This window comes from Populus alba, chromosome 11 (genome assembly GCF_005239225.2).
Source record: "Populus alba chromosome 11, ASM523922v2, whole genome shotgun sequence".
Classification (NCBI taxonomy): domain Eukaryota; kingdom Viridiplantae; phylum Streptophyta; class Magnoliopsida; order Malpighiales; family Salicaceae; genus Populus; species Populus alba.
The window spans coordinates 15532739-15642136 of NC_133294.1; the positions used below are offsets into that span (position 1 = coordinate 15532739).

Genomic DNA, 109398 nt, shown 5'->3' on the forward strand with positions numbered 1-109398 from the left:
GGGAACAAAATGGGCAGTCAACATGTGCTGTAGTCTTGGTGTACTTAATGTTTTCTTTTTCTTTGTTTTTTTAAATAAGCTGTCTGACCAAATGTTTGTGCTTGAAAAGGTAAGAATCAGACAAGCCCAGGTAAGAAAAAATACTGAAAAAAGCACTGGTAGATACATCATGTGAATGATTACTGTTAAAATCTTTAATTATTATATAATTAGAAGACGCCATTGTTGAAGCTCATAGAACCCCTTCGATTGGATGAAATTTAGAATGAACTATCCACGTCAACAGCAATGGAAAGTTGTCTTGGCTTTAGATTGACTACTGCCATAAGTGAACTAAAAATAGTAAGAATGAGATTATCAAGAGAGCAAATCTTATGGGATCCCTATATAATAAAAAAAAAAAAAAAAAAATTGTCAGCTTCTTCAATATCATAATTTAAAGTCCAAATGGGATCACTATATAATAAAAAAAAATAAAAAAAATTGTCAGCTTCTTCAATGGCGAAACCTTCCATGTCGTGGGTTTTCGTTGTTTTGCCGCTCCATATAAAATATATGACCTCCTTTCTTTGTGAGAACATTTTCACCCACACTTCTTTTCCAAAGTACATATAAATGTTGACTATAAAGTGAACTAAGGATAAAAGATTGGGGGCCTATCGTCATCTAACACAGCATCTTTGTCAACAGACACTCAAATCTTAATTAAATTATTAACTTATATAAATTTATATTATTTTATGTTATTAATTTTAAAAAATAATGATGATAAGATTCAAAATCTTAGTTATTTAGTTATTAAAATTATGATATCATGTTAAAAAGTTCTCTCAAATCAATAACTTAAGTTGATAAGTGATATTTAAAAATATAATTTATATTATTCTCTAACAATTATTATGATTTTTTTAAAAAAATTCTTAAATAATCAAAACATAATAAATAAAAAAAATATATTAAATAACATATCAATAATACACAATACAACACAAATAATGGCAGACAACTTCACAAACACATCTCTAGCATTTTCAGTAAATATTTGGCAAGGAAAACCTAGGCAAGCTGCATATTCATGTGCATGAGAACTTACGAGTATAAACAGGAAGCATTTCTTTATTTCCACAACCACACTGATTAGAAATATCCTTAGACATACAATGCAGGTTTCTTTTTCTTATAAAATAACATAAATTATAATTTGAAATTTTATTTAACAGTTTAAATTATTAAGTTGTGATGATTTTTCGAGATGGTATCAGAGTCTTGATTATCAAGCAGTGAAGAGTTTAAATCTCATAATTTTTATTTATTTGATAAAAATTAAACATAAAATAATGTAAATTCTATGCAAGTTTCAAGCTTAAAAAACTTTTACTTAAAATAATATATTATATAATAATATAAATTATATCTTTAAACCTTGTCTAATAACTTAAATTTTTTAAAAAACTCTCAAGATACACCTAAGGGGAAAAGCTTCAAAGTTTTAAGCATGCAAAACCACGATTAAAGGAGAAGTTAAATTCCAAAACAGTCATAGGACCTCTACGGTAGCGGAGCACGACTGAGAAGCAGAAGTTGTTTCGATAACTGATTACCAAAGCGCTTAAATAGTTTGAATGAAAGAAAATGACAGACAAGGAGAAGAGTATTGTACCCACAACGCCACCATTGAATTTCGAAAAAGCTCTCATATTATTAAAAAATTAATGGCATAAAGGAAAATTATTTAAATGTTATTATAATAAATTTATTTAAAATGAATCTTATTATATAATGTAAAAAAGCAAGTGTCATTAAAAAAAAGAAGCTGTGCCCAAACCTATAAAGCCCATGCATACTTGTAAAGTGCCATTCTCTAAACTTTTTTTTTTTATATAAATAAATGTATTTATTTAGTCAAAACTTTGTCTTTTTATTTCTATACATTTTTTTAATTGACTTAGGCATTAACCTTTTTTTTTTTAATCAACAACATGGTTGATTTAATATAAAGTTAAATTAATTAAAAACGAAATTCATAGGAATTCAAATGGTTTTAATTTAAGAAAAAAAATTTCTTTAGATAATAAAATTTTCCATTTTCCATTCTTTTTATTATTATTATTATTATTATTTCGTCAAACAATGCTTCTTTTTATCTTACAAAAGCTTGGTTCCTCGTATAAAATCTTATCATGATTTATAAAGAAAATTTTCAATCAAGAAATAAAAAAAATATCTTGATTATTTTTCTATGACTTTATGTAAAAATAAAATAATAAATAACTTAAATTTCATATATTCATAAAATAATTGTTAACATAAGTAGAAAATCTCTAATATTATTTTAAAATTGTGACATTACATTGAAAATCATTAAAAAAAAAAATAAAGGTCAGATCCAAGGAATACTTTTTAAAAATCATTTAATCATTTCATTTAAAGATAATGTATTATAACATTGAAAAAAAAATAAATGAAAAAATTTAGATTAAAAGGTGAGGGGCCATATTTTTTTTTTTTTTAAAAAAACGTTAGATATTCCTTGGCATGGAAGGATCGAAATGTGATGAAAATGAAGTTTAAGGACTGAAACAAACATAACTGAAACTACAAGGATTGAATATGGAAAAACAAGAAATTTCAGAGATCAAAATGTAAAGTACAGCTACTTTATTTTATCGTGTTCTTTTAATATTCTTCATAATTTTAAATATAATATTCCCTGCCATTGTTGAAAAAGATGTAATATTTTTCACTAACCGTCTACCTAACATCATCTGTCGTCACTCTTTCAAGTTTTTCTTTAGCTGCAGAGCATCCTCATAATATTCAATTTCAAACCTTATCTTAGCCATCACCCGATATTTCTTCAAGTGGATGATTATATTGAAGATAACAGCTCTGACTTTTCAACTCTGAAACTCTAAAACTCTAAAATTGAGAGCTAGAAAAAAGAAAATGAAGGAAAGTATTATGCGTACAAGCCCGCAGGATACACCCAATTTAAAAGTCACTGTTGAGAGCTCTGTTTTGCCTTTGTCGTGCTCTTTCTCTTACCTTCTTTTTTGAACATTTCCAGTTGTTTTTGTAGAAGGAGATGGAATTGTTTTGCTAAATGTAAAACCAAATAGTTTTGCTGCCACCTCCAATCTAGAGTTTATCGCTGAAATCTTTCATATCCATTCGGGTAGATTTTACTGGTTATGTGGTAACACTTGATGTTTGAAAACTTTCATTTCAACAATGGAGAGCCTTCCTTTCTTTATCTTCTTCAGCGCTTTGTTCATACAATCTCTCCACTTGTCATTTTCTGCTGATATCATAACTCCAGATCTACCTGTCAAAGATGGCCAGACTTTAATTTCTGTATCTCAGAGTTTCGAGCTAGGTTTCTTCTCTCCTGGAACCTCAAAATATCGGTATGTAGGAATTTGGTACAAGAAGAGCCCTGAGACAGTTGTATGGGTTGCAAACAGAAACAACCCACTCACTGATCATTTTGGGGAGTTAACAATTGACAACAGGGGAAATCTTGTTCTTCTCGACCAAATAAAGAATATTATATGGTCTTCAAATTTATCAAGCATTATAGCAGGTCCTGTCGCACAGCTATTGGATTCTGGAAATCTTGTTGTTAGGGACAATGGTAGTAGCAGAAACACAGAAAGCTATCGATGGCAGAGTTTTGACCAGCCATCAGATACACTATTACCAGGCATGAAGCTGGGATGGAACTTAAAGACTGGTCAAGAAAGGTACTTAATCACATGGAGAAGTATCAGCGATCCATCCCCTGGAGACTTTACTTATAGACTTGACATTCATGGTTTACCTCAATTGTTTATTGTTGTAGGATCTGTGAAGAAGGTCCGCAGCGGACCATGGAATGGAATTTTCTTTGGTGGCACTCCTAAAGTCCACAATTCAGTATTTGAACCGATTCTGATTCGTAATGAGGATGAAATATATTACACGTACAGGCTTGTGAACAATTCAGTTAGTTCGAGATTAACCCTGAATCAATCAGGTGCAGTAGAACGTCTTGTGATGTATGATCAGAACTCTGGATGGACAACGATATACTCAGTACCTGTGGATACGTGTGAGAATTATGGGCAATGTGGTGCTAATGGTATTTGCAGAACTAGGACGTCACCTATCTGTCAGTGTTTGGAAGGGTTTAGATCCATACCAGAAGAAGAATTGGATATACAGAATTTTTACGGGTCTAGAAAATGTGAGGCGAGATTGACATTAGATTGCCAACCAGGTGAGGGGTTCCTCAAGCTTCCAGGGGTAAAATTGCCTGATTTGTTAGAGTTTCGGTTGAATGAGAGTATGAATCTGAAGGAATGCGAGGCAGAGTGCTTCAAGAACTGTTCTTGCTCAGCTTTTGCTGCTTCAAATTTAAGTGGAGGTGGAGATGGCAGTGGCTGCTTGATGTGGTTCGGGAACCTAATAGACATTAGAGAGCAATCAGGAAGCACGACAGGACAGGATATCCATATACGAGTACCAGCTTCAGAATTAGGTATGTGTTGTTCTTCTCATTTATGAACCTTCCTTGCATTGTCAAAGTTATATTGAGATGTCTATCCAGAAAACATAAGCAAGACACGTTGAATTTCAAGATTTGACTTCTTGCCTTCATCTATGGGACAAAACAAGGAAGCGAGACCTTATCCTGGTTGCATTTGTATCTTTTTTTTGTTATTATTAAGAGAAAATCGTGGCATTGAAAAATATTCTCACCAACTGCATTTTCTTTGTGGCTATTTTCTAGAAATGGTGCGTAGCTCGAAAAGGAAGAAAATGTTAAAGACTGCCCTGGTGGCTTCAATGTCTGCTTTGTTAGGCATTTTTGTCTCAGGTTTGGTGCTCTGCATTGGTTGGAGGAAAATAAAGAGGAAAGGTACGAACTCTTATCCAACCTCGCCGCTAAGAAAAAAATAGCTAGCACGCTGTTTTATTGGAAAGCAGGTTTTAAGTCATTTTATTCTTTCAGTAGGAAAGGACCGCCGGAAGGAAGGCATGGAAACACCTCTGTTTGATTTGGATACAATTGCTACTGCAACAAACAATTTCGCTACGGACAGTATAATTGGAGCTGGGGGATTTGGTTCTGTTTACAAGGTAATGCGGATAGCTACAATAAAACATTGTGTTCTGTTGACTCAAAATGGTAAAGAAATGAGTTTTCTACATGAAAACTTGCAGGGTAAACTTTTGACAGGACAAGAAATTGCAGTGAAGAAGCTGTCAATGAATTCAGGACAAGGTGTTGAAGAGTTTAGGAACGAAGTAGTTTTAATTGCCAAACTTCAACATAGGAATCTTGTTGGGCTCTTGGGAAGCTGTATACACAGAGAAGAAAGGATGTTAATCTATGAGTATATGCCTAACAAAAGCTTGGATTATTTCATCTTTGGTTTGATCCCCTTGACTCATTGTCTCTTTTGTCACATTTCTTCCCTAAGCCTATGCAATGTTCTTCATGTATTAAACTAATTCCCTTGAAGTTTGATCCTATGGGCCCCAATCCTACAGCAGATATTGTAGTTTGACTTACAAGAGATGAATTGATGTGCAGATCGTGAAAGAAGTGCGTTATTGGGATGGAAAGAGCGTTTTGTTATTATTTTGGGTATCGCAAGAGGACTTCTCTACCTCCACCAAGATTCCAAACTTCAAATTGTTCACAGGGATCTCAAACCAAGCAATGTTTTGCTAGACAGTAACCTGATCCCTAAAATTTCAGATTTTGGTTTGGCAAGAATATCTGGCGATGACGGAAAAGAAACAAAAACAAGAAGAGTTATTGGGACATAGTAAGCTCTCTTTAGTTAAATTCATATGCTTCTATGAGTTGAAAAAATCTATATTTGTTTGTTTGTTTTTTTATGCAGTGGCTATATGGCTCCTGAATATGCCATTGATGGAAAATTTTCAGTCAAGTCTGATGTTTTCAGCTTGGGTGTGCTTCTGTTAGAGATAATAAGTGGTAAGAAGAACAGAGGTTTTGTTCACCCAGATCACCATCACAATCTTTTAGGACATGTAAGTATGAACAATCACATGGAAAGGAAGTATGTAATATCTCTCTGATTTTCCTGTCGAATAACCAGGAATATATTGGGTTATCACAGGCATGGTTGATGTGGACTGGAGGCAGGGCCTCGGAATTAATCGACACAGGTTTGGAGGATACATCCGGGAAGTCCCAGCTTCTCAGGTGTATTCAGGTGGGGCTATTATGCGTCCAGAAGCTCCCGGAAGACAGACCAGTAATGTCAACTGTAGTTTTCATGCTAGCAAATGAAGGAGCTGTGTTGCCTCAGCCTAATCAGCCTGGTTTCTTCATAGAAAGGGGTTCCGTCATCGATGCTAAATCAAGAAATGAAGACTCTTGTTCAACAAATGAAGCAAGTATAACTATCCTGGAAGCTAGATAGATAATTCCTGCGATGTGTACGTCAGAGTATATACCCGAGGAACTGTTTTTCCAAGCATAATAGCCACCGAGAACTTGGTGCATGTTTGAGTTTGTCGATGTTTCTTAGACAATGTTCGGTTTGCATTGTAGTTGTGACAAACATCCTCGATTTCATGGGTTCGAAAACATTGACAAGGAGTTTCTTGAGTCTGGTAATTACAAATGGAAAATAGAGAACTCGACAACAACAGTTTTCCTACAATCTGAATGGTCAAAGAGACAGACATCTTATATTTCGATCGATCAATAAGAAGGAGAGAAGGGAAGGGAACAACTTTGCATTTTATAGCAACATATGCATAGGAAGTCATGGGGCAAATTGAGAACTCGACAGCAGTAGTTTCCTGTGATTTGAAGGCGAAAAAGGAAGACGAGAAATTCTTAATACCTCAATCTTGAGAACATAGGAAGCTGCTTGCAGTTCACGGGAAAGGCTCGTAAAGACCATTTCTCAAACCTGTTTACAAGCTAGTCAGGCACTTTTGTTTCTCAATTACAACCCAATACATGTCATTGCTTTTAATATTTTTAATTTGTCAAGTAAAGTTCTTATTTTCTATTTTGAAAAATTTGTATCTAATAAACATATCAAATAAAATTCCAATACATGTCCGAGCTTGATGCTAGATTTTGTAAAATAAAATAAAATTTGAATAAAGTAAAACAAATAAATGTTAAAAAATAAAAAATAAAACTAAAACAAATATGAAAAATAGAGTGAATGGATGGGCAAATAGACTGGCATCTATAACCCATATGCCAATAAATAAAAAATATTTTTTGCATTAAAGCGGTGAATAAGGGGTCTTTTGGTGGCCAAACAAAGCAACGCACCAAGCTTGATGACAATGAAGAGCAGTGGTAAGGTGTTGACAACTCTTTATTTTTCTCCTCCCTTTTTTCTTTTTTCTATCCACAAGATTCGATCTAGGCCTTCTAAAATTTAAAGGTGTCCTGGTTTTTTTTTTATTAAATTTTATTATCAATTTTTTGATTCCTATTTGTTTTATTTTGAATCCGTTTTTGAATTTTGTTTTTCAATTTTTTTCTCATATTTAGTTTTATTTTATTTTTATATCAAATTTGATCCTTATTGTTTTAATTGATAATTGTTTTCTTGATTATTTTTTTTTCAATTTTACCCATTAATTTTTTATTTTGTTTCATTATTTATGTTAAATTTAGTTCTTATTCTTTTGATTTCTATTTTTTTATTCCATCTTTATTGAATTATTTTTCAATTTTATCCCTTAGTAATTTGTTGATTAAGAATTTAGCTTTGTGATTTTTTAGGGTTTATCTTTTATGGAGTAATCAAGACCTCATGCCCAGAGTCATGGGTTTGAAAAATTAGCTCGAATTGAATTCGGTTTTTTTAAGTCCTTTTTTACAATTGATTTTTTTTTCATTTTCATCCTTCATATATTGGATTTGTTAGGGATCGACCTTTATGATCTTTTTTCACTTGCCTTTCAATATGGTTATCCCAATTTCATATCACATGTTGCAGGCTTAACGGGTTAAGCCGAGTTGACTCAAGTTTTTTTATTTTTATTTATTATTTTTAAATTGATTTTTTTTTAAGTTTAACATTAAATTCGTTTGAGAATTGAACTTTTTATTTTATTTAATTTTTTTTAATAAGGTTATCCTGATCTTATGATTAAGTCATGAATTTAAAACGCTAACTTGGGTAGACTTGGGTCGGTTTTTTTGTTCTTTTTTAAATTGATTTTTTTTTTTCACTTTTTTACTTGAACATTTGATTCGCTAGTAATGGAGCTTTGAATTTTATTATTTTTTTCATTTTGCTTTGGATGAGGCTATCCTATTCTTATTTAATTTTTATTTTGTTATCAAATAAGATCATAGAGACCTTTTTAAGAATATTAGAATGATATATTTCTATAATATTGACATGCGTTCTGTTTTTGTAGTTAATTATTGTAAAAATAAAATTTTAGTTTAGTTTATGAATTGTTGTTACTTTTTTTTAACTATATTATTAAATTAACTGAAGTTTATTAAATATTGTCGAGTTATTAACCTTAGTTTTGATTTTTTTTTTTGTACTTTTATAAAATTACTAGCATCGCATTAGTATCTTGCTTTTTTAAAATAGAAAAAAATTTAATTTGATTCTTGGCATGTTACAAGCTACTAATCTAGTATATCGTATTGAAAATTTAAAGAGAAAGAAAGGTCGAAAAAGTTCATTGAAAAGTTTTTTAATGAGCTTCTTAACAAATGTTAGCATTCAAAACAATTTTCTTTAACACATTAATTCAAAAATTCGAGACTCATTGAGTTTCTAGTTGAATTGAAGATCTTCATATTAAACTAAATTTTTAATGAGCTAATTAACCAACTCCACTTTAGTTCAAATCTAGCTTGTTCCTGCCTAACTGGAGACATTTGAACCAATCTCTAAGGCTATAGTTTTGTTAATATTGGACTTAAATTTAGAAAGGCCCGCCTATGATAATCAAGCCCAGTCCAAAGCCAAGATTCTTTTAACCAATCAGGACATGAATTCCTCGTAAGTGCACAAGGCAATTAATCATGCATACGTTTATATAAGTTAGTTTTTCGAGGACAAAAAATAGACAAAACATGAGAAGGGGAATATTTATATACAGAAAACCTGTATAGAAAACTCTTAAAACAGCTCTGCAAAAATTTTCCATGCTGTTTATGGCACTTGAGTAGCACTACTAAAAATACTATGCAAGTATGAGAAAACATTTAAAATATTCAAATTTTATTAACTCTTGTTTGACTTGCCAAAGTATAATTACAATTATAGAAAAAAATATATTAGAAAACCCTAGTAATATTGAATATACAAATAAAATAGTAAAATTATTCCCTTCAAATAAAAAATTAGAAATTATAATTATACAAATTAAAAAACTAAAAATAGGAAAAAAAAATTGACCTTATTTATAATGAGCTAATTAACCAACTCCACTTTAGTTCAAATCCAACTAGTTCCTGCCAAAAACAAAACAAAATAAAACCTTAATTTTTTAATTAAAATAATTGATTTGGTTACCTTGTGATCAAAGTACTCTTTTATGCTCATTCTATGTGACTTCTAATCAAAATTATGAATAGTTGAATATGATAAAAGATCATATCAAGTGATGTAAATGAAAACAAATGAAAATATAGTTTATTCCAAGTAAAAATTCTCAAAGATAAAAGATATAACTATGAGGACACACCCAAATTATAAAATTTATTAATTTTTGTGTCACTTGCTAAAGATTATTACAACCCTTCATATATATATATATATAAATGTAATTGGGGAATAAAATTTAATTAATAATAAAATAAATAAACAAAAGAAATGAGTTTGAAGTAAAATTTTATATACAAGTAAAAACAATGATAATGAAAATACCTAGAAAATAGAAAAACACAGAAACACAAATAAAAATTTAATGGAAGTGATTTATACATAATTAAAAGTACTAACATGTAACTAAATGAAATTCAAAATAAACCGTGTAAGAATTTGTTATAAACAAGTGCCGGGATCTTGAAATTTTATTCAGAAAACATAATAAGGGTGTTATTAAGGGACATAGTGAGATTTTAACAAATTATTTACATTCACACAAACATATATATGTGAAATTTGTTATAAACAGGTTATTATCGATAACTCGGGATATTTTTTGATATTGGAGAAACTCTGCCAATTTTTTTTGTAAAACTTTCGGTAAGGATTTAAATGAAAAAGAAATTTTCTACTTTTCCTATAATCATTTAGTGATTATTTGAATTTTGTATTACTAAATGTCAAGAATATTACATATAAATAAATCTTAAAAAAACCTTAGTAATACAGAATATAGAAAATAAACTAAAAAAATCTCATTTAAATAGAAAAAATAAAAAATATATAATAATACATAATAAAAATTAAAAATTAAAAATTAAATTAAATTAACTATAAAAAATAAATATTTTTTTAAATAATACTTCAAAATTAATTTTCCTCCTAGATCATTTGAGCATGAGAAATACTTATATATTGGGATTTCAAAAAACTCTTCTAACTATATCAGAGGTACCTCTATAATTGTTTTCGTGGAGAAATTAGATTGACTATTTTCTCTTACATTGATAATAAAACATAGATGGTTGAGTACTCGAGTATTTTTGAATTTATTAGATATCTTATATATTGGGTGTTTTTTAGCTTTTTATTACCACATTTCATTTTTTTCTCTCGAAGTACACGAATTTATTAGATATCTCAGTTTTTTTTATTTTTTCAAAAAATATTATAATGTCAAAAATATATTATGTATATATAAAAGTCGAAGATAAAAACAATAAGTTATAGAAAAATGACATATTATGAGCTCCAAACAATGCTATATCATTCAATTCCAATCAATAATTTTTTTTTAATTAAAATGTTATAGTTGTATTTGCAATTAATAATTAAAATAAATATAAAGATAAAGTATAATAGATGCGTCTTCTCTTCTAATTCATTATATCCTTTTTCCAATTAAATTAAAGAAAATATGGTATCTTAATTTTCAATTAGAGTTTTCCATATGTTTTGAATATTTTGAAAATCTAAGAACTATTATATGAACATTAACTGAATTCAATTTTACATCAATGGGAATTAATTTATATAATCAATATCTTACATGAACTTTCACATACAATTTATTGAGTGTTTAATGCAATTAATTTTAGCTACCCAAGAATTAAGGATATTGTATATAAGTTATTGATCATACTAACACATTTTATGGGCTACTATGCTAAGCACATACTAGGGGTTAGATGAGACTAGGGTTAGACGAGCTTTTCATCATTGCCATTAAACCCAGTCTTAATAGATTGATTGGGAATTTAGTGACTTGAAACTTAAGTCTAACGTTAGAGCAAGTACGAATGTGACTGAATTTGACCGATTCACATTTGTATGCTTTTTTTTTTTTTTTTTTTTAATAATATTATTATTAAAACAACAAAATAAAAAGAAAAAGCTTTGCAACATACTTCACTGACAATTATAATTCAATTTGGTTTGAATGTTATATATTCAATTTAAATTAAGAAAACAATTAATGTTGAGAAAACAAATATCATTATCAATTTGTTCTAGACTAGTTTTTTAGCCCACACTATGTTATGGGTTAAATATTTTTTTTCTAGTAAAAAACATAAAGATGTTAGCAAGCCTAAAGTTTGATGCATACTAGATGGCATATTTCTATGTATTATAATAATAGTTTCATTTTATCAACAAGCCTAAATATTGTGGGGAAATCATTGTAAATCAAGAGATCTTTTACTATGAATTATAATAGTAGTTTCACTTTCAATTTCTCATTTTTTTTATGAAATGTTTCTTTTGCTTTCCTTTTCTTTTCATTCATTACTTCTCTCCATTTAAGTGTCTTGGGTTTGGCTTGGTTGCTACAGCCACGCTAAACCCAAGATACTTGGGTTTGACAAAAACACCATGGGTTTGCTAATCATTTCAGACTCAAGCGAATTAGGTTTGATAAAAATACCAGGCCCAAACATCTTAGGTGTGGAAACCACACTTCTTAGGTCTGGCAATCATAGTTGGCTTTGGCATGGTTGTCACCCAGGCTTGGGTTTGACATTGTTGCCAAACCCAAATACTTGGGTCAAAAAATATAAAATTTTCTAAGAGTATGATTGGACTGCAAAAACAAATACTATCTCATTCAAGCATGATTTTTTATTCATATGCAGTAAAACTTAACTGTAAATTCTTTTTTTTTTGTGCAACTTATTTTATAAATTTATTATATTCAAAGAGGAAAGAATGAAAAAAGAAAATTATGTTCTAAGTGATTTATTTCATGTCTTAAAAAATAGACTTTTATTTTTTATGTGCATTGTAAATGAAAATATTTATAATGAAAATAAACACATATAGTCTAGTATTGTTAAAAACAAATATAAAATAATGTTGTCATAAGTGAAAAATCACAAATGACCACCCATTAAATAAACATTTTTTTTGCATTGAGTTTAATTAAAAAAATATATAAAAAAAAATTCATAAGAAAGAGAAAAAAAGAGAGAGAGAGAGAAAGAGAGAAGATAAAGTTTCTATTGAGAGAATAACAAATTCATAAATATAAAAACTAAACTATTTTAATAGGAAGATATAATTTAAATTTTTAGATCTAAAATGTTAAATAGATTTTTATGATGATTTGTTATTTATAAATAATTTTTGAATTTGAATTTCTATTTAAAATACTTCAAGAATAATTTAAATGTTTTTTTATATAAAAAATAAAAAAATATATAAATTTCAACATTTGAATTATTACCTGCTCATATCCAAGTCGTTTGGGTCTAGCATGGTTCCAGGTCCAATGCTTGGGTCATGCTAGACCCAAGCATTGAGTTAAAAAACATATATAGTTAAAAAAAGAGAGAGAAAAGGGAGAAGATAGAATTTCTATTGAAAAAAATAACAAATTCATAAACATAAAAAATGAACTATTTCAATAGGAAGATATGATTTGACTTTTTAGATCTAAAACGTTAAATTAAATTTTTATAATGATTTTTTATTTATAAATAATTTATGAACTTATATTTCTATTTAGGATACTTCAATAATAGTTTAACTATTTTTTCTTATAAAAAATAAAAAAAATTACAAGTCTCAATATTTTAATCATCATCTGCTCAGACTTGGTTCTGACATACCTGCCAGACTCAAGGTACTTGAGTCTGGTGTAAGGCTCATGGGTCTGGCATGACTGCTAGACCCAATTCGCTTGGATCTAGCATGATCGTAAGACTTAAAACGCTTAAAATATTTTTTATATTTTTAATATTTTTTTCATATTTAATTATTTTTATTCACCTAGCACGAGCCAATATATTAATAATATGTTAAAATAACTACCTCCCAAGAAATAACAACATTTTAAAAAAAATGACATAAAAAAAAAAACCGCTGCATGAACAGTGACTCGGAGCATTTTCATACTAAAATGTATTTGAAAGGATATCTCTATACCTATATAGAGATTGAAACTAATAGTGCTTCTACGAGTCGGACAAATCTATTGTAAATATATCACTTTCCCAAAGACTTGGACCTGGGATCTTTACCTGAAACATTTTCATCACATGAATTACTTTTTAAAAAAAATGAAATCAAACCACATATTGCTGCGATTCCTTTTTAATCTTCTAACTGGCATGAGCATGCTCTCCGTGTATTCACATGGCATCACTGGTCTAACGACAGATAAAACATCGGTTGTTTGAGGGAACCCTTTATTGAAAATCTTGCTTTCTTGTTAGCCGTGAATCAGATACTCGTGACAACAATAAAAGCTGAGATTCAAGCTGAAATATGTAGCCGAAAATTCAAAAGCAAACCTTAAACAGTGCAATTGAATCAGAGCCAGTTTTGAGGTCAAGACCACCCTCGTTCTTACATGAGATATAGCATAAAGCCAGTTGACTTGCATCCATGGTACCAGGTCTTACGTGCGGGTCATCCTTTATTTTGACAAGTTTATCTAAGCTCATGATTCTTCTCCTATCCTTATGTGTAAATGCCTTTAATGCTGAGCTATGTCATATTTGGTCCAATTTGGCAGTCTTATTTTCTGTGTATTACACCATCAAGTTTCAATGAAGAGAGGCATGAAGAAGACAGCAGGTGGCCTTCGAGGACTCTTCGTCTACTCCTTTCTACTCTCCACCATTAGAGTCTCCAATGCTCCAGACATCATTAGTCCAGGTCAATTTATCGGAGATGGTGACACAATAGTTTCAGCTGGCCAGAACTTTGAACTTGGATTTTTCAGTCCAGGTAGTTCGACAAGGAGATACTTGGGCATTTGGTACAAGAAGTTCTCTACTGGAACTGTTGTTTGGGTGGCCAACAGAGAAAATCCAATCTTCGATCATTTAGGAGTTCTAAATTTCACTAATCAAGGAACTCTTCTTCTTCTAAATGGCACAAAAGACGTTGTTTGGTCATCTAATAGGACCACACCGAAAAACAATCCAGTTGCTCAACTCTTGGAATCAGGAAATCTTGTTGTCAAAGATGGAAATGATAGCAACCCAGAGAGTTTTTTATGGCAAAGCTTTGATTATCCAGGCGACACCAATCTTCCAGACATGAAACTCGGAAGAAACTTGGTTACTGGTCTAGACTGGTCCATTTCATCCTGGAAAAGCTTAGATGATCCTGCTAGAGGAGAGTATAGTTTAGGAATAGATCCTCGTGGTTATCAACAACTAGTTTATAAGAAGGGGAGGGAAATACAATTCAGAGCTGGATCATGGAATGGCATTCGTTTTACAGGGGCTACTAGATTGAAGCCAAATCCAGTATATAGATACGAGTTTGTGTTGAATGATAAAGAGGTCTATTTCAATTTTGAGCTTCTAAACAGTTCGGTGGCATCGCGGTTTGTGGTGAATGCTTCAGGAGTTGTAGAGAGATTGACCTGGATATCACAAATGCATAGATGGACTCGCTACTTTGCTGTTGGTGAAGATCAGTGTGACGCTTATTCCTTTTGTGGTTCAAATGCTAAATGTAACATTGATAAGTCCCCCGTGTGCGCATGCTTGGATGGATTTGAGCCAAAATCTGCCAGAGATTGGAGTTTCCAAGACTGGTCTGGTGGGTGTGTTAGAAGGACTAACTTGACTTGTAATAGAGGAGAAGGATTTGTCAAGCACACGGGAATGAAACTGCCAGATACATCGAGTTCATGGTATAACACGAGCATCAGCCTCAAAGAATGCCAGGAGTTATGTTTGAAAAAATGCTCTTGCATGGCATATGCAAATACGGATATCAGAGGAGGAGGAAGTGGATGCTTGCTTTGGTTTGGTGATCTAATTGACATGAGAGAATTTGTCAATACAGGGCAGGACCTCTATATACGGATGGCTGCTTCATATCTAGGTACTCTAATGGTTCTTACCCTTACTTCTTTTTTAGTTTTTTTCTATAGCACAATCAAACAGTACCTTGAATCTGTAAGATTCTCATGTTTGTTCTAAACTTCTTGGCAACCCAGTAAATTTGCAAGATTGAGTCATTTAGTAGGTAGCTGTGTTCAGGTTCAGACAGGTTGCAATTGTACTAGCTGCACTCTAACATCTTCTAACCCTTCTCTCAATTATCAAGATAACATCAAGAGGAATGAAAGAACGAAACGCGAGATGCTAGTGGGATTCATAGTCTGCTCGATTTTATTGGTCACTGGAGTTTCTGTACTAGGATGGATGTTTCACAGGAGGAAAAGGAATTTTAGAAACCAAGGTAAAATCAGTTTGCATTTGGTTTTGGTTTCTTATATTTCTCCAATTCTGGACAGAAATTGATCAGTATACTTACAGAAAGACATGTCTGTGTCTAGCAGCACAGTGCTCATCTTTCAACTAAAAACTTGAATCGTTCTACTACTATTTCCAGGGAAGATGAAAAACATTCTTGAAATGGATTATGATAGCCACAGCAGGAAGAAAGAGCCGGAGTTGCCGATAATTGATTTGAGCACAATAGCAAAAGCGACCGGTAACTTCTCAAGCAACAAGAAGTTGGGGGAAGGTGGATTTGGATTTGTATACAAGGTAAAAAAGCAACAGTTTTTTGAACAACTATATCGAAAGTGTATAATGATTTTCAATGGCCATTTCTAGGGTACATTATATGGGCAAGACATAGCAGTGAAGAGGCTTTCAATATATTCTGGACAAGGGATTGAAGAGTTCAAAAATGAAATTTTGTTGATAGCCAAACTTCAACACCGCAATCTTGTAAAGCTTCTGGGTTGTTGCATTGAAGGAGACGAAAGAATGTTGATTTATGAATACATGCCCAACAAAAGCTTGGATTATTTCATTTTTGGTTAGTCCCTTTCCATATCTTCAGACTTATTATAGGTTCCATAAAGGGTAAGGTGCCATTGTTTTTTGTTTTGTTTTGAGCTTTTAGTTCTTGATAGCACTGATTCCAAAGAGAAAATCTTCAGATCAATCAAGAAGCAAATTACTGGATTGGCCTACGCGCCTTAGCATTATCGATGGAATTGCTAGAGGGCTTCTATATCTTCATCAAGACTCAAGGCTCAGGATTATCCATCGAGATCTCAAAGCCAGCAATGTTCTGCTAGATACTGATATGTACCCAAAAATTTCAGACTTCGGAATGGCAAGAATATTCGGCGGAAATCAAACTGAGGCAAATACAAATAGAGTAGTTGGAACATAGTAAGTATACTCAGATCCATCCTATAATTCAATCTATGATGCTTCATATGAACTCATTTTTCCTTTACAATATTATTTTCAGTGGTTACATGGCTCCCGAGTACGCTGTTGAGGGACTCTTTTCTGTGAAATCGGACATCTTTAGCTTCGGGGTATTAGTATTAGAAATAGTTAGTGGAAGGAAAAACAGAGGATTTTTCAGTCATGATCATCACCTCAACCTTGTCGGACATGTAAGTATACAAGAATCTTTCTGTGTTGAACAATTAATCACACTCGCATGCATTGATATCCATTTCTGATAGCATGGTCACGGATAACAGAGGTAAACATGAGGTGAAACTGAGTGACTTGAGTTTTTGATTTCAGGCATGGAAACTATGGATGGAAGACAGGTCTTTGGAACTGACTGACAATACATTAGGTGACTCTCACGCCCTGTCGGAAATAATACGATACATCCAAGTAGGTCTGCTATGCGTTCAGCAGCAACCTGATGACAGGCCAAACATGTCAACTGCTGTTCTAATGTTGGGTGGTGAGAGTTCATTGCCTCAGCCAAAGCAGCCCGGTTTTTTCCTAGAAAGGAATGTTCCTCATACAGAGTCTTCCTCAAGCAATTATAAATCTACTTCAACATATGAAATCACCATGACAGCGCAATATCCACGTTAGAAGACCACCACCCCACAACACTTCACCTTAGAAGGGTAGGAGTTACTGGAAAAACGCAAGAACCAATTTAATATTGTTATTTGTTCATCAATTGCGAAGCTGATGTTTTACGGGGTTAATCTGAACATGAAATTGTATTTTAGAACCTGAACAGGGTTAAATACCTCAAAGGCGTCTTTGACTAGTCTTCAAGGTTTGTTTATGAAATTCTAGGCTTGATCCCGTGCGTGTATAGTTTTGTTTCTTAAAGAATTCAAACGTAGATGATGATGAAGGGTTGAAAGAGTCTTAATAGCTTTTTTGCTTAAAAAACCCATTTTTACGAGAGCGAAGACTTTTATAGAAGTTTCTTGATCTGTTAATTAACGAATAACGGAGACACAAATTAATTTTTAACAGATTTTGTGTTTATTTAAGATTATAGAATATAGTAAATTAATTTATTTATTATCTTTAAAATCAATATATTAAAATCATCATAAAAAAATATATTTTTTTTTAAATAAAAACTACTTCTAAAAAAAACACCCAAAAATATCCTACGAATTGAATACCCATTTAGTTGGAAAAGGCGGGCACTGTATTAAGAATTATATCAAGACCTGTACATCATTTCTTCCAGAAGGTCAACAGTCAAAACAAGACTTTACAAACACCTCCCCCAGACTAATTAGCCAATTTCGGCTGCAGCAGTCTCTGACTTTGTTAAATAGTAAAGACGACTTTACTTAAGGTAACTTCATCGTGTGGTTCCTCAGGGGCTTAGAAAATTGGTTGGTTCTTGTTGTAATTTTTATTTTTTAAAGAGTTTTTAAATTATTTTTTCATTTAAAAAATATTAAATTAATATATTAATTTTTTTTAATAATTTTGATATGTTAATATTAAAAATAAAAAAATTTAAATATATATATATTTTTAATTAAAAAATACTTCTCACTACATTACTAAACAAATGGATCATCATATTAAATTCATGTGTACTTGAAAAGCCATAATTAGTTCACTTTTAAGATTAATATTCTCGGACTTGTAAAATATATAGGTTATGAGTTCTTACTATTAATAAAAACTAAAACTAGTTGGGAAATTATATTCACTAAAAAAATATAATGAATTTTTTTCCCTTCGCATAAAAAAAAAACATATAACTAGTTATTGAAGATATTAAAATCCTTTCATGAGGCCATTAATCATTTTTAAATTTATCGCCGTCATCTCAAAAGCACAATGATAAGATCAAAAAGCTTTTAAAATAAAATATTTAAATACTTTAAAGATTTTTTTTTTGTTATTGTTATTATCACGTAAGATGATAAGCAATTTTTTATTTAGATAAATATGAAAAAAAAATCAAAAGTATAATAAAACGACCAAAATTAAAACTAGTATTAAAAGGATTTTTCATCTTTTCCCAAAGATTTTTTTTTTATATGTTAGCATGTTTGATAAGGGGTAATTTGGTATTTTGCTAAAGAAAAGACAAAAACATGTGACACGGCCAGAGATGTGTGAGAGGCACCTGCTCACTTTAGATGGTGCATGCGACATCTTGTTTTGTTGGAAGTGCAGTCACATTTTTTTTCTCTCAATGTGTCGCGTGTCTCTGGTGATGGTTCAATTTGTCGCCGATGAACTTTTTCCCCCTTGTTTTCTATCTTCTCCCTTAAAAATTATAACTTGACCCTCTTGGTTATTGGTATTTCAATTTTATTCCTTATTCTTTGGATTTTTAATTTTTTTTTCTTTGCCATTTTGCAGAAGTTTTATTTCTTTTCAATTTCATCTTTCAATCCCATTTTATCAAATATTATATTCTCTAACTTGGTCTTTATTCTTTGAATTTCTATTTTTTTTTCCTTGGCCCTTATATAAAAGTTTTATTGGTTTTCAATTTCATCATTCAATCTAAATTGATGGTATTATGTTTTCCAATTTGGTTCTCATTGTTTTCATTTCTATTTTTTTTCTTGGTTCTTTTGTAAAAGTTATTATTCTTTTCAATTTCACCCTTCAATCAAAACATTATTTTTTATTTTTATATCAATTTTGATCCCCATTCTTTTGAATATTTTTTGGTCCTTTTACTAAATTGATTTTTATTTTTGAATTTCACCATTCAATCAAATATAAGATTTACTTTATTTTTCAATTTTTATCCTCATTCTTTTAATTGCTATCATTTAAAATCCTTTTGTATAAATATTTTTTTTTCAATGTCATCGTTTAATAATTAATTAATTGATAATTGAATTTCATGGTTTTTCTAGATTGAGTGTTTGGGGTTTAATGATCCAGGTCATGGATTTAAAAAGTTAGCATAATTTTCATTTTTTTTTTAAAAATAACCTTTATAATCCTCTTTATTTTTTTAGCGAGTTATTTCAATCTCATAATTTAGACCATGAGTTTAACAAGATATCTCATGTTGGATCGACCCTAATTACCATGATTAAAAGTTTGTCATATTAACTTGAGATGACCAAGACTATTTTTTTTTTACTCAATTTCAACCTTTAACATCATTTTTGCGCACACATATAAAAAATATAATCCGGCCATATAGCGGTGAAGTGCGAATACCTAGACTAGTTATATCTAACAACCTACCATCATAAAATATGATATGTAATTGAAGGGGATAATTACACTATTAATTCAACATCTTTTCTTGTGCTAGAACTTTGAATTTTTGTTTGTTTGGCCACAACATTTATTTTTTTGAAATCTTTCAATCAAGTACTTTCGTCTATTTTTCTTTGACTTTAACTTGCTGTTAGTACATAAACTTTAGTTTTATCTCAATAGAGTAAATAAAATTTAATCATTCTCATGATACACATTTGCTTACATGAATGAAGTAATTCCATCCATTTTTCGTTTTTTAAACAAACTGATATTATATTCAATCAATGAGAGTATTAAATTCAAATAAATATTTTAAGAAGAAATGACTTTTAATCAATAGTAATCTAGTTAAGTTTTACATTAAGGCTAAAAACTACTTTATGATTAATAAAAACTAATAATTTAATTATTAATACAAAATAAAAATTTATTATTTTAATCAAAGAAACTAAAATTCATATAATTGAAAATTAGAAAAATAACAGGTTTTTATATAAGTATTCAATTTTGAAACAATTAAAAAGTCAAGTGTACACAAATGAAAAGGAATATAGCTCATATATACTTGATTAAATATTTTTTTTTTATTAATATGGTTGTCCGAGCCAGCTTGCCTGTACTTCAACTAATTCCACGAGCCTTGAAGTTAACAACCATGTAAGCATCTAGTGGCCCTGAGATTTGTGGGACTTGAACTTGTGACCTTTAAGGAGCAAACCTAGGGTTTGACTAATTAAACTATATCTTTTAGGTTATTAAATAAATATTAATTAAGCCATAAATGGTAGGCAGATCCGGTTCATACTGCCATATTATATAATGAGAATTAATAATATACATCGGGTTCATTCCTGATAGCAAAAGCCAAACTAATCGACTTACATTGAACAACAAAATTGTCTCATAGGTTAAAGAGGACGACTTGTTTTTTTATGTGAATTAAAAATTTCTTGTCGGCTTCTTTGTTTCCGCTATAAGTCTAGAATCTCAGCCTAAGGTATCGGGTCAAAAAGGAAACCTGATAATATGATCTTTGATTTTCAACATGGTATTATATCATATTGTCAATGGAAGATTCTATGATTCATTGACATTACAAAGGAAGAGTAATACATTTCTAACAGTGCATCTGTCATTTGATCACAGCATTGTTCAACACTACGATTTTAGTTTCCATAATTAGGACAAATTTAGCTGTTCCTGGAAGGGAACGAGTATTATGTTGCAAGTTTGTGTAAAATACACAAGGATTTTGCAAAGTTAAAGAGTATTATTGGTCTAGACTAGTGGTTATCATGTGCAACATAGAAAGCGAAAGCACAGAATGAAACCTGCTGAGAAAATCAATGGAAAGATTTAGAGTTATCGTTTTGTGCACCTTCCTCTTGATTTCCGATGTGAAAATCTCTGCCATATCGGACACTCTTGCTCCTGGCCAGTCCATAAAAGATGGAGAATCTGTAGTTTCAGCCGATGGAAGTTTTGGGCTGGGATTTTTTAGCCCAGGAAGTTCAAGTAATAGATACTTGGGGATATCGTACAATAAAATAACCCCTGGAACTGTTGTTTGGGTGGCCAACAGAGAACAACCACTCGTGGATCGGCTAGGAGTACTAAATGTAACTGGTCAAGGAGTTCTCGTCCTGTTCAATAGCACTAATTATGCTGTTTGGTCATCTAATGTCTCAAGAACTGCCCAGAACCCTGTTGTACAGCTCTTGGATTCGGGAAATCTTGCCGTGAAAGATGGAAACGACAACAGCCCGGATAACTTTTTGTGGCAAAGCTTTGATTATCCGAGTGAAACCTTACTTCCAGGCATGAAGTGGGGAAAAAATTTGGTGACTGGTCTTGATAGGTATATATCATCTTGGAAGAGTGAAGATGATCCTGCTCGAGGTGATTTTACATTTCGGTTGGATCCTCGCGGATATAACCAAATGCTGCTTATAAAGGGTCTTACAATTTTATATAGAACTGGCATATGGAACGGTTTCCGTTGGGGAGGAGTCCCTGAAACGATATCGAATACTGTTTATGGAGAACAATTTGTTTCAACTGCCACTGAGTCCTATTACACGTTTGATCTTCTAAGCAGTTCAGTTCCATCAAGGTTGGTGATCAATCCTGCCGGCATACCACAGCGTCTCACATGGATAACTCAAACTAATCTTTGGGGATCTTACTCTGTAGTGCAGATTGATCAGTGTGACACTTATTCCTTGTGTGGTGCCAACGGTATTTGCAGCAACAGTAATGGAGCTGTCTGTTCCTGCTTGGAAAGTTTCATACCAAGAACTCCTGAGAGCTGGAATAAACAAGATTGGACTGGAGGTTGTGTTAGACGAACTCAGCTTGGTTGTAAAAATGGAGATGGATTTCTGCAGCTCACTGGTGTCAAATTGCCAGACATGTCTGATTCCTGGGTGAATACTAGCATGAGCCTAGTTGAATGCAGCAATATGTGCCTTTCAAACTGCTCGTGTGTGGCCTATGGAAATTCAGATATTAGAAGAGGAGCAAGTGGCTGCTACCTTTGGTTTGGTGACCTCAGGGACACTAAACATCTTCCGCTTGGTGGGCAGGATCTCTACATACGAATGGCTGCTTCAGAACTAAGTATGTTTCCTTACTTCATCATATTTTTAGTCTTTCTTCTGCTTTATTTTCTGTTTAAGAATTACTTATGATGCGAGCATCTAAAACTAATTTTGAAAGATGTAAGAACAGGATAAATCTTGCAAGTATGGAGTCATCCACTGACAGCTTATATTCGAACTTGTCAGGCTGTCTACTTAATAGTCTTCTACTCTTCCAATGTTTCAGGTAGTTACGAAAAGAAGAAAAGTTCGAGTAAGAGGAAGCGACGGAGGATCATTATTGGCACATTGATTTCTGCTGTGGTCTTGCTTGTACTTGGATTCATGTTGTACATGAGGAGAAGAAGGAAGACAAGACAAGGTAAACAAAGGTTGTTGATTTTGTATCACAAATTAAACAGGATTAGCATGCAAATAAAGGATTAAATGAGATCAAATGCCAATTTCGTAACAAAGTCAGTTGTTGCTTGACTGTGGATACCGACCCTAATTAAAGATTTAACTCATTTTGTTTCTAAAAAGTAATTGTTAACGGCTAATTAATCTTGAACTATTTAGCCCTCACGTCAAGCATCCGCTTGGATACTTTGAAGGATGAGAGCGGCAGGAAGGATGGTATGGAGTTACCGGCATTCGATTTTATTACTATAAAGAATGCCACAGATTACTTTTCATACAATAACAAACTGGGAGAAGGTGGTTTTGGATCTGTATACAAGGTAAAATTGCATCATACTGCCAATATAAGTTAATTCAAGGGTGGGTTTGTTGACTTTTGTTGAACATTCAGGGAACATTGACCGATGGACAAGAAATAGCAGTGAAAAGGCTTTCAAAGAATTCTGGACAAGGACTGAGAGAGTTCAAAAATGAAGTTATATTGATTGCCAAGCTTCAGCACCGCAATCTTGTAAAGCTTCTTGGTTGTTGCATTGAAGGAGATGAAAGAATGTTAATCTACGAGTACATGCCAAATAAAAGCTTGGACAACTTTATATTCGGTTCGTTCTGCTGTAAACATGGATATTTCGTCTTTTCTCCTTGCATTATAGTTTCAATAAGCCATGATTGGACTAATTTTGTTGAGGAATTTTTCAGATAAAAAAAGCCGAAACCTACTTGATTGGCAAACACACATGAACATAATAGGCGGCATTGCAAGAGGGCTTCTTTATCTTCACCAAGACTCCAGATTGAGGATTATCCATAGGGATCTCAAAGCCAGCAATGTGCTTCTGGACAATTCTATGAACCCAAAAATATCAGATTTTGGCATGGCCAGAATATTTGGGGGAGATCAAATAGAGGCCAATACTAATAGGATCGTGGGAACCTAGTATGTATACCAGCACTTTGTTACACCATTCATTCTGTTTTCCCTCTTCTTTTCTTTCAGCGGCCAAGAAAGAAAATGAAATGAAGTTTAATTTTACTTTTCAATGTTGTTTCCAGTGGCTATATCTCTCCCGAGTATGCAGTCGATGGGCTCTTCTCAATCAAATCTGACGTCTTTAGCTTTGGTGTTTTAGTACTCGAGATAGTGAGTGGGGAGAAAAACAGAGGATTTTACCACCCTGATCACAACCACAACCTTCTTGGGCATGTAAGTATAAACAGTGATATGAAAGATGTCAAGTTGCATTTTCAATTCTGCTAAGACCTCTCCAAATGATATGACATGTTTTTGGCAATGTTTCTTTACTCTTTTTTTTTTTTGGGGGGAATTAGCTCAATTCATGTAGTAGGAGAACGAATTTGAAGAACTTATTCTCTAATATGTTGCAGGCATGGAAACTGTGGAATGAAGGGAGGCCATTGGAGCTGATGAATATAACGATTGATGACTCTTCTTCTATATCTGAAATCCTAAGACACATTCAGGTTGGTCTTTTATGCGTGCAACAACGACCCGATGATAGGCCAAGCATGTCAACTGTGGTAGTAATGTTGAGCAGTGAGATCTCACTGCCTCAGCCAAAACAGCCTGGTTTTTACACAGAAAGAAATTTTCCTGAACCGGAGACTTCATCAAGCAGTATTCGATCAGCTTCTAGGAATAACATCAGCTTCACAGTGTTTGAACCGCGGTAGACATTACTTGACCAAAAAAGATTGTCCTCTAGAACACATCCTTCCCTGTTGTAATCTTCAACAAAATACTAAATGCATGTAACTTCTCTTTTGCAGCAGCAAAAACAAAGGATCGTTATATCGTCTTCCTGAAAGAAATTCTCATTTTAATTGCTATGATCGAAGAACTAGTTCTATTTGATGCTATGGACCTGGGGTTGGGGCATAGCAACTGTATTTTGCTTCTTCTTTTTTCTTGAGCTTTTCATTTGTATAAAGTATATTTTTCTTGCAGCATATGTAAATAATATATTCTTGGCTTAAGTTTGAATTTTGGAAATAATTTGAGTATAAATCCCCATTTTAAGCATATAATGTCAAAAGAAATCAGATATTTCTTGACGTAACTAGAAGATTTCTTGCTTTCTGTCCAAGCACCCCTGCTAAGCTACTACCTAACCCAAATTCCGTGTTGACTAAGGAATCAAATTTAACAGACAACGTTCTAGGTTTCTAATTAGTCAAGAATAACAAATATACTAAAGGAGTAATTTCCCAGTAGCCATAGAACGTCTATGGCATTAGCTAAAAAAAGTGGTTGCATTTGAATCAAGGTTGTTTTGGTATTTTCAATGCATTAATCATTATTAATTTGTTTATGGTATTTTCATTTATTCAACATTTTAATGAGCAGTAAAATAACCAAAATAGTTCCAAGAGTAAAAAAAAAAAAAAAAAATTATTTCAGATAGAGATATTTATGTATTTTTTTTTTTTGATACACAAAGCAATTATACATGTTTCCTCAGATTCAAGAAAATTAATTCATTGGGATTATGGGTGTTAAGGTTCTTTAATCCTGGTTTTTTTTGTTAATTGTTGGTTTGATTAAGGGTGATGATGTAATTTAACATTAAAATAAATTATTTTAATTGAAAAAAACTAATAGTGAGTGCACAACACGCGTTAGCATGTGGGAGTCTCCGTATACTTTGGGTGGTGTATGTAGAGACTCTTGGTGATAAAAAAAAAAAAAGAAGAAAAAAGACTTCGACCATGTCATTTTATTCATCGTCATCTCCTCTTCCATAATAGGTGGTACATGCAGTCAAAATATGGTTGATTTAACGTCAATGACCCCTTTTTTTTTTTTAATCTCTTCATTTCTCTCCTACCCCCAAAAAAGCACTATGATCCTTATTGTTATTGTTATTTCAAATTAAGTCATTTTACTTTTAATTTTAGTATTTTTATTTTTGTTAAAGTTTTATTTGTTTTTAATTTAACCTTAGTTTCTAATTTGTATATATAATATGTTTTGATTCAGTTCCTCTACTTTTAATTTTAATTTTTTTTCTTTGTTTTTTGTGAAAGTTTTTATTACTTTCAATTTTATCCTTAAAATCAAGTTTATGATTTTTTATTTTTTCAATGAGAATAATAATGATTTCAATTTGATCCCTTATCTTTTGATTTTTTATTGTTTTCCTTGGTCTTTTTGTCAAAGTTTTTGTAGTTTTCAATTCTATCTTTCAAATCAAGTCCAAATTTTTTTATTTTTTGATGGTGTGATGATCATAACAATAACAACAACAATAATGGTGGTGGTGGTGGTGCTGGTAATAATAATAATAATTATAGTTGTGATGATATATTTAGAACAACAATAATAATAATAAAAAAAAAACAGATTTTAATACCTGATCTAACTTTTTTTTTTTTGTCTGATGATTAAGATAATATTTGATATTATAGTAGCTGTTGTTTTTCAAAGTGTTTTTTTATTTGAAAATACATCAAAATAATGTTAATTTATTTTTGATATCATCATATAAAACTAATTAAAAAACATAAAAAAACTAATATAAAGCAAAAAAACATTATTTTTTTTAAAAGCACGGCCACACTACTTAAACAAACACTTCCTAAAAGGCTATTTGAAACCATGTTTCAAATGGTGTTTTGCTAAATTTTAATTTTTTTTTAATATTTTTAAATCATTTTAATATGTTAATATTAATAATAATTTTTTTTTTTAAAAATTATTTTAATATATTTTAAAATAAAAAATACTGGCAAATATATGCAAATACTTTCTTGAATAAATTTATTTGCTGCTTTGATTTGACAGTAAACCCGATAATGGAGCTGGGCTTCATGCTTAATGGGTGATGGATACTCTATTGTTGTTGGAATTGTTTTTCTAATTTTGATTTGGGCTTAGGATGTTTTGTTTCACGAATTTGGATGATGGTAAGGTTTGACACTAAAACTTTTTTCTTCTTCTTCTTCTTTTTTTAACTTCTAGTTAAATTATCAACATCTACCTTCAATAATTGAAGCCTAAGCTTTCTTTAAGTATTATTTTTGAATTCGCCAACATTAATTTTTTTACTTGTTTAAAAAACTGTTGTATCTTTTTAAACAAGTGGGATTAGGTGAACTCGTGTTAGCTATTCATTAGTTACCATACAGGAACTTTCTTTTCTTACATTTTAATAATTGCTATCTATAAATCAGATCAATTAATTTTAATATAAAAAAATGTCAAGGTTTTATTAACAAGTTTTTTTTAGTAAAAAACAACTTGGACTGTCCTTAAAATATAGATTGACTAAAATGATTTTTAAGATAATATTTTTTAAGAAAAATATTGAAACTAAAACATATTGGTTTAACCCAATCAACCCAAATTAACCTACAAAATCCACAATCTAGATTATAGGATTGGGATAACTTAATAGAAAAAAAAATCAAAATAAATTATGAAACTCAATTCTCAATCAATCCAATATTGAAAGATGAAATTGAAAAAAAATTAAATTAAAAATAAAAATAAAAAGCAAATAACTTGAGTCAATCCAAGTTAATCTGTTAAACTCACAATTTGGTGATTGAGATAACTTCATAGAAAGTAAATCAAAACAAATTATAAAGCTCAATTCCCAATAAATCTAATATTGAAGGATGAAATTGAAAAATAAAATAATTAAATGAAAGACACAAAAGAATACACGAATCAACCTAGATAACCCGCTAAACCCGTAACCCAAGTAATGAGACCAAGATAACTTTATAGAAAACAAATAAAAAGAAATTATGAAACTTAATTCTAAATAAATCAAATATGGAAGTATGCGATTTGGGAAGGAAATCAACTAAAAAGGACAATTTTTTTTTGAAACTTAACCCGCCAAACCCGCGACCTAGGTACCCGAGTTAATCCGAGTTAACCCACCAAACTCGTAATCCAAGCAATGAGATCAAGATAACTTTATAGAAAGCAAATAAAAAAAATTATGAAACCTAATTCTAAATCAAACAAATATGGAAGGATGAGATTTGGGAAGAAAATCCACTAAAAAGGATAAAAAAACAAAATTTAACCCGCTAAACCCGCGACCCGGGTATCCGAGTCGACCCGTCAAACCCGTGATCTAGGTAATGAGATCAATATAGCCTCATAAAAAATAAATAAAAAGAAATTATAAAGCCTAATTCCAAATAAACCAAATGTAAAATGATGAAATTTAGAAAGAAAATCAACTAAAAAAAGGATAAACAAACCAAAGTTAAACTAGATTAACTAAACTCACAATCTGAATCATGAGACTATAAATAAACTGATTGAAAGGATAAATTGAAAAAATAAAAACAACCTTAAAATAGCAAAAAAAAAAATTAAGAAAATAAATAGAAATAACAGTGTTATATAAGGAGGGAACAATGAATTCCTCTCCTCAATTAGTAGCATATTGTTAATATTTTAAAAAAATTATTTAATTAATTATAACTTAATTTATAGAAATACACAAAATGTACAGCAAAAATTATATATATTCACCTCTGTGTTTTTCTGTTTTTCTGTAATATTTTATTTTCAAGTTTGCTTCCTTCTTTTTCATACCGGACCCATCACTATCATCCTGATCTTTTCATGCAATAAATAATTGAAGTGGAAAGAAATATTTAAATTCCGAACTGTCAATACGGGGCTTGATCAGATTTGAAAGTCTCTCATGCAACCTGAATCCATGGTTATCAACTTGTACAACACAAAAGATGGAAAAGAAGGAAATTTATTTGAGCTGCCAGGTGGGATTAAAAAATTGATCACCCGACAGGCTGTTCAATTGACAAGGAGCAGTTAACTGTCTTCTCCACATGTCCAAAGGTCTACCACGTGAATCTGCAAAGACTTTCTTCAGGTGTCTGCCTCCTGCACAAGTTCTTGCTATACCAGTTAGGTGATATCAGTTTCTGATATACCCATGTCCACAAGGTTTCAACAAAGCAAGAAGTTTGCCGTCAGTTTGATTCAAGAATTCAAAAGAAAAGACAGAGTTCAAGGATTTCAAAAACCATATCATACATATTTTCGAATAACAAGTAACAAAATATATACGTATGTATTTATAATCCTAAGTAAGCTCTAAATCCCTGCACAGATAACCAGAAAATCTTAACAGTGTTGACACAGAGAGATTATCACTGCATGAATGATTTTCTTTTGTCAAAAGTAACAGATATTTTAACCCCATTTCTACCGTGGCTCTAATAATGAAATGGTGATTTCGTTTTTTGTTGACGAATCGTTCTTGCTTGCGGAAGATTCTGCTTCAACCACGTTCCTTTCTGTAAAAAAACCAGGTTGCTTTGGTTGTGGCAACATCGTGTCACTGCCAAACATGAGAACCACTGTTGACATGGATGGCCTGTCGTCGGGTCGTTGCTGCACACACAAAAGAGCCACATGAATGCATCGCAGCACTTCAGAAAGAGCACAGGATTCACCTAGAATATCATCAATTAGTTCCAGTGGCCTCTCTTCCATCCACAATCTCCAAGCCTGAAACACATGAACAACATATATACGTCAGTTTGTTCGATCCCATTCACATATTTCCAGGCCATGAATATTATTAGCAGACTTCGGAGAGCTCATCTACAGCCCCCTGTGCGTACATGTCCAAGAAGATTGTGTTGATGATCTGGATGGTTAAATCCTCTGTTTTTCCTTCCACTCACTATCTCTAGCACTAAAACACCGAAGCTAAAGACATCTGATTTCACTGAGAAGAGCCCATCAATTGCATATTCAGGGGACATGTAACCACTGCAAAAAAGAGGAAGATTTTAGTAATAAAAAATAAAATATTAGACACAAGCCATGGAGAGGTTATGGTAACCTAGGCATACTTAACTATGTTCCTACAACTTTTTTTGTGTTTGCCTCGGTTTCATCCCCGCCAAACATTCTAGCCAGGCCAAAATCTGAAATCTTTGGGTTCATCTTACTATCTAGCAAAACGTTGCTGGCTTTAAGATCTCTATGGATAATCCTCAGCCTAGAGTCTTGATGAAGATAAAGAAGTCCTCTAGCAATTCCATTGATAATGTTGATGCGGTTATGCCAATCCAGTTCTTTCCTTCCTGATTCATCTGGAGAATTTCTGATGGAAGTTATATTTTATACCTAAATTCTCTTGCCAAAAAAACATAAAAATATGAATGATAAAGATTATGATAGAGCTGCTGTCACGCTGAGGAGATTCTAACCAAAAATGAAGTAGTCCAAGCTTTTATTGGGCATGTATTCGTAGATTAACATTCTTTCATCTCTTTCGACGCAACAGCCGAGAAGCTTTACAAGATTGCGGTGCTGAAGTTTAGCAATTAAGATTACTTCATTTTTGAACTCTTTCAGTCCTTGTCCAGAATCCTGTGAAAGTCTCTTCACAGCAATTTCCTGCCCCTCGTTCAAATTTCCCTGAAAGAATCACAAAAACACAAATTCGCTGACGCTACGTAAAATTTAATCTTAGAGAACATAAACTTAGCATGATATTACCTTATAAACAGTTCCGAAACCACCCTCTCCAAGCTTCTTGTCAATCGAAAAGTTCTCTGTGGCTTTAATAATAGTTTTCATATCAAATATTGGCAGCTCCATGACTTCGTTTTCATCTTCATCATTGCAATCTTTTTCCAGGCTATTTTTCGTCTTCGCTGTAAGAGAAGCAGATTTGATTGCACCAATATTTCAAGCATAACGACTTAAACATTTGACCTGATTTATCCTTCACATATTGCAATGTAGATAACACGCACCCACAACTAAGACTTACCTTTCTTTTTCCTGATGTAGAAGATTAATCCAATTGCAAGCATTGCTATGAAAATAACGGAGCCAAATATGATTCCCAGTAGCTTCTTGTCATTGGAGCTTCTTTCTGCCCCAATATTCCCTGAAGCAAAGAAAGAAAAAACATAATTAGTTAGCCAATTTTCTCCTTGTTTCTGCAAGTTTGACCCCTGGCGCTGCTTCTGCAAGGGTTTCTCAGCTAATCATTATCTCAATAGAATGTATAAAATATGGTCAATTGGAATGCTATAATCAAATCTATAAAGTAGGAAGAACATCAAGGAAGGATGGATACCTAGTTCTGAGGCAGCCACTCGGATATAGAGGTCCTGCCCACCATCAGAGAATTCTCTTATGTCAATCAAGGCACTAAACCAAAGGATGCAACCACTTCCTCCTCCTCTGACATCTGAGTTCGCATATGCCGTGCAAGAGCAATTGTTAGAACACAATTCGCCACATTTCTCAAGTCCAATGCTCTTATTAACCGACGCATAAGTCGTATCTGGCAATTTCACTCCTGCGTGCTTCAAAAACCCATCTCCTTTATCACAATCCAACAGAGTCCTTCGAGCACATCCATCAGTCCAATCTAGGAAACTCCAATCTCGAGGAGACTTGGGTTCAAATCCTTGCAAGCATGAACATACAGGAGATTTGTTAATGTTACAACTAGCATACGCACCGCAAAAGGCATAATTGTCACATTGATCAACTATCACAACATAATAAAGCACCCAACTATGCGACCTATCAATCCAGGTGAAGCGCTGTGAAACACCAGACGCATTCAGTACCATCCTTGAAAAAACGGAACTGTTCAGTAGCTCATATTTGTAATAAACGTATGTCTCATTTGATACGAATTCGTATGTGTATACTGGATTTCTCACCATTGCTTGAGCCCCAGTCCAACGAATGCCATTCCATGACCCTGCTCTAAACTGTGTTGCAGACCCTTTCTTAAGGACTAACTGTGGAACCCCATGAAGATCTATCTGAAATGTAAAGTCACCACGAGCAGGATCATCCGTGCTCTTCCAAGATGATAAAAACCAGTCAAAACCAGAGGCCAAGTTTCTTCCAAGCTTCATGCCTGGCAGCAAGGTATCACATGGATAATCAAAGCTCTGCCATAAATACTTGTCTGGGCCATCATCATTTCCATCTTCCACCACAAGGTTACCAGACTCCAAAAGCCTTGCATCTGGAATATTCTCTGCTGCTCTTGATGTATTTGATGCCCAAACAATTCCTTTGGTGCTATTGAGAAGAACAAGATTTCCTTGTGCAGTAACTTTTAGCACCCCCAAATGATCAAAAAGCGGTGCTTCTCTATTAGCTACCCACACAACAGTCCCCGTGGATATCTTCTTGTACCAAATTCCTAAATATCGATTTCTTGAACTACCTGGGCTGAAAAATCCAAGTTCAAAGCTTTCACCTGGTGAAACTATCGTCTGGCCATCACTGATGGGTTGACTAGGAGTTACAGTGTCCAGAGTAGTAGAGGTTCTTATGCTGGAGAGAACAAAAGAGCACAAGAAAAGCAGTCTTTCCAAAGGTTTTTTTGTGGTTCCTTTCATGGTAGATTGCTTCTGTTGCGAGACAGAATCACGTGTATTCAATCTGGACTAGGGAAAAATGATCAACTGAATTGTAACCTGGGCATTAATGGCGTGAAGGTGTTAGGTCCAATTTTGAAAGACATTCGAAAATATAATGAAGTTAGCTATGATTTATGTGTTGGAAAGTCTTAGATGTCTTTTTCTTGTATTTTCACATTTACACGACACATTTCAGCATGGACGACAACAGTGAATTTATCTTCTTGTCCTTCAAAAAACAAAAAACTGTAGGCTAAAGGTTGCGGATAGACTGTCTTTATAATGTAGCATTTTGATATATTTAAATTAATCAGGAAAAGTGTTTGCCTTTTAAATTGTATAGTAAATTATCATAAATATTATTAAGATTAATACATTATTAGGTGTCATTGAAGAGTAGATTATATTTGTTATCATTGAAGAGTAGATTATATTTTTATTAATAAAATATACAATAAAATAACTAATTTAACCTTGTATAGGTAAATGCCTAGGGATTTGTTTTTTATGTCTTGTATTTGAGGGAACTTTTATTATTGTATTGTTTTTTTTATTATTAACGTGGGTGTTTGGGCCAATTTGAGCGCACCTCGACTAATTTTCCAGGTTCTGAAGTTAACGACCATGTAAGTCTCTAGTGGCACTAAGATTTGTGGGACTCAAACTGATGATTTATAAGGAGCAAACCTATGATCTGACTAGTTGAGCTACATCCCTCCGGGTTTGTATTGTTGGTTTTTTTGTTGTATTGAATAAAGTGAGGGTTAGTTTTGTCTTTTAATAAATTAAAGGGATTTAAAAAAAATTCGCTGATGCATGCAAGACACATGTCAGTCGCTTCACCATCTTTGTACGATATATGCGGTTGATTCCAGCAATCAAATATATCATTTTAGAACGTCTTCAGATTCATCTCTGTGTCTTCCCCATGTAACGGTGATGCGTGTCGGTCTTTTTTATTTTTCCTCTCTCTCCCTCAATTTTTGTGCCCCACTTTTTATTTTCAAATCACCCCCTTAGCTTCTCTTTGTTCAAGATTTTGTCCCTAATCTTTTGTTGATATTTTTTTAAATCAGTTCCAATAACACAAGTTACCGGTCTAGTTTTCAATGAGGGATAATTAGTCAAATAGTCAATTCCTACTACCTCAGCTATTCTCTTTGTTTATGTGGAGGATTCAAAGTCCGGGCTCTTGCCTCCAAGTGGAAAATAGTCAGAGGCAGAAGACCATATCATTAATTGATGATCCCAGACAACGACATATTTAATTTGGTGGTTCTACGGCAGGTCGGCCACTCTCTGACTGCCCAGGACTTGATAATCTACGGTGTAATTAATTAAATGCATCGCCACCGTAAGCTAAACAATAAAATTTGCATGCGATGGGCTAAATGAAAAGTTCAGCCGGAATTTAAATGATACAGATCGACATGGATCCTGTCTAGCTAGCTTTTTAGCTGTTATGTTAAACATATAGGAATTTACGTAGCCTGAACTAATTCAGATTAGGAATAAAAAACAAAACATAAGTCATGAAAAGGGTCCAAGGAATCCTAATCATACTGTTTATTCTTAATAAAAATAGTCTGCCATCATTTGTTTTCAAACAAAAAGGCTTACAATGGTTTAAATAGGTCCCTCACTAACCTAAACTAAAAAGAAAAAAAAAAAAATACCCTGAGCAGATAAAAAAATAAAGGCAAAATCCATGCATATTTAACTAGTAAAATTAATAAAATCGAAAAAACAATATCTTCTAAGTTTAATTGAAAACATTGTAGAACAGAGTGATAAACCAGTCAAATCTCCATATAAAATTTAAGCACGATCCAGAACTTAGATAAAATATTATACCTAATTTCATTAAATTGATCATTCGGGGCATAAAAACCTTTTTCTTTGACTTGAAATTGTTTATATGGTTCATCAAAAGGTGTATTGGCCATTCCCGTAATCAAATTATAATAAATATTAGTTTGTTGGCTGAAAAATAGTTTTTTTTATATAGTTTTTATAGAAAATGAATTCCTAAAAATTAGATTATTTTTTGATATTTGGTAATGTTATGAAAAATAAATTAAAAAATATTGTCCAGTGTTTGATTATGCCATAAAACTGAACTGAAAAATAACTTATTAATTTTCTTTTTAAGTTTATTAAAAGAATAGAAATCAAAACTGACAAATGAAAAAGTTAAAAACTAAAAAAAAATAATCTAATTTCATAAATTATTTTAAATAAAATAAATAGAAATTAAAATAACGATGATTAAATTTGATGGATTAAAAAATTTCATTTAAGGAAAAAAAAATTACAATAAAAAACTAAGAACCGAAATTGATATAAAAATGTAAAAATTTTCAAATAAGCTGCTATTAAAATTCAGCAATTATTTGAACATTTTCAAAATGTTAAATTACCAACAGATAAAAATTTCATTGATTATTTTAAAAGGAAATAAAATCTGAAAGTCGGTGTCCCCTCTTTCTTCTTCTTTCTCATTTTAAACCCTGACCTCATTCCTTTAAATTTTTTGACAGTCCTTCTTTAAAATCCAGCCACCCAACTTTTTAGCGCTATTGCAACTTTCCTCTCTTGGTTTCGTTTCTTCTCTTTTGTTCATTAAATATTCTTTGAATCTGTAATTTTTGTTTAGCTTTCGATTAATTGTATTATTTATTTGAAGAAAGCAAAGTTTGCTTTTGGCACTGACGCGGAGACTAATAAAAACCCTAATAAATCCATTGAGGTAATTTCTTTTGACTAATAATTTATCTGTAATTGTTTTTAGTGATTAACTCACTGTTTCTAATATGCTTTTTCCGACTAATTATCTTGATTGTTTAGGATGATAAATGCATATTTTAAATGTGTTTCTTTGATTTTTTTTTTATTTTGATTGTGGATTTATTTATTTTTCATGATTTTTTGTTTATGTAATTATTGGCTTGAGAATCATAAAAACAAAAAAAGAAAAGAAAAGAAAACGCAGAAAGAAATGTCAATGGAATATTCTTTGCAATGTCAACGAAATAAAAAACCCCAAACAAGCAAGTTTTTGATGAAAGTATTCCATCATCAATTTTATTAGCATTGAAAAATATCAACGGAACCTTTACTATACGCTGACAAAATACTTCATAGGAATTTTTTAATTTTATGATAGTGTGGTTATTACTATCAAGTCTAGTTGAGTAATGGTTTTAATTTAAAGTATTTTTTAATTAGAAATATATTAAAATACTATTTTTTTTATATTTTAAAAATTATTTTCAAAATCAACACATTAAAACAATCTAAAAATATATAAAATATTTTTTTAAATTTAAAAAAATACTGTTTCAATCATGTTTTAAAATATACTCTACAAATAAGCGATCATAAAACTACGTGGATCCTTAATGATTTGCAAAACAAAAAAAAGCAGGAAAAGAATCGTTGAATCAGTTCAATGAAAAAAGAAAAAAAAACACAACGAATGCCCTAGTAACAATGAGACGAAATTGGTTTATAGGGAAAGGAATTCCTTACCTGAAACCCTAAAAGTGGTACAATTCTTGGAACAATGGCCATCCAGAATCTGCTGGGATGAAACAAACAAAATTAATAATAATTGAGAAGAGGCAGCAGAATCAGTAGGAGACAAAGCTAGCTTGCCTCCAATTTTTTATAACAGTTCCCACAGAAATATACGAAATTGGACACAAAGCCATTGAATCTTCTCTGCAAGGCATTAATGGTGAAGAAATTCCAAGACTCACCTTTTCATTATAGTCAAACATCTGTTGAGGAAAAAAAATGACAAATAGTGCAGCTTGTGCAAAAATGTAAAAATCTTCCAACTTTTTTTTTTTTCTTTTCCAGATCGCACTACAACCATGTATATAGCTGCCGGACTGGAAATGGGGTCGCGTTCACGTCTTGTCCGTTGTTTCTTGATAAGATGAGAATTCTATGGGTGATAATAAATGAGGAAATTGGATTCCCTAATTCTAAGGTAATTAGAAAATTTGATATAGGTTTTTCTCACATTAAATCAAAACCTCAATGATTTTATTATTAAACTAATAAAATTAAATACAAAATAGTGACGAGTTTGTGCAGATCTTAATACAAAAAGCTTTATTTTTAAAAGAAAATTCACTGTGTGTTAGAGAGATATAAAACCATTTGTTAAACTTCACCTCACAATTTAGATTTTTTAGTTGATATTTTTTTAAAATGGTGACAAGTCGGTGAACAAATTTGACAGCATGACGTGGAAGTTTGATAAATCGAGTGCATTGTTCTCGTCTACTGGAGAATAAATGTGTCAATAAACCCATTGATGGACAGTTTATCGTCAATTAATTATTATTAATTGGACTAAATTACAATATTTCCCATGACTTGGAGTAAATTCAATGCTTTAAGCAACATCGGTCGCCATGGAATGCGATCATTCTACATGCTTGAAAATGAAAGATGCTAATGGCAAGTTTGTAACGACGTCAATTCATTACAAGTCCGGCAATTATTTTCCTAAATTGGATTTAATTGGAATAATAATTGTCTAATATAATTAGTTTAGTTTTCATATTAAAAAATTAATTCAACCCAATAACTTAAATTGTTAGGTGATGTTTCAAAATATGATTTATATTATTCTCTAACACCCATTTAAGTGAAAGCCTTTTGATTTAGAAACTTGCATAAACTTATATTACCTTGATTTGATTTTTATCAAATAAATAGGAGTGGTACGTGAGATTTGAACTCGTGACCACTTGGTTATTAAGATTCTGATACTATATCAAAGAAGTATCTTCTACTCAATAACTTAAATTATTAGATGAGATTTTTAAATATAATTTATATTATTCTCTGATATTTGATTCATTAAGTTTAATATTTTTTTATTAATTCAGTAGCATTTTCATTATAATTTCATAACCAATTCCAAAAATTAAATTTCAATACAGGTTTTTTTCTCTCAAACTTTATATATACTTTGCAATTTATCTTTGTCTATATATCTATGCATGCTTTATGTTTCATACAATTTACTTTTATAAGTTCATTATTTTAATTACAATTTTATTTACAGTACTTTATCTCTATATTTTTGTTTACTGCTTTTCTGACCGCTTTGCTTAGCATAGTTCTTAGTTTTCTTAATTGTTTTCTTACCAACAATTTTTTATAGTTTATTATGTTTTTATATCTTACAACCTTAACTATTGTACCTGCTTTAAATCTCCATGTTTACTTGGTTTTCTTAAGACTTAATCTCTTATTTGATCTATTTTGATCCATTTTATTATATTTTCTTTAACTTGACAATATTTTTATAAAATCTTCATCCATTTTATCGTGAGCTAGTTGGCATCGCCTCACAAGTTAAGTCCTGGCTATTACTTCTAGATGTTTTTAAAAAGAAAATCTTAAAAGGTAACATATAAATTGAAGTGTGTAGTAGGACATAGTCATGTCAAGGTAAGAAACTACATATGTTTGTGGATTTATCTATGAATTTCTGCACATCTAGACCATTTTGGTGGCATCTGCATACTCTTCAAACCCTAGGGGCATGTTGACAATTCTACCCAAGATTATTATTGGCCAACTAGAGCGATTAATAATCAGCTTTATGGTCAATTGTATGGTCAAATAATTAGCTTTTAGGGATAAAATAATATATGTCAGCACAAGATTTCAACCTACTTATCAATAAACAATTGCCTTCCATCGATCTCAAGGTATGCTCGACCATCAATCTTTTCAATATATATATATATATATATATATATATATATATATATATTGTCAATACAGATTGGGAGATATTCAGGTTGGTAAGGCCTTACAAGGCAAACATAACTTGTAATATTTAGTTACCGATAAAAAAAAAAAAAATAGAGATAATTGAAACAAGAGCTAGTAGAAGTAGATACGTAACATATAAATATTTTGTCTGACTCTAAGACAAGCATAGTTGGACATGGCAATCCATGCCTAATGACCAAACATGCAGAGGATAGCTCCCATCTTATAGAAAATAATCGAGGTGGAAATATTTAAGCCTATCAGAACATTTGGATCGAACCTGAAGACTTTTAAATTACACTAGGTATGGATCCATGACAAAAAAAATAGACCTGTATTAAAATTTTAAATTAATTACTTGGATCATTAGATCTAAAATATTATATCTGAAAAAACCATGAAATCTAATTATCAATTAATCAAAATTAAATAATAAAATTGAAGAAACATTTTTAATTTTATAAAAGAATTAAAAACAAATAATAAGAATTAAAAGAATGATAATTAAAATTAATATATAAAATAAAACTAAATTGTGAACATGGATATTTTGTGTGTGTGTGTATTACAATTCTAAAATGACATGTTAAAATGTTTCCAAATAGAAATATATTGTTCAATTAAAAAAAACAAGACACTATCCATAACGAAATTAACAACTTTATTTGTATCATGGATATTGTATTATTTACTTTTTTAGGATACTCATTAGTCGAACTGTTGTGCTTTGAAGATTTGTGTACAGAAATGACATGTTTTTTTTTTTGTTTCTTTCTTTTCTTTTTATTTTTTTTTTACAGGGGAGAAGAAAATAAAATAACATAAGAATTAGTTTATACACTAGTTTATTTATCATGCTTTGTTGTGTCTTGGATCAATTTTTTTACATACATGACAACAATAATTAACCTTTAATAATTCACATTATGGTATTCACAACAAGTCGTAAACCTTCCCCGACATCATTGAAACATCGTCAATCAACCCAATTTAAATCAAATTCCTAAGTTCCCCAATAATGGTTGGCTTTAAAGTCTTAATTTCCTATAATACAGTTCTTAATTTCTTTAATTAGTTTCTTAATCATGTAATTCAACCCACAATTAACTAATAATTAACATCATTTCATAAGTTCATTTACAAAATACATAAACCTTAAATTTTATAATTTGAGGATTTTCAATCCCCCATCAATAATCAAGAATAAAAATGGATTTAAATGAAAGAGAACCTCTTCCCACAACTAGTTCATCCAATCAAGGAAGCCTTTTAAATTCAATTCTAAAGATTTCTCCCTTTTCTTCTAATTTGGTCAACTTCTCTCTATATCCCCCAACTCCCAAATCTCTCTCTCTCTCTCTCTCACACACACACACACACACAATTCTCTGCTTTTTTTTTTTTTAGTTTCTTTCTAGGATTTCATGTAACTTACACTCTTCCCATAATTAAGTAAAGAGAAAATAGAGGAATTTTAGGACAAGAAGAACAAAATTTAGCCAAACTTGTGGTTTGGGTTTCTCTTCATATAGCTTTCATGTGACTTGCTAGACGATTTTAGGCGACACAATTGCTTCCAAATGCGCAGCGGTTACCGGAGGACTAAGGGCAGCAGCAATTGGTTTTTCTTCATATAGCTTTCATGTGACCTGGCTTTATAGATACGTAACACAAAACAATAAAAGCTAGACGATTTTAGACGACGCAATTGCTTTCAAGTCCGCAGCGGTTACAGGAGGGCTCAGGGCGCGTAGTAGCAATGTTATCATGCTTTGAAGTAACTAGATTTTTACCCCGCGGGTGGGGTTAATTTTTTTTAACAAAATAAAATATTTAAATATTACTAATGTTTTTTTAGTGAAAAAAAATTAAATTGTGTGGAAGTTAACTTGATGTGATCTAGTTGATTTTATGGGTCCAAAAACAATTTGAAAGACTCATAAAAACATAGTTTGATTAACAAAAATTCAAAATGATATATGTTTTTTTTTAATATTAAAATAACAATATATTGAAATATTTGGATCAATTAGAATTAACATGTCAAATCCGTGACCCGGATTATGAGGCCATGATAACCTCATAGAAAACAAATAAAAAAATTTATAAAGGCTAATTTTCAATCAACCCAATATTAAATGATGAAATTAAAAAAAAATCAATTAAAAAAAAAACCTAAAAAAGTAATCCAAGTTAACATGTTAAACTCACAACTCGAATTATAAGACTAAGATAACACCATATATAAAAAAATTAAAACAAATTACGAAGTTCAATTCATAATCATCAGTTCAATGTTGAAGGATGAAACTAAAAAAAAATCAATTAAAAAAATAACATAAACCCAAGTCAATCCGCTAAACCAATGACCTAAGTTATAAGACCGAGATAATCTCACAGAAAAAATAAAAAAAATGGTTTAACGTAGATTAATTTGTCAAATTCACAATTCTAGTTACGAGACTGAGATAACTTTATAAAAAGCAAATGAAAACAAATTATGAAACTTAATTCTCAATCAATCCTTTCGGATCCATTGTCGAACGATGAAATTTATTCAAATTTTTATTTAAAAATGACACAAAAATAAGCCAAATCAGTATAGGTTAACTCGTTAATTAAGCACTATTCACAAGTCATAAGGTTAAGATAACCTTATAAAAATCAAATTAAAATAAATCATTAAACCTAATTTTCAATCAAACACATTATTAAATTATAAAATTTTTTAAAAATCAATTTTAAAAAAGAAAAAACTAAGTCAATTGGATTAATTTGTCAGGCCCGCAATTATTGCATGCTTTATCCTTGAATCTATGAATTTTATTATTTAGTTTATTATTTGGTTATTATAATTTTAATGCAACTTTCATTAAATTACCTAAGATATTAGATTTAATTAAAATTTTATATTTATGATAAATCATATCTAGTTAAACTAAACGCTAGAACTTTCAACCATCATTTATGACAAAAATATGTGATGGACTTCGAGTCTTTGGAATCACAACGGGAGAAAAGTGAGACCCTTGTGTCATTTCCGTTTCAGAAAAGCTCTGGTGAGAAACTCCGTAGTATCTAAGCTTGTCTCTTACCAATCAACCTGTAAATTAATACCAAAACGTTAGTTATGCTGTAATCAGAAGTGACTAATGTGTAAAGCTCTCTTCAATGGGAAGATTTTTAGTGATTTTTGTATGCTGTTTCTTATTCTTCATCTTAACAAACTCCACCACACCAGCTATTATCAATCCAAGCCACTCCATAAGAGATAATGAGACTCTACTTTCAGATGGCGGAAGCTTCGAATTAGGATTTTTCAGTCCTGAAAATTCGACAAACAGATACTTGGGTTTATGGTTTACGAAGTCTCCTCAGACGGTTTTTTGGGTAGCGAATAGAGAAAATCCACTTCCCAATAGTTTGGGAGTCCTGAATGTCACCAGCGAAGGCATACTTATCATATACAGTAGCACCAACGATATTGTTTCGTCGTCGAATTCGTCAAGAACTGCAGAGAATGCAGTCGCAGAGCTCTTGGAGTCAGGAAATCTTGTTGTAAGAGAAGAAAATGATAACAACACTGACAACTTTCTGTGGCAGAGTTTTGACTATCCTTGTGACACCTTGCTGCCAGGAATGAAACTGGGAATCAACTTTGTAACTCGGCTTCAAAGCTTTCTGTCATCCTGGAAGAGCTCAGAAGATCCTGCTCGAGGTGAATTTTCTTTCCTTCTAGATCCCAACGGGTATCCGCAGCTAGTTTTGAAGAAGGGGAATAAAACACAAGTTAGAATTGGGTCATGGAATGGCATACGTTATGCTGCAGAAATAATTCCGAAACCTGATTCAATTTCAACAGATGATTTTGTGCTCAACGAAAAGGAGGGATATTTCGTTTTTGGGAGCAAAAGCTTAGGTTTTCCGAGGCTTAAACTAACTCCATGGGGTATTCCACAGCGCTCAATATGGAATGATCGAACACATCAATGGGACTTTGTTGAAATTGCCCAGCCTGATATATGTGCACAGTATTCTATTTGCGGTCCAAATGCTTACTGCCAGTTCAATAATTCGCCTATATGCGCATGCCTGGATGGATTCATGCCCAAGTCTCCACGAGATTGGAAGTCGTCAAATTGGTCAGGTGGGTGTGTTCGAAGGACTCCTTGCAGTGACAAAGATCGCTTTCAAAATTATTCGCGGATGAAATTGCCTGACACATCTTCTTCCTGGTATAATAACAGCACTGGTCTCGAGGAATGTAAGGGCATATGTTTGAAGAACTGCTCCTGCACTGCATATGCAAATTTAGATATCAGAGGAGGTGGAAGTGGCTGCCTGATTTGGTTTGGTGGCCTCATTGATACAAGTAGGTCAAGAGGGGATGGACAAGACCTTTATGTCAGGATTGCGGTTTCAGAATTAGGTATGCCTCTTATTAATGCGAATGAATACTAATTTTTTAATAGTCTCCATTGTTTGTTCTTAAGCCAGTGAAAACACTTCATAGGAAGCATTTAAAAAGGTATAGAATTGGTTTCCCTACAGTATTGTGAGCACCTTTAGGTTGATTTTTGGCATATGAATCTTTTCTATACATGCAGAAGTTAAAAGACATGAACAAACATAGAACACAAAAATTTGATTGCCTGTTTGACCTCCTCAACATTAATGTGCAAGTAATCTACCATATTTGTAGCTTATATATTTAGTTGTCTTATGCAAGGAACAAGAATTAACTCCAATACTCAATAAGGATCCTATCCATAGATTATCTCAAAGGAAATCAGTTGGTGGTTCAGTTGTGAGACCTATTATAAGTGAACTCCACCTGTTGCAATGCAATATCCCACTGTTTCATTGTATCTTCGACTAGGCTTCATACTAAGTTGTCAAGATCATGATTAACCACCTTTATTTAACCATCTGTTTGAGGATGATAAGCCTGCTAAAGTTCAATTGGCTACCCATGTTTCCCTACAAGTTCTTTTAGAAATTACTCATGAACTTTACATTTTTATTCAAAGTGATGGACCCAGAAATACCATGCAAACAAATCACCTCATTGAAGTTAAAGTTGGGTTACCCAATATACATCCATGGTCTTTCTCAATGGCCATTTTCGATGTGTTAATGACAACAAAAGTAGAGTTCATGGCTCATTGAGTATAGGGTAAGCCTAATACAAAATTCATGCTCATGTCTAGCCAAAGAGCATCAAGAATTGGTAATATGGTGTACTATCCATCATTCAATAAGGTCTCATTGGATCTCTCACAAACAACACATTTCTTGACAAAATTGAAAATCTAACTTGGCAATTTAAGCCAATAATAATCTACTAACACTAGAGTCAATGTCTTAACCCATCTGAAATGCCCCTTACAAAGTCATTCACGAATGATATGCTTATGTAAAGAACAAATTGGAATACATAGATGTAAACCATGAAAAAGATAATCATTCATATGTATAAAGTTTTTTCATTACCTCCCTCCGATAACTCAGCATAAATCTTTCCAAATGAGAAATCATTTAAATACAGCTCACAAAAAATATTAAATCCTGGCACATTTATGTGTATAGTGCTAAGCAAGGTAACCTACCTACCAAGAGCATCAACCACCTTATCTAGGTTGCTCAATTAATGTTTTAATTAAAAGGTTATCTCTTGCAAAAATAACACTCACTTTACATGTCGAGAGTTAAGCTTATGTTGGCCATTTATATACTTTAGAGCTTTATGATTTGTAATTAAAATAAACTCTTTTTGTAGAAGGTAGTGCCTCCAATGTTTTAGAATATGAACAATAACATAAAACTCCAAATCATATCTGGAGTAGTTTTTTCTTCAAGTTGGATAGTTTCTCATTAAAGAAGGCAATTAGGTGTCTATCCTAGCTAAGAACTCCCCCAATACCTACCCTAGAAGCATCTCAATTTATTTCAATTAGTTTCTCAAAGTTTGGTAATGCCAACATTGTAGCTTCAATCAATTTCTGCTTTATCATCTAAAAATTGGTTTTAGCTTCATCTATCCACTAAAAGGTATATTCCTTTAGGCACTTTGTAATGGGTGCAATAAGAGATTTGAAATTCTTGATAAACCTTCTATAAAAATATACAAGGTTGTGAAAACTCCAAACATCGTGAATGCTTCTCGATGTTGGCCACTCCAGAATTGTAAAAATCTTACATTGATCAACATGAACACTATAAACAGATACAATAAAGCAAAAAAAAAAAGCAATAATATTAATAAAGAATTTACACTTCTTTTGGTTGACACATAATTGTTCCATGCATAAAGTATTAAAAATATATCAGCCATAGGTGCTCCAAATAAGACTTCAGAGTAGGACTATAAATTAGAATGTCATTGAAATAAACCATAACAAATCTACCCATAAATGACATCAATATTTGATATATAAACATTATGAAGGTGCTGAAAGCATTGTGCAAACCAAATGGCATAATCATCTACTCATATAACCCATTGTGAGTTTTGAAGGTTGTCTTCTATTCATGTCCTAGTTTGATTTTGATATGATGATATCAACTCTTAAGGTTAATTTTGAAGCATACTTTAGACCTTGTCAATTAGTCTAACATGTCATCTAAACACGGTATGGGGAACGTGTATTTTACAATGAGCTGGGTGATGGTGTGGTTGTCTATACACAAACATCATGACCCATCCTTCCAAAAGTATTTAATTTAATTATCGAATTAAAAGTTATGGCTCTTTTAAGTCATCATTTTGGTTTGAAGCTTACATAATTCCTTTTAGGCCTATAAATAATATGTTAGGTCATCCACATGATCTATTTAGGACATATCCTTATCTAGTATGACAAATTCACACTTAACTAATCAGAATCACTTGTTATTTCAAGCCCGGCTACATCACTTTTCATTCATCAAAACTAGAAACTAGAAAGCGTCGTTTCTTCTGTTCCATCTTCCTATCTGAACATGCTCTGAAAATTTCACTTCTCCTAATTTTCATTTCGAGAATAGCCCTCAGCACTGAAAAAAAATTACAAGATTTTATTCAACTTCTATTTAACAAGTGATGTTGAACTAAAAGAATGCGTCCACTAACAATTCCTCTTTGCTTGCAGAAAATGTTGAGAAAAAAAGAACTGTCGATAAGAAGAAGAAAGCAGTAATAATTGCTAGCTCTGTCATATCGGTTCTAGGTTTGCTGATACTAGGAGTTGTCTCCTACACAAGGAAAACATATCTCAGAAAGAATGACAGCAGCGAAGAGAGGAAAGAAGACATGGAGTTACCTATATATGATTTGAACACGATAGCACGTGCCACTAATAATTTCTCTAGCATGAACAGGCTGGGAGAAGGTGGTTTTGGACCAGTATTCAAGGTGAATAGAACTCTGCCACTTGTGCAAACAATATGGTAATATTAAAGTAAGTTCTGTTGATTATTTGTGATTTAGGGTACATTGGTAGATGGACAAGAAATAGCAGTGAAAAGGCTCTCCAAAAGTTCTGGGCAAGGAATGGACGAGTTCAAGAATGAAGTTGTGTTAATTGCTAAACTTCAGCACCGCAACCTTGTGAAGCTTCTCGGTTTTTGCATCCATAAAGATGAAAAAATGTTAATCTATGAATACATGCCAAACAAGAGCTTGGACTCCATTATTTTTGGTTTGAGCCTATACTGATCAATAGATAGCATGTTTTTTTTATCATTTATCATTTATCATTTATCAATTAATGCTTCTATAAGAAGAGCTGGTGCTGGACTAACATGGTAGAGAAATTGAGCAGATTTAGCCAGAAGGAAATTACTGAATTGGAGAAGGCGTATCCACATCATTGGAGGAATAGCTCGAGGGCTTGTTTATCTTCACCAAGACTCTAGACTGAGGATCATTCATAGAGACATTAAAGCCAGCAACATTTTACTGGATAATGAGCTAAACCCAAAAATTTCAGATTTTGGCCTTGCTCGAATGTTTGGTGGAGATCAAGTGGAGGCCAATACTAAAAGGGTAGTTGGGACATAGTAAGTATTCTTAAACTGTCCACGTTGAATTGCATTTATATGCTTTCAGAACTTATCTAGCCGATATTATTTTGCAGTGGATATATGTCTCCTGAGTACGCATTAGATGGACACTTCTCTGTGAAATCGGATGTCTTCAGTTTCGGTGTCCTAGTTCTGGAGATTGTGAGTGGAAAGAAAAACAGGGGATTTTGTCACCCAGACCAGAACCTTAACCTTCTTGGACATGTAAGCTTTTGTATAAACATGTTAATATCCAACAACATGCCATAGCATTTTCCTTCTGGATACTTCTATAGTCAACTGAATAAAGATATATTCATTGCTGTTATGCAAATCAGAATGATCCATCCACTGATACACTGTGTTGTTTTGGAAGGCATGGATTCTTTGGACCAAAGGAACATCATTGGACCTGATTGATGAAGGTTTGAGTGATTCGAGCAATCTAGCTGAAGTTTTAAGATGCATTCATGTGGCTTTATTATGTGTGCAACAGCGACCAGAAGACAGACCAACCATGTCGACTGTGGTTGTAATGTTAGGCAGTGAGAATCCATTGCCTCAGCCTAAGCAGCCTGGCTTTTTTATGGGAAAGAATCCATCTGAAAAGGACAGTTCATCAAGCAAGCATGAAGCTCATTCATTAAATGAGGTTAGTCTGACAATATTAGAGGCACGGTAGCCGATCGTCGATTGACTACGGAGTTGAAGCTAGAAAATATCATGCTTCCAGATATGCAGTGACATCTGTTCCTGCTTTCTACCAGTCACACCATTCCACGAAAAAGTGATTGGAGCTAAATGAATTCAATATTCGTCCTTTATTTATATAGTTGTTTCGTTTGACAAGTCTTCCTGTCTAGCAAAGACGATTGCACACTTGTTTTTTCGTCTATTTTTTTCAGTTCTTGCTTCTTGTCTCGTTAACTGCATATTATCAAGTCATTATCATATAGGATAACAGAAATCTTCTTCTTATTCTTCTTATTCTTCTTCTTATTATTATTATTATTAAATATTTTGGCCTGCCTGTTTATTTTAAGCTTTCCTGTTGACTTGAGTCTTTGCTTTCCTACTCTAAAATTGCACCTCAAAGAAGCCTAGTCAAATAAGAAACAGCACTATAATTTTTTCTTTAAAGTGGTCTAAAACCCCTCTAAATCAGTTTACTATTTATCAGAAAGAAATTAGGACATGCAATACTACATCGAAAGACTTCACCGTTGCTTTCGTTTCGTAAAAAATGGAAGAAGAGGAATTTTGTTATTTATGCTTCCAGAAATGTAGTGACATCTGTTCTTGTAATGGTAGCCTAAGCTAGAAATAAATTATTTATTACCTGCCTTGTAGTGTTTATAGTTTAATTACAATGTCGTTTTTTAGGCTTATTCAGTCACTTATCATCAACAGCATTTAACATGGTAAACAAACAAATATAAACATAAATGTCTCATGAACATACCTAATTGTCTGATAGTTTTTTATTTAAATTTTAAAATAAATTATTTTATTTCAAATAAACACAACTCTTTGTTTTAATCAAACTAACTTTACTTTAAATTCAATTTCTCATTCACCTATTTTCTATCAAAGAAGCATCTCAATCCAATAATTTAAGCTGTTAGGTGAGGTTCTAATATATAATTTATATTATTCTCTAATACACTCTCTCAAGTGAAAGCTCTTTTCTTTAAGCTTGAAACTTATACACTCACTTTACCTTGTGTTTAGTTTTTTTTATTAAATAAATAGGGAATAGTAAGATTTGAACTCGTGATCGCTTTGTCATCAAGGTTTTGATATCATGTTAAAGAATCATCTCAATCCAATAGCTTAATCTATTAGGTGAGATCTTAAGATATGATTTATATTATTCTCTAACATTTTCTCAGCTTCATGTAAAAAAAATTTATCAAACCAAAATAAACATAGAAGTAGACATGAGAGATACAAAGATATAGAGAGATATAGAGATATAGAGAGAATACTAGTAATATAGAGAGATATGGAGATACAGAGAGAATGCTAGTAGAAAGTCCTACATCACACCGATTATCTTTTAACTTTGAATCTTACTTCGTGAAAATTATTGATTCCTTTCGAAGGTAAACCCAAACCAAATATTTTTCCTTGAAAGATATTTGTTTCATATGTTTCATCTTTATAATTCTGATTTTGTTTAATGATTTGGTCACATAATTACCTATGCATCTTCTTTATATTCTCAGCTTGAACTTTCACATCATAACTAAATTGATAGTCAATAGGAATTAGAGCTAAATCCATGTTAGCATATATGGATTCCAATATTAAAGGAAAGTACAGATTATTGTCCGACTTAGAATAGGTTTTATATTGATATATATAGAACAGATAAATAATACAAGAAGCAGAGAATATTTTACAGAGCAGAAACTCCTAGTATATATCTGCCATAATCAACATGGTATCAGAGCAGACCTGAAAAACAAACTTCTTACACTGTTCTTTCCTGCATCTCTCTTTGAACTCTGTATTCCACAAATTTCCTCCTGCCTACAATGACAGAAAGAACGAAACTCAATTGTTCAAGTCACCTGAAAATTTACTTTTTCATAAATTATACAAAGCTAGATGGATCATGTCCCACTTGAAGAAGCGTTACCGGTCAGCTGGAGCCGGGACAGGCCATAAAGGCTTTCATATTTCGAACTCCAAGTCGGTGGCTTTGGATTGTGGTGTGCGGCCAATCAAAGGTCCTAATCCTACTGCTAAAATAACAAATCACAATAAATACAAACTCACAATGAAGCAAAGATACAGTAGTTTATTTAGGTTCACACTATCAAAATCTCTTCCAAAACACTGTATGCTTTCTTTACCTTTTTTTTTAAGAAACGGGTTTTGCCCGTATTTGGTCTTTGTACTCTTTGAATTATTTTGATCAAAGCTACGTGACATGTTACTATCAAAACCTCATCTTGAATACGTGGCATATATCTGTTACCAATTACATCTATTTAGGATTGAAATTTTGACAAGACAACAACTAAGACTCTATATTACAATAAAGTACCCAATCTATTACAAGACTTTCTAGCCATGTGGGTGGTGTACAAGTGGTTGTCGGCAATTAAACACTGCTTTTCAAGGCTATATTTCAAAGCTCTCGCCGGGCCCAATTTATTGCAGCGGCGTGTATTCCAGGCACGGATTAAAAATAATTTTTTAATATTTTTAAATAATTTTAATATATTAATATCAAAAAATAATGTTTAAACAATAAAAAAAATATTATTTTAATATATTTCTAAATAAAAAACACTTTAAAAAATAATTTCTACTACACTTCTAAACATCCATTAAACATGCATTGAGTTTGGTGTTTTCTCTTTCTTTCTTTCTTTTTTGTTTTTCAATTTTGTATTTGTCCTTTAAATAAATCATATCAGCTCTTATAATTTATTTCTTATTTATATTTGATTTTTTCCCTTTAATTATTTTTTTTAATAAATTATGAAATTGACAAATACTTTTTTAATTTCACCACCTTTTAATTTTTACTCTTTTAAATTTGATTCTTATTATTTTAATTACTATTTTTTTAATAAGCTATAAACTCACAATTATTCTTTAATTTCACCACCTTTTATTTTTTAATCTTTCAAATTCAAATCACATTTTTTTATTACTATTTATTTTTTTTATAATTATTCTTTAAGCTGTATATTTTTTACAATTTCATCCTTCATGGTTTTTTTCTTTCAGATTTGATATCTTTTTTTTTATTGTGTATCAAGTTTTGAAATTGATTATTTCTCACGATTTCATCCTTTAGCCAACTATATTCAGGCTGAGATATAACCATACAACAATTGTATTAATTTTCAATAATAAAGATGACTGATTATTATGTAACTCTCTTTCGGTAAAAAATATAATCGTCGAGAGTCGAGACAGCATGTGCTAAAATGAAAATCAGCCCATCGGAAAAATGGGTCTTGCCTAGAAACGTGGGCCAACGTGGTCCAGTGGGCTCTAAGTCTAAGCCTACATACACAGCCATAGGAACCGAGGAGACAAGTCATAGAAGTCAAAGCACTGAAATGCAGTTAATTAAGGTAAGAATAAATAAATAAATAGAAGGAAGGAAGGAAGGAAGATAAAGAGATGCCGTGGACCCAAATTGGGCGCTGCGCCATTTACGAGTGGGAATTCATGGCGTCCAAGGGCATCGAATGGTTGAAAATAATAGTTGTGATATAATTTTTATTTGGGTCAGTGATCACTTTTTTTTTAAGCACAATATTTTATATATTTAGCCTTTTTTAATTCCTTGGGAACGAAAGAATTTGGATCCGTAATCTCTTTACATTTATAAAGTCAGAAGTATATTGATAAAATAGCCTATCATCATTCACTACTTCGTATTTTTTCAAAACATGGAGGGTAACGAAAGTCAATGTTCTTTTAGATTTACGGTCTGTGTGAACTATAGACTTTTCACTCCGTCTTTCCACGACAAAGGGTATGTTTATCTGCTGATTATTTTTAATTCGGTTTAATTTTTATAAAAAAATAATTATTTTAGTATTTTAAAAAGAAAATTAAAATTAAATTGAAACTGGTTCAAAATTGATTTTAATTCTATTTAGTTATTTTAGATTAAAAAACAGTTCAAATTAACTAGTTTCAGTTTGACTTGATTTTTTTAGTTTGGTTCAGTTTTTTTCTGGTTTGGCTTGGTTTTTTTTTTTTTTTTTTTTCTGGTTTGGGGTGGTTTGATTCTATTTTTTCAGTTCTATGCTTATAAAATTGAAACCGAACCGAACTGGTTAGTTTTTTTTAAAATTTTAATCAGTTTAATCGTTTCTTTTTTCATGGTTCGGTTTTTTAGTTTCTTAATTTAATTGGTTTTTTAATTTTTTTACCCATCCCTACCTGCTGTGAACATTAAGAGAAAAAAGATATAAGGAGGTTGATTTTTTTCGTGGCTAAGGTAGGCAGATCCTTTCGATTATTGTATGTCAGGATCGAGTCTAATTTTCTCAGTATATTTATAACGGGACAGGATACACAAGCACAACCAGCCCAGGGAAAGAAGGGGAGAAGAAAAAAGAAATAGAAAATTAGGAGTAGAAAACAAGGGAGAGAAGGGAAGAAAAATATGTCTTCGAAGCGCCACTAGCGACTTTTCACATCGACACGCGTTGACAAAAAAAGATTCACCATGCCAAGACAAAGCCACTACCATCAAAGAAGAGACTAGTCTGACGATGGAGTAAGGCTTGTATGTTGCCTAAATTGAATTTATGTCTTTGGACTATTTTTTAGCGGATGAGTTTGGTTTTTTAAGGGTTTTTAGAGTGTTTAATATATGTTTTTAAGTTGAAAATAATTTTTTAGATTAAAAAAACACTATTTAACTATTGAATTTTAACTCTGTTTTTTTTTTTTTATATTAAGATCATATATATTTTTTTAAAAAAATAAAAAGCATTTTTTATACAATTTATCATAATCCTTTTCATTTAGTTTCATTGTTGAGAGCTCAATTTTTGTTATTAAAATGCAAAAAAATCTTAATTTTTTTTTATTAAAAGCAGCCGGATTCATGATGATTTAGGTTTATTAAATTAATTTAAATTACTCCAAGATATTATCATCTTAATATATAATATCTTAATTTTTTTAATAAAATCGAGTTTTGATTAATCATATGATCTATTTTTGAATTGGATATCTTTAATTATATTCTTCTCTTGATTTCATATAATCCTTAAAAGTATTTTATTAAATATAAACATCAGATTTTGAGATTATAGTAAAAAAAAAATTATTATTTTTATGTGTTAAAAAAATTTAATCCAACAACTCGCAGCGTCACGGAAGCTACTAAGCTAACGCTTTGTTATGCCCATTGCAGATGTCTTTGGGGCGAAATTATTGAAACTTCTTGAAATAGGACTTTTCCGGCTGTGATAGATGGATCTTATGGTTATTGAAAAACGGTAGTCAATATCTTTGGAAACCGTCTTCACATTAGACCAGCAGCTTGTCCTAATAACAATACATTATTCTGCGTGATCAAACCAGAACAGAACATTTATGAAAACTCTCTTGAATGGGAGCTTTTTCAGTGCTGTTTGCATGCTCGTTCTTATTCTCTGTTTTAATCGACTCCGCCACATCAAACATAATCAGTCCTTTCAAGGCGGGGAAACATTACTCTGTTTAGAGCGGGGCCATGGAATGGCATAAAATTCATAGCGAATCCTAGCCCGATACCTATTTCCAATGAATTTGTTTTCAACAGCAAAGAGGTTTATTTCCAGTTTGGAACCCAAACATCAGTCCTTTCAAGGCTCACACTCAGTCCATTGGGCCTTCCACAGAGCTTCACATGGAATGACCGAACAAATGATTGGGTGATTACTGACGTTGGCCAGTTTGATCAGTGTGAAAATTATGCCTTTCGTGGTCCAAATACTCGCTGTGAGATGATAGGCCAAGAAGATATGAAAGAATATCTAAAAAGAATCCCAAGTTTTTTGCTTGAAGTGAAGACCAAGTATCAGCTTTTATATTTCTTTTCATTTCTGTTGTTTTGCATTGTTTATTCATTCAAAGTTATTTCGTATTTCCCTTTAAATAAGGCTATATAGTTTCCTGAAATTAAGGCTGATTTGTTAAGCTTAAACTCTATTTATTGGAACGTTAGCATGGAATAAAAAAGCCAGATTTTGAATATTGTATCTGGTGTTGATTGAGACCTATCATCGGTATCAGAGCTAGGTTACAGTGGCGTCCAACAAAGAGAGGATCGAAGCTTTGGAAGCTGGGCTTGGTGGAGTTCAAGATGGAATGTAGCAATTGGAGTTAGGCGTAGCAGACAAGTTGCACCATTTGGAGGAAACAATCAACAAGTTATCAGAAGCTTTTCTGTCAACAAGAGAAGTTTCTTGCAATAACCAGCGAAGGATCTTTTCATTCAATCCAAGAAGGGAACAATAGCAACAGACATAATTTTTTTTCCACTATGGTGAAGCTGGCATTTCCAAAATACTCTGGAGAAGATCCAACTGAATGGCTAAGCAGGGTAGCCCAATTCTTTGATTTTCAAGGCACAAATGATAATCAAAAGGTATCTCTAGCATCTTTTCACCTTGAAAGGGAAGCTAACCAATGGTGGCAATGGATGTGTAGAACCTATCGGGAGGAAGGCTGATTGGTGACTTGGGAGTTTTTTGAAGAAGAATTGTTGGCTCGTTTTAGACCAACATACTATGAAGACTTTGATGAAGCACTGTCTAGAGTTCGTTAGGTTGGATCCCTGCGAGATTACCAAAAGAATTTTGAAAGATTAGGCAACCGAGTTCACGGTTGGACACAAAAGGCTCTTGTCGGCACATTCATGGGAGGATTGAAATCTGAAATAGCAGATGGAATTCGAATGTTTAAACTAAGAACATTGAAGGAAGCCATCAGCCTAGTAAGAATGAGAGACAAACAGTTAGCCAGAACAAGGAGGTTCACACAACCTCCGCTACTAAACCGCATATCCATCGCCACCACTCCAATTAATATCATATTCCAGCAAATGCAACTAAGAGATTGAGTTGGGATGAAATGCAGAAACGAAGAGCACAAGGACTATGTTTCAATTGCAATAGTAAATTCACCCCTGGACATAAGTGCCAAGGGCCTTAACTTCTCTTTCTTAAGTGCCAACTTACAGAATATGAAATGGAAGAAGAAGAATTTCGGATATCAGATAACATGGGGGATCAAGCTGAACCAGAAATCTCATTACATGCACTAACAGGTTGGACGTCCCCTCAAACCATGTGAGTAGCAGCTACCATCGGGTCTCAACACGTGATGGTGTTGATTGATAGTGGATCCACTCATAACTTTTTGAGTGAGAAGATAGCTAGATTGTTGTGACTTCCAGTGGTACCAACGAAATCATTTGTTGTTCGCATAGCAAATGGAGAACGACTATTCTGTCAAGGTCATTTTGATGAGGTACAAGTAAATGTGCAAGATACTCAGTTTTCACTCACCCTTTATTCTTTACCTCTAGTAGGACTTGATATGGTGTTAGGCATCCAATGCCTAGAGATGCTTGGTTTTGTGGTCTGTAATTGGAAACAATTAACCATGGATTCCCATTGGGATAAATAAGCACTAAGATTACAAGGAATCAACCAACCCATTCAAGCAACAACATTAGCATCAGTTACTAAAGCAATGCGCCAAGGCCAACTGTTGCTTGCTATCTATCTACAGGCCAACAAGAAGTCATCAAGGCAGACAACCATCCTAACATGCAACAAATCTTGAAGGATTATATAGATGTGTTTAAAGAACCAACAACACTACCACCTCTAAGAGACATTGATCATCACATAAACCTCAAAGAAGGCACTGAACCCATCAACGTGAGGCCGTATAGATATACACATTTTGAAAAGACAAAGATTGAAAAACAAGTCAACGAAATGCTCAACATGGGAGTCATTTGGTCCAGTACCAGCCCATTCTCATCCCCAGTTTTATTGGTAAAAAAGAAAGATGGCACTTGGCGATTTTGCACAAACTACCGAGCACTGAATGCAGCCACCATCAAATATAGATTTTCCATACCCACCGTAGATGATATGCTAGATTAGTTATATGGTGCAACTTATTTCACCAAACTAGATTTGAGAGCTAGTTATCATCAGGTATGAGTTCATGCTTTCGATATTCCAAAAATTGCCTTCAGAACCCATAACAGCCATTTTGAATATCTAGTTATGTTTTTTGATTTATGCAATGCCCCATCCACTTTTCAGGCCACTATGAACTCCATATTCCGCCCTCATCTTCGTAAATTTATACTACTTTTCTTTGATGACATTCTTGTTTATAGTCCTACTTGGGAATCCCATCTATAACATATCAGGATCACCTTAGACATATTACGGCAATATCAGTTTTTCATTAAAGCCAGCAAGTGTGATTTTGGCAAACAGGAACTCGAATATTTAGGTCATATTGTGACACACTAAGGAGTAAAGGTAGAAAACAAAAAAATTAATGCCATGGTAGCTTGGCCATAGCCTATTAACATTATTGAGTTACATTGATTTTTAGGCTTGACAGGTTATTACAAGAAATTTGTTCAGAATTATGGACTTTTGGCTCGACCCCTAAACAATCTCCTAAAAAAGGGCAACTTTCACTGGATTGTAGAAGCAGGAGCTGCATTCAACCTGCTGAAGCACGCCATGACAACGACTCCAACTCTCACCCTACCTAATTTTAATGACTCCTTTGTTATTGAAACTAATGCCTCAGGTGATGGAATTGGTCTTGTTCTTACTCAGCAAGGTTGGCCTATTGCATTCATGAGTCGTGCTTAGGCATCAGCAAATGGGCATGATCCATTTATGCTAAAGAAATGTTGGCAATTGCTGAAGCAATTTGGTCATGGTGGCCCTATCTCTTAGGACAAAAATTCTTCATTCAAACCGATCACAGGAGCCTCAAATATTTCTTGGAACAACGTGTGGCTACTCTAGAGCAACAGAAATAGGTTGCCAAGCTATCGGGCTATGATTATGAAATTATCTATAGACTAAGACATGAAAACTCAACAGCTAATGCTCTCTTACAACGTCCTAATAGTCCTCTCCTTAATCATTTATTTGTTCTTTAGTTCACTCTTTGGGAGGACATGAAAAAAGCTGCACAAGGTGTCCATACATGCAGCAAGTTACTCATCGATCAACTACAGATCCCACTGGTCCATACTCCATGCAAAATGGTTTCTGTTTCTATAAACAAAGAGTAGTGGTTCCACAAGCTATCTGCAACCAGCTGCTATAAGAATTTCATGACAGTAAAATGGCAGGACATTCGGGAGTGTTGAGAACATTCAAGTGATTAGCTTAACAATTTTATTGGTCATCTATGTATCGATCAGTGCAGGATTACATTGTGCAGTGTGAAGTTTGCCAATGAGCCAAAACTGCAACTCTTGCTCTAGCAGGATTACTTCAGCCACCGCCCATTCCCTGTCAAGTATAGGAGGATATCAGTTTGGATTTTATTGAAGGTCTTCCCTCTTCTCACGACAAAAATAGTCTTTTGGTGGTTGTCAACAGACATAGTAAGTATGCTCATTTTGTTGCTTTGTCCCATCTGTTTTCTGCAAAGACTGTAGCTGAACAATTTGTGGAATATATCATCAAACTTCATGGAATGCCGAAATCCATCATTAGTGATTGTGATCCCATCTTTATTAGCAAATTTTGGCAAAAATTCTTCACAATGTGAGGAATCAAGCTAAAATTAAGTTCTGCCTACCATCTGCAGACAGACAGACAAACAGAGGTTGTGAACCGTTGTGTTGAACAATACCTCCATTGTTTTGTCCATCAATGGCCTTGCAAATGGTATAATTACTTACCTTGGATTGAATTCTAGTATAATACTGACTACCACTGCTCCACGGGGATGACGCCCTTCTAAGCATTGTATGGTCGGCTTCCTCCTTCCATTCCTCTATATTCGGATGGATTATCTCAGGTTAATGAAGTTGATCAAAGCCTTTTACATCAGGATGAGTTACTCCAGCACTTGAAAATGAATTTGGACAGAGCTGTTAATCGAATGAAACAAACAGCTGACAAATCCAAGCGCTCTGTAGAATTTCAACTAGGTGATATGGTTCTCTTAAAGTTACACCCTTATCGCCAACAAATTGCATTCAAATGAGTTCACTAGAAACTTGCCAGTAAGTTTTACGACCCTTATTGCATTGAGAAGAAGATTGGCAATGTTGCATACCGCTTACAATTACCAGCCAGCACAAAGATCTACCCACTACAAGATTTCACAATTTTACAGACATAAATATTCCGTTGGTGTGTGATTACGAGTTCATTAGTAATTTATTTACCGACGTCGTCACCGAAAAAATACATCTGTCGGCTTTCCTTTCGTCGGTAATTCCACATTCCATTGCTATATCAGTCGGAAACACAAAAAAACCATTTGCCGATGGTTTTATAGATTGAATTTACACGCCTAAAAAAAAAATTTCTTGCTTCAGATATACTGACAAATTTTATTTCATCGATGATAGCATGATTTACCGATGGCCATATACCATCGGTAAATTTATCGGTGAGTGTTTGAAATACTGACCGAATATATTTGTCTGTAAATTCATCGGTACTTGTGACAGTTACTATCAAATGTCAACGGATTCATTCTGTCGGTAAAGCTATCAATGAGTATATGAAATACCGACCGAATATATCCGTCAGTAAATTCATTGATGAATGGGGCAACTACTATCAAATGTCGACGGATTCATTCCATCGGTAAAACCCTTTGTAATATATTTTTTTTAAATTTGCTTTTTAAAAATTATTTTAGAATACATAATATAAAATTATATAAATTAATGGTAATAAAAACCAATTATGCAAATAAAATTTCTATTAAACATCAAAAACAAAAAGAAATAAAGTTAAATAATATTCGTTACAAACTGAATGTGTTTCCAAAAAAATATTAAATGAAATTTTAAAGGTAAATAATATTTTTTACAAATTAATATAAAGGTGGAGCTGGAGGAGGAGGAGGAGGCTGGTGGTTATACAACTAAAAAGGATTAGACGCACATGTTCCACTCTGTGATGCCATGTTCATGACCATTTCACGAAGTTGTTCATGATCCGTTTTTTGTTGTGTATACTCCGCTTTGTTGTGCATGAGCCACTTTGAGTTGTGCATACTCTGCTGATAGGTGGTCATATTTGTCGATGAGCTAAGTCGTGTGTTACTGCAAGGCCACGAACTCCTTAGATTGGGAGCTCCTAACGGTTGAAACACTACAGGCTGACCACAAGTTGATGGTCGTAGTGTTGGAGAGCCTGTAAACCCGATTTTTATCGAGTCCACCAGACGATCCAACCTCCATCCACAAATCCAGATCGAATTCTGGATAGGTCAAAGGATTGTCCCAGTATCTCTCCCTCAACCGATTATTATAGGTCTCCTGAAAATAATAATAATAAAAAGTAATCATCATATTCAATTCAATGAACATAATAACTTACAAAATAAAATGTTAAAACGTTTCCACGCTTTGCCGTCAGAAGGATACACCATCACTCCATCAACCACATCTTGTGCTTGGTGCCATGTCTTGTGCTCAGCAGTCTTTGGTGGCATGAATAACCTCTGCAGTCTAGGTGTGATTGGGAAGTATTTATGTTTTTTATATGCCACTAGAGTCTTTCCCCTGCCAGTTCTGGCTTTGTAACGGGAATGCCCGCATGTCATGCACTCGGTCATCTTAGCATTTTCAAGGTAGTATAACATGTAGAAGTTAGAGCACATGTCAATTTTCTGGTATCCTAAATCGAGGGGTTTCATCATGGACTTCGCAGCATATAAGTTCTCTTTCAGCCTATTCCCTTCAGGTAAAATGCTTCTCGCCCATTCAATAATTTTGTCATACCCGGTCTCACTCAACCTGTGATCTGACTTGATGGTGAACACCTGTGCTACAGTCGATAATTTACTGTGGTTTGTGCAGCCATCCTATAATGGTTCGTCAAAATATTTTAACAAATCAAAAAACCTAATTGCATTTGCATTAGGTTCTTCTTCTACGATTGGACATTGACTGACATTACCTTGATTCATTTTTATTGCATCTATAACCATATTTCTGTAGGGATTAATGTTGTCATTTGCTGCTTCATGCACGTTGCTAGCACTAGAAGTTGACCCAACCACCATTTCTCTCATTCTCCTCTTACTCACAAATATTTCTCCATGTGCATACCAACACTGGTAATTCTCCATAAACCCTTTCTGTAGAAGATGTATCATTACAACATCTAGATGTAAATACTTTTTATTTTGACACTTCCTGCATGGACACCTAATACCACCTCTAGTAAAATTTCTGGGAATAGATGTTGTGAAATTAATAAAACCCTAAACCCAATTACAATAATCCATCCTCCACAATCCTTGGGTGAATCTCGATACATCCATGAACGATCATCCATGACTTATATCAAACCTCTATTAAATTATGATGACATCATGTTTTAATTAACTAAGTTAGGTAAATAAACTTTCAAAAATATTACTTTGCCTCAAGATTATCCAACAAACCAATCACAACTTCTCATAAATATTAAATATTCATTATCATTTATCAACGTCCATACAAATTAATATATATAAATTTCTGGAAATTACCACTCCGCAATACAATTGATAAAACTTAAAACGGACCCATTAAGCAAGCTATTAATTATTGCAAAACAACACATGTAATTTGGTAATTCCATAAAGTTTTAACAATTTACAAACAAATACAATCTTACAAAATCTAAAACAAACCATAACAGATATAAAATTATACATGCATATATTACAAGTTTGTTTGAGAAATAACAATGAAACATGTACATCTACTAACAAAATACATATACTAAAAAAAATAATAAAATTGACATTTAAATGTTAAAATTTAAAAAGATAGAATTACTTACAAAAATTGATAAAATCCGTCAGTAAATCAGAACATGGATGTTGTGACCACAAAATTTCAAGAAATATAACTTGTTGTGTTGAGATGAGGGAGATTTTTGTTTGGGGTAGAGAGGGGGCTGGTTGTTTGCAGATGGGGAGAGTTGGGATTAGGAAGAAGAAGGAGAAATAGGGGAGGAGAGGGCATATATTAATGTTTTCCGACGGTTTCACCTACGGAATAATCCGTCAATGAGTCTGTCGGCTATTCTTACGGAAAAATTAACACATCACTGTACAGATCTACTATTTCGAATCCCTTGGTGATTCCGTCAGCATTTTAAACGGTGAACCGATCACGTCACTGTACGGGGCTGCTGTTTTGAATCCGTCGATGATTCCTTCGGTAAAAATCACCTGCAAAAACCTCCACGTCAGTGAACCGCCTTTTTTTTTTTAATTCTGAACTTTTCGTCTGTAATTCAGTCGGTAACTACCGACGGATAGTTTTCGTCGGTAGTTACCAACTGAATTATAGACAGAAAAATTTCTGTCGGTAATTTCGACCTCAAATTACTAACATAAATATTTCGTCGGTAAATCTGTTGCTATTAAGCAAATTTCTGGTAGTTACCCTATTTTTCATGTTTCTCTTTGAAAGAAATATATTGGGGATCCTCCATAGGTTACCTTAGAGCTGCCACCAATTATAGATGAAGGAGTAGTTTTAATAACCCCAAAGAAGATCCTTGACACATGTTGGATTAAACAAGGGGATAAATTTATGGAAGAAAGTTTGGTTAAATGGAAGAGTTGCCTGCTGAAGATGCTACTTGGGAGAACACCACGATGTTACATACTCAGTTTCCTTCTTTGAACCTTGAGGACATGGTTCCTGTCAAAGGGGGGAATATTGATAGGCCAAGAAGATATGAAAGAATCCCTAAGAAGAATCCCAAGTTTTTAGCTTGAAGTGAAGACCAAGTATCAGCTTTTATATTTCTTTCCATTGCTGTTGTTTTACATTGTTTACTCATTCAAAGTTGTTATGTATTTCCCTTTAAATAAGGCTAGATAGTTTCCTGAAGTTAAGGCTGATTTCTTAAGCTTAAACTTTATTTATTGGAACGTTAGCATGGAATAAATATAATTGAGAATTTCTTGAAAACAACTGTGGTTTAGCTTTCAGCCTAAGATAGCCAGATTTCGTTAATTTTGTATCTGTTTTTTTATTGGGACCTATCATGAGATGAGTAGATCTCCTATATGTGTATGCTTGGATGGATTCATGCCCAAGTCTCTAGCAGATTGGAACTTTTCAGATTGGTCAAATGGGTGTATACAGAGAACTCCGCTAGAATGCAACGACAAAGTTGGCTTTCTAAAATATACAGGGATGAAATTTCCTGACACATAATTGATGCAATTCAGGAGACAGAGGAAGAGGAAGCTTAAACCGTAAGTCTATTAGACATAGAAGACTAGCAGAATAAGGAAAACCTAATTATGTTATAAACTTATTAGTTGTTAAGTTTATCCTAGTTAGCAGTAATGATAGTTCCTAGACAAATTAGGATTAGATTAAATTTATGTATTGAATTATAATTCTTAGACAATATTTAAAAGGGAGAGAACAGAACAAAAGAAAGACAATTATTTTCTTTTGAAACCATTCATTCTATATAATAGAATTCGAAGCGATTCCCTTTGTAGAGAGATTTTGTACTGTTAAATAAATCTTCCTGCTTAATTCAACGAGAGGTTGAATCAGGTGGCTTTTTACATCAATTTGGTATCAGAGCAATTCATGACCTTAACCAAAAGTGGTAAATCATATACTATGTCGGACAACCATGCTATTAACAACCCCCCACGTGAACATGCAGAATTCCAGCAACAAAACTACCAGTAGCAACTCACCCAAATCACCCATATGCTAGAACAACTTTTTAATCGCATGGATGTCATGGATGAACGACGAGCACGGGAAGGAGCAAGATCTCCCAATAGGAGGGGACATGGCCAACCCCATGAAGACTTACTTGAAGGTGATCAGAGGATTAAAAGGGAGAACATAGAAACTGAAACTTTCAGGTATCTTGAACCCCGTCACCTTCATGTTCAACAACACAGGGAGGAATTCCCACGTATCCATGATAGACGGATAATGGACAATCAACCCATTGACGAACTCACCAAGAGACTGAAAGTAGATCTACCTGACTTCTATGGCAAATTAGACCCGTATGCTTTTGAAGATTGGCTGACAGCCATTGAGGATTGTTTTGACTGGTTTGCTGTCTCTGAAAACCGCAAAACCCGATATGTCAGGCTAAAATTGAAGGGACATGCACGAACTTGGTGGGGAAGCGTGGAAGAGCAACTCAGACATACCCAGCGCTCAACAATTTCAAATTGGAAAGAGATGAAAGAACGACTAAAAGAAAAATACTTACCCATTGATTATAAACAGATGATGTTTGAAGAAATGTTGCAACTAAGGCAAGGATCCTTAACAGTGGACCAATACACAGACCGTTTCCATGAATTAACTACCTGTAGTCGAATTGTTGAGATGGACCAACAAACATTAGCGCGATATCGCAATGGGTTACGTGGTGACTTATATAAGGAGATGTTGGTCGCATGACTAATCAATGTGAATGAGGCATACCAGCTGGCATTACATATGAAAAGACAACTGCAGAACATGAGTAGGAAGAAACCTATGCCAATGGACCTAAAAATAGGACGCACAACAAACTTTCCCATGTAGAAACCACAAACACCAGCAGATAAACCAAGAAGTTCATGGTTAAGAGAACAAATAGGAAGAGCAAACACTACAACTGATGGCCCACAATGTTACAAATGCAAGGGGTTCGGACACTATGTTGTGGTGTGTCCCACCAGGGATAAGAAACTGGCTTTTATATGCGAAAGAGAATTAACAATAATGAATGAAATAAAGGAAGAAGAAGCAGCAGAGCTTACACAGGAGGAAGAGGAGGAACAATTGGGTGCCTCGGAGCTGCCAAGCTGTGTTTTTCGTCAAGTATTAACTGAAAATAAGAAAGAACCCCTTACAAATCAGGAGTGGCTGGGAACCAATATATTTCATACCCTTTTAGAACATGGGGATAGGGCACTGAACGCCATCATTGATAATGGTAGCGGCATGAATGTCATCTCTGAAACAACGGTGGAACGATTGAAATTAAAGAGTGAAAAACACCCATCTCCTTATCGAATAAGTTGGGTCAATGAAAACAACTTAGTTTCAGTGAAGCATCGATGTCTAGTACAATTCTCGTTGGGACAGGAGTATATGGATGAAGCTTGGTGCAACATCATCCCTATGATTGTTTGCGATATGTTATTGGGACGACCATGGCTTTATGACCGAAAGGTCTCCTATAACGGTTACACAAATACATACTCTTTTCAATATAAGGGTAAGAAGTTGGTGCTTGTACCACTACAAATCTCAGATTTTGAGACAACCAGCACAAAAATTCCAGTACTGATCCTGCACCAGTTTTCCCAAGCCTTAAGTAGAGAGCATATGCTGTTATTTATAGTAAGACTAGAAGTTAAACAAAATGATGGCAAAGTCCCTAAAAAGTTGACAACAATAATAGAGAAATTCCAAGATATCATGCCTGATGAAATGCCACACCAGCTGCCACCTATACAGGATGTCCAACATGCTATTGATCTTATTCCAGGGTCATCTTTACCTAATTTGCCTCATTACAGGATGAGTCTTGCAGAGAATGAGGAACTTAATCGACAGGTTCAAGAAACTGCTGGATAGGGGATTCATTCGGGAAAGCCTTAGCCCCTGCGCCGTCCCAGTACTACTCACACAAAAAAAAGATGAGAGTTGGAGGATGTGTGTAGACAGTCGAGCAATTAACAAAATAACAATAAAATATCAATTCCTGATTTCACGACTTGACGACATGTTAGATTTATTAAATGGCGCCTCGGTGTTTACAAAGATTGATCTTCACAGTGGATATCATCAAATTCATATCCGTCTGGGTGACGAATGGAAAACGGCTTTCAAAACCAAGGATGGCTTATTCAAATGGCTAGTCATGCCCTTCGGATTAACCAACACACCGAGTACCTTCATGTGCGCTATAATGGAAATTCTCAAACCCTTCTTGGGTAAATGTGTTATTGTGTATTTTGACAACATCTTAATAATCAGTAACTGTTTGCAAGATCACCTAGCTCACATTGAACAGGTCCTGACTACCTTGAAAGCAGAGCAACTCTATATTAATCACACCAAGTGCTCATTCCTGAAGAAGAAAGTTTATTTCTTAGGCTTCATCATCTCTGACAAAGGTATTGGAGTTGACCCTGCCAAGGTGCAAGCCATTCAAAACTGGTCGACACCTAGCACCATATATGAGGTCCGCAGCTTTCACGATCTCACAACATTTTACCGGAGGTTTATTCGACATTTTAGCACTATCATGGCCCCAAAAACTGAATGTCTAAAAGGAAGAAGCTTTACCTGGACAACGACAGCCAACAAAGCTTTTGTGGAGGTCAAGGAGAAACTGGGACAGGCACCTGTTCTATAGCTACCAGACTTCACAACAATCTTTGAAGTAGCATGTGATGCTTCACATGTAGGAATTGGAGGTGTACTAAGTTAAGAAGGCCACCCTATTGCCTTTTTCAGCAAGAAGCTCAACGATACCCGACAGAGGTATTCAACATACGACATGGAATTTTTCGCATTAATTCAAACCATTAAACACTGGTGCCCCTACTTAATCCATAGAGAATTCATCCTTTATACTGATCATGATTCTTTGAAACACCTAAACTCTCAAAGCAAGCTCAACGCTAGGCATTCACGTTGAATGAATTACTTGCAACAATTTGATTTTGTTATTAGGCACAAGTCTAGGACAGAGAATAAGGTGGCTGATGCATTAAGTCGACGACCACACTTGCTATATATTTCTTCATCCCACGTTACTGATCTTGCAGCAGTAACAGACCAGTACCCTGTTAATGAAGACTTTAGCAAAACATGGGAGAGATTACAGGCTAGGATTACCATAGATGGAGGTAATTACTCTGTAAGGGATGGGTATCTATTTTATGGCACCAGGCTGTGCATTCCAAAGGGTTCCCTCAAGGATTTTATCATCACAGAACTCCATGGTGGAGGCTTGGCTAGGCATTTTGGACATGACAAAGCTTATGCTATAACCACCGATCGATTCTACTGGCCTTGAATGCGTAAAGATATGCATAAGGTGGTAGATCAGTGTAGGATCTGCCAACTAAACAAAGGAACTAAACAACAAGCCAGACTCTACACACCCCTTCCAGTTCCTGATCAGCCATGGCAACACATTAGCATGGATTTCGTGCTGGGACTACCCTGGACTGCTCGACAACATGATTCCATCATGTTTGTAGTCAATCGATTCTAAAAAATGGCTCATTTTATCCCCTGCAATAAGACCTTTGACGCCTCTAAAGTAGCCATGGTTTTTCTGCAAGAAGTAATCCGATTACATGGGGTACCACTCTCTATTGTGTCTGATAGGGACGTCAAATTTGTTAGTTATTTTTGGAAAACCTTATGGACAAAATTGGGGATAAAATCAATGTTTTCTAGTGCGTTCCACCCCCAAAATGGCGGTCAGATAGAAGTAATCAATTGAAGCCTAGGAAACTTACCATGTTGTTTCATCGTTGATCATACCACCAGTTGGGATATCATACTGCCACAAGCAGAGTTCGCAATCAACAATTCTGTGAATAGGTCTACAGGGCACACACCCTTTAAGGTAGTATATGGCAAGCGTCCTTACACTCCCTTAGACCTCCAGCCACTACCATCACCTCCTAGACCAAGTGCAACTGGCCTTGATTTTTCAGAATATATGAGAGATGTCCACGCCGAGGTAAGGAGACGCTTATCCCTAAGCACATAATCATATGCAGCTTCTGCTAATGCTAGACGCAAGAATAGATAGTTTAACAATGGTGATATGGTCCTTGTTCGTTTAAAACCAGAATATTTTCCTTCACGAAGTTTCACCAAGTTACATGCACGATGTGTTGGTCCCTTTCAAGTTACTAAGAAGTTGGGTAGCAATGCATATGTTATAGACCTCCCTTCTGACTTCGGTATTTCACCAATTTTTAATATTGAGGACATTACAGCATTCAAAGGAGATGCGACTGATGTGGTTGGAAGTTCACAAACAGAGGATATGCCAACCTCCATTCCAAAAATTCCAGCAGCCACCGCCCCTAAAGATGAGATTGCCGCCATCACTAACCACCAATTCATCTCCACACGTTGTGGGGGATACTACAAATTCCTAGTCCACTAGAAGCACAGATCCACCTCTAACTCAACTTGGATCAAAAGCACTGCACTACAGCAACTACATCCTGAATTATTCACCGCATATATGTTAATCATAACTTGCCAGAGTAAAGTTCTTCAAGAGAGCCAGCAAATGATGCAATTCAGGAGACAGAGGAAGAGGAAGCTTAAACCGCAAGTCTATCAGACATAGAAGACTCGCAGAATAAGGAAAACCTGAATATGTTATAAACTTATTAGCTGTTGAGTTTATCCTAGTTAGCCGTAATGATAGTTCCTAGACAAATTAGGATTAGATTAAATTTACGTATTGATTTATAATTCTTAAACAGTATTTAAAAGGGAGAGAATAGAACAAAAGAAAGAAAATTATTTTCTTTTGAAACCATTCATTCTATATAATAGAATTCGGAGCGATTTCCTTTAAAGAGAGATTCTGTACTGTTAAATAAATCTTCCTGCTTAATTCAACTAGAGGTTGAATCAGGTGGCTTCTTACATCAATCGTCTTCCTGGTACGACAAGAGCATCAGTCTAAAGGAATTTCCAGGGACGGTTGTATGGTAGCAAACAGAGAAGTTCCTCTTTCAAATAAATTGGGGGCCCTGAATATCTCCAGTCAAGGGGTACTTATCATATACAGTAGCACAAACGATATTGTTTGGTCGTCAAACCCATCAAGAACTACAGAAGATCCAGTTGCAGAGCTCCTGGAGTCAGGTAATCTGGTTGTAGGAGAAGGAAATGATAATAACCCTGATAACTTCTTATGGCAGAGTTTTGATTATCCTTGTGACACCTTACTTCCGGGAATGAAATTGGGATTCAACTTGGTAACTCGGCTGGACAGATTTCTGTCATCTTGGAAGAGTGACGAAGATCCTGCTCAAATTTACTTTTCTTGTTGATCCTAATAATGGGTATCCGCAGCTACTTTTGAAGAGGGGGAATATAACACTATTAAGAACCAATGCACCGCCCCCTACTCCAAATATTACGTTCGGTCAAAATCCCACTGATTTTGTGTTCAATAACAATGAGGTCTCTTTCGACTATGCTATCCAAAGTTCAGGTTTTTCCAGGCTTAGACTAATTCCATCGGGCCTTGCAAGCAGCTACAAATGGAATGATCGAACACATTCTTGGTTGGTTTATTCTTTGTTCGCGTTCGATTGGTTTATTCTTTTATTTAAGATGCAAGTCTTGAACCAGGGAATATGTTCGGGGTCTTCTAAATATACTTGTATGTATTCAGGAGTAGCCGTGGAAAGAGGGAACAACAATGAGAAGAAGAAAGCAGGGATAATTGCCAGCACCGTTGTATTGGGCACGGGCATGCTAATGTTAGGAATGATCTTTTGCATGCGGAGGAAGAAATTTAGAAAGAATGATAACTTCAAGGATGTAGGGAAAGAAGACATGGAGTTGCCGATATTTTATTTGAGCACCGTTGCAAATGCCACTGGTAATTTTCAAGCAGAAACAAGCTGGGAGAAGGTGGTTTTGGACCAGTATATAAGGTAAAAAAAAGTCACCTACCTGTTCAAACCATCATCTAACATGAAACTAACTGAAGCATGTTGATGATAACTTAGGGAATATCGGCAGAAGGACAAGAAATAGCAGTGAAAAGACTTTCGAAGAGTTCTGGTCAAGGATTGAACGAGTTCAAAAATGAAGTTATATTAATAGCTAAACTTCAACACCGCAATCTCGTCAAGCTTCTTGGGTGCTGCATCCATGAAGATGAAAAAAATGTTAATATATGAATACATGCCTAACAAAAGTTTGGACTTCTTTATTTTTGGTGAGGACATGGCTGAATCAACAGCACTTTGTTTTTGATCTGTTATCATCTATATTTTTATTTCTGTAAGAATTGAAGAAGTTATTTGACTAACATGGATAGAAATTGATCAGACCAGACAAGAAGAAAATTACTGGATTGGAGCAAGTGCATGAACATTATTGTTGGAATTGCTCGAGGGCTTCTTTATCTCCACCAAGACTCCAGGCTGAGAATAATCCATAGAGATATCAAACCCAGCAACATTTTACTAGATAATGAGCTGAACCCAAAAATTTCAGACTTTGGCCTTGCTAGAATGTTTCGCGGAGATCAAACGGAGGCCAATACTCGTAGGGTGGTTGGAACATAGTAAGTGTCCATAATCTAGCCTTGAAGATTTTCATTTGTGTTCTAAGATTTTATTTTATTTTATGTTTATTATTAATGTTCTTCAGTGGCTACATGTCTCCTGAGTATGCATCAAATGGACACTTCTCTGTGAAAACCGATGTCTTTAGCTTTGGTGTCCTAGTCCTGGAGATAGTGAGTGGAAACAAAAACAGGGGATTTCGTCACCCGGACCAGAACCTCAACCTTCCTGGGCATGTAAGCTTCTATTTATACATGTGAATATATGTTCTTTATTAACCGAGAGGTGATATTATACTGCACAGTTTCTTTCAGACTCGTCAAGGATGCTTAGTTCCGTCAAGGTTGCGCAGTTTCTTTCTGTAGTTTTTTTAATTACCCTTTTTGAGCCTAAATTACATTTCTTTCATCAAAATATCATGATTAGGATCACATCCCATACTTAAAGGAAAAAAAAAATTCAATGAGAAAAGATGAAAAAAACCGTGAGAAAGACAAAAAGGTATAAGAGCTCAAGAAACTCAAATGTTAGGGAATATGCCCAAATCACAAGAAAATGTGACAATCAAGATAAAGTGAGTATGTCTTAGGGGAGAAAAAAAAAAGGTGAAGTAGCAAATCAAAAAAGAGCGGCAAAAGAAAAAATAAACGACATAAAAAGTCAAACAACTGATAGTGATCCTCCATTTTTGAAACCCTGAAACACTCTTTAAGCCTTCTTTCTTTTCTTTCGTAGCAAAAAACCACAACCTACATTACGTGCCTGTAGAAGTCCTTTCTAATCAAGCAAGGAAGCAACTTGGAAAATACACAATGCTCTCAAAATGCAAAGAATACTTTTTTATAAGATTCATGACATCAAAAACAAACTACTCATTATTATTTATGCTGATAAAAACGAGTGTTCAAAAAGAGAGAATTTTTCCTAAACAAAACCTCGAGCTTCTTCTCGAGCCTTTCACTTTGAAAACCTATAAAAACAAAAGGTCACCTCATCACCAAACACAAGAGCTAATAATCTCTTTTCCAAGAAAGAGAATAACCAAGGAGTTGCAAGATTTTAAAAGCAAATTATTTTAAACTTACATAAGAACAATCTTTGTTTTCAAAATGCAAGATCAAGATTTCAAGATTTATTATCAACCCATATTCCTTCACCAAAATGAAAAGAAGAGAAATGAGAGAATGGTCTCTTAAAACCATTATTTGTCTAAGTTGTTGACAAAGCATACTTGGGGGTAATGACCAATACAAGGGGGGAGCATTGTGTTTAAAAGGAGAATCACTCCTTTCTAAAAAAAGAGAGGAACATTTTCTATAACAAGACAAGGGGGCATTTTGATTTACAAAAAACAACTTAGTCCTTTCTGCAAGTGACATCGGATATTTTTAGCAGTGAGACTAGGTAATGAACGATCCTCTTAAATTATATGACGAGACAGAAAATCTCTAGTAAGATAGTGGGTTATGATGGGCACCATGAAGGCTAAGTTGTGTAAACAAATCTGAAAAAGACTTGCATGAAGGCTGAGCTAAAAGCCAAACAATGAAGATAACCCAAATAAGAGATAACAAATCCTCATCAATCAAGCAACAAAAAGATCAAGAATAAATGGGGATCTCTATTTCAAATCAGGTAAAGATACATGTATATCATCTCAACTTTGAGACATTGGACAATGAGTTTTGCAAATTTCACAAAAGAAATTTCTGATGGGATCCATCAAATGGAAGGCCACCTTCAAATGGACAAGATTGAAATTGCTTTTGAAATTTTTCACTTTTAAGAAATTTTCAACCTAGGCAGGCTGCTCATGAGAATTAGGCCACCTGAAAAATCTCTGTATTTTTCCACCACCTTTCATTTTCCATCCCTAAGGTAGTGCGTTTCCTAACTATACCTCTTTTTTTAGTGAGGCTTCGAGCCCTCGAGTATTCAAGGTAGTGCATTTTATAACCCTACCTCATTTCGAATGTTCCTTTAAGCCCTTATCCATCCAAGGTAGTGTGTTTCTTAACCCGACCTCCTTTTTTTAGAGAACCTTCAAGCCCTTATCTCCTTTCAAGTGCGCCTCCAAGCCCTCACCTCCTTTTCAGAGCCATCACCTCCTTTTCAAGTGCTCTTTTGAGCCCTTATCTCCCTTTCAAGTGCTCATTTGAGGTCCCATCTTGAGGATAATGCACCGATGAGACCTTTTCTTTGTATTTTCCCATATGGGTAGGTCACCCATTACAATGAGACTGCTTCTTAAAAAAAAAAAAATGTTGAAATTTCTTTCAGTGTTTTTCACCACGGGCAAGTCGTCTAGAATAATTTGACCACCTGCGAGATTCCTCGCATTTTATCAACAGGTAAGTCACCTGAAACAATTTGACCACTTGCGAGTTTCCTCGCATTTTATCATTAGGCAGGTCGGCTATAATAATTAGACCACTCGCAAAACCCTTTCCGTGTTTTCTTCATCAAGCAGGTCGCATGGAACAATTTGATCACTGACGAGTTTCCTCGCATTTTATCATCAGGCAAGTCGCCTAGAACAATTAGACCACTCGCAAAACCCTTTTCACATTTTATTCTTCATCAGGTAAGTCGCCTCGAATAATTAGACCACTCATGAAACCCTTTTCATGTTTTATCTTCATTGGGCAGGTCGCCTTGAACAATTAGACTCGTGAAATCATTTGTGTTTCTTCTTCCTATCAAGCAAGTCGTCTGAAAAAATTAGATAACTCGTGAAATCCTTTACGTTTTTTTTCCTATCGCGCAGGTTTATTCTTCATCAGGCAGGTCGCCTGAAATAATTAGACCACTTGCAAAATCCTTCGCATACCATTTCAAAAAAAAAAAAAAAAAGGTTCGCCTTTCAAATGACTTATTTCTTGATTTCAACATCTCTCTGTAAAGGTCGTATGTCAATCTACTGTTTTTAAAATTTTTAGGACTCTAGAAAAAATACAAAAGTTATTTTTGTATCTATTTTTCTTTATAAATTTATTACGCAAAGCCAAGAGAAAATGAAATTATAAAGATGGGGCAACTATCATAACCCAATTTTTAACCCTTTTATTCTTTTTTTTTTTTTTTTGTTACTGTATTTCCTGAAAAGTGCTAACAACAAAATGATGAAAAAAGATGAAAAAATAATAAAAATAAATAATGATAAGTTATTTAAAATAAATAAATAAATAATGAAATAAAATGAAGAATAAATTGAAATTTAGGTCAAGACAATATAAATTGAAAGATTGTGAACTTCATTAAACATTGGATTAGTTTAATTAATGAAATCAAGGGCTTAATTAAAGAGTTGATAAATTTTGAGACTTAATTAAACTTGGAATTAGTTTAATTAATGAAATCAGGGGTTTAATTGAAAAATTATCAAAGTTTAGGCTAATTCTGGTTAAAATTGCAAGAAATTAAAATCCAAGGATGAATGTGTAAATGACGCTGAGATGCAGGGGTCCAATTACAATTTACCCAAATACTTGACTGAAAAAATTCAAAACATCAAGGATCAAAACGCAAATGGCCATTAACATCAACGTTGTTCATCTTCTTCACCCGATCGAAAAAAAAAAAAGGGATGCCCTTACTCCTGCATTAAAGTCCATGCATGGTCGCCTCATTATCTGGAGGCGACCGCATGGCATTCTCTGGTTATAAAAACCAGAGAAGGGACCAAACAGAAAAGGTTGGGGGGAGCTAGAACACGAAGAGGAGCATAGGACAGAGAGAACGAAGAGGGGAAAGAAAAACATAAACACCAAGAACGAGAGACAAGAACGAACAGAAAAACCAGGAAAAACAGAGACGAGCAAACAGAGAAAAAAAACCAGGGAGGAATGAACCGAGAAAAGCACAGGGAGACAGAGCAAGAAAATAAAGAAGAGAGGGAAAGACAGACATTACAGTGAGGGAGAGACAGACACAGAGACGGAAAAAAGACAGAAATAAAGACAAGAGATGACGAAGAAGAAAAACTAGACGAAGCAGAGGAGAGCGTCCGATTCGACCAGCAACCTCACGTCTTCGTCTCAGAACCAGAGCTTGTCAGGAAGACGCCACAGAAAAAGAGACGAAGAAGGAATCCAGAAAGCGAGAAAAAAAGAAACCAAACAGAGAAAAGAAAAAAAAAAAACAGAGGAGAGGAAGCAGTGTTGGTGGAACAGCCCTTCCACAATCCCATCTTCGTCTGCAACTGCAAGCAGCAGGTTCCAGGAGCCAGGGTGATTCTCTTTTCTTTAAGAACAGAGGCAAAGAGAAGACGAGGGAGAAAAAAGCAATATACAGAGAAGAAGAGAAAAACAGAGGGAAAGAACGGACGCCAGTGAAAAAACGATTGGAAACAGGAGGGGAGAAGAACAGATCAAAAGAATTGAGGGCAGAAAATACAGAAAGCTAAACCCAGCTTTGTCTTTGTCCCCGGATTCAAGCAGAATAGGCAAACACCGAAAAAAAAAAAAAAAACAAGAAAACAGAGGGGAGTGGGACTGAAAGTAGAGCGGGACGTTCTTCGGCCAGAGCTAGAATCGTCAACCCATCTGCTTCTCCATCGCTGTCTTCACCCAGGTAGGCTTTCTTCCTCATGCTCTGCAAACTCTAATTCTTAAAATGTGTTCAAAACGGTATGTATACCTTCACACTGTGCAAGGCAAGCGTGTGAACCAGTTCACACATGCTTGCTGCTAGTTATTGGACTGAACTAGTAATTGGGCCGGGTTGGCTGGAACTAACCCAACTTGTATGATTGGGCTTGATCTGGCCCAAAAAAGAGTGGGCCTAGTCTTGGCTTCCAACCCCGGCCCAATTGTTGTTCCTAAAAGTGTGTTTAGCAAAACACATTATTATGCTTTGGTCATAATTTGTATTCTCATTCTAGTTTAATATTTGATCAAATGAAGTTTTTTTTTTATATCAAAAAATTTCAAAAGTATTTGGGGTTCTTTGTTGATTTATTTTTTTTCTTTGTATTTTATATTTTTTTAGCCATGTGCTCAATTTGTGAGTTATTACTGTTAAATACAAATATGTTGTGCAATGATTCCTTCTTCTTTTTTTTCCCATCTAATAAGAACAAATAATAACAAAGGATAAACAATAAAAAATGGCATAGAAAATTTCTTATTCAAATTTTTTTTTTTTGTGAAATTATTCACTGACACTAGAGTCAGGTGTACTGTATTTTTGGTGTATTGCATTTTTTGATTTGTGTGATATTTATCAACGCCAGAGTTGGAAATAGTCGTAGGAATTGTTCACTAACACCAGAGTCAAGAACATGAAAGGAAGAATAAAACAAAAAAAAAAAAAGGAGAAACAAATTCTTAACAATTTTCGATAAAACCAGCAATATAGTTTGCCTCAGGTGGGATGTTTAAGGGGTGATAACATCTTTCCTTTTGCGTAACCAGTCCTCTATCATAGAATCTTTGTTGACCAGTTAGGGTTCCTAGTGATTATAATATTAGGTGGCGACTCCTTAAATTAGATATTTCCTCAAAAGAACAAGATGTTAGAACTATGTTCTTTTCATTTAATTTTTAAAGTTGTCGTAATGTCGGGTGTGACAATGATTAAAAATAAATAATAGAAATTAAAAGAATGAAGATCAAAATTAAAATATAAAATAAATTTTAGATATTGATAGAATTGTGAAAATTAAAAAGAAAAATTAATTTAACAAAAAAATAATTATAATAAAAAAAATCATGATGAAAATTAATACAAAAAAATAAAACCAAATTATGGACATGGATATTGTGTGTGTTTAAAAAGTACAATTCTAAAATAACATGTTAAAATGTTTCCAAATAGAAATATATTTTTACAATTAAAATAACAAAACACTATCCACAACGAAATTAACAACTTTATTCTAAATGGATATTGTATTATTTACCTTCTTAGGATACTCGTTAGTCAAACTGTTGTGCTTTGAAGATTTGTGTACAGAAATGATATGTATTTTTGTGCGTGTTTCTTTCTTTTCTTTTTATTTTGTTTTTACAAGAGAAGAGAATAAAATAACATAAGAATTATTTTATACAATAGTGTATTTACTGCTCTTGGTTGTGGATTCGATAGATTTTTTTTTAAAATATATATAAAAAAATATTTAGATTATCAAAAAATTTTCAATATTGTTATGAACTCATATAATGATTCAAACTTTAAATATTATGATTTAACTATTTTTTTAGTTTAAGATTTAAATTAAATTATAAGAGGTTGCTTCAACATAACCATGTTCATTTTATAGATCAAAACATAAAAAAATATATATATTAAAAGATAAATTAAATATAAACTCCATATTAAAGAATAAAATTTATACACAAAAATAAAGATAAAAGAGGGGGTCAACAAGCCCAAAGAAATTAAAAATCTCATAATTAAAAATCTCATATTAAATAATGAAATTAAATAAAAAATTATTATACCAAAGATAGAAAAAAAGGGTAAAAAAACTTTTATTATATAATAAAAGATATAGAAATCAATTTATCATCAACTCAATACCAAAAAATAAAATAAAATAAAAATACTATCTTAAATGATGTAATTAAAAAAATATTAAAAAAATAATAAAAAAAACACAAATAACATTTCATATTAAAAAATAAAATTAAAAAAAATTAAAAACCCAAATGACCAACAACAAAAACCATATGCTTATGAAAAACTGCCTGGGACATATATATATATATATATATATATATATATATATATATATATATATTGTGTTGCTTTATGTAAGGTCATTCATCCCTTATTTGTTTGAAAAATAACCACCATAGCATAGACAACATATCGTCTGTAATCTATGAAATGAAAACGATTTTTCTTCCGCTATGAATTAGACCCTCTATCTCAGCTACTCCGCACACTTTAGCCACTTGAAGTTTGTCGAAAGTGTAAAATAATATATTAAGCTGGTTTATTGTTATATAAACAGCTGAATCCATCCCATATTTGTTTTTTTTTTTTTTTAGTTTAATGTGGGTGTCCGGGCCAGCTTGCGCGCACTTCGACTAATCCCACGGGCCCTAAAGTTAACGACCATGTAAGTCTCCAGTGGCCATCATATGAGCAACCCAGGGCTCGAACCTGAGACCACAGAGGGAGCAAACCTCTTGATTCCAAGCTTTTACCACTGCGCCATCATCTAAATGTTTTTTAGTTATATTAAAAATAACCTTTATAAATTTATGAATTTTTTCCCGGAACAATAAAACACGAAAAAAACCGAAAGAATAAAGTATGACCTGGACCAGAGCACTTAAAGTCAGAGCAATGTGCCCCACAACCAAGTCAGAGCACCTAGTCTACATAATTCAAAATTAATCCTCGTGGTCGAGTTTAATTTTGTATTATTTTTAATTTTTTTATTTGACCTGTGGCGGTGGCCAGAAAACTGATACTAGTCAATCTATCTGGAATGACAGCTTGGAAGATGGAAAAAATAAGAGATGTAGGAGGCAGGCTACCTATTCCTTTTAACTTTCGCTGACATAAATCATCATTGGTCTCGATTGATGTAGGAGGATGTTTGAGAGTGTGGTTACGATTGCTTTTTAAATAGTTTTTCGTGCCGAAAAGCATGCCAATAATGTTTTTTCATTTTTTAAAAATCATTTTTAATATCAGCACATTAAAACGATCCAGAAAGTATAAACCAAACTTAATTTTAACAAAAAAAAAAAATTGAGGTTTTGCAAAAAACTATTTGGACCGCAGTGACATGAACTTGGTCCTTGGCCAACCTGTTTTTGGAAAGTTCTGACCAGGTTGTCCAGCCATTAATGCAAAATTAGTATTATGTATAGACATGCATTCCATAGTTGTTAATTTCAATGGTGAGGGTTTTTTTTTTAAAAAAAAACGATAAAATATTTTTCAGAATTAACACAACTTGAGAAAATAATTTTTAAATTAGCACAACAATTAATAATTAATAAGTGCAGATAACGAATGCAAGATTAGGACTCCGTTTGTTTGCAGGAAAGTGAATTCCGGGGAAAGTGAATTCCTGGAAAGTGAATTCCGGGAAAGTATTTTTCGATGTTTGGTAGTGTTATGGAAAATAAACTGGAAAACACTTTCCAGTGTTTTGTTATGTTATGGAAAATGAGCTGGAAAATAACTTATTAATATTTTATTTTTCTCAAGTTTATTAAAATAATGAGGAAAAAATCTTACAAATTAAAAAGTTGAATGAGAATGAAATTGAAAAAAAAAAATATAATTTCATAAATTATCTCAAATAAAACAAATAATAATCAAAATAATAGGGATCAAATCTAAAAAATAAAAAAAAAATAAAAAATGAAGAAATTAAAATAATAATAATCAACATTTCATAAATTATTTCAAATAAAATAAGTAACAATCAAAAGAATGAGGATCAAATTTGATAAATAAAAAATTTCAATAAAAAAAATGATAAGAAAAAAGCAAATAGCAATTATAAAAATAAGGACCAAAGTTAATATAAAAATAAAATTTTAAGAGATGAAATTGAAAAATAAATATTCAAAACAAAATATATATAGCAATCAAAAGTTTGAGGATGAAATTTGATATAATCAGCAAATAATGACATTTCTTAATTTTTCACAACTTCCGGAAAGTGTTTTCCCCTCAAATTTTTCAGGAAAACACTTTCCTGAAAACCAAGCCAAATTTTTCTTTTACTGGAAAGTGTTTTCCATTGACCAACTTTCCTACTGGCAAACAAACACAAGAAAGTTTGGAAAGTGCTTTCCCGGAAACCACTTTCCGGAAAACAAACACAGCTAAAAGGAAAACACTTTCCTGAAAACCAAGTCATTTTTTTTTTTGACTAAAATTGACTGGAAAGTGTTTTCCGTTGACCGGAAAGTGTTTTCCGCTGACCGAAAATTGTTTTCCGCTGACCGGAAATTGTTTTTCGTTGACCAACTTTTCTAATGACAAACAAACACAGGAAAGTTTGGAAAATAGTTTCCCGGAAACTACTTTCCGGGAAACAAACAAGGCCTAGGTGTTTTGCGCATGTAGTGCATGCATAGCTCAAATTTCAATTTTCTTCAAAAAAATCAACATGCGTCTTTTATAAACAATCAATGAACATGAAATATGAACAAAAATAATTTTTAAAAAATTACACGAAAAAAAATGATAAGAGAAAAAAAAATATTAAAACACATTAAAACTCCAATAATAACACTCTCAATAATATCATAAAGATATTGACGATATGAATTCTTAAACATAATAAAAAGTTATTTTTGAAACTGATAATGAGATGCTAGCAAGTAAGTATATCGTTGTTTTTAGATGGCATATGTGACTCACTACTAGTTTTGAAGTTGGCTTTTTATAATATCTATGAATTCATTTTATCAATATCTTTATAAAAGAATTAAAAGTATTTGTAGCTTTAATATATCTCTAACGCCTCATTCTTTTTTCTTTTCTTTTTTCTTTTTTGTTTTTTTGTCATGTCATTTTTATAGTCATTAAATTTGTTCATTTCATAGCCATTAAATGTTTATAAAAATTGCATGGTGTCTTTTGAGAGCATGAATTAATTTGGAAGAGAATTGAAATGTGAGTTGCACAAATGCAACATGCATATGCTATGGTATATTAATTATTGTGCTAGTTGAAATCAAAATGTGTGCCTACTAATTTACTGTTCAGAAAGAAGAAAAAGACCGATGTCATTTCCTGGAAAGAGTCCTCCCATTTGACCAGTAACTTGTCTAGTAACAAAACATTCGTCTGCGTGAACAAACGTGAAAACACTTCAATGGGAAGATTTTCAGAGTTTTTTGCGTCCTCTTTCTTATTCTTCATCTTAACCACCTGCACCACACCAGTTATTATTAACCCAAGCAACTCCATAATAGACGGTGAGACTCTAGTTTCAGCTGGCGGAAGCTTTGAACTGGGATTTTTCAGCCCTGGAAGTTCAAACAACCGATATTTGGGAATATGGTATGGGAAGTCTCCGGAATCCGTGGTTGTGTGGGTAGCAAACAGAGAAGTTCCTCTTTCAAATAAATTGGGGGCCCTGAATATCTCCAGTCAAGGGGTACTTATCATATACAGTAGCACAAACGATATTGTTTGGTCGTCAAACCCATCAAGAACTGCAGAAGATCCAGTTGCAGAGCTCCTGGAGTCAGGTAATCTGGTTGTAAGAGAAGGAAATGATAATAACCCTGATAACTTTTTATGGCAGAGTTTTGATTATCCTTGTGACACATTACTTCCGGGAATGAAATTGGGATTTAACTTGGTAACTCGGCTGGACAGATTTCTGTCATCTTGGAAGAGTGTCGAAGATCCTGCTCGAGGAATATATACTTTTCTTGTAGATCCTAATGATGGGTATCCGCAGCTAGTTTTGAAGCAACGAAAAGCAACACTATTTAGAACCAATGCACCGCCCCCTACTCCAAATATTACGTTCGGTCAAAATTCCCCTGATTTTGTGCTCAATAACAATGAGGTCTCTTTCGGCATCCGAAGTTCAGGTTTTTCAATGTTTAAACTTAGTCCATCGGGCCTTGCGAGCACCTACAAATGGGATGATCGAACACAATCTTGGTTGTTTTATTCTTCGTTACAGTCCGATTCGTGTGAACGTTATGCAATTTGTGGTACATATGCTAGCTGTGATATAAATGCATCTCCTCCGTGTGGATGCCTGGATGGATTCGTGCCCAAGTCTCCAGAAAGTTGGGATTCGCTTGATTGGTCAGACGGGTGTATCCGGCAAACTCCATTGAATTGCAGCGATAAAGATGTCTTTACGAAATATACAGTTAGTAAACTTCCAGTAACATCTTCTTCCTGGTTTGACAAGCGCATCAATCTCAAGGAGTGTGAGGGAATATGTTTGAAGAACTGCTTCTGCACAGCTTATGCAAATTCAGATATCACGGGAGGTGGAGGTGGAAGTGGCTGCCTGATTTGGTCCCGTGACCTGATTGATATAAAAAGGTCACATGCGGATGGACAGGTTCTCTATGTTAGGTTGGCTGGTTCAGAATCAGGCATGTCTCCAATTAAACATTAATTAATTATTGATTTAATTCTTTCCCATCTTTAATATGTAGGTAGACCATGTAAAATTGAAGAAGCATCTCTCTTGGGTTCAGACTTCAAAAGCCTGGAAAACATTAGCATAGTAATTAACTACCTGTGTAGAAAAGTCTTGAGTCTGCTTTCTTAGTCCACCACTTCAACTTTATTTTCCCCAAGTTTCAATTTCCGGTTTCTTTTTCTTCTTTTGTTCCGCTTTAAAATTAACTTGAATTCAACTTTTATTTAAGATGCAAGTCTTGAACTAGGGAATATGTTCGGGGTCCTCTAAAAATACTTGTATGCATTCAGGAGTAGCCGTGGAAAAAGGGAACAACAATGGGAAGAAGAAAGCAGGGATAATTGCCAGCACCGCTGTATTTGGCGTGGGCATGCTAATGTTAGGAATGATCTTTTGCATGCGGAGGAAGAATTTTAGAAAGAATGATAACTTCAAGGATGTACGGAAAGAAGACATGGAGTTACCAATATTTTATTTGAGCACCGTTGCAAATGCCACTGGTAATTTTTCAAGCAGAAACAAGCTGGGAGAAGGTGGCTTTGGACCAGTATATAAGGTAAAAAAAAGTCACCTACCTGTTCAAACCATCATCTAACATGAAACTAACTGAAGCATGTTGATGATAACTTAGGGAATATTGGCAGAAGGACAAGAAATAGCAGTGAAAAGACTTTCGAAGAGTTCTGGTCAAGGATTGAACGAGTTCAAAAAATGAAGTTATATTAATAGCTAAACTTCAACACCGCAATCTCGTCAAGCTTCTTGGGTGCTGCATCCATGAAGATGAAAAAATGTTAATATATGAATACATGCCTAACAAAAGTTTGGACTTCTTTATTTTTGGTGAGCACATGGCTGAATCAACAGCACTTTGTTTTTGATCTGTTATCATCTATATTTTTTTTTTTCTGTAAGAATTGAAGAAGTTATTTGACTAACATGGATAGAAATTGATCAGACCAGAAAAGAAGAAAATTACTGGATTGGAGCAAGTGCATGAACATTATTGTTGGAATTGCTCGAGGGCTTCTTTATCTCCACCAAGACTCCAGGCTGAGAATAATCCATAGAGATATCAAAGCCAGCAACATTTTACTAGATAATGAGCTAAACCCAAAAATTTCAGACTTTGGCCTTGCTAGAATGTTTCGTGGAGATCAAACGGAGGCCAATACTCATAGGGTGGTTGGAACATAGTAAGTGTCCATAATCTAGCCTCGAAGATTTTCATTTGTGTTCTAAGATTTTTTTATTTTTTTTATTATTAATGTTCTTCAGTGGCTACATGTCTCCTGAGTATGCATCAAATGGACACTTCTCTGTGAAAACCGATGTCTTTAGCTTTGGTGTCCTAGTCCTGGAGATAGTGAGTGGAAACAAAAACAGGGGATTTCGTCACCCGGACCAGAACCTCAACCTTCTTGGGCATGTAAGCTTCTATTTATACATGTAATTATATATTCTTTATTAACCGAGAGGTGATATTATACTGCGCAGTTTCTTTCAGACTCGTCAAAAGGCATGCCATGGTACCTTAGTTACATCAAGGATGCTTCTGCAGTTAATAAAAGATGTTGCTTTTTTTTTTCCTCAGGCATGGATACTTTGGATTAAAGGGACACCCTTGGAATTGATCGATGAATGCTTGGCCAACTCTAGCAATGTGTCTGAAGTGCTAAGATGCATTCATGTGGCTTTATTATGTGTGCAACAACGACCCGAAGATAGGCCAAACATGCCGACTATTGTTCAAATGTTAGGCAATGAGAATCCTTTGCCTCAGCCTAAACAGCCTGGATTTTTCATCGGAAGAAACCCACTTGAGCAGGATGCTTCATCTAACAGGAACAATGTTTACTCAGCAAATGAAGCTAGTTTGACATCATTAGAGGCACGGTAACTCATCACTTGAAAATTCAAGTAAAAGAGAGAGATCAGACTAAGTCGATCAATAAGATTTCATGGTTTCAGCAATTCTATTTGCTGATATCCAATCTTGTTTTCTACCGGTTCTACCGTTCCAAAACGGCATGGTAGAGCTATATATATACCGTTGTGTTTTGCAATTTTATTGAACAGTCTAGTCAATCGTTATTAAGTTATCATATATTACAATGAAACTATGATTATTGTTCATCTTTTTCTTGCCTGCCTGTTTATTTTAACCTTCCGTTTTGTCTTTGCTCTGCTTTCCACCTCTGCTCTGAACAATACATGAAAATGGTGTTGCAATGCATTAGCTATTAACAAGAACAGCAAGCAGCATCACTTCCAATACGCAAAGATAGCTTTGATTCATGATAAGTTCACAGGTCGTTTGAAATAGTTTTGGATGATGCCTCCATTTCAACCTCAACAATCAAGGGCATCTACTGGTCTAATTGTGTATATTACTAAGCTGAAGCTTTGTTATGCTCATTGTGGATGTCTTTGATGCGAAATTATTGAAACTTCTTGAAATTGGACTTTTCTGTCTTCAATAGATGGATCTTATGGTTACTGAAAAAAAGGAGGCCAATTTTTACCGAAGCTACTTGGAGTCAAATATTTTGAGTCTGCAAGGAAGAAAAACATTTCTCATGTCATTTCCTAGAACTCTTCCCTTTTGACCAGTAACTTGTTCTAATAACAAAACATCTTTCTGTGTGATCAAACGTGAACATACATGAAAACTCTCTTGAATGGGAACTTTTTCAGTGCTGTTTGCATGATCTTTCTTGTTCTTTATCTTAAAGCATGATCTACCCAAGCCAATCCATAAGAGATGGTGCAGCACTACTTTCAACCGGAGGAAGCTTTGAACTAGGATTTTTCAGCCGTGGAAACCGTCACTTGGGAATGTGGTATAAAAAGTCTCCTCGTAGGCTCGTATAGTTACAGGGGTAGCAAACAGAGAAGTTCCTCTATACAATACTTTAGGGCCTCTGAATATTAGCAGCGAAGGGATACTTGTCCTATACTATAGCACATACGATATTGTTTGCGGTGGAAATTGGATAATAAATTAATTTTAAAAAACTTTGGCTTTAATAAAATAACCCTTGTTTTTCTATTTTTAATTTTTTTATTTATGATGGCAATCAAATATTGATAATGGTGAGAATTAATTCTTTAACTTTTTAACTTTGAAAATTCATTATAAAAAAGGAGTGAAAGAAGAGTTTTCAACTTGAATTTTTCAGTTTTTTACATAATCTTCTTCGCCTCACATTTTAATGTTTTCTTCTCACTTTAAGCTTTAGTTTTCCTCTTAAATATAGACCTTAGGTTTATTTGATTGAGAGATATTTGAGTTTTATATTTTTTTTTGTTCAAATACCTTGTTTAAAAGTACATCTAAACTAAGATGGTGGTGTTGGAATCTTGTAAGACATATTGCAAATATTCTAGTTGTATAAATGAGGAGTAATAAAAATTTAAGAACAAATGATTCCTTATTGAAAATAACAAAAAGTTTTATTACTTTAAAGTTTTTTAACAAATAAGTATTATCTTTTGTATTAATTTTAAAATAGATATTTTTTCCTATTAATATGCATGTTAAAACTTTGAATAATATCAATTATTCAATTTGATTATTTCAAGAACCTATCTTAAATGATTAATATGCTCATCTAATTATTTGCTACATATCAAGATATTATCAAAATAGACAACAATAAATTTTTCAAAGAAAAATCTCAACACATGATTCATTAACCTTGTGAATGCACTAAGGGCATTAGTCAAACCAAAAGGCATTACTAACCATTCATACAATCCATATTTAATTTTGAATGTTGTCTTCCATTTATGTCCTTATTTCATTTTAATTCAATGATAACCACTTTTGAAATGATCTAACTGACCCTATATTAGCAGTTGAAGTTTGTTTGATTCAAAACATCATGGTGCCAAAGAGTTTAAAGTGCTAGACTTCATCAAGTATACCAAAATAGAATGCCCAAACACTCATTTTCGATCATCCTGCAACAAGATGGATGAAGGTATCTATAATGATAAAATGCTAATATTTTTTTTTTTCAGGATAGTATCATAAGATCTGCCTTGAGTTGATATATGAGACTGCACAATACCAAGATTAATAAATGAAAGGATCTAGCAAATGCCTTCTTAAAGTAGTATAAATTCAATTTGAAAACTACTCCTAACAAAACCAGTCTAATGGCTAGGGAGAAGGGAAACCAAGAGTTCATGAAAGCACATGCATAAAGATAGCAAGATAAGGCAACACATTTCCATCCTTCGTTAATAAAAACTAAAATAATGATCTCGTTCACCAACACCTTCAAATCCCCATATTATAAGTATATAATAGGAAGTTCAGCTTAACAATTATATGATATTGTGAGGATTTTCAAAAGAATTGAATAAGCTATCAAAATGAGAAAAATTAGAGGTTCTATCATGGGTTCCAGAACAATGACGAAAGATGAATCAGAAGATGGCTCTCAAGTGAGAAATCTTAGTTATGCGGTCCATCTAGGTCTCGTTGTAGTATTAACTACTCAAGTGCCTTTATTAAAGATTGACGTACCTTTGTCACTCAAGTTTGTCTACCAACACCTATTAGACTTCGAGCTTGTTGCCCCAGCTCCATCAAATCCCATACAACCACCAATTCCTATGTGGTATAATCCAAATACGAGATATGCATATCATGATGGGATCATGAGCCATTCAATTGAAAATTGCAAAATTTTCAAGTACTACATCCAGAAGTTGGTGAGTGAGGGACATATTGAATTTGTGAAGAATGGTGATACCTACCATATAATCACCTCCATCCTCGTTTTTAGCAATGACTAGTAGCTTGTAAAATGTTGTCAATGCATACGAAATATGCAGTTACCTAGAGAATGAGCATTGTATTTTGCTTCAATATGTTTTCCATATATCATGACTCCATCATGTATTTTCAATCAATTGTGCTTTTTTATTTTTCTTATGATTGTCTTGATATAAAGATATGCTTCTTTTAAAGAGTATTTTGACAAAATATTTTGATCAAACTCTAATATGCGAAGTTAAGGCTAACCAATCTTGAAAAAATAAAAAAGTTTTGATTTCAGAAATGATTTGATGTTTGTTAAAATGGCATAAGATGACCAAACAAATTTTGAACTCACATACAAAGTTGAACCAAGCATCATGGAGCTAAGTTTTAATGGTATGCATGTTGGCATGCAATGGATTCGGTAATTATAGACTTATGAATCATGGTTCTTTGCAAGTTTCAAATCATTATATTGGATAAGGTCAAAATTTATCAGTTTTAGCTGACCTTGCATGAAATAAGAAAAGGCCAACTTTATTTATTCCTTTTATAATTCTTAACTATATATCCTTGCAGTCCCAATGACACTCTATAATGATATAGCATTGAAGAGGGGGGCTATATTTCAAAATAGGTAAGATACATGTATGTCATCTAACCCCAAAGCAGTGCATAAATATTTTTAGATTTTTCATGAAAAATCCTTAATGATATCTAGTAAGATTTTGATGAATCTGAGTTGATAAAGAAATAATGTTTGAGTTATGATAGCAAGGAATCTCAGTTAAACCCTGCAATCATGAAGCACCAAGAAATTCAACCTTGTCATCAGGAAAGACTAATGTCAACACTGCAATTAGGAAACACTAGAAAAGTTTAGGAAGAGCTTGATCAACCCCTATCATCATAAAATAAGAAAATGATGAACCCTACCATTAGATATCCTAGTTATTAAGCCCTAAGATCAGAAAGAAAAAGGGAAGAACTCTATTATTAAAACATTCTCAAGAAAATAAAAAAGTTCGAACTCTATCATCAGGAAGAGTTTTTATATTATAAAATATTAGGTTTACATATAAATTAATTTAAATACATATTATAAGATAATAAATTATAAAATTCTACCTAATACAAAAACTATAGAGTCTCATCAACGAGATCATTACTGTAATGATAGATATTATAGACCTGTAATACATGGTAGTGTAGATAATGAATTACAAAATTACTTCATGTTGTTTTGTTTTTCTTTACTATAAACTTTTGTCATTTTGACCTCCTCCGCCTTACATAATTAGTTCTTTCTAATGTGACAAACTTTCTTTTATTATAAGCTCTCTCTTATTTTTTGGTAATCCTTTCCAAACACATTTCAAAAGTACATAAAAATACTAACAAAAATATATTTTTAAATAAAATGGTTAGCACTTACATGACACTCATCGATTGTTGGTCCAACCTTATGTATTTTTATTGATTTTCTAGGAAAACATCCCAATTAGCATCTCAAATTATTTTAAGCCATTTTAATTGTATGTCAATACAGTATCACCTTTTCCCATGATTTTAATTTGCATTTAGGATGCAATTTCACGTTCCTACTATCATTATGCATCCAACCTAAATGTTTTTTTCTTTTTCTTTTAACCACTTATCAACTAAAGCACTACATATGTAACCCTTTTAATTTTCACACTCCCAGTTAATTTCGTAACATCACAACACCATTAATAACCTTAAACATTTACACAATCAACCAATTCTTATACTTTCACATTTTCAAACATAACCCAAGATTCTAAATATTTGTCTTCACATGAATCATATCCATGGTAAACACCATTCCTTTATCTTACCAATAACATTTAAGCATAATAATATCATTTAAAATACAACACATTATGATTTTACATTCATAATAATATGACGTATAGAGGATAGAACCATGAACCTACATTCATCTACAAATATATTATGATTTTACACTATGTTTATTATTATTATTATTGCTACGTACAACAACTATTTATACTATTTATGATGTGGAGCCATTCCAATTAAATGAAAAAGGACAGAATATTTATGATGTGGGGCCATAAAGAATCCCACCTGTTGTGAAAATCAGACTGTAAGGTACAGAGATATACATATTTACAATGCATTATGCCCCACCACGCTTTTGGATGGGATTCATGCATTTTTACGTCAGTAGATGAGATACCAAACACAAACCAGTAAGAAGGCATCATATAACACTTTTTTTTTTTTTTTACTACTTTCTATATTTTCATTTTCTCCATTTAAATTACATCACCAAAAATCAACCAAATCATTTCACATCGTAATATTTCAACAAATCTCAAACATTTACAACATCTCCAAAACATAAAAAATCAATGCAATTCAATCCAATTTCTACATTTTTCTTCATTTACATACATGACAATAATAATTAACCTTTAGTAATTCACATTATGGTATTCACAACAAGTCTTAAACCTTCCCCGACATCACTGAAACATCATCAATCAACCCAATTTAAATCAAATTCCTAAGATCCCCAATAATGGTTAGCTTTAAAGTCTTAATTTCCTATAATATAGTTTTTAATTTCTTCAATTAGTTTCTTAATCATATAATTAAACACACAATTAACTAATAATTAACATCATTTCATAATTTCATTCACAAAATACATAAACCCTAAATTTTACAATTTGAGGATTTTCAATTCCCTGTCAATAATCAAGAATAAAAATGGATTTAAATGAAAGAGAACCTCTTCCCACAACTAGTTCAAGGAAGCCTTTTAAATTCAATTCTAAATATTTCTCTCTTTTCTTTTAATTTGATCAACTTCTCTTTGTATCCCCAACTTCCAAATCCATAGTTTTAAAACCCGAACTGGCCCGACGAGTCAACCCGGAACCCGGCCGACTCGAGCCTGGAACCGGTCCAGGTCTAAGTATAAACCTGCTCGGGAGTTTGCCTGGTGAAACCCGGTCGACCCAGCGGGTCGACCCGGAACCCGAGCAAACTCGGCTGAGACCCAGCCTCTTTTTTTTATATATATACATAGATGCGAAATGCGTAGTTTTTGACTCTCATTTTCTATTTCTACATTTTCTCATAAACCAAACTGAGGATATCAAACAGAGCAGAAGATTTCATAGTAAATCAGGGAACATTTAATAAAAAGATATCTTTGCATGAAGAGAAAGAAATTGTAAAGCCTTTAAATTTCAATTCAAAGAAAAAAAAGAGAAGAAAAAATCATAATTTTAAACAGGCATGAAAAACATATAAAATCTCTTTTTAAGCATCAAAAACTCTGTTTCTTATGACAAAATCATTTTCTTGGAATATCTAAGAAGATATTGCCCCTCCAAGTTTGCTCATAATGTTACTATCATCCGTGTATCCACTCAACCAGAGAGCTCACCTCAGCTGCCATATTCACACAAAAAAAAGTTCATTTTCTTCTTCTTCACAACAACAGCAACAACTAGAGAGACAAAGGGAGAGTGGATGATCCATGTATATGAGAGGGGAGTTGGAATATAAATAAAGGGATATATATATATATGCCACGTTAGTGTTGATTATTACTGTGTGAATTTTGAATTTCCCAATACTCCTTTCCTCAATTGTTTTAATTTAACTTAATTTAAGTGGTATACATATTATGTGAGGTCTTGTGGAGGGTGAGGATGCCTTTTGTAGACCTCTGGTTTAGTAAATGACAGACAAAAAGAATAAGCTTCAAAGTTTGAACTTTATTTGAATTTTGCAAAGCAGTTTGACTTTTTTTGTTGACCCGGGTCAACCTATCTAATCCGTGATCCAGTTATTAGACCGGGTTGACCACCAGGTCAGGTTTCAAAACTATACCCAAATCTCTCTCTCTCTCTCACACACACAATTCTCTACTCTTTTTTTTAGTTTCTTTCTAGGATTTCATGTAACTTACACTCTTCCCATAATTAAATTAAGAGAAAATGGAGGAATTTTAGGAAATGAACAAAATTTAGCCAAACTTGTGGTTTGGGTTTCTCTTCATATAGCTTTCATGTGACTTGACTTTTTATAGATCCGTAAAACAAAACAATAAAAGCTAGACGATTTTAGGCGACACAATTGCTTTCAAATGCGCAGCGGTTACCGAAGGACTAAGGGCAGCAGCAATTGGTTTTTCTTCATATAGCTTTGATATGACCTGGCTTTATAGAGACGTAAAACAAAACAATAAAAGCTAAACAATTTTAGACGACGCAATTGCTTTCAAGTGCGCAGCGGTTACAGGAGGGCTCAGGGCGCGTAGCAGCAATGTTATCATGCTTATAGAAGTAACTAGATTTTTACCCCGCGGGTGGGGTTAATTTTTTTTTTAACAAAATAAAATATTTAAAAATTGCTAATGTTTTTTTAATGAAAAAAATTAAATCATGTGGAGGTTAACTCGATGTGATTTAGTTGACTTTGCGGGTCCAAAAATAACCTGGAAGACTCGTAAAAACATAGTTTGATAAAAAAAAATAATCAAAATGATATATATATTTTTTAATATTAAGTAACAACATATTGAAATACTTGGGTCAACTATAATTAACATATCAAATCTGTAACCCTGGTTATCAGGCCATGATAACCTCATAAAAAACAAAAATAAAATAAAATTATAAAACCTAATTTTCAATCAGCCCAATATTGAATGATGAAATTAAAAAAATGACCTAAAAAGTTACCTAAGCTAACCTGTTAAACTAACAACTCGAATTATAAGATTAAGATAACTCCATATGTAAAAAATTTGAAACAAATTACAAAGTTCAATTCGTAATCAGTTCAATGTTGAAGGATGAAACTAAGAAAAAATCAATTAAAAAAAGAACATAAACCCAAGTCAATCCGCTAAACCAATGATCAGAGTCATGAGATCGAGATAAGCTCACAGAAAGAAAATAATAAAAAAATATATGGTTTAACGCAGATTAACTTGTCAAATTCACAATTCTAGTTACGAGACTGAGATAACTTTATAAAAAACTAATGAAAACAAATTATGAAAATCAATTCTCAATCAATCCTATCGGATCCAATGTTGAATGATGAAATTTATACAAATTTTTATTTAAAAAGGACACAAAAAATGAGCCAAATCAGTAAAGGTTAGCTTGTTAATTAAACATTATTTACAAGTCATAAGGTCAAGATAACCATATAAAAATCAAATCAAAATAAATCATTAAACTTAATTTTCAATCAAACACATTATTAAATTATAAAATTTAAAAAAAAATCAATTTAAAAAAATAAATCAATTGAATTAACCTGTCAGGCCTGTAATTATTGCATGCTTTCTCATTGAATCTATGAATTTTATTGTTTAGTTTATTATTTTGTTATTATAATTTTAATGCAACTTTCATTAAATTACCTAAGATATTAAATTTAATTAAAATTTTATATTTATGATAAAGCATATCTAGTTAAACTAAACGCTAGAACTTTCAACCATCATTTATGACAAAAATATGTGATGGACCTTCGAGTCCTTGGAATCACAACAGGAGAAAAGTGAGACCCTTGTGTCATTTTCCTTTCAGAAAAGCTCCGGTGAGAAACTCTGCACTACATAATCTTGTCTCTTACTCATCAACCTGTATATTAATACCAAAACGTTAGTTGTGCTGTAATCATAAGTGACTAATGTGAAAAGCTCTCTTCAATGGGAAGATTTGTAGTGATTTTTGTATGCTGTTTCTTATTCTTCATCTTAACCAACTCCACCACACCAGCTATTATCAATCCAAGCCACTCCATAAGAGATGGTGAGACTCTACCTTCAGACGGCGGAAGCTTCGAATTAGGATTTTTCAGTCCTACAAATTCAAGAAACCGATACTTGGGTTTATGGTTTACGAAGTCTCCTCAGACGGTTTTTTGGGTGGCAAATAGAGAAATTCCACTTTCCAATAGTTTGGGAGTCCTGAATATCACAAGCGAAGGGATACTTATCCTATACAATAGCACCAAAGATATTGTTTGGTCGTCGAATTCGTCAAGAACTGCAGAGAATGCAGTCGCAGAGCTCTTGGAGACCGGAAATCTTGTTGTAAGAGAAGAAAATGATAACAAGACTGCTAACTTTCTGTGGCAGAGTTTTGACTATCCTTGTGACACCTTGCTGCCAGGAATGAAACTAGGAATCAACTTTGTAACTGGGCTTGAAAGCTCTCTGTCATCCTGGAAGAGCTCAGAAGATCCTGCTCGAGGTGATTTTTCTTTCCTTCTAGATCCTAACGGGTATCCGCAGCTACTTTTGAAGAAGGGGAATAAAACACAGGTTAGAATTGGGTCATGGAATGGCATACGTTATGCTGCAGAAATAATTCCGAAACCTGATTCAATTTCAACAGATGATTTTGTGCTCAACGACAAGGAGGGATATTTCGTTTTTGGGAGCACAAGCTTAGGTTTTCCGAGGCTTAAACTAGCTCCATGGGGCATTCCACAGCGCTCAATATGGAATGATCGAACACATCAATGGCAGTATGTTGAAATTGCCCAGCATGATATATGTGAAAACTATTCTATTTGCGGTCCAAATGCATACTGCCAGTTAAATAATTCTCCTATATGCGCATGCCTGGATGGATTCATGCCCAAGTCTCCACGAGATTGGAAGTTGTCAAATTGGTCAGGTGGGTGTGTTCGAAGGACTCCTTGCAGTGACAAAGATCGCTTTCAAAATTATTCGAGGATGAAATTGCCTGACACATCTTCTTCCTGGTATAATAAAAGCACTGGTCTCGAGGAATGTAAGGGAATATGTTTGAAGAACTGCTCCTGCACTGCATATGCAAATTTAGATATCAGAGGAGGTGGAAGTGGCTGCCTGATTTGGTTTGGTCGCCTCATTGATACAAGAAGGTCAAATGGGGATGGACAAGACCTTTATGTCAGGATTGCGGTTTCAGAATTAGGTATGCCTTCTATTAATGCTAATGAATACTGATTTTTTAATAGTCTCCATTGTTTGTTCTTAAGCTATAGAAAACACTTCATTTCGGGCGTGTTTAGCGCCGTGGTTGTGTTTACAAAAAAAACATCATTGTCATGTGTTTGGTTACAGTCTAAACATATATTATTGTTTATGGGACCCATGACCATCTGCGGTTAAACCGCTAGACAACCAAAAGCAACTTCAAGCTGCCTTCTGGGCTAAGGTGCAAACTGTGTTTATAAACACAGTAAACAAGGGTGCGAAAGAAGAACATAAACAAAGCAGTGAATAACACCGTCAACCACTGCTCTTCCTCTTCCCCTTCCCCTTCTCCTTCGTCTTCTATATTCTCCATTGTTCATGTTGCATGTGAATAGTGGAGAGCAGCTCACCACCGGCCTCCGCCTTTTCCATCGCCAACCACTGCTCTACCTCTTCCCTTTCTCCTTCTCCTTTGTCTTCCGCATTCTCTACTGTTCACGTTGCATATGAACAGTGGAGAGCAGCTCACCACCGACCTCCACCATTTCCACCGCCAGCCACTACTCTTCCTCTTCCTCTTCCCTTTCCCCTTCTCCTTTGTCTTCTGCATTCTCCACTATTCATGTTGCATGTGAACAGTGGAGAGTGTATCCATTATTCATGGCCGAACCGGGTCCAACCCAAATCTAAATGCCCGATGTCTAGGTCTAACCCAATAAAATAAAAAAAAAATCCAAAAAACTTTATCAGATATTATGTTTTAATTGTAAAATTAGTGTTTAACATTATTTAATGACACTAATATTATAAGGAAATCGCATGATGATGTAGCATTTGTAGAATTTGATCGCAATCCTAATTTTATTCCTAATGATATTTTACATGATGTTGTTGCACACTCAGGAAGCCATGAAAACTGTAGTCCTTGTCGGATAGATTTTATATGTGATAGAATTGCAAATAGTTTAATGAAACAATAAAAAATACTTTATATAAAATATTGTTTATCTCATGATGTAATAGTAGTAGTTAAATCTACAATATTTCAATTAAAAACCACAATATTAATATATGTCTTTTTTAGTTATTTTATAACCTCAATTTGAAAAACATTGTTAACCAAACACATTAAACTACTTTTTGTTCAACCTCAATTTCAACCATAGTTTTAACCAAACATATATTTTTCCAAACCAACCTCAATTAAAAGTATTTTTTATAAAATCACTTTTTTCAAACCACAACCACAACAGCTACCATAATATCAAACACACTTGAATAGAAAGCATTTTAAAAGGTATAGACGTGGTTTCCCTACAGTATTTTGAGCACCTTTAGGTTGATTTTTGACATATGAATCCTTTTTATGCACATAGAAGTTAAAGAAAATAAATAAACATAGAACACAAAAATTTGATGGGCGAAAAGGGTTATAAATGTGAACCTCAAATTCCCAGCTTTATTCTCTCTAAAAATAATACTGATAAAGTCTGCATCTTTAAAAAGTTTACAAAATCTTAAATAAGCCAGAAACCCTATCTCAACTACGAAACAAAATAAATATATGAAAATACAAATGAAATAACCATAAAATGTGAAACAATGCATGAAATTTGAATAAAACAAGGAAAATAACATAATTGACCCAAATTAGGGCCTCGAGGAAAGGTTTTGGATATATGAAGATGCATTGGTTTGCATAGCATTATAGGGGCTATTATAGGGAAAATGGTCTATGAAAACTCTTGTAAAAATTTAAGACCGATCTAATTGTCGAATCAAAAGTTATAGCTTTTTAAGCCATCATTCTAGTATGAAATGACCAAACCTCCTCTTAGGCCTAGACTTGTCCCACTAGTCCATAAATACATCTTCTAGGCAATCCACATAATTTGTCTGGGTAGATTCTCATCTAATTATGACATATCTACACTTGACTACTCATAATCACTTATTATTTCAAGCATGGCTACATCATTCTTCCCATGTTAGAGAGAACTCGTCCTCAAGTTTTATTCCTCTTCTAAATAAGATGTCAAGTGCTGGACATTGAAGACATCAAAAGTCTTTAAGTGATTAGGAAGACAAATCTTGTAAGCATTATCATTTATCTTTTGCAACACCTCACATAGGCCTATCTTCCTTTCCTTTAACTTGTTATACTCACCCACTAGAAACCTGTCACGTGTAAAGGCTTCCTATACCAAATCACCAACCTCAAAACACCACTTTTCTTCTATGAGTATTAGCCAAGACATTATACTTGGCATTGTTATCATTGATTGTCGACATGACCTCCTTATGTATTCCATGCAAGTAATTTACCATATTTATAGCTTATACATTTAGTTGTATGATACAAGGAACAAAAATTAGCTCTAATACTCTAGAAGGATCCTATCCATAGACTATCTCAAAAGAAATTAGTTGGGTGGTCCAATTCTAAAACCTGTTATAAGTGAACTCTGCCTGTCGCAATGCCATATCCTACTATTTCAACTTATCTCCGACCAGGCTTCGTAGTAAGCTGTTGAGATGATGATTAACCACCTTTGTTTAACCATCTGTTTGAGGATGATAAACACTGTTAAAGTTCAACTGACTACCTATCCTTGCCTATAAGCTCTTTTAGAAATACTTATGAACTTTACATCCTTATTCAAAATGATGGACCCAGGAATGTCATGCAAATGAACCACCTCATTGAAGTAAAGTTAGGCTACCCGAGATGGATCTATGGTCTTTAATGGGCCATGTTTGTGAACTTGTTAATAACAATAAAAATAGTGTTCATGGCTCATTGAGTACAGGGTAAGCCTAATACAAAATTCATGCTCATGTCTAGCCATTGAGCATTAGGAATTGGTAATATGGTGTACAATCCAGCATTTCATAAAGTCCTTTTGGATCTCTCACAAATAACACACTTTTTGAAAACCTGACCCAATAATTTAAGCTAATAATAATATGCTAACATTAGAGCCAGTGTCTTATCCCATCTAGAATGCTCATCACAATATGATTCACGAATGATATGCTCATGTAAAGAAAAAATGAAATACATAGATGTAAACCATGAAAAAGATAAATCATTTAACCGTATAAAGCTTTCTCATTTACCTCCCTCTAATAACTTAACATAAATCTGTCTAAATGAGGAATCATTTGAATATAACACATAGAAAGTATAAAATCCTGGCACATTTATACATATGTTGTTGAGCAAGGTAACCCTTATACCAAGAGCATCAACCACCTTATTTAAGTTGCTCGATTGGTGTTTTAATGAAAAGGTGAACTCTTGTCGAAATGACACCCACGTCGAATGCCGACGACTCAGCTTTTGTTGCCCATTTATGTACTTTAGAGCTTCATGATCTATAATTAAAGTAAACTGCTTCTGTATGAGGTAGAGCCTTTAATGCTTTAGAGTCTGAACAATAGCATAAAGCTCCAGCTCATATGTGGAGTAGTTTTTCTTCGAGCTGGACAGTTTCTCACTGAAGAAGGCGATTAGGTGCCCATCCTAGCTAATAACTCCTTCAATACCTACCCAAAAGCATCACAATTTACTTCAAATAGTTTCTCAAAGTCTATTAATGCCAACATTAGAGCTTCAATCATTTTCTGCTTTACCAATTAAAAACTAGTTTTAGCTTTATCTATCCACTAAAAGCTATATCTGTTTAGGCACTTTGTAATATATGCAATAAGGGAATTAAAGTTCTTGATGAACCTTCTATAAAAAAAAAATGCAAGGTCGTGAAAAATCCAAACATCATTAATGCTTCTCAGTGTTGGCCACTCCATAATTATAAAAATGTTACTTTGATTAGCCTGAACACCATAAACAAACATAATAAAGCCAAAAACAAAAGCAACAATATTAGTAAAGAATTTACACTTTTTTTGGTTGACATATAATTGTTCCTTCCATCGAGTATTAAAAATAGCTCATAGGTGTTCTAAATGAGACTTTAGAATAGGACTATAAATTAGAATATCGTTGAAATAAACCATAACAAATCTAACCATGAGTGACCTCAATATCTTATACATGAACCTTATGAAGGTGCTGGGAGCATTGGACAAAACAAATAGCATAATCATCCACTCATATAACCCAAAATGAGTTTTGAAACTTGTTTTCCATTCATCTTTTAGTTTGATTCTGATATGATAATATCAACTCTTGAGGTCAATCCTGGAGAATACTTTAGAACTTGCCAACTAGTTTAACATGTCATTTAGATGCAATATGGGGTGCATGTATTTTACTATGATCTAGATGATGGTGTGGCTGTCTACACACAAATGTCATGATCTATCCTTTATAGGGACTAAAAAGGCTGGCAGAACACAATAACTCATACTTTTTTGGATATGTCACTTCTCCACCACTTATTTCTTCAACTTATTTAGGGCAAAGTCTATAAGTTGGTTTGTTTGGCAGGCTAAAACCCGACATCAAGTTAATATGATGTTATATCTATCTTATGTGAGGTACGCCTTGGGGAAACTCATTTGGCATCAAATGTTAAAATTCTACAAACACAACTTATACCTCATCAAAATTATCATCTACTTTTTCCTCTTCTCTGACTGTACTCCTAAGCATTAACACATATTAGCTGGAGTTTAAGGTGAATTTTAGTTGCTAGCTGGAATTTCTTTATTGCCTCTACAAATACCATATTCTTACAGCTCCCACTATCTATGCTCAAACTATAGACTTTGTCTTTGATGGTGTATATAGAGTGAAAAATATTGTTATGACTCAAAGCCTCATTTGAATCACCATTAGGTGTCAACAAACTCTTTCTAATCACAAGGGTTGTACTACCATCTCCAAGCAGGACATCCCCATTACTATCTGAATCATCTTTATTATTAGCAAAATTCATGGGTTTCTCCTCTATTAGTAGGTTCTTTCCTAGACAACTCTTTGGTTTGTTATACTTACTAATCTGATGTCTCAACTCACCACATCTAAAATAATAATAAAAATAAAAATTAAAGCCACCTTGACTTGTTACTCGTTGATTTTGTTAGTTTGACCTATTCTTGTTGGTGGTTTGTCTTAGGTCACTATTGCATCATTTATTATTTTGTTATACCTAGAAGTTTATGTTATCATCCCTAGCAACTTGCTGCTTCTCCACTATTAAATCCCTCTGATACGCCTCTAAAATCATCCATAAGGCCTAAAGACATAATACATCCTGGATATATTGATGTACACCATTAAAGTACCTTGTGGCCAGCTGCTTTTTTGTTTCTATCAAATCATTCCTGGAAACTAGCTGGTAAAACTCATTAGTGTACTTATTGACATAATTACCTCTTTGTTTTAGTGTATAAAGCCTCTAGTACAGAGTTTGTGAGTAGCTAAAAGGAAGGAAGTGTTCTCTCGTCTTCTTCTTCATCTTGTCTCAATCATTGATTTTAGCTTTGCTTTTTCTCTCTCTTGTCTTCTTTAATTGCCCCACTAAACAGATGCACTGCCCTTTAATCTAATCGTAATTAACTTCAGTTGCGTCTATTCAAATATGTTTTTGTTTTAAAAAATCCCGTCAACCTCTTTCAACTAGACTATGAACTCTTCTATCTATAAAGTTCCTGAAAACATAGGGATTTCGATATGAAAGCTAAAATCCCTAAATTTGTTCTCTTCTCGCTCAAGAGGTTGTCTCCTCTAAATTCACCTCTGATTGTCAATACTAGCCAAAAACCCAGGATCACTTTCCTAGTCCTGGTCACACTGCCCCTGATCCTATTTGTCCCTTTTCTCTAGCCTACGAGTCAATTATATGATTTGCCTTTGCATGTCTTCAAAGACAAGCTATTGGATGTTCCTCAATCAAGGGAGGGCTCCTCATCCGCTTCTTGGCCACACCCTGCTCCATGACCTTTTTCTTGTTAGTGGCACACAACAAGCAAACAAAATCTCTTCCATAGGATTGCAACACACAACATGCAATAAACTTGGGATTGTTAGGCTTTGATACCATTTGATGCAAGCGAAAGCTAAAGATAACAAGCAAACACATGACACATAAATTTTATGAGCAAAAGGAGCTATAGATGTGAACCCTAAATTTCTAGCTTTATCCTCTCTAAAAATAATATTGATAAAGTTTATCTCCTAAGGAGATTTACAAAACCTTAAATAGGTCATAAACCCTTCCTCAACTGAAAAAAAAAATAAAAATACAATGAAAATAACCATAAAATCCAAAACAATGCATGAAATCCGAATAAAACAAGGAAAATAATTTAAACAGACCCAAATCGAGGCCTCAAGGTGAGATTTTTTATATTTAAAGATTTGACAGTTCACATAGTGCGATAAAGGCTACTCCTATAAAACTTTGAGCCCGATCCAATGGTCAAATCAAAAGTTATGGTCTTTTTAAGCCATCATTCTGGTTTGAAGCTTCCATAATTAATTCCTCTTGGGCTTAGAAATAATTTGGTAGGTCATCCAAATAATCTGTTTGAGATAGATCCTCATCTAGTTGTGGCAGATCCACACCTAACTAATCAAAATCACTTGTTATCGCAAGCCCGGCTACATCACTTTTCATTCATCAAAACTAGAAACTAGAAAGCATCGTTTCTTCTACTCCATCTTCCCATCTGAACATGCTATAAAATTTCACTTCTCCTAATTTCCATTTTGAGAATAGCCCTCAGCACTGAAAAAAAGTTACAAGATTTTATTAAAATTCTATTTAAGAAGTGATGTTGAACTAAAAGAATGCGTCCACTAACAACTCCTCTTTGCTTGCAGAAAATGTTGAGAAAAAAAGACCCGTCGGTAAGAAGAAGCAGGCAGTAATAATTGCTAGCTCTGTCATATCGATTCTATGTTTGCTGATACTAGGAGTTGTCTCCTACGCAAGGAAAACATATCTCAGAAAGAATGACAGCAGCGAAGAGAGGAAAGAAGACATGGAGTTACCTCTATATGATTTGAACACGATAGAACATGCCACTAATAATTTCTCTAGCATGAACAAGCTGGGAGAAGGCGGTTTTGGACCAGTATTCAAGGTGAATAGAAATCTGCTACTTGTGCAAACAATATGGTAATATTAAACTAAGTTATGTTGATTATTTGTGATTTAGGGTACATTGGTAGATGGACAAGAAATAGCAGTGAAAAGGCTCTCCAAAAGTTCTGGGCAAGGAATGGACGAGTTCAAGAATGAAGTTGTATTAATTGCTAAACTTCAGCATCGCAACCTTGTGAAGCTTCTCGGTTTTTGCATCCATAAAGATGAAAAAATGTTGATCTATGAATACATGCCAAACAAGAGCTTGGACTCCATTATTTTTGGTTTGAGCCTATACTGATCAATAGATAGCATGTTTTATTATCATTTATCATTTATCAATTAATGCTTCTATAACAAGTGCTGGTGCTGGACTAACATGATAGAGAAATTGAGCAGATTTAACCAGAACGAAATTACTGAATTGGAGAAGGCGTATCCACATCATTGGGGGAATAGCTCGAGGGCTTGTTTATCTTCACCAAGACTCTAGACTGAGGATCATTCATAGAGACATTAAAGCCAGCAACATTTTACTGGATAATGAGCTAAACCCAAAAATTTCAGATTTTGGCCTTGCTCGAATGTTTGGTGGAGATCAAGTGGAGGCCAATACTAATAGGGTAGTTGGGACATAGTAAGTATTCTTAAACTGGCCACGTTGTATTGCATTTATATGCTTTCAGAACTTATCTAGCCGATATTATTTTGCAGTGGATATATGTCTCCTGAGTACGCATTAGATGGACACTTCTCTGTGAAATCGGATGTCTTCAGTTTCGGTGTCCTAGTTCTGGAGATTGTGAGTGGAAAGAAAAACAGGGGATTTTGTCACCCAGACCAGAACCTTAACCTTCTTGGACATGTAAGCTTTTGTAAACAACATGCCATAGCATTTTCCTTCTGGATACTTCTATAGTCAACTGAATAAAGATATATTCATTGCTGTTATGCAAATCAGAATGATCCATCCACTGATACACTGTGTTGTTTTGGAAGGCATGGATTCTTTGGACCAAAGGAACACCATTGGACCTGATTGATGAAGGTTTGAGTGATTCGAGCAATCTAGCTGAAGTTTTAAGATGCATTCATGTGGCTTTATTATGTGTGCAACAGCGACCAGAAGACAGACCAACCATGTCGACTGTGGTTGTAATGTTAGGCAGTGAGAATCCATTGCCTCAGCCTAAGCAGCCTGGTTTTTTTATGGGAAATAATCCATCTGAAAAGGACAGTTCATCAAGCAAGCATGAAGCTCATTCATTAAATGAGGTTAGTCTGACAATATTAGAGGCACGGTAGCCTATCGTCGATTGACAACGGAGTTGAAGCTAGAAAATTCCATGCTTTCAGATATGCAGTGACATCTGTTCCTGCTTTCTACCAGTCACACCATTCCACGACAGAGTGATTGGAGCTAAATGGTTTCAATATTCGTCCTTTATTTCTATAGTTGTTTCGTTTGACAAGTCTTCCTGTGTAGCGAAGTGGATTGCACACTTGTTTTTTCGTCCATTTTTTTCAGTTCTTGCTTGTCTAGTTAACTGCATATTATCAAGTCATTATCAAATAGGATAACAGAAATCTTATTATTATTATTATTATTATTATTAAATATTTTGGCCTGCCTGTTTATTTTAAGCTTTCCTGTTGACTTGAGTCTTTGCTTTCCTACTCTAAAATTGCACCTCAAAGAAGCCTAGTCAAATAAGAAACAGCGGTGAGAGCCATAAATTGCCCAATTTTTTTTAATTTTTTCTTTAAAGTGGTCTAAAACCTTTCTCACTTTACTATCTATATAAAAAAAAATTAGGGCATGGAATACTAGCTCAAAAGATTTCGTCGTTGCTTTTGTTTCATTTCGTAAAGAAATTATTAAAATAAAGTAAAGAAAACAATTAATTTTTTTTAAAATATTTAAAATATTTTTAAAATATAAAAAAAACTATAAGACAAAATTAAGTAGCCGCCCCATCCGTCTATTCTTTATGTCTTCTTGTCCCTCTCAGATTCGCCTCCTCCTCATCAATGCTCCACAACTGTTAAGCTTTATGCTTGACAGTCCTCCCAGTCAAAGGCATGCCCCTCTTTACTTTTTCTATTAATTTTTTTATTCTCTTTCTTTCTATTTCTCACAGGACCTCAAGATGTATGGATACAATCATACAAAGGATAACTACTCCTCTATGCTTACTACGAGCTATACCAAGAGTCAAGCTACCTGCAGTAATGAAAGTTACAGTGGATATAAGAGAAGACCGGAGCTTGCCATTCGTGCACTATTTAGCTTAGTTAGCTTAGATCCTTTTTGAGATGAAGTGAGGAAAAGTCCAGTGTTAGCAAAATAATTTTGGTTTGAATCGGTTTGAAAATAAAAAAATACTTAATCAAATCAAATCAAATCAAAACTGATCTTTAAATACAAGGGGTGTAATTTAATTCGTCAAGTTTTGAGTTTGTTTTTTAGAAATCATCAATTCAAATCTTCATAAATTTCAGAATCACTGGAGACTTATATGGTTAACTTTAAAACCCATTAAATTAATCGAAATCATGTAAACTAATTTGGAACAACCATATTAATCTAAAAATTAAAAAAACTGTAAAATATTTTTATCCAAGCAGACCAAATAAAAAATGTTTAACCCAACCGTTTTTGGATCACTATCAAATGAAAAGTATGATCATCAAGAGTTTGTTGATATCAAATTTGGAAAGAAAAATCTTAGATTTTGTACCCAAAAACTAAAAATTTACTTTTTCATGGAAATTTTTATTATTTGTTTGATTGCTAATTTAACCGATATCGATATATATTGGGGGGGGGGGGGGAAGATCATGTCCCACTTGAATAAGCGTTGCAGGTAAGCTGGAGCTGGACAGGACATAAAGGCTTTCATCATTTTATTGTAATAATATAGAGTCCCAGTTGTTGTCTTGTCGAAATTTCAATCCTAAATAGATTTAATTAGTAACAGATATATGCCACGTATTCAAGATGAGGTTTTGATAGTAACATGTCACATAGACATACAAGCTAAAGATTTTATAACATATGGATGATAAAAAAATAATTTTAAACAATTTTTTAAAAAAAATTTAACCGATCCATGTAGAACACAAAACCAAACGGTGGCTAAGTTCTCATGTTAAGCCTAGGTAGTTAGCTTAGAAAGGGTAGGTTTAAAGCCAGTAGAAATTAAAACATCAGACAAAGACCAAAAAAAAAATAAAAGAGTAAAGAAACCAAACAGTGTTTTTGGAAGATATTTTGATAGTGTGAACTGTGAACCTAAATAAACTACTGTATCTTCGCTTCATTGTCGATGGAGTTTGTATTTATTGTGATTTGTTATTTTAGCAGTAGGATTAGGACCTTTGATTGGCCACACACCACAATCCAAAGCCAACGACTTGCTAATCTATTACATTACTTTCTAGCTATTTGGGTGGTGTACAAGAGGTTGTTGTCGGCTATTAAACACTGCTTTTCAAGGCTATCTTCCAAAGCTCTCTGCGGGCCCAATACAATGCAGCGGCGTGTGGCGTGTGTTCTTAACACGCATCGAGTTTGGTGTTTTTTTCTTTCTCTCTCTCCTTTTCATTTTTGAATTTTGTGGCAGTCCATTTAAGAAATCAAATCACCTCCTGTAATTTAATTCTTATTTGATTTTTATTCTTGTAATTGGTTTTTAATAATTTCACTATCATTTAATTTTTAATTTTTTAAATTTATTATTTATTATTTTAATTATTAATTTTTTAATATGATGTAAACTTACAATTATTCTTTAATTTCATCTCCTTTTATTTTTTTTATCATTCAAATTTAAATCTTATTTTTTTTATTTGGAATGCGTGTTTGAGGATAAAAGTGTTATAATTACTAATGTAAATAAAAAATGAATCCACTCATGATCTTTACTGGTAGCCTAAGCTAGAAATAAATTATTTATTACTTGCCTTATGGTGTTTATAGTTTAATTACAATGTCGTTTTTTAGGTTTCTTCAATCACTTATCATCAACAGCATTTAAAATGATAATAAAATAAATATAAATATAACTCTGTCATGCACATATGTAATTGTCTGATAGGTTTTTATTTAAATTTGAAAATAAATTATTTTATTTCAAATAGACATAATTCTTTGTTTTAATCAAGTATTGACTTTACTTTAAATTTCAATTTCTCATTCATCCATTTTCTATCGAAGAAACTTCTCAACTCAATAATTTAAGATGTTAGATGAGTTAATATATGATTTATATTATTTTTTAATACACCATCTCAATAAAACCCTTTTCTTTTAGGTTTGAAACTTACGCAAACTCACATTAACTTTTGTTTAATTTTTTTTTTTATCAAATAAATGAAGAATAGTGAGATTCGAACTCGTGACTGCTTGGTCATTAAGGCTCTAATACCATATCAAATAACCATCTCAATCCAATAGCTTAAGTTATTAGGTAAGATCTCAAGATATAATTTATATTATTCTTTAACATTTTCTAATTAGACATGAGACATATAGAGAGAATTCTAGTAGAAAGTCTCTATATCACAAAAAATATCTTTTAACTTTGAATCTTACTTCGTGAAAATTATGGGATTCCTTTATAAGGTAAACCCAAACCAAATCTTTTTCCTTGAAAGATATTTGTTTCTTATGTTTTTGAGTTTGAACTTTATAATTCTGATTTTGTTTAATGATTTGGTCACATAATTACCTATGCATCTTCTTTATATTCTCAGCTTGAACTTTCACATCATAACTAAATTGATAGTCAATAGGAATTAGAGCTAAATCCATGTTAGCTGGGGAGATATATATGGATTCCAACATTATAGGAAATTTGTTTGTTTTCTTGTACAGATTATTGTCCGACTTAGATTAAGATTTTAAGTAGAATAGGTTTTCTTACTGTTCTATATATATATATATATATATATATATATATAGTTACTGAACAGATAAATAATACAAGAAGCGGAGAATATTTTACAGAGCAGAAACTCCTTAGTTGGAATGAAGCAAAGATACAGTAGTTTATTTAGGTTCACACTATCAAAATCTCTTCCAAAACACTGTTTGGTTTTTTACCTTCTTTTTTTTTTTTTTTTTTAATTTTTGGACTTGTCTGATGTTTTAATTCCTACTGGGCTTTAAACCTACCCTTTCTAAGCTAACTACCTAGGCTTAACATGAGAACTTAGCCACTGTTTGGTTTTGGTTAAAATTTAAAATAAAAAAATTTTAATTAATTATTTTATATTTTAAATCATTTTGATATATTAATATAAAAATAACTTTTAAACAATAAAAAATATTGTTTTAAATATATTTTTGAATAATTTAAAAAAAAAAACAAATAATACTACATTTTCAAATGAGCCTATTAACCTATTACCTTGAGTTTAGTTCAAACAACAATGATAATAAACCATGCAATTTATTACAATTAGATTGTGTTTGATTCAAAGTTAAAAATTGGAAGTGTTAAGGGATGAAATGATTTGAGAGCATAAGAAACGGGTTTTGCCCTTATTTAATCTTTGTATTTTTTGAATTATTTTGTTCAAAGCTACGTGACATGAGCGGAAGGAGGGGGGCAAGCAGGGGCCCGGGCTCCCCCTAAAATATTCTGCCCTTATACACACACACACACCGTCTCTGAAAAAATGGGATGATGGACACCACTTGACTTGAATTTCTATTCCAAGTCTCGTGTTAATAGTTGTTGCATGCAAGAGTGATAGAGAGAAGGGAAAGAGACGCGCGCGTGTGTGTGTATTATTAGGTAATTAAGTGTGGATGAGGTTTTTTATTCTACAAAAGTTTTCTTACTGTAATTAAGTGTGATTTTTCAATTTGATTTTTAAAAAAATTAATTTACGTACCCTAATATAAATCCTGTAAATATAAATTCATTACTTTGCACAATAAATTTTGCAGCCGGTCAAAAACAAAAATATAAATATAAATCATAAGTAAAATTTTTCAACGAAAAAATTGAAATAAAGCCATCAATTAATTTATTTTTCATTAAACAAAATAAGGTAACTTAAATTTAAAATCTATCTATTTTTATTTTATTTTGAGATGTTTGTTAATAATTTGATGAGGTTTTTTATATATAATTCTACCATTTTTGCTTTATTTTTTTCTTAGATCTGCTAATTTTACCAATTGTTTTTTGAATTCTAGTTATAGTGTTTTTTTTTAATTAATTAGATATATTTCATTGGTTTGTTTTGATTATACTTTGATTTTTTTTTTTTATGTTTTGTTTTTAGCAGAATCACCAAAATTATCAATTTTTTCTCACGATATATGTTTTGATTTTAGGTTGAACCAAGAACAAAATAAGAAGAATTTGATTTTTTTTTTTCAAAAAAAAATATTGATAACCCGCAGCCTAGTGAACCAACTCTAATGTGTAATGTTAAAGTTATGATTGAGCAACTCCAATGCGCCTCAGTTTACAAAGAACCCGCGTTGATTAGTGAGAATAGTTCTTTATTATTTTTTGCTTTATTTCAAAGTTTATCAAACATAAATAATGCTTCGTTTTAGCTAATGTTTCTTATATACTTTGTATGTTTATATTTGATAGATATAAAGACTAACATTAAAGTGATGAATATATTATGAAGATGAAATTAACTTCGTTGCTTTGACTCAATTTGGTATTTTTTCCAACTTTTTACCTCATACAAAAATAATTATATGTTTATAGTAAGTTATTTGAATAAAACTAAATTATACAAGTTTTTTTACAACTCATGTACAATAAAATAAAAATTATATTTTATTATATTAATTATGGCCCCCTTAACAAATAATTCTAGCTCCGCCCCTGCTACGTGACATGTTACTATCAAAACCTCATCTTGAATACGTGGCATATATCTGTTACCAATTAAATCTATTTAGGATTGAAATTTTGACAAGACAACAACTAAGACTCTATATTACAATAAAGTAGGGTTGTTCACGGTTTGGTTCAGTTCGGTTCAGACTACAAAAATCAACTGAACCGAGTAGCTTAAATTTTGAAAAATTTAAACCGAACCGGACCGAAAACCGGTTCAAACCGAACCAGTTCGGTTCGGTGAAATTTGGTTTTTTTGCCATAAAACCGAGAAATCCAATCCTATCATATATGAGTTTTTTTTTTCAGTTCGGTTTAGCCAGAATCTTGTTCAAATCTTGCAAATATGGCAAAGCAAAGCCTCAAAAGTTTTAGCATCCCGATTAATAAGAATATTTGTTGATAAAGAAATTTACAAAACAAAAGAAAATGACAAACTAGATTGTGGAGGCTAGCTTTCTCCAATGAGCATCGGTTGTAACTTGTAATCACACTTTTCACCCACCATTCCAAAGTTGCACATATAAAATTAATATTAGTTTTTGCTATGGAAGTCTTCTTTTAGCTCAGTAGCCAATGCAAACAACACTAAATATCAAAAGCACTTTGATTGTCTCTATTCTTCTTTACCCATTTAACAAGAAGACGAACCAGATCTTCATGACAGCTTGCGTAGAAATAAAGAGAAGCCAAAGAGATGGAGATGTTGATTTTTGTTTGGCTTGCGCAGAAGAGATATGGGTTGTGCAGAAAAGATGGAGATGATGCACATAAATAAAAAGAGAAGCCAAGGAGATTGAGATGTGCGTTTTTGTTCAGCTTGAGCAGAAAAGATGAAGATGATGCACGTAAATAAAAAGAGAAGCCAAGGAGATGGAGATATGGGTGGATGACTTAGCTTTTGAGTTTTGAGATGGAGTGGAGGGCGGCGGCTTTTTGTGTTATTAGTTTTGAGATGGATAGTGGAAGGCGGGGCAATTTGTTAGGGTTAGGTTAATTGCAGTATTTATACCCTTTTTGTTTTTTTGGTTGGGTCGGTTCGGTTCATCGGTTTCCGTTTTAAAACCGAAACCGAACCGAACCGGCAAGATTTAATGGTTTTAAAAATCGGTTTAATCGGTTTTTCATCTCGGTTTGCTTTTCTCGGTTAATTTTTCTTCATTTTTTTCGGTTTTCTCGGTTATTCGGTTTTTTTGAACACCCCTACAATAAAGTACCCAATCTATTACAAGACTTTCTAGTTATTTGGGTGGTGTACAAGAGGTTGTCGGCAATTAAACACTACTTTTCAAGGCTATATTTCAAAGCTCTCGTCGGGCCCAATTTATTGCAGCGGCGTGCGTGTATTACAGTCACGTTTTATGTTTTAAAAATATTTTTAAAAAATTAAATATTTTTTATATTTTTAAATAATTTTAATATATTATTGTCAAAAAATAATTTAAAAAAAATAAAAAAATAATATTATTTTAATATATTTTTAGATGAAAAATACTTTAAAAAATAATTATTGCTATATTTCCAAACATTCATTAAACATGCATTGAGTTTGGTGTTTTTCCTTTTTTTCTTTCCTTTTTATTTATGAATTTTGTATCTGTCCTTTTAATAAATCATATCAGCTCTTATAATTTATTTCTTATTTATATTTGATTTTTTTCCTTTAATTTTTTTAATAAATTATGAAATGACAAATACTTTTTTAATTTCACCACCTTTTAATTTTTACTTTTTTAAATTCAATTTTTATTATTTTAATTACTATTTTTTTAATAAGTTATAAACTCACAATTATTCTTTAATTTCACCCCTTTTAATTTTTTATTTTTCAAATTCGAATCATATTTTTTTGATTGCTATTTATTTTATTTGGAATCATTTTTTAAGCTGTATTTTTTTTTATAATTTCATTCTCCATGGTTTTTTTCTTTCAGATTTGATATTTATTCTTTTTATTACTATATTTTTATTCTGCATCAAGTTTTTAAATTAATTATTTCTCACGATTTCATCCTTTAGCCAACTATATTCAGGCTGAGATATAACTACACAACAACTGTATTAATTTTCAATAATAAAGATGACTGATTATTATGTAACTCTCTTTCGGTAAAAAAATATAATCGTCGAGAGTCGAGACAGCATGTGCTAAAATGAAAATCAGCCCATTGGAAAAATGGGTCTTGCCTAGAAACGTGGGCCAACGTGGTCCAGTGGGCTCTAAGTCTAGGCCTACATACACAGCCATAGGAGCCGAGAAGACAAGTCATAGAAGTCAAAGCACTGAAATGCAGTTAATTAAGGTAAGAATAAATAAATAAATAGAAGAAAGGAAGGAAGAGATAAAGAGATGCCGTGGACCCAAATTGGGCGTTGTGCCATTTAGGAGTGGGAATTCATGGCGTCCAAGGGCATCGAATGGTTGACAATAATAGTTGTGATTTAATTTTTATTTGGGTCAATGATCACTTACTTTTTTAAGCACAATATTTTATATATTTAGCCTTTGTTAATTCCTTGGGAAGGAAAGAATTTGGATCCGTAATCTCTTTACATTTATAAAGTCAGAAGTATATTGATAAAATAGCCTATCATCATTCACTACTTAGTATTTTTTTCAAAACATGGAGGGTAACGAAAGTCAATGTTCTTTTAGATTTACGATCTGTGTGAACTATAGACTTTTCACTCCGTCTTTTCACAACAAAGGGTATCTTTATTGGTTGATTGTTTTGGATTCAGTTTAATTTTTTTTTAAAAAAATAATTATATTAGTTTTTTTTTTTTAATTAAAATTAAATTTAAACCGATTCAAACCAATTGCTTTCAGTTTTGTTCAGTTATTTTAGATAAAAACCCGTTTAAATTGACCAATTTCAGTTTAACTTGGTTTTTTTAGTTTGGCTCGTTTTTTTTTTTGTTTGGTTTTTTCTATTTTTTTTTAGTAGTTTGGATTGGTTTAATTCTATTTTTTTCAATTCTAGATTTATAAAACCAAAACTGAACCGAACTGATCAATTTTTTTAAAAAATTTTAATTGGTTTAATCATTTTTTTTTTCATGGTTTGATTTTTTCAGTTTCTTAATTTAATTGATTTTTTTTAATTTTTTTTACCCACCCCTAACTGCTGTGAACATTAAGGGAAAAAAGATATAAGGAGGTTGATTTTTTTCATGGCTAAGGTAGACTTATAAAACCAAAACTGAACCGAACTGATCAATTTTTTTTTTAAATTTTAATTGGTTTAATTATTTTTTTTTCATGGTTTGATTTTTTAAGTTTCTTAATTTAATTGATTTTTTTAATTTTTTTACCCACCCCTACCTGCTGTGAACATTAAGGGAAAAAAGATATAAGGAGGTTGATTTTTTTCATGGCTAAGGTAGGCAGATCCTTTCGATTATTGTATGTTAGGATCGAGTCTAATTTTCTCAGTATATTTATAACGGGACAGGATACACAAGCACAACCAGCCCAGGGAAAGAAGGGGAGAAGAAAAAAGAAATAGAAAAGGAGTAGAAAACAAGGGAGAGAAGGGAAGAAAAATATATCTTCGAAACGCCACTAGCGACTTTTCACCGACACGCGTTGACCAAAAAAGATTCACCATGCCACCACCAACAAAGAAGAGACTAGTCTGACGATGGTGTCAGGCTCGTGTGTTGCCTAAATTGAATTTATGTCTTTGGACTATTTTTTAGCGGATGAGTTTGGTTTTTAAGGGTTTTTAGAGTGTTTATTATATGTTTTTAAGTTGAAAATAATTTTTTAGATAAAAAAACACTATTTAATACTATTGAATTTTAACTCTGTTTTTTTATTTTTTATTAAGATCATATATATATATTTTTTTAAAAAAATAAAAAGCATTTTTTATACAACTTATCATAATCCTTTTTATTTGGTTTCATTATTGAGAGCTCAATTTTTGTTATTAAAATGCAAAAAATTCTTAAATTTTTTTATTAAAAGTAGTTTGATTCATAATCTAAATCGTAAGTATAATAAATTAATTTAAATTAATTTGAATTACTCTAATATGTTAGTAATTCAATATATAATATCTTAATTTTTTTTTAATGAAATTGAGTTTTGATTGATCATGTAATTTATTTTTAAATAGGATATTTTTATTTATATTCTTCTCTTGATTTCATATAATCCTTAAAAGTATTTTATTAAAAGTAAACATTAG

General features: G+C 33.1%; 6 protein-coding genes, 1 long non-coding RNA gene and 1 pseudogene across 9 annotated transcripts; 7 read left to right on the forward strand and 1 right to left on the reverse strand.

Annotated features, from left to right (window-relative positions):
* The first annotated feature begins 2833 nt into the window (after positions 1-2833).
* Positions 2834-7056, forward strand: LOC118047522 (G-type lectin S-receptor-like serine/threonine-protein kinase At4g27290). Its single transcript, XM_035056839.2, has 7 exons — positions 2834-4519; positions 4772-4900; positions 4994-5121; positions 5206-5416; positions 5579-5816; positions 5895-6045; positions 6135-7056. Exons 1-7 carry the CDS (start codon positions 3232-3234, stop codon positions 6438-6440), a joined length of 2451 nt encoding a protein of 816 aa, XP_034912730.1. The 5' UTR covers positions 2834-3231; the 3' UTR covers positions 6441-7056.
* Positions 7057-13900: 6844 nt separating this feature from the next.
* Positions 13901-17714, forward strand: LOC118047521 (G-type lectin S-receptor-like serine/threonine-protein kinase At4g27290). The gene is made up of 7 exons (XM_035056838.2): positions 13901-15455; positions 15681-15815; positions 15969-16126; positions 16196-16403; positions 16528-16765; positions 16848-16998; positions 17135-17714. Exons 1-7 carry the CDS (start codon positions 14102-14104, stop codon positions 17438-17440), a joined length of 2550 nt encoding a protein of 849 aa, XP_034912729.1. The 5' UTR covers positions 13901-14101; the 3' UTR covers positions 17441-17714.
* Positions 17715-21161: 3447 nt separating this feature from the next.
* On the forward strand, positions 21162-25062 carry LOC118047504 (G-type lectin S-receptor-like serine/threonine-protein kinase At4g27290). Its single transcript, XM_035056810.2, has 8 exons — positions 21162-22687; positions 22895-23029; positions 23227-23387; positions 23459-23669; positions 23767-24004; positions 24121-24271; positions 24454-24755; positions 24856-25062. Exons 1-8 carry the CDS (start codon positions 21415-21417, stop codon positions 24938-24940), a joined length of 2556 nt encoding a protein of 851 aa, XP_034912701.1. The 5' UTR covers positions 21162-21414; the 3' UTR covers positions 24941-25062.
* A 4001-nt stretch (positions 25063-29063) lies between these two features.
* Positions 29064-36332, reverse strand: LOC118047510 (G-type lectin S-receptor-like serine/threonine-protein kinase At4g27290). 2 transcript variants are annotated; one of them, XM_035056820.2, is made up of 9 exons: positions 36252-36332; positions 36022-36070; positions 31179-32547; positions 30867-30986; positions 30590-30747; positions 30298-30508; positions 29943-30180; positions 29704-29854; positions 29064-29587 (listed from the first exon to the last, which is right to left on the reverse strand). In XM_035056820.2, the coding sequence occupies exons 3-9, from the start codon at positions 32467-32469 to the stop codon at positions 29282-29284; spliced, it is 2475 nt and encodes an 824-aa protein (XP_034912711.1). In that variant the 5' UTR covers positions 32470-32547; positions 36022-36070; positions 36252-36332; the 3' UTR covers positions 29064-29281. The 2 variants fall into 2 exon arrangements, with proteins under 2 accessions (XP_034912711.1, XP_034912713.1); XM_035056822.1 differs by lacking the exons at positions 36022-36070; positions 36252-36332 and having other exon boundaries at positions 31179-31514; positions 31777-31954.
* Positions 36333-41285: 4953 nt separating this feature from the next.
* Positions 41286-47364, forward strand: LOC118047514 (G-type lectin S-receptor-like serine/threonine-protein kinase SD1-1). 2 transcript variants are annotated; one of them, XM_073412480.1, is made up of 7 exons: positions 42237-42442; positions 42543-42724; positions 45426-45688; positions 45764-45974; positions 46098-46335; positions 46413-46563; positions 46715-47364. In XM_073412480.1, exons 1-7 carry the CDS (start codon positions 42378-42380, stop codon positions 47018-47020), a joined length of 1416 nt encoding a protein of 471 aa, XP_073268581.1. In that variant the 5' UTR covers positions 42237-42377; the 3' UTR covers positions 47021-47364. The 2 variants fall into 2 exon arrangements, with proteins under 2 accessions (XP_034912724.1, XP_073268581.1); XM_035056833.2 differs by having other exon boundaries at positions 41286-42724; positions 46715-47362.
* A 20113-nt stretch (positions 47365-67477) lies between these two features.
* Positions 67478-68634, forward strand: LOC118047490 (uncharacterized). The gene is made up of 4 exons (XR_012171127.1): positions 67478-67764; positions 67840-68051; positions 68165-68402; positions 68489-68634. It is a non-coding gene; the product is annotated as an uncharacterized lncRNA (long non-coding RNA).
* Positions 68635-78096: 9462 nt separating this feature from the next.
* Positions 78097-82026, forward strand: LOC118047516 (G-type lectin S-receptor-like serine/threonine-protein kinase At4g27290; annotated as a pseudogene).
* A 7830-nt stretch (positions 82027-89856) lies between these two features.
* Positions 89857-99937, forward strand: LOC118047515 (G-type lectin S-receptor-like serine/threonine-protein kinase At4g27290). Its single transcript, XM_035056834.2, has 6 exons — positions 89857-91264; positions 98060-98322; positions 98398-98608; positions 98724-98961; positions 99039-99189; positions 99324-99937. The coding sequence occupies exons 1-6, from the start codon at positions 90007-90009 to the stop codon at positions 99627-99629; spliced, it is 2427 nt and encodes an 808-aa protein (XP_034912725.1). The 5' UTR covers positions 89857-90006; the 3' UTR covers positions 99630-99937.
* The last annotated feature ends 9461 nt before the right edge of the window (positions 99938-109398 follow it).

Excerpts from the sequence above, each read along its gene's own strand:
- LOC118047521 (XM_035056838.2), top strand. The coding sequence starts at position 14,102 with ATGTCATATTTGGTCCAATTTGGCAGTCTTATTTTCTGTGTATTACAC. Across the intron at positions 16,404-16,527 it reads CTTGGATTATTTCATTTTTG|ATCAATCAAGAAGCAAATTA; the intron begins GTTAGTCCCTTT and ends GAAAATCTTCAG. Across the intron at positions 16,999-17,134 it reads ACCTCAACCTTGTCGGACAT|GCATGGAAACTATGGATGGA; the intron begins GTAAGTATACAA and ends TTTTGATTTCAG.
- LOC118047504 (XM_035056810.2), top strand. The coding sequence starts at position 21,415 with ATGGAAAGATTTAGAGTTATCGTTTTGTGCACCTTCCTCTTGATTTCC. Across the intron at positions 23,388-23,458 it reads GTTTTGGATCTGTATACAAG|GGAACATTGACCGATGGACA; the intron begins GTAAAATTGCAT and ends TTGAACATTCAG. Across the intron at positions 24,272-24,453 it reads ACCACAACCTTCTTGGGCAT|GCATGGAAACTGTGGAATGA; the intron begins GTAAGTATAAAC and ends AATATGTTGCAG.
- LOC118047522 (XM_035056839.2), top strand. The coding sequence starts at position 3,232 with ATGGAGAGCCTTCCTTTCTTTATCTTCTTCAGCGCTTTGTTCATACAA. Across the intron at positions 5,417-5,578 it reads CTTGGATTATTTCATCTTTG|ATCGTGAAAGAAGTGCGTTA; the intron begins GTTTGATCCCCT and ends ATTGATGTGCAG. Across the intron at positions 6,046-6,134 it reads ATCACAATCTTTTAGGACAT|GCATGGTTGATGTGGACTGG; the intron begins GTAAGTATGAAC and ends GGGTTATCACAG.
- LOC118047515 (XM_035056834.2), top strand. The coding sequence starts at position 90,007 with ATGGGAAGATTTGTAGTGATTTTTGTATGCTGTTTCTTATTCTTCATC. Across the intron at positions 98,609-98,723 it reads CTTGGACTCCATTATTTTTG|ATTTAACCAGAACGAAATTA; the intron begins GTTTGAGCCTAT and ends GAAATTGAGCAG. Across the intron at positions 98,962-99,038 it reads AATAGGGTAGTTGGGACATA|TGGATATATGTCTCCTGAGT; the intron begins GTAAGTATTCTT and ends ATTATTTTGCAG.
- LOC118047510 (XM_035056820.2), bottom strand. The coding sequence starts at position 32,469 with ATGAAAGGAACCACAAAAAAACCTTTGGAAAGACTGCTTTTCTTGTGC. Across the intron at positions 30,509-30,589 it reads GTTTCGGAACTGTTTATAAG|GGAAATTTGAACGAGGGGCA; the intron begins GTAATATCATGC and ends TGATTCTTTCAG. Across the intron at positions 29,855-29,942 it reads AAAAAAGTTGTAGGAACATA|TGGTTACATGTCCCCTGAAT; the intron begins GTTAAGTATGCC and ends TCTTTTTTGCAG.
- LOC118047514 (XM_035056833.2), top strand. The coding sequence starts at position 41,467 with ATGGGAAGATTTTTAGTGATTTTTGTATGCTGTTTCTTATTCTTCATC. Across the intron at positions 45,689-45,763 it reads GTTTTGGACCAGTATTCAAG|GGTACATTGGTAGATGGACA; the intron begins GTGAATAGAACT and ends TTTGTGATTTAG. Across the intron at positions 46,336-46,412 it reads AAAAGGGTAGTTGGGACATA|TGGATATATGTCTCCTGAGT; the intron begins GTAAGTATTCTT and ends ATTATTTTGCAG.